This window comes from Hoplias malabaricus, chromosome 11 (genome assembly GCF_029633855.1).
Source record: "Hoplias malabaricus isolate fHopMal1 chromosome 11, fHopMal1.hap1, whole genome shotgun sequence".
NCBI lineage: Eukaryota > Metazoa > Chordata > Actinopteri > Characiformes > Erythrinidae > Hoplias > Hoplias malabaricus.
Genome location: NC_089810.1, coordinates 32,593,152 through 32,737,330, shown reverse-complemented (window position 1 = coordinate 32,737,330; position 144,179 = coordinate 32,593,152). Strand labels below are relative to the sequence as shown.

Here is a 144,179-nt window from a genome sequence, read left to right as displayed (position 1 = left end):
TTTATTAGGATACTTTTTTTAATGTTTAGGTTAAAACCTCATCTCAAAACTGCTGTAAAGCAGTGTGTCAGACATCAGGCAACATAAGGCAGAACAAGCGCACATCAATCAAGACAGCTGTGGGATTTTAAAACCAGAAGAATTGTTATACAGGCCAGACCTGCTCTTCCTTTCTAGCAGGACAATGTGTTTAACCTGGAGGCATCGTGGCCCTCCATCACTCCAGAGCAGCCTTTCTCAGGTGGAGTGGTGTCAAAAATACTCTGGCATTACTGGCAAAAGATAGAAATAAAAAAGTAGTTACAAAACAAAAAAGCAGCTAAAACTGCTTTGAGATTAAAGTCAGAAACTTCAGAGTATAACGTAAGAATGTTTTGAAAAAAATACGAAAAAATACGAATATTTTCAGAATATATTCAGATTATTTGGAGAAATAAGGGCACAATATTCTGACCTTATCTCTCAGCATCTAAAAATTCTCAATGAAAGATTTATTTTCCATCTGAGACTTTGGGCACAATCTGTGGAGTGGTAAATTTTGAGAAACACTGGTTTAATACAGTGGGCAGTGAGTGGACACTGTTTAAAACTCCAGCACCACTGCTGTGTCTGATCCACTCGTACCAGCACCGTACACACTAACACACCACCACTACGACAGTGTCACTGCAGCGCTGAGAATAACCCACCACACAAACCATTCCTGCTCTGTGGAGGTCCTGACCATTGAAATACTGCACCCTTCACCACATTATCCGAGACCTGGATGTAGCTGGATCAATTTGGGTTTACGTGTAAATCACAGAACTTTGATTGTCGGCTGAAGCCTTCCTTTAATGGAGTTAAAGTGTTAGCTCTAGTGTTGGAGAAGAGCTTTTCCTACAGCAGCGGCGATTGCTGAGTGTTGAATTAATGCCACATTTACAGTTCCACAGTTGACTGTGACCGAGGGGGAGTGACGCAAGTCATTTATTTGGCTTACAATACTGTGTCCCTCCGAGACGGCTTCAGCGAGTGGAGCTTTCTTTTCACAAGCAGTGCGTTCAAAGGAGTGCTGACATAGTAAAGTCAATGCTGCCATTTTATGACAGCGTGTGTGTGTGGTGTTTTTCAGCTCAGGTTGCCTCTCAAGAGTGAAGTCCTTTCACACTCACAATGGCAGTAAACTGCAGCTGGTGGAAGACAGACAGAGAGAGAGAGAGAGAAGAGAGAGAGAGGTGGGGGGGGGGGGGTGGCGGGAGAGAGTCATCATCAACAGTGACCCTGCCAACAAACATGAGGTCAACATTCATTCTCTCTCTCTCTCTCTCTCTCTCTCTCTCACACACACACACACACACACATAAATGAATGCTGAATGCAGTTTATAAATTTATTAAATTTCACTTTAAAATCTAGAATTTAAAAATAATATAATATATTAATAATAATAATAATAATATATGGAACTACTAATAATCATGCAACATTTTAAATCACCAAAACTCTAACCATCATGTAAACAGTACTAAGAGGGAATGTCTACGATTGTGGGGAAACACTGTTCTCTCTGGTTTGTTTATGTTCAGAAGCTCTGTGTCTTTTAAGATGGAACTGTAGTTTTGAGGAGAAAAATGACTGCGGATTGTAGGTGGATGAAGCTGAACTTCTGAAAGTTTTTATTCACTGTGTGATTACCACAGAAACACATTTTTAACTCAAGTTGTTTAATTTTGTAGCACTTTTGCTCTGTGTTTACTTCCATGCAGTTAGCACTCTCCTGAACTAAGAGTCAGCTCCAATTTAAGTAAAACGAAACAGCAAAAATAAGTCAGTATTACCTACCTATGGAGCAGGAATAGAGCCACATAATGATCTCGGTTCATGCTTTTCAACGACAAGAGTTCTCTCCATTGTCCAGATGCTCACAGCAGTGAAAAAAAGCGGGCTAAGACATTTTGATTCATTAGCCATTTACAGACACTGGGGACCCATTAAACCTGCATGCAAATAGACTTTAGAATAGCAAACGGTGAGGAAACAAAAGTTACTTTTTTAATTAAAATTGTGAACGTCATTTTTAATGGTCTTATTTTTGAGAAACGAAAGCTGAAGAACTGAATAAATCGACATATGTTCCTTTGATTTTCACCATCCGTCCACTGTGAGAAGAACAATTCGACAGTATGGGTCTGAAAGGACGTAGAGCTCTCAAGAAGCCCTTGCCTAGTAAAGAATACAAACACAAACGAAGAAGATTTGCGGTAAGGCAAATAAAGGGGCTGCTAGTATTCTTAGACTTTGCAAAATCCTAGGCATCCTGTGCAGGGTGTGTTCCTGCCTTGGGCCCAGAATTTCAAGGTAGGCTCCGGACCAACCGCCACCTGGATAAAGATAAAAGGGTTAGAGACGATGAGTGTTTGAGTGAGTGAGTGAGTGAATGAGAACCGTTGCTGCTCCAGAGCCCACACATCAGCATTACTGGTTGGGTTTGGAAGTACTTGGATCATGAAAAATGTAACCAACTTCTAAGAACTTTGGAGGGAATAGATAAAAATGCATGCAAGTTCTTCTGAAATGGTAGACACAACCCTCCCAACAACCCCCCCCCCCACACACACACACACACATACAAAGTGTCTCACTGGTTTATAGTAACCTCATTATCTTGCCCAGTGGGATGCAGAGCCTTTGATTGTGGATACACTTTCACTGCTACAGTAAAGGTCCCGTCCCCAGTTCCCTCATATAAGCACTGTGTACCAGCCTTGGTCCTGAAGTGACCCTGCACTGCATACACACATCACAAAAAATTTAAACTCAAAGTGCCAGACTGGGTTCTGTGGACTTTTCTTGTAGATGCTTCCGCAACACTTTCTATGAAGCCTGTGTTTTTAATCCTTGATAAGTGCCATTCTAATAATGCCTCATAGGACTCTTACAATGAGCTATAACTGATGATTTTGTTACTTATAAACATATAGTAACACAAATGTCACTATTCATAATGCCTTTCAAATGAGTAATGACCTGTGCATAATTATAAATCACATATTAACATTAAACAAATTATATTTACATCAAGTTTAAAATGTCATAATTGAGTGTAAAATTATTTAAATAATTTAAAGTCATAGGTCCTCTTTTTTAAACAATAAATTATAATGGAAACCATCCCTCATTTTATTTGAAGCACTCGGTGAGAGCATTTTAATCATTTGTAATGTATTTATATTTGTTAATACGCATAGGCTTTACGATGAATAGTGACACCTGTGTGGAAGTTAAAAATAATATTTATAACTCATATGAGTCTTATGAGGCACTAATAGAGTTTATAATATGCTTATGAAGTATTATCACCAAGTTACAAAGAGTTATATACACATTTATAAAGGCTTATAAATATAACATTCATAGAAATGTTATTGACTCTTCCTTAAAGACCATTTTGGTAAATGAGATCTGTAAAGTGTGAAGAACTTTAGCACAACATTATGGTTCCATTCTACGAACAGGTTCCAATCAGGTGTACACACGGCCCATGACTATTTATTATTATAGTTATCATTATAGTTTGTCTCTGTTAGAGCTTCTGAGAATCCCAGAGGAGGCTTTAGACTGGATGGTGAAACATTGTTGTGAGGATCTGACTGAATTAGTGAAATCAGGTACTGATGTTGGATGATTTATTTTTGATCAAAAAAGTCACAGGTGAGTCGAGTCCGAGAAACATCACTGACTGTGAATACAAGCCGTAGTCAAAGGTCAAATATAAGGAATTACAAAATGGCTGATGATCGAAGCCAGGGGTCTTTACTGAAGGAGTTACTGTAAAACTGCCACCATCTGTTATAGGCTTCAGATAAATAACACAGACTGCCTTTTGGAAGTTTCACACTTATGTGTTTTATCTACAATTGAGTATTAGAGTAATAGCTCTAATATGTTTCTTTTTTATTTTTGGACTGAGTTGTCATGAGCTAAATTCAAGACCTAGCTGCAACAAGGGAATACACTGCACACATTCTAAATGTATGGTCAAGTAACTGTCAAAAATATCTGCATGTGAATAATAAACCTGCGTAGCTTATAACTTTTTTGCTTATTTTCTCATTTATATTGATTTTATTTATTAAAATCACCTTGAAAAGCAACTTGGGCCCAAAGCTTTGATCGAGGGTGTATGCAGGGTGTGTGTGAGTGTGTATGTGTTGTTGTGTGTGCCAGAGCCTGTTAGTCGTGTTCAGTCACACAGACGTTGTCTCGTGTGTGTTTGTGTGTGTGTGTGTGTGTGTGTAATAAAAGGCAGTGATTATGGGATGTCGCCCCCAAACCCACCTCAGCTTATCACCCCCACAAGTGTCCACCCTGCCCTGGGGAGAGAAGAAAGAGATTGCACAGAAAGAGAGTGTGTGGGGGGGAGATAAAAGCCCCCCTCATTACACTCATTGGTCACCCACCCCCCCAGCCGCCCCCCCAAGCCACTATTCCTTTCACACTCTTGTTTTTGATGTGTAAATGAGCGCATTGAAAAGCAGCGGACCCCCGAAAGAGACGCTTTCCATGAAAATGTGCCAGTCATGGCCCAGCATGGGTTTCTCTCTCTCTCTCTCTCTCTCTCTCTCTCTCTCTCTCTCTCTCATACACACACACACACACAAACACACAGGTTCAGACAGACACACACTCCAGTGTATCCTGTTCAGACTATACAGCTTTAATGCGCTTTAAAGAACAAACTACACACGGCCAAAAGTGTGTGGACACCCACAACTCCAGCTCATTCTAACCTCAAAGGCATCAATAAGGAAGCCCCCCCCCCACCCCCGGACTGCAGTAACAGCCTCTAATCTTCAGGGGAGGCTTTGTAACATTGCTGTGAGGGTCTGATTACAGTCAGCCACATAAACAATTACTGAGGCGAGGTGCTGATATTAGAGGATCACAAACACAGCTCCAAGTCATCAAGTCATCCCTGAGGTACTGGGTTGGGTTTGATCACTCCAGAAGATGCACACCTCCCCAGAAATGCAGTGCCTGGTTTGTACTTGACACACTGTGAAATTCACAAGGGTCCACGTGCCTAAAATTGCATCATACTTCCAGACACGACCCCCGTCAATATTACCCACCCATGGAGCAGGAATATAGCAATATCCTCATCTCAATTCATGCTTTTCAAGGTTTGGCAGTTTCTTCATTGTCTAATCCTCCAAAATGTAGATTTTCTGCTGAGAAAGGAAGCCTAGACGCTTTGTTTTTTTACACATTAACAGACACTGGGTCTATGAAACACGAGTCCGGTTTCAAGCTTGAAACTGACTGGAGAGCAGCAAATGGTGGAAAAATATCTACAGAAGTTTATAAAACTTTGTTTTTTGTTTAAAATCATGAACGTCACTTTTAACTACGCAGTGTGTTTACACAGACGGCAACAAATGTGATTGGTCCACAGTTGGACAAATATCAGGCCGAACCGAGGAGGTCTATAAATATGAACTCCTCTTTTCCACACTACAGAGACAGTAGACTGAAGCAAATTCATGGCGAGAGACTTCCTCAGACATTGGTTTAAACATCCCAGAATGAATAAAGGCTTGGAACAAAAGAAAAATAACAATACTTTTGAAAAAAAATAAGTAACCCTTGCTACGAGAAGCAGAAAGCGGGGACAAGAAAATGCTGGCTTTTTATTTATTGCTTTCCTGGCACTGCATCTAAACTAGCCCTAAATGTGTACATCCACAACAGGGTGCATTAATAACTGAACTGTAATTAGTAAATTTAATTGGCCTGTGAAGGACTGGCGCCCCCTCCAGGGTGTGTTCCTGCATTGCGCCCAATGATTCCAGGTAGGCCGCGACCCTGAACTGGATAAGCGCTTACAGATAATGAATGAATGAAATTAAAATGGCTTAAATCCATCCATCCATCATCTGTAACCCTTATCCAGTTTAGGGTCGCGGGGGGTCCAGAGCCTACCTGGAATCATTGGGCGCAAGGCGGGAATACACCCTGGAGGGGACGCCAGTCCTTCATGGCTTAAATCACTAATCAATAATGAGTGTCTAAAAACTTTTAGACATTTAAGAAGTATACATACGTATAAAATTAGGGCAGAACGCTGAGTATTCTGCTGTTTTGGAAGCAACAAAGCCATTGTGCGAGGTCATGTAAAAGTTAGGCCCCAAAAGAACAGCCAAACAAAGTAGTGGGGTTTTTAAGGAGGCATGAGCAGAGCGTAACTGACCATAACATCTCGCACATCTGGCCGACTGGTCATTACTGCTGTACTCTCCGTGTCCCCACACAGCACGTCCACCTTTAGAAATGAAGGTTCATAAATGAGGGCTCCTGAGTGGCATAGTGGTTCCCATCATTGGAAGGTGGCAGCAGAGAGACAGTAGAGCTGTGATAATCGGCAGCACAGAGGCAGTAGAGCATCAGTATCAGTGTCAGTAGAGAGGCAGCACAGAGCCAGATTGTCCTAGACAGTCAGTACCCACGCTTCATAGGGCCCTGGAAATTAATGAAGGCCCCCTTGTCTCCCACTTGAATCAAGTTACGGTCTTGTATTAATCAGAAGGTGAAGCGAAACTGTCCTTGAGGACATGAGAAGTGCAAAAAGACCGGAACAGCAGTCAGATAAACGTATGATTGAGGTCAGAAACCATAGTCACAGGAAGATATATAGTTGTTGGGGTCTGAAAAAGGGCCATTGGGCTCTCCACAACCTTAAAAATCAGGTATGATGTCTCAGCAGAGAGACATTAGAGGCAGCACCGAGGCAAAAGAGTGGCAGCAGACACACAGGCTGGAAGGTTTGTTTTCCTTCGCTTTGGGGACATCAGCTTTTTCTCTCTCCCAACAAACCTCTTCACACACTTCAAAGCTGTGTGTGTGATGATGCTGGGTGTATTGGCGGAGCGGCGGAGCGACAGGAGCGCAAGGCCTTTCATCGTTCTGCTCCATCACAGACGCAGCGTTATGTAGGTCAGGCGTTCCTCACGCGGGGGCTCCACAGTTCGGAGTCTGGTTGCTAGGCAGCCTCCTTTTTCGTCTCTACACTGTTGTTTTCTCTTTGACTGCATCTCTCCCTCTCTAAATCCATGTCTATGCCTCCTTCTCTTTCTTCTCCTCCCCTCTCACTCCATCTCTCTCGTTCTTTGATCTGCTTTCAGTCTGTCTCTCGCTGCCTCCTTCTCTGACTCTATCTGGCACTTGGCCTCTGTCTCTCTTGTTCAACACATCTTTATCTTTCTTGCTTTTTCTTTTCTCTCCATTAGCTTCTCTCTTCTATATGCTCCCCTCTCTCACACGCTTCAGTTTTATTTCTCTCTCAAATAAGAGATCGCACAGGATCAGATGAAGAAAGAGGAGAGCGAGACAAGTGGAAAAACAACAACAAAGAGCGAGGAATGATGCGGCGTCACGGCCTGCTTTTAGAAACAAGGAGAGGGAGAGGAAAGAGGGAGGGAGGGAAAATGAGAATGGTAGGTATAAGCCAACCTCCCCACTGCTTCCCAGAATGCACCTTTCCCCACAATGTCTCTCTCCTGTACCTCTTCCCCTTGATGTCTGACCTTACATACTCTGTATCAGATTTATGAGAGGAACTGTTAAACAAATAGAGAGACAGACAGCAGATATGTGTCCAGATGTTTGTGGACATACCCTTAAAGCTGGAGTAGGTGATTTGTCTTGTGTTATATGTTTTAAATACTCCTAATATTCATTCATTATCTGTAACCGCTTCACCAATTCAGGGTTGCGGTGGGTCCAGAGCCTACCAGGAATCATTGGGCGCCAGTCCTTCACAGGGCAACACAGACACACACACATTCACTCACACATTCACACCTACGGACACTTTTGAGTCGCCAATCCACCTACCGACATGTGTTTTTGGACTGTGGGAGGAAATACTCCTAATAGCAATCCAAAAATCAAATACTCCAATGGTATAAATAAATAAATAAAAAAAAAACAAGAGAAAAACAAGTTGTTTGTACGTGGCTGAAGTTGAACTGTACATTTTTATTCACTGTTTGAATTACCACAGGAACTCATTTGTAATTGTTTAGGTTTGTAGCACTTTCAGTCTGGGTTTACTTCCATGCAACTAGCACTCTTCCAAATTTAGAGTGGGTTCCTTGCTAAATAGTCGGTAACAAGTCAGTATTACTCACCTATGGAGCAGGAATAGAACAATATCATCATCCCTTTTTCTCATGATTTTCAATGTTTGGAGAGAACCATTTTTCTTCTGTTAGCAGAGTGAGAGTTAGCCTAGCATGTCTGACTGAGCCACTTTGGGTTTTTTTTACTGACTCTGTGGCTTCATAAAAACATTTAAACGGTTTAGAAGAAGAGCAAATGGTGAGGAAACATCTTCTGAATTTTATAAAATGATTAATCTGAGAGTTCTCCACCTCCAAATGTTCTCCACCTGTTTAGTTCACTCTCTTTTAGTTCCAATGCTTCACTCAAGATCAGACAACATCTGCATTTACAGGCTTTGGTATCATCCACAGTGATTTTTTATTTAAACCGTTACTTGTGATGGTTCATGCAGTGTTAGTAGTACTGGTGCAGCATGGCGTCCTGCCCGAGCTGGGAGCTGAACCTTGGTCTACTGTGTGGAGGGCTCGTCCCTTCAAAGACACTGCAGCTCTGTCTGGCCTAGGTGAGCAGGTGATCTGGAGTCGGTAGGTGTCCAGGCCTTGGGGCAGAAGGCATGTGGTCACATCTGTCCATCCAAAAATCTCCTCACGTCATGCTCTGCCATCAAAGGCTGGGACCACAGGGGATTCAAACTCAGAAAGAGAAAGAGTGAGAGAGCGAGGGAGAGAAAGAGAGAGCGAGAACACACTAGCACATCTCTTCTTTTCTTCATCTCTCTCTGGCTGTCTCTTTTTCTGTCTTTAGAGTATTTCCCCCGAGGCTGCTAAAATATTCTGTGTGTTTCAAAGTGAGAAGAGCGAGAGCACATGAGAGAGAGAGAGAGAGAGAGAGAGAGAGAGAGACATGCTCAATGATGCCACTTTCATCTCTTTTCCCCTCTCTCCTGTTTAATGAAACGCAGTTCAAAGGATGCTATTTTAATCCCATAAACTAGGCCTGGACACGAAAGCGTGTAAGAAGCCGGAGCAACAAACTCTAAGTTACGGCGAGGCACTTGGGTGAACCAGTAGTACAAACTGAGAAAAGGCTAACGCTCAAAATATTAAAAGATGAGCCCAGCTGAGCTGGCAGCAGGACAGCTACCACACTGATAAGAGGGGTGAAGGTGGTCACAGAAACACACAGCATCCTGCTGCATGAATTCCCATTGATTATCCATTGATGTACACTAAGAGTCAACAAGAGAGTTGCATTTGTGGAATGATCACAGACACAAGCATCGTAGCCCATAAGAGCCCAAGTTTATAGGGTCCGGAATGTTCCCTTTCATGATGTCCCTAAATGACATTTACTGAACATTCTGTATACAGTCACAGGACAGTCACACACCAATGGTGTACTTTGTGAGTGCATAGAGATCATAGAAAGCATATTTTTATTTCTGAAAAGTGTGCTTCAACCTTTAAACAATTCAAATCTTTCAGTAAATGGTCCTAGGTTACATACAACCCATTCTGATCCAAGAATTGTTTAAAGAACAAAATACAGAACAATATGTTTCAAAATGGTTGTTGTGATGTTTGTTACAATGGGATTTTAACCCCCCCCCCACCCCCCCAAAAAAAATACAGAATATGGCAGAAATTCTCCATGTTGTTGTTTTTTTGGTCTATTTTATATTTGTTATCATTTGGCTTTATAGTGAACCGAGTCTGGGCTCTTATGGGTTAAAATGACAACTATGATTTGATAATCAGTCATTTTATTTCTAGTATTTGTAGTTATAGGCCACCTCACCCAGTATTACAGTCATACAGGGGTAAAGCAGCTCATACAGACTGCAATGTGTCTGATTCTAAGTGAACATATTCATCCATTCTTTATCTGTAAGCCTTATCCAGTTCAGGGTCACGGTGGGTCCGGAGCCTACCTGGAATCATTGGGCGCAAGGCAGGAATACACACTGGAGGGGGCGCCAGTCCTTCACAGGGCAACACACACACACTCACACACTCACACTTACAAACACTTTTTTGAGTAGCCAATCCACCTACCAATGTGGGTTTTTTTTGGACTGTGGGAGGAAACCGGAGCACCCGGAGGAAACCCACGCAGACACGGAGAACACACCAAACTCCTCACAGACAGTCACCCGGAGGAAACCCACGCAGACACAGGGAGAACACACGAAACTCCTCACAGACAGTCACCCGGAGGAAACCCACGCAGACACAGGGAGAACACACCAAACTCCTCACAGACAGTCACCCGGAGGAAACCCACGCAGACACGGAGAACACACCAAACTCCTCACAGACAGTCACCCGGAGGAAACCCACGCAGACACAGGGAGAACACACGAAACTCCTCACAGACAGTCACCCGGAGGAAACCCACACAGACACAGGGAGAACACACCACACTCCTCACAGACCGTCACCTGGAGGAAACCCACACAGACACGGGGAGAAAACACCACACTCCTCACAGACAGTCACCCGGAGGAAACCCATGCGGAGTGAACATATTATGACCAGAAAAAAAAAAACAATTGGATCTGATTTTTGCTGCATCTTACGTAAAGGGCAGACCATTCAGAGTTGTCCGGCCGCTTTACCCGAGTCTCTCCAATCACATCGCTGGACACAAGTTTATGTGAGAGCACAAAGACGAGGTTAATCAGTGCAAAACAAACAGAACCAGTGAGAGTGCACCCTAAAAGCCAGCGTTTCTGCTCCTTGTGCCTCAAACCTGGGTGCCTGCATTAGAAAGTAAACAGAGGCTCGTTCTGAACAGAGACTGAAACCAGTCTTTCTGAACAGCACTGTTTATACAGAGGGAAAAACATGCCCTGTTGTCTGATACCTGTGGTATTTTGACCAAAGAATGGCACGGATGTTTTATTAAGAACCCAGAACTGTGTTAAGCAGTTGGAAAAAGAATATAATATGCCTTTTAAGCTTCATGGATGCGTCTACGTAGCTTGAATGGGCAGATGTTGAAGACTTTTACACAATTCCAAGTTCAGTCATGGCATTTCCAAGCTATGTTAACCCAGAATTCATGTTTTCCTATTTACAATCTATGGAAACCTTCAAATTTAACTCATGAAGGTTTTAATGAGGTGTAATCCTAAACTCTGATGCATGATGCCGTAAAGCGGCTGAATTTTCTCAAGTCGCTCCCAGCATTACTGCATCTTGCATTTCTTCAAAGTAGATTCCTATAAATACATCAAAAGACTGTAAATATATGGCATAAAAGCATCTGAGCAACTCCTGATGTATACTGGGTTTAAATCTCCTGTAAAAACGGCCAAAATAAAAAGGCCAAACCTTATTTTGAAAATAAATAAATAAATAAATAAAGTTCATACCGGTGGTGTCCAGACTTCACAAAGCACTGTCTTCTATTCATTTGATTTTAATTTCTCCTCCGCCTTCAAAGCAGAACACACTTCAAGCTGAAATCTTCTCTTTTTCCCACCTTGCTTTACCCTTCTCTTTAGGGTCAGCTCTAAAACATAAGAGCTGCAGACAACAATGAGAACCTGGACAAAGAGACCTGCGAAAACACCAGGTTTTATTTTAAAAATATGTATTTTAATATTACTCATTTACTCAGCGGACCCTGAGTAACTCAGCAGTCTAAGCACTAGGCGATTGCTGGTTTGACCCTCCAGTAACCCCTCGACCTTCTGAGACAGCGAGTCCAAGACATCACCCTAGTCACATCCCAGTCCTGTGTTAACATCACTGTAAAGCAAAGCCCTCTTGCCTCAATCCAAAAGTGCAGTGGCCATAGCGACCCGTGAGACTGCGGGGTCCACTCCCTCTCTCGCTTTAACTCTTTCTTTCTTTCTTTCTTTCTTTCTTTCTTTCTTTCTTTCGTTTTGTAAGACTGCGGCAGCGTAGATAATGCTTTCGGAGAACCTGATTATAGAGTTAACCCCCTCTTTTCCTCTGAGTATTCCCTCTTAACCCTTTGACCCCCAGCTGCTAAAATAGTGGGACTGAGTGTTGGGGAGCGCTGTGTGAGCGCGTTGGTTAGTGATTGATGAAATTGAGTGGGAGAACAAGGGCCACATTTTCAACAGATTTCAAGGTGATTCTTCAAACTTCTAAAAGTGGCATTTATAAAAGGAATACACCCGGCCCTGGGGTGCAGCTGGAGCCTAATTTCAGACATCAGTTAGAAAGGTGAAAAGCTCCCGGCACTAGGTGCTGGAGCAGAGGAACTGGGTTCTCTGGAGTGATGGAGAACTATATTATACATCTGATTTGAATTGGGGTGTTGGTTACGCTGCTGTACTGAGGAATTCTGGGTATTGTTTTGAATGGGAATACTACATATTTGAAAAGCTCTATACAGAGATCTGAGGTATAATGGGTTTGCTGTGTTTTAGTTTTTGTATGCACACACACACACACACACACACACACACACACACACACAAGCCTGCAGTGTTAGCCTCAGTTTTAGAAGCTGATCTCTGTCCATTGCTTTAATTCTGATAGTGAGTGTGTCCCTGAGTATGGTTTTGTGTGTGTGTGTGTGTGTGTGTGTGTGTGTGTGTAGGTGTGTGTAAGTAAAAAAGACATAAATTATGGTTTGAGGGGGTGGAGTGGTCCTGGACCTCGATATCCCAGCTGTTAATCGCTCAACCTTATCCTCCACCCACACATGCGCACGCACGCACAAACACACACACACACACACAAAAGCTTGTTACTGTGAATTATGGGGACATTACATAGACTTCATTATTTTATTGAGACCTGACAATAATAATAATAATAATAATAAATCTTTATTATTCTACTAGTTTAACCCTAAACCTCACTTTTATTTACTTTAATACTAAGCCTAACCCAAACGTAACCTTAAAGCTTGTCTGCACCTTAAAAAAAAGAATTAGAAGGAAAACAAGTCCCCACACAATGAGTGAGTGAACAAAGTCCCCACAATGTGATATATTCATGAGGCACGTACACACACACACACACACCACTGGCTCAAGCTCTTCTTTATGACACTTGAGACTCCAGCAGAATTCATCTCCGATCTTTAAGAGCTCTCTCAGCACTGTACACTTCAGTGCTCTTTGTGCTCACACTCCTCTGAAGCGGTACAGGGTCAGAGTCTGTAACTGTTTATACTCTTGGGCAGGGCTCATCAGCAGTGGACCTGGATGGCCAGTGTCCAGACGGTGCTGTTGGTTTAGTTCTGCTATGGTTAATAGAATCAATGACTATGATTTGTGTGTAAGAGTGAGCACATACCTCTCTGTAACACACTTGATTTAACTGATCACTTACCAGGTACTGTCTGTTCTCTCTGCTCCACTGACCGCACAGGACAGCTTTGTACTTCTACAATTACAGACTGTAGGCCTTATGTTGCTCGGCATACTGTTTTGTATGGCGTCAAAATTGGTTCTGTTTAAGTTCTGAGAACCAAAAAACAGAATCCATAACCAATAAATGTCATGTTGTAATTGAGAAAACTGTCATTAATATTGAGAGTTATAAAAACAGGTTTGTAAACAGATTATTTCTGTATATAATTGTCTATTTTGAGTTTAATATTCTTGAAGAATTCGTTTTCGCTTTCATTCCGCCTTTTCTCTGTTGCGCTTCCCTCAGTATCACTTTCACTTCCAGAAGTTTCTCGATTTTGACGTTTGACGGGGGTCAGGATCTAGACAGTCATTGGCTGCTTAATCTGCTGGGTGGGCGGGGCTTAACTTTAGCAGCCAATGACTGTTTACAAACCTGTTTTATAACTGTCAATATTAATGAGAGTTTTCTCAATTACAACATGACATTTATTGGTTATGGATTCTGTTTTTTGGTTCTCAGAACTTTAGAACCTATTTTTAGAACCTATTTTGACATAGTTTTGTCCCTTTTCACCCTGTTCTTCAATGCTCAGGACCCCCATTGAGCAGGTATGGTGGACCATTCTCAGCGCTGCAGTGACATTGACGTGCGTTAGTGTGTGTTGCGCTGGTAAAAGTGGATGAGACACAGCAGTCACTGCTGGAGATTTTATACACCGTGTCCACTCTGTTAGAGTTCTGTTCTCAACTCGAGCAGCACTGTTGTGTCTGACCCACTCGTACCAGCAAAATACAAACTAACATACTACCGCTATGTCAGTGTCACTGAAGCACTAAGGATGATCCACCACCCAAATCATACCTGCTCTGTCGCAGTCAAACAGCTCCAGGTGACTGTCTGTGAGGAGTGTGGTGTGTTCTCCCTGTGTCTGCGTGGGTTTCCTCCGGGTGACTGTCTGTGAGGAATGTGGTGTGTTCTCCCTGTGTCTGCTTGGTTTCCTCCGGGTGACAGTCTGTGAGGAGTGTGGTGTGTTCTCCCTGTGTCTGCGTGGGTTTCCTCCGGGTGACTGTCTGTGAGGAGTGGTGTGTTCTCCCTGTGTCTGCGTGGGTTTCCTCCATGTGACTGTCTGTGAGGAGTGGTGTGTTCTCTCTGTGTCTGCGTGGGTTTCCTCCGGGTGACTGTCTGTGAGGAATGTGGTGTGTTCTCCCTGTGTCTGCTTGGTTTCCTCCGGGTGACAGTCTGTGAGGAGTGTGGTGTGTTCTCCCTGTGTCTGCGTGGGTTTCCTCCATGTGACTGTCTGTGAGGAGTGGTGTGTTCTCTCTGTGTCTGCGTGGGTTTCCTCCGGGTGACAGTCTGTGAGGAGTGTGGTGTGTTCTCCCTGTGTCTGCGTGGGTTTCCTCCGGGTGACTGTCTGTGAGGAATGTGGTGTGTTCTCCCTGTTTCTGCTTGGTTTCCTCCGGGTGACAGTCTGTGAGGAGTGTGGTGTGTTCTCCCTGTGTCTGCGTGGGTTTCCTCCATGTGACCGTCTGTGAGGAGTGGTGTGTTCTCTCTGTGTCTGCGTGGGTTTCCTCCGGGTGACTGTCTGTGAGGAGTGTGGTGTGTTCTCCCTGTGTCTGCATGGGTTTCCTCTATGTGACTGTCTGTGAGGAGTGTGGTGTGTTCTCCCTGTGTCTGCGTGGGTTTCCTCTGGGTGACTGTCTGTGAGGAGTGTGGTGTGTTCTCCCTGTGTCCACGTGGGTTTCCTCCAGGTGACTGTCTGTGAGGAGTGTGGTGTGTTCTCCCTGTGTCCACGTGGGTTTCCTCCAGGTGCTCCGGTTTCGTCCCACGGTCCAAAAACACACGTTGGTAGGTGAATTGGCGACTCAAAAGTGTCCGTAGGTGTGAGTGAATGTGTATGTGTTGCTCTGTGAAGGACAAGCCATTAGCATCTCTGCCTCCTTCTGCTGGTCTGTCTTCTGCTGATAGTGGCGAACATGGCTCCTCCGGGGTCTGGCGTTCACTAATGGGGTCCTGACGCTGACATGGACGCCCCAGCCTCTTTACGAGCGCCTGGCTTTGGCCTGTAAATAGAGCCAGATGCACGGCACAAAGCAAGCACAGCTTGTAAAAGACTCTGCGAGAGGTGTGATTAGTACACAGGGGCGAGTCACATCCGGTCGAACGACAGGAGAGGATCAGACTCTCACGCATTATAGCAAACAACAGAGGGGCAACAAATACACCGACGCAGACCAGAAACAAAGCATGCTGGGAGGTGGTTGTGTTATAACACATGCAACATTTATTTTGATCCTGCTAATGACCCCCAGTTCCAGACCGTGGAAGACTGCAGACATGCCAATACAATTTTGTGGGAATATTTTGTGGCATTATAATTTTTTTTTCGAGCCCTGTGTCAGAAATGGCTTCCTATTCACTAACACTTTGAGATTTTCTTTGAAATGTAAAATGCATTAGAAATAAAATGTATTATTATTCACTATATTATTTACAATATAAAGCACTGTTACAGGGAAATGAATTCAGGAATACATGGATTGTACACAATGTTTTGTGGTTCATTGTGGGATTGTTTGCCTGCACTGAAAATGCTCCACTATGTTTCTGGACACTATTACAACATGGCAGAACCCCAAAATAGTGCACTATATAGTGAATAGGGTACAGTTTTGGACACAGGGTAGAACTCCCCCAGTTACACAATGCTACAATCTATTGGCACATGCTCCCTCTATGCCACCTCTATTTATTTCCCTGACTGCTGCCAGCACATCATCAATGGAGCTCAACATGTTTGGAGGAGAACACCTACTGCCAATCTAAAAGCCAATTTATACAGGGTGGTGTATTAACAACGGTTGGTGATATTAACTTCCTGTTTGTGGCAAATTAGTATATGCGAGGGGGGAAACTCTTCAAGATGGGTCGTGACCATGGTGGCCATTTTGAAGTCTGCAATTTTGGATCCAACTTTTGTTTTTTCAATGGGAACAGGGTCATGTGACACATCAAACTTATTGGGAACTTCACAAGAAAAACAATGTCATGGTTGGTTTTAATGTAACTTTATTCTTTCATGAGTTATTTACAAGTTTCTGATCACTTACAAAAATGTGTTCAAAGTGCTGCCCATTGTGGTGGATTTTCAATGCAACCCTCTTCTCCCACTCTTCACACACTGATAGCAACACCGCACGAGAAATGCTAGCACAGGCTTCCAGTATCCGTAGTTTCAGGTGCTGCAATGGTGTCCAAGCACACCATTGTTTTTCTTGTGAAATTTCCAATAAGTTTGATGTGTCACATGACCCTGTTCCCACTGAAAAAACTAAAGTTGGATCCAAAATGGCCACCATGAACACCACCCATCTTGAAAAGTTTCCCCCCTCCCATATACACTAATGTGCCACAAACAGGAAGTTAATATCACCAACCATTCCCATTTTATTAAGATGTATCCATATAAATGGTCCACTCTGTACGTGTTTGTGAGCGGTTATACTTCTGCGTTGACCGCCAAAACAGGGCTGAAAAGTCAATGTCTTCTTCTACACTACATAGTATTATCAGTATTTGCTGGGTGAAAGGTAAGTTAAACTGAATGAGGTTTTCATTAGTTGTCAGTTATAATCATCAAATTAAAAGAAATAAACACTTGAAATATATTGGTCTGTGTGTAATGAATGAGTATAATATACAAGTTTAACTTGTTGAATGGACTTACTGAAATAAATCAACTTTTTCATGATTTTCTAATAATTATAACCAGCACCTGTACACTACACCCCAATCAGCCATAACATTAAAACCATCGCCTTGTTTCTACATTAATTGTCAAATTTATTAGCTCCACTGACAACACAGGAGCACTTTTTTGGTTATATTACTGTTTTAACTTTAGTTTATCTGTTATCTGCGCCCTGCATCTTACTTATACAATACGTTGCTGATGGATTATTGTTTTTTTTTTAACTGGGGTTTGTGTACACATCCTTTAAAATAATGCTGACCTCCGTAGGTGATATACACAGTTAAAGAAGCATTACTAAAATCTAGACACCCATTTTAAAGGAACTAGGAGTCAGAGGCCTTGCTGTACCAGCACCGCACAAAAGCGCTAGTGTGTGTGTGTGTGTCTTTCTCCAGCTGGTTCTCTTTAAAGCTGAGATCTGTGGTGTACAGTGATCAGCCTGAGTCAACACCCCTGACCGGAAAAAGGCTTTAATTGACGTTAGGGGGGAAAGGGTGAGCAAATAAGTGTGAATTGTCTAAAGCCGAGTTCCCCTCTGTGTGTTAAGCCTCGGGCTATTGAACCATAAACATGTACAAAGTAGGCATGTGAGGCACAAATTATGGACACCTGCTCATTCAACATTTCTTCTGAAACGAGGATTTCAACCCCTCTTTGATGCAACTAATGGCTTTACACCAGGTTTTGGAACATGTTGTGAGGATTTGATGGCATTCGGCCATGAGAATGATGGTGAGATTCCCACCTGAATTCATCCCAAATATTATGGTGCTCCAACACTCCAGAGAATGCAGTTTAACTGCCTCACACAAGGAAAGTAAGAGAGAAAGAGAGAGAGAAATATAAATTAATAGATAGAATGAGTCTCAGTAAAAAAGACAAAGAAAAGAGAAAAGGAAAAAGATAGAGTGGTGTGTGGGTGTGAGACAAGGGTTAAGTATAAGTGAGAATATATAATGAGAGAATAAAGGAGTGGAAAATAAGAAATAACAAAAGAAAGAAAGAAAATGTGAGACTAAAGGAAAATAAGAGATACATACAGAGAGAATAAGATGGAAAATTGAAAGCATTGTGTGAGAACAGTTGAGAGATTAAGGGAGAATAGGATCTTACAGAAAATAGGAATAATAATAATAATTATTTATTTTTAAAGTGCATCCTCCAACAACTCTTAACTTAAACATTAAGTAAAAAAAGAAAATTAATTATACATTAAAAATAAACAGAAAGAGAAAGAACATTTTGATAAAAGGAATGGAAATAAATAATAGAACAGAACAAGAGAAAATAAAAAAACATGAAGATTTAAAAAAGCCAAAAAAGGAACAGTGTGTATAAAGCAATAGGCACCAAAGACATAACAGAGACATATAAAACCAACAGATAAGAACATGTAAGTAGCACACGGTAAAAGTGGGGAATTGAGGTAAAGGCAGATTAGTAATTATATACATCTTTAGAAAAGTAAGTTTTGAGAGGAGATTTATAAGATTTCACACTGTCTGCTGCCTGGATGGTTTCAGGGAGATGACTCCACAGGCGCGGAGCAGCAGACGAGAAAGCTCGGTCACCTAGAGTCCTGTGACGGGTCTTTGGTACCACGAGTAAATTAGAGGTTGCTGAGTGTAGAGATAGGGTTAAAAGTTCAGAAAGAACGAATAAATAATGAACAAAATCTATGGGTATGTTCATACGGCAGAGAGAAATAGAAAGCAAAACTGGAGAGAGAGGGGGAGGATGAAAAGAAAAGAGTGAGAAAAAGTGAGAAAGCAGAGAGAGAGAGAGAGAGAGAGAGAGAGAGAGAGAGAGAGAGAGAGAGAGAGAGAGAGAGAGAAAGTAACTGAATCCTGTGTGAGCGTTTACCCGGGGATGCTGTTAATCCGTCAGATCGGAGAAGAGGGAGATTCCCTTACACAGTCCTGGATATTTATTCTCACACCAGAGCAAACATCGGCCCCCTGAGAGCCTACCACTCACACCAGTGCTCTGTATGTGTGTGTGTAAAAAAGTGTCTTGCTGTGAGATGAATGGCTGTGGGCAGCAGGGGGTGGTCAGAACTAAATTTATTTTGGGGTGTTCATTTTTAATTAAAAAGGGACTGTAGCCAGAGACCTGGGTAGAACACCCTGGAGTCTTATTGGTTGAGTGTCAGGTGCCCGAGCGTGGAACTGAACCACAATCTGCAAGGGCAGCCGTTCGTACTACAAGACCCAATTGACCACAATAATAAATCACCATTCTCTCCACTCCACTGACCAGAGAAGAGCATTTCTTCATTGTACAATTACAGAGTCGGTGTCTTGCATCTGTGTTTACCCCTTTCACCCTGTTCTTCAATGGTCAGGACCCCAAGAAGCCCACCACCCATCATGTGTGTGAAAGTGCAGTATCACTGATGTGGTGGTGGTGTGTTAGTGTGTGTTGCGCTGGTGCGAGTGGATCAGACACCGCAGTGTCACTGCTGGACTGAGAAATGTCCACAAACCAAAAATATCCAGAAAACAACACCCTACGTCCACTGATGAAGGATTGGAGAACAGCAAACTGACAAACATAAATATAGTTTTAAATTCCTCAGTAAGTACCTGTGCTGTTGTGGCGTTTGGACAGGGGTCAATGTCCACCCACAGTAGAGGCACAAAACAGCCTCTATTCTTCATCTCTCCCTCTCTCTTTCTCGTTCTTCTCCTCCGTATGAGTTTGTTTTCTCTTCCTCGGCCATGTGGAGCACCTCAGAGTTGACCACAGAAAGGCCTTTGTCTCTTCTTACATCTGCAAATAAATCAGCAGAGAATCAGAAGTTGTGTAAACACATCCCAAAAGAGACATTACTAATCACAACCTGTGTCTGTGATTGGTCAGATTACACCACACTGACACCACGGCGTGTTCTTACTAGAAGTCATTTTCCACTGTTGAAACTATGTCCTGACACTCAAGAACACAAAAGTCAAGAAGTTAATATTCGATATTAATATTAATAGTTTTTTTTTTTCGATCCACGCAATATGAGGATGCCTTGGTTTGTGACTTACCAACTTACCAACGACTTCTTAAGGACATTCTTTTAGAGAAAATTCTTTGTGTTCTTGGTGTTGACAAACAGCACATGCTTCACAAGATACAAGTGACTTAAGACTTACAGGAGATGTTCACGATTTTAATCAAATTTCAAATCAATTTTAATTAGAATTTTAGATGATGTTTCAGCACCATTTGCTGCTCTCCAGTCGGTTTGCGTGACTGAAACCGGTCTAATGTGTTTATGAAAGCCTAATGTTTGTAAATTGCTAAAAAGTGTCTCAGACAACTGAAAGAGCTCCAAATGTTGAAAATCACGAACCGAGATGAGAATATTGCTCTATTCTTTCTTCATAGGTGGGTAATACAGTAATCTCTTGCTACTTCACGGGTTATTTCCAAGGGTGCTTATGGCTGCTATATCGTGGATATTGAGGGAAAATCTAGGAAAACCGTGAAAGATGAATAGCCAAAATATTTCATTAAATCCATTAAAATTTCATAAAGTTCTTCTATATTTTTTGCTATTATTAGCCCGTTGTCAGCAAAGAAGAGTGCACAAATCTTTATGCATATACCGTCTAACCATCTACGCTAAATCACAGCTTAGCAATTACTCTATTAAAAGAAACTGGTAGGATATCACATGTAGTTCCAGCTGAAAAACATTATAGAATGAGTGTTTAATGCAAGAGTGGGTTGTTAACAGCACAGAGAGGGTTGTAAAAGTCCAAATACTCGTTAAATACATAACATACATTATGTGGTCATTTAAACAGTGGATAAAAACTTAGTTAAATTTCAGCCACATACATAAAATACATTTCCTCAAACATAATTTAACCATAAAATACACTGAGCTTCTGAACATAAACAAACCAGCGAGAGCAGTGTTTCAGACTTTGGCTTTAATAATAATAATAATAATTATTATTATTATTATTATATTATGATATTTTTGTATATGGCTTGAAAGTGACGTAGGGCCTCATTTGTGAAACCTTCCTAAAACACATGAGTAAACAGCGGGTAGTGTAGGAAGATACTGACATTCCCGAAAAAAACGGCTGCTTCATGAACGCTGTGTAAACACCAGATATTTTTTAGTAGAACGTGTGTGTTAGTGAATACCAAATGTTCGCAAATTGGGAGGCCGTGCACATTTTTTTGCAATTAACATTCAATTACCATAATTCCCGCCCATGAATTTCAAATGACCTCCTTATAAGGAACAGCTCGGACTGAGGAGTCGCAGCAAAAAGCCTTAAAATATGTACACAGAAGCAGAAGAAAACAAATGTTCTGAGCGGAAATACATTTTATTTACGTTCAAATCTGGACTTTTTAGTTTCATTCTTTTTCTTTGTATATTTTTGCTCACTTATGGGAAAGTATGGTGAGGCATTAGACGGATTAAACTGAGTTAGCTATGAATTTTTCCCCTTACTCCGGCCGACCCCTAGTTTCGGCCACTGCCGTATATAGTGCAATTCCGCTCTCTCTCTCTCTTCAACAATCACATTGGGTAAAACAATAAAACGTAAGTTCAAGCCTTAGTAGGGCTTTAAACATCAGTCTTGCAAGAACTAAACAATATTTAAGTATCTTTAACAGTGTTGTAGTTCTTTGTGTGCAAAACAGCATGTAAAACACAACACTTCCATTTCGTGACAGATATTTCCCTCAGTGTAATAGTTAGCTTACCGGTTAGCTTCCCTTTCTCTGAGGGGAAAATCTACCACCATTGTAATCCTTACATGTAGAGTACGGATACCAACACAGGACAAACGTAACCTCATTGTGAACCTCTCAAAACCACTGAATGTAGTAAAAACGGTCTCGTTTGACTGTCACAAGCAGGGGAGGTGGCCTAAGTTATAATCTTAGCAGCATTGGCACCTACTTAAACAAAAGCGTTTTTATCTAAAAACATATTTTCTTTCAAAGTCAAGCAAGTCTTGGGCATTAATCTACACATATTTGACTCCTGAAAAATGTTGATTTGAGTGAGTAAATTACTTCTATTTATTTACAGTTAGCTAAGATTTCCAATATTGTAATTAAAGTGGCTGGTACGTGGGGTAACTATGCTAGTACTTAAGCTAGTATTAAGCTAATACTGTGCAAACGTTTTTAGTCACCCGGTTAAATTTGATTTAAGAAGCCGAGCGGTAAGAGATTATTTGCTCAAATAAAAACAAATAATATTATTAGTGATATTCTGAGAGTCAGTGTATTGATTTAACCTTTGACATCTCTCTTTGTGGCAGTGCAGTTTTATTTGAGGTTATCATTGTGCTGTTTATTTCACATATTCATACGATCAAGAAAATCCTCTGGAAACAAGTTTTTCTTCCCAGTCGCTCACAAAACATTCTTTTAAAAAAGAATATCCTATTTTCTGTCTATAATTATGTATAGGTTTATACAAACACCTCTCATTTTAAATAATGATTATTTTAATGTTCAATTCTGCTAAATGTGGGGGAAGCAGCACGGAAGTTAAAGTTGTTTTATTCTTGACACGAGCTCTTTCTATGAGTTCTGGCCCAGACTCTCTCTGTGGTCTCTCAGAGGGATAAATGCCTGTGGATTTGTTCCTGATTTGCAAGAGTGTCTTTAAATGTGTTCGTTTTTATGAAGCATGTTAAAACCGCACGCAGAGTAAACGCACGAGACTCAAACACTGCGATTGTGGCCTTTTGGCGCGCACACCCTCGCGCCAGTTACAGTGCGGCAAGTTTAACAAAGCTTAGAATTCCTGAGATGATGCTTGAGGGCTTAAAGATTGATGTTTTAATCGTTCCAGTGTCCAAGGAGACAAACACAGACAGCTCCTGCACAGCTTCGGGAACAGTACTAAAATATTGTGATGTTGGATCTCGATAGTGAACAGAGCAGAGAGACGTCACTCAGCGAATAAACCATAAACCTGTATCATCTCCAAAGACGTCAAAGTCTCGCAACCCAACAGCCGATTACACAGGTACTTACTTTAAACTCTTTTATATCACAGTGATCCACATTAACTGACTGTCCGACTAAACGAGTAACAAAATAATTTATTAAAAAATTGCCCTTTAGCTACTGGAAGTTGCTCTGAATAGCAGTTTTTTTGGGGGAAATTCCGCTTTATTATTCATGAATGTATTGTTTATTTATTTAATTCGTGCACTTTGTTTTTATTAACTTTTATTTAAAGGTCAGCCAGGTCAAACGATACTTTCAGCATCTTTCAGACATTCTGCACACTTTATACGTTCTCAGGAGCAGGGGTAAATTTCGTTTGTACCTACAAACATGTTGAATCCTGCAGAGCCCCTAAGGTGACATGGTGGGTTTATTTAGCAAGTCGTGGCCACTATATAGTATTTTGAGGCCACAAGATAGTATTTTGAGGCCACAAAATAGTACACTGAGGCTATGGAATGACTGCTCCTCCTGACAAAACTTGTACAAACCTACATTGTCTTCCACCACTTCTGCTATTTGATTCTCCTCCAAATCTCTCCTGGAGAAAGTTCTCTACTTCGCACTGCTTTTCCATGTCGTCCATGAACCTCAAAGCAATGTGCATTAACGTTAACCAACTGCAGTCCAGTGTTAGACTTAATCTCAAAGATTAAATGTGTGGTTGTTCAGCTGCTATGCCAATCAAACTTGTGTGCGTTGTAAATGGAGGTCCCTTGGTCCAAGCTTCAAAATACTATCTTGTGGCCTCAATATATTATTCTGTGGACTGAAAAAATACTATATAGTGGCCATGACTTGCTAAATAAACCCACCATGTCGCCTTAAGGGCTTCGTAGAATCCGGATATTTACAAAGGAAGTGATTTACGAACGATTTACGTGCAAATTCGTTCTGGTGTTTCATGAATGAAGCCCAGTGAGTGTACACTGAACTGGACGTGAATGTAATTCACTGTGGTATTAAATAAGGTATTGTGCAACTGCATTCTAATAATATAGCAATAGACTCATGACTCATTAATTACAGATTTCCAACTAGTAAATATACTCCACATAATAAGATACTGAGCATAGCACGCTGGATTAAGGCTATAGATCAGTTCGTTGTCTCCTTCCTCATTTTTTGTCTGCAGAATTTCTGAGGTTAAATAAACAGCCGGTTACTGAAGGTCCTTTCTTAAAAACAGCGTGGTCATTCAGGGGCCCATACATCAGCGCCTCTCGGGCGATAAAGCCATGGGGAATTGGAAGTGAGGGCTTTTTCCAGGCTGTCTCCAGAAGAGTGAACATATGAAATTTATGAGACGAATCTGCGGTCGCAGGAGTGAAGGTATGTACGCAGGAGCCAAGACTCTGAATCAGTCCATTCAGGGGTAGTGTCACAGACTACAGTGCATTTATTGCTCTGTGTATATGTTAGCCCCCATTCACTCTGTTCTTCAATGGCCTGTACCCTCACAGAGCAGGTAAGATCTGGGTGGTGGATCATTTTCAGTGCTGCTGTAACCCTGAGATAGTGTTGGTGTGTTGTACTGGTGCGTGTGGATCAGACACAAGAGCGCTGCTGGAATTCTAAACTGTGACCACTCACTGTCCACAATGTTACACACTCCTACCTCGCTGGTTCACCCTGTAGATGTAAAGTCAGAGACAGTAGCTGATCTGTTGCCACACATTTTGTGTTGGTGAGTGGACACAGGACGCTTCTGGTTGGTGACACTGAAAGTGACACAGAGGGGTTTTCAAAACTCCAGCAGCAATGTTGTGTCTGATCCATTTACAACAGCACAACACAAACTAACAAACTACCACATGTCAGAGTCACTGCAGCGCCAAAATCATACCTGCCCTTACACAGCAGTGGAAGCAATAGAGTCACGCTCTCAGAATGTCTCGAGGCGGCTGAGTGCTGCTGTGTGGTATGTTAAGTTGAGGCCAGGGGTTTGTTTATTGGGCAGATAAGGTTAGTAATGTTGGAGAAATGAACTAAGTAGAGGCTCAGGTTACATCTAGACATGAGAAAACTGAAAGCAGGGGAAAAGAAAGAAAGTAGAAGCAAAGAACTGGTGGCTTGGTGTCTCCAGGGTGTGTCTGAGGCAGTGTTTCCCAAGCCTGGTCCTGGGTTACTCTTGAATCTGGGTGTTCTATGAAATCCCCTTGCAGTCACAGAAGCTAGATAATGACTGGAATCGCTGGGTTACTCAAGGAACAAGAAAGTGTTGTGACGATCCATAAAGGATCCCCAGTTCCCTTCCAGCACCAGTTTGGTCTGAGTGTTTCCTGCTCCACCTTAAATGGTGCAGCAGTGTGGTTCTCCTATTGACCATAACGTTATTGCCTCTCAATATTCGGGGGACAGCAAAATACAAAGTGGCTGTTCACTTCATATTATCCATACTCAGGGGTGGGGGGGGGGGGGGGGTCAGACCGTGCTGGACTTCAGCGTCCACACCCTGGCCGTACTGTCCTGTCTGTCGCTGGGCTGTGGAGGCCACCAGACCTGGCAGGATATAATTACCTCCACATCTGTAATGGATTACAGCCTTCTCCACACATACACTGCCCGCCATTCAAAGGCCCCTTTATGGAGCAGTCGGCTTCTTACTGTTCCTTATTAGAGCAAGTGCACATACGGAGCCATGCAGCATTACTCAGCGCACTCCCGACTCATGCAAATGTTCTCTGGACGCATGAATCCACACGCTCCCAATGTCCGTGCGCATGCAAGTCCTTTTACTTCAAGTAATTATGTGCAGAAACACTCGCAGTGGAGTTTGCCCACATGCAGAACACTTAGCTTTTTTGAGCACATAAGCATTGCTCATTTTCTCCTGCCGTCTCACTCTCTCTAACACACACGTCTCTATTAGACAGGCGTACACCTTGGTTAGACATCCTCCCTTTCCCTTCAGGACAGCTGCTTCTGCCCATATTTTCCATGCCTCAGGGAGACTGTACACACACTACACAATACACTACCCATAGACCAATGGCTCCTTAAGTTGGGGGCGGGGGCACAGCAAGGCAACACAAAGTGATTTGTCACTTTATCTAGTTTTGTTCAAACAGAAATTGCAGTTGTCTATGAATCAAAGTTTAAAGTAAATTCCCAGTTCCAGTTCCCAGTGTGTCTCCTCTATATTCACTGCAGAAAACTGAATTCAGCTTTATGCGGTATGCACAATGGATGCAGGGTTGGGAACATTCATCTTATATAATCTCCATAGAAAAGCATCAAATAAACGGCTTAATTAACACTCAATGTCCCTAGGCACAATGGCTAGCGTTAGCGACAAAGCTATCTAGCATTGGGATGTGGAGCAGTGGAACCAAGTTCTCTGGAGTGTGACAGACCTCCATCTGAATGCCTTTGGGACGAGCTGGAGTCGCGTTTATGATGGCGACATGATCATTCGTCAGTATGTGACCTCACTGTGTCGTGTCTGCCAACTTTATTAATATAATGTAAATACAGGCGGGCGGCACGGTGGCGCAGCCGGTAGTGTCGCAGTCACACAGCTCCAGGGACCTGGAGGTTGTGGGTTCGATTCCTGCTCTGGGTGTCTGTCTGTGAAGAGTTGGTGTGTTCTCCCCGTGTCTGTGTGGGTTTCCTCCGGGTGCTCTGGTTTCTTCCCACAGTCCAAAAACGCACGTTGGTAGGTGGATTGGCGACTCGAAAGTGTCCGTAGGTGTGAGTGAATGTGTGTGTGTCTGTGTTGCCCTGTGAAGGACTGGTTCCTGCCTTGCGCCCAATGATTCCAGGTAGGCTCTGGACCCACCACGACCCTGACTTGGATAAGCGGTTACAGATAATGAATGAATAAATACAGCCTTAGAGCTACAAGGCTAATGTAGATGATGAGTACTAAATGCTTATATCCCTCCAGTTGTCCATCAGCAAAGTTCATGCCTTGATAATCATTAAATTGGCTAAAGATGGTAAATTCAGATTTCACTTTCAAATTTTTAACCTCCAGAAAACATGAGTGAAACAATTCAGTTGGATGGAAACTCCATGGATTTAGGTGAGCACTGTAAGAAAAGTCACCAGAATGCCTTAAAAACTTTCAGTTAACTGAATGTCTGATAAAGGAGAAAGAACCAAAGAGAAACTAGGAAAGTCTAGTTTGGCCAGAACACCATTAGCCATAATTACAGAGGTGTTTCTGGCATTTCAAAAAAACAGGAAAGCCCAAAACATACCCTAGGCTTTGGAAGGTATGGAGAAACTTTAGTGCTTCATATCTTTGTGTGGTTTTTATTGTGTGATTGTGTTGTACAGAAATCTAAATTCTGAGCCGTCCAACTGAGCTTGTGAACTAACCAACAACAAGCCGGGGCTCTGGCAAACGCACATGGTGTTGCGCCAAACACAGCCCTTGAAACAGAGCGTGTTCCTGTCTTATTTCCCATTATTCAGCAACGGTTCGCGCTGGGGTACCTGCTGTTGTTTGGTTCCAGGTAAGAATGAATTATTCTGGCTTGTGGAAACACGCTGAACAGTTCCAATTTAGTTTACAAACTGGAATGTGAAATATGGCTGAAATAACAGTGTAGTAGCGCCAACTTGAGTTATCGCTGTGAAATAGGGCTGAACTTACCGTTCCTACTCTGGCAAGTGCATTTCAACATTAGGAGTCAGTAGGTCAGTCAGTAAGTGAAAACGCCTCTTCTAGGCCGTCCCAGAAGGCGGTCCGGCAATTACCATTTAATGCAATAATACAATGTGGCCTGGTTAATGCTAACCATATTCTAAGTCTGTGAAGACTATAAAAAAACACTTGAAGGACTGAAGCTCAGTCTACACACACACAACGAAAATATTTTTACTGAGCACCAGACCTTAAATAGGGTGACCAGACGTCCTTATTTTTAGACTTATAGAAACATCCGGGATTTAGTTTTTCTAGAGCTTACAAGTGAACGAGAAGTTTCGTTCACAAACTAGTCCCGCCCTCCCCTACTCCGATTGGTTCACTTGAGAAGGGGGGCGTGGTGAAGTAGCCTAAACTCTTCTGATTGGACGGTCTGACTGTAGAGCTACCGTTATTGGTCGATAACCTTCTCTGTAAACATTTAATTTAATCAGTCTGCATGTCAGTAGTCCTTATTTACCTCAGGCAAAGCTCATGTACCTACCCTCATCTCGAGCAGCTATGCCGAAACGTAAATGTAAGTTCTCGGATTAATTAAAAAAGAAATTCCCAAGTTTTGTGTAGCAAATAAAGGTGTAAAAGATCTAAAAGCACACATAGGTTCAGCTAAGAATACAAGGGGGGGCGTGACCTCATCACGTAGTATCTCCATTTAAAATTACAGGTTTAAAATGCTTCACTGATCTGTAATAGTTAGAACAGGGCCTCTGCAGTTGCATCTCCAGGTTCAGCACTGCAGAACCAGCAATAACGTTACAATAATGTAACTTCTAAAGGAGGGTAAGAAACATTGCTCCCTCCACTCTCCCCCTTGATTTCAGTACAGTGCTGTAAGTGAATTGCACTCTCCTCTGCAACTATAGGGGAGCCCAGGTGCAAATCTTACCTACTGTGCCTTTAATGCCATAAATTTATCCAAAAACCTTTGAGTGCATTTCGAATACTTGGCAAACTTTTATGAAATCACACTTTATTTTAACCCTGTTCATTCGTAAATGATATTGACAGGGTGTATATCTGGTTGAAACTAAACGTAACTCACCTTTGAGCTTTGAATCATTGACATTAGAACAAGCAACACTGGTTAGCTTCCTGAGTTTTATTTTTATTTTTTAAACATATTAATGCAGCTACCAAAGGACAGCCCCTTCCATTAATACCTTTAATAATAACTTTTATTCAGTTCTATAAAATGTGTGTGTACAAAGGTTTTTAAGCTTTCCCTAAATATTTGTTTATTCCTGAAAATCAATTCAGTTTTAACCAAACCCCTGAAGAATCAGCCAGCCTTGAGGAATGTGGTCACATCGGGTGTGAAATCAGCTTCTGAATTCCTCCAACTGAATCTCTGTGTGCCATTCTGGCCAGATATGTCTAACATGAAACCGCTCATTGCGAATAGGATTTCACTCATGAGAGTTGCTGACTGTAGGGACACAATGTGTTTACAGACTGAAAACTTTATAAATTCATTCAGTCTATAACTGCTCATCCAGTACAGGGTCACAGTGCATCCAGAACCTACCTGTAAACACTGGGCACAAAGCAGGAACACACCCTGGGCCTCGTCATTCACAGGACGAGACACACACCTATAGACAACATTCGTGTCGCCAGTCCACCTACCAACATGTGTTTTTGGACCGTAGGAGGAAACCCACACGGACACAGTGAGAACACACCAAACTCCTCAGAGTCACCCAGAGCAGGGCTGCAACTTATATATCCCAGTCAATTTCATCAGAACCTCAAAATGGACTTAAAGAGATGATCAAAGTACAGGTGTCATTAGATTCTGGACATTTGTAACAGCGCAATCACTAAGACACTTAGTACAAGGCCAGTATTTATTAGACACCAGATCTAATTGAGATAAGGGGTGTAAATGCCTTCACCTGTTTTTCTCCATCTTCCTGACAGTGTAGCAGCCACTGTTTCTTTCCATCATTCTACCTCAGCTTTACCTCCATTCCATCTCTGTAGGCCTTCTCTTCTCTTCCCCTTTGAGGCCACCCTCCATCGTCCACAGAAGGCCCCCTTGTTCTCCAGGTCTTGCTTTTCAGGCTCCCCCTCTCTCTCCTGCTCCCTTAGTGGAAAGTGATTTGGGGGCCAGGTCGGCTGGAGCGAGAGGCGCAAGGAACCATAATTACCTGGTGCCACCTGAGAGCTCCAAGCAAAACACCAGTGCCTGTAATTAAAAGAACGAAAGCGGCACATCTCTTTCTCCTCAGCCGTGATCAGGGGGCCCCCGAAGCGTTCAAACTCAAGGGGAGGAGCCGGAGGGGACCGAAGCGGTCAAGACAGAAACAAGCATCATTCTGCGGATAAGAAAACGGAAAGAAAAACCCTCGTCGGCTTGTTATGACTGCCACGCTTTCACACCTCCAGCGTGACCCAGAAGCTGCTGCCAACATACACGCACCGTCGCTCCAGTCCAAACCTCACTTTTATAACAAGCTCCAACCAACTGCTCTTTTATAGAGTGGGCTGGAGGCCCCAGAAGGAAAAGACCAAGACAAACTTTGAACATTGTTCAAGGTTTTATTAAAAAGTAAAGAAAGAAAAATAAGAAAAAACAAAAACAAAAAAACAAAATCAACCTCAGGTTGGATCCCTAAGCTGTCCCCAACACCCCTCCTCCCCCTCCCCATATAAGGTTTTACAACTGGCAGTGGTCGACTGAGGCAGGCTTGGGCTATTTTTCATAATGAAACCATACACACAAAAAAACCCACAATATTTTTAGTTTGATTTTTTCCAAAGGGGAATGACTCCTGATCCTGATTGATTGTAGCAGACAGGCTATAAATACATACGGAAACAAGGACATCTGATGTGTTCTTCAAAATAAGTAAATAACTAGTGCTCTGCTCGCTCTTGCACCTCTACAGCAGTCTGCTCGGATTTGGTCAAAAAACAAAAACAACATGAAGCCAATCTATTACATCCTGCACCTCATGAATATTCAGGGAGTCAAGCAGCAAGAACCAAAAGCTGTGGACAATGAAAAGAAAAAGATCTCCAATGAAAGAACAGCAAAGATGCTCAAAGCCTAATTAACAATCCTGGGATCATAAAACGCCTCCCCCCTGTTTACACTAACCTCAATCACAAACACCTCCTTTAGAACGAGCCATCGTCGACAGCCCTCAGACAGTGCACCTCGAATATCTTGAGTTGTGGATCTAGAAGGAGCTTCTGCTCAATGTTTACTGAGCAATAAAAGAATGGTAGGTGCGTTAAAGCCGGTCCTAGATCAGTTCTCTCGTCCCGAGACGATCATTTTAAAACGTGAATGTCTGGCGAGGTCTAACCTGTCTTTTTCAGGGTCTCACAGACGAGTCTAACTCTGTACGAGATCATCCAACGATGCCACAAAGGCATTCCTCACCCTGCTGTTCACCTAAACATATCCAAAATCAGTTAAATCAGAAATCATGAGCGACCACATCCAATAACTAAACAAAGCTTTGTATTTACATAACAACATAAACAAAAAAGGGCCTGGTTCACTCTAATGGATAGACTACATGACAACTTAAGCCGTACTGCACTAAATAGAGGTTTAAAATATATATACTGCAGATACACATGTAAGAGTCGATCTGTTTTGGCTCTTTAAAGCGCAGGTACTAAATGAAGCCATCTATTCATAAACAAACACAAAGCTTTCTCTTTAGATACACCAGCAAAGCAGTAGGAGAGCGCCATCTGCAGGTAAATATGAATAATGGCAGCAAGAAATGACCAGATTTCAAAGGGTAGGGTTTCTAAAACTTTCATACCCTTCATATGTACCACTAATTCTAATCAAACACAAAAAGACGACTGAGAAGACACTAAATGAGCATCAGAACATGTGTCCGTAAGAAGTACGTGACATCTTCACAGGGGTCTGGAACTCGGAGATGATTTGATGGCATTTTATCTAAGGAGGCTGGAGGAGGGAGAAGAGAGAAAGCAAAACAGAAAAGAGGGCGGGGGGATGGAGACCCCTAAACTTCACTATTATCACCAGGTCATTCAGGACTGAAAGCAGCTGGACAACACAATGTCTCACTCTCCTTCAAAAAGAAAAATTGTCCACTAATCTTTATTGGAAAACTGCAACAAAATGAAGGACAAAACTGACTGTGGAGGGTTTTTTTTTTAAAACAAAACGGAGAAAAAAGAAAAAAAAAAAACATACGAAAAGAATATCGTCAGTTTAACTCACTCACTGGGATTTCATTGTACTTTCAAAGACAACCCAACACAGCCCCCCCCAAAAGCCCAGACTGAAACTGGGGTGCACCAATACCATGGAGAAAATAAGGGCTTAGATCCAACTAGTGACTCTACACCAACATGAACTGGTCTCAGAGACTACTCAAATCTGAAGCGATCGATACGGCCACTTATTACAATTAGTGCCTTCTGCTCATGTTTTTTTCAAGAAAAGATCTGAACGCGGCAGACGTGACTGCAGCTAGAGCAAAAATGCTTTATTCAGTTATAATTGTACTCTGAAAAACAAAATCACAATGTTACAAAATAAAAAATAGTTCGATGCTGGTTCTCTGTATGACAACAGTACAAAGTAGTATCGGTGCACCACGTGAGCAGCTGCAGTTTCAATTCTAGAGCATCATTTTACAAAAAAGCTCGCCCCAGAATATCGAGTCACAGCTGACTCTGTAATTAGCTGCCCTGCCTGACAGTCTGACACTCATCAAAATGAGACACGGACAGGTGATGTACGCCAAAGGACAAATGCTAAACCGACCCCCTCCCCCCACCCCCTCCCCAATGATATAAGTGGCTTAAGGTCAAATTTGAAAGGAAAAATGTCTTAAGCGCTCAGAGATCATCTCATCAGAGATCATAAATTTCCTGGTTGAGAAAAAAGGAGAGTCACCAGTAATAAACGACTTATAAATATAAATCAATTTTCTTTTTCTCTTTTTCTCTTGTCGATATGAACGTAAAACATCAAAAGAAAGTATACCAAGTAAAAACAAATGAAAGGAGAGAAAAAAATAATTCTAAATGGGACAACCATGGAGGGCTCTGATTTTCAAAAGATGCAAAGAGGGTCCACTTTGCAGTTTGGAATCAAGGGAGGTAGGAGAAGAGGGAGTACGAAGAACAAAACAAAACAAAACAAAAAAAAAGCAGCACCCTGCACTTTATAGTGAGCGTTTTTGCCTCTTGGAATGTCGATGGCTGGCCGAGTCCTCCTCGCTGCTGATTTCTTCATCCTCGGCTGCTTTCCTTCCTGAACGCCTCAAGCCAGTTCTCCTGTTCTCCCTCTCGCTGTCGCTGTCCTGCTCCCTGTAGTCTTTGCGGCTCGCCGTGACCCTTGTCCTCTTGCTCTTCCGCTTTCTGGTGTCTTCTTCATCCTCATCTTCGCTCTCGCTGTCTGCCTGTTTGCGCAGTCTGCTGCTGTTTTTCGACCGGCTGCTGATCTCCTCTCTGCCTTTAGATGCTGTTCTACTCTGCATTTTCCTCCCCACCTTCTCCTCTTCTTCATCGTCCTCCTCCTCTTCATCCTCGGCCGCTCTCCTCCCTGAACGCCTCAAGCCAGTTCTCCTGTTCTCCCTCTCGCTGTCGCTGTCCTGTTCCCTGTAGTCCTTGCGACTCGTGGTGACCCCCGTCCTCTTGCTTTTCCGCTTTACCGTCTCTTCTTCATCCTCATCTTCACTCTCACTCTCTGCCTGTTTGCGCAGTCTGCTTCCAGGCTTCGAGCGGCTCTCCTCTTTACCCTTAGATGCAGTTCTGCTCTGCCTACCGTTCTGCATCTTTCCTCGTTTATAATCTACGTCATCGTCGTCGTCATCATCGTCTTCATCCTCATGCTGCGGAGCGTTGCGTTTACGAGCTCTTCGGCGCGTGTAGATGACCCCCGGTAGGATCTTGTGCAGCAGTTCGTTGAAGGCCTGCTCAGAGCGGCTCAAACACTGCAGGACGCTGCTGCCTGGCTGGTTGTACTCCTCGGCATTAGAAAACACAAGCTTCATGTCCTCAATGAAGTCGTGTGCACCACGGTACTTCAGGGACTTGAACTTGTTCTGCATGGTGCTGAAGTCCATTGGAGTGCTGATGATGTCCTGATAGTCTTCGGCCTCCTCCGTTGACACTGGCTCTCTGAAGGGGGAAGGGGAGCAGAGGGGGAGTGTAAGGCGACTCATGATTTTCAAAGACCATTATCAACAAACCAAACTCGTCAAACAACAAAAACTGCCCTTCCTTCATATATATATATATATTTTTTTTTTACATTGAGCAGTTACTATTTTGGAGACATTACATACATGAGAATTTAAGAGCTACAACAGGTTTAAGAGAAATCTGCTAAATAACTGCATTTTTCATGAGAATTCTAAGTGTCTACTTCAATGTTTTTTTATAACGGTTTTAAAAATGAAAAATTTACCTGAAAGGCCAGCTGTAACGAAATTTAATCAGTTTCTGGAGGATCTCTTCACACTTCTCCAGCTCCTGTGCCTGCTTGCTCTGTCCTGTTCTCGAGCTCTGACGCACCTGAAAAAGTCAGATTACATTCTAATAATCAGCTAGAGACTTTGAGATCTCAACACGGTCAGAGCGCTGGGTTTCCCTTGGCGTATAAGAAAATGAATAAGAGTAACAATGTCAAGTTTAAAGAAAAAGAGAAACAGACTTCCTCACCAGTTCTTCGATATCTGCGGGGTTGCTTGCTGAGGACCGTGACTTCGGAGTAGTTTTAGGAGTTGGTTTTGAGGCTACTTTAGCTCCTGCTTTAGATGCAGACCTGGCACTAGAAGGGGAGCTTTTCTTGGACGAGGACTTGCTCTGGTTTTTGGACTTTGCCTTCTTCCTCGGTCTCACTGTCATATGGACATCAAAATGTGAGTAGAGAAGAACAGCCAGAAACAGTTGCTAACTAGAGATTAATCAAGTAAAAGACTCACAGCTGTGTCCCGTGTTCCTCTGCTCCTCTTCCTCAGAGTCGTCGTCTTCTGATTCATCCTCATCTTCCTCCTCCTCCTCTTCTTCATCTTCGTTGTAATTTCTGTCACACAGAAGCAGAGGGGGTTTGGCTGTATACTGTTGCCAAGAGCGAGTTATTATTTTCTTCCTGAGAACCTCTGTTTATAAAGTGTGTCTCCATGGACTCCTGATAAGTGTGTGGAGTGTTCTCACCTGCCACGAGAAGAGCGTCTGGCCGTGGTTGGCTGGCAGGCAGGGCAGAGCCATTCACCCTCGGGAATGCGATAGAGTGCCGGACGCAAGCAGAAGAGATGGAAGGCCTTATTGCACTCGTCACACAGAATCAACTTATCGTCGTCCCCGACTGGAAAAGAGAGGATTATCTTCCTTGTAATACCAGGAATATTTATCTATGCTATTCAGCATGAGATGTAATAATATATTTGTATAGCACCTTTTGTATATAAATGCAGCAAGAAGTGCTTTATAGACTTTATAAATTTTTTAGCTTTTTTCTTTTTTAACTAAAGAACACCATAGAGTGTAACCACAATGAAAATCATATTGAACGTGAAAATATAATACAATGTAAATAAAACAGGAAAATATATATATATTGGCAAAGAGCCAATTAAAATTAGAAATCATAAGTTAAATTGCAATTTTTATTATTTTTTTTAAACTGTGTTTAGAGATTAAACATCAGGAAGATAGTTCCAGGGCTTTGTGCCATAATGGCTGAAATCACCCTCACCAATTTTCAACATGGTGTTGGGGACTACCAACAGATTACTGTGGACAGACCCGAGAGCCCTTATTGGAACCGATTAACAATCATTTCACTGATGTATACAGGAGCATAACCACTGAGTTATTTAAAAACCAATACTAGAATCTTAACCTACTCTAAAACAAGTCCCTTCTCAGTTTATAGTGCTCCTTGAACCTTGAATTAAGCTCCTTACCTTTCTTGCGGCACACTTTGCAGCGAGCGTTCTCTGCCGACATGTCCCACTTGATGCAAGCATCAAGCATCCCGAGGAGGGCATGCATCCGGGAGAAGGTCTGTGCTTCACGAATGGCAGCTTTCCACTTCTCTACTGCTGTTGCCACCTACAGGCAATGAGATAAACATGATGCAATTTGTTCTACAAACATTCTCAATCTTCTTCTGGAGCACCACTGACTTGCAGCTTATTAATCAGATCAATCTTGTTAGCGCAGAGAAAGAAAATATAAAAAGGAGAAAGGCACTACCGTTCCACATAATACAAATGGCAGGATTCTACTAAAAAACAAAAACAAAAAAAACAAACACCTAAAAGTCCCCAGTGCAGGGCGATATTAGTGCAAATCAATATCACGATTTATTGTACATTTTACCACGATTACGATTAATGAACAATTATTTTGTTTTTGTATTTTTGCCCCTCATAGTTCAGTGATGAGGCTTGTACTGTAAATATGCTCCAGTATTAAAGCTGGAAATTTTTTTCTAATGCTGCTGGGAGCTTGTTCCTCTCTTGTTTTTTTGAGCACTGTTTATATCTGGTGTGCAATTGTGCTTTGGTCATTGAAACGCTGTTGTTTTTTTCCCCTCCATTGTTTACATTTGACTTCTTTTTGTACAGTTTTGTCTTAATTATAGTCAAAACACAGCACGTCCAAGCCACAGACGAGGTATTTTTCCTTTGGTACGAGTTCCTCGAATCCCTTGGTCGGCCTCTGCATTTAGGTTGCTTCCATGTGGCAGAATCACTACAGCTTGGTAGCGTGGTTTTAAAAGGGACAGTACATGAACACACAGTGGGGACATAAAAATAACCAATATAGACAAGATTATGTTAATTAGAATTTCTGAATGTCGATTTCGATTAATTTTATAATCAATTGCCCGGCCCTAAAAGTCCCCATCACTTTCAAACTCTCAAACTCACCCTAGCCTCCTCAGCCAGTTTCTTTTCTTCATCAACCTCCTCTGTCTTCCCACTCTCTTCCCCCGCCTGCTTCTTCTTCTTCTTCTGTTTGGGGGCCATGAATCCCTGCAGGAACTTCTTAATCACACACTCCTGTAATGTGATCACACATTCCCCAAAGTCCTTCAGCTTCTCCAGACCTCGCACCTGAAAAAGCAAACACATACGAATAAATAGGTTCTCTAAATTCAAAGGAAGAGTTCTCTGAGGGGTCAAAGAACAAAAAAAAGCAAAGTAATACAATCAGCGACCTTAAAATAAACTGCAAAGGAAATATGCTTCTAAAAGATTAAGGTTAACACCACCCTTTACACAGTCTCTTACCCGCTCCTCAAACTTGGAGATATCCTCCATAAGGCCAAGTCCACCTTTTTCCAGGCGAGATGCCACCTCAATAATGTCACTACGCAGAAATTTGAGGAGTTCCTCATGGCCGTCGCAGGTGCGCAGGCCTAAGCTGCCTTTCCTGCAAAGGTGGATGGAATGCAGGATGTCCTGGAACCTAAAGTGCAAACCAAGTATAAGGTGTTGGTATTAAAAGATAATAAATGAATACTATGTCTATGAATAGACTACCTTCAAACAAAGTTTTTGAAAAAAATTCATTAGAAAGGGAAAAAAAAAAAAAAAGACATATAAAACATATACTCACTTGACTTCAAGGCTGAGTTTCAGCTCGCTCTCTCGCACACCTTGTGAATGAAGACTTTCTATAAGTTCCTCTAAATCTTTAGAAGAGTCGCACACAAACCTGAGAAAAGAACAAGTACTATAAATACTGTGGTTAAAAAAAAAAAACTACTCTCTCAGTGAACCTTATACTATGTGCTCTCTTCAGTTAATGCAGTATAAAATAATGTCGAGGCTACACTGGAAGCTGACTCCTGTGAACAAAACCAAAAAGTAATCTTAAGCAATTTAGAAACCTTGGCTGGGGACGCACATACATTAACCCAGAATCATTAATTAAACACACTACCCTGAGCTTTGCATCACGCCGTATCAACAAAATATCTCACATAAAACCAAAAACAAGACATTCAGTCAAATAAACATTGGTAATATTCTACATACCAAAGGTTCTGGCCTTGGTTTGGCACAGAGGTCTCTATACACGTCTCAGGAACTGGCACCATCTGCTGGCCATTCTCGTTAGTGACACTGGCTATGCTTCCCTCATCATCTTTTACCAAAAAACAAGATGAAAATTACAGTTTAGGAAGGTTTAAAGTAATATTTGACCACCCAAACCAAATAAAAATAACATTTAAAAAAATAAAAAAATAAATAAAAATAAAAAAAGCACTTACCCTCTGTGTCCTCCTCTTTCTTCATCTCATCTTCATCAACCTCCTCCTCCTCTTGCCCTGTTGGTTTGTCCTCAGAAGGTAGAGTGAAGTTATAGTCGATGCTCTCATGTACCCAACCTTTCTCAATATAAAGCCCAGGAACCACATCGGAAAACAGCCAATACCTGCAGAAAAAAGCAACAGTGGCATGAGACACATTTTCACGGTGAAAACAGAAATCAAAAAGCATAAAGTACAAGAGTCAATGTCGTTAAAAAACATAACACTAATTATTACTATTATACTAATATTACATTTACAGAAAGTGGGAAATTTAAATAATTGGTAGATGTATACCGGTTGTGGTTGCGGTCTGTGCCGAGTGGTGTTCTCCTCATCACGAGCTTGGCCTTCGCGATGCCCTCCTGAAACGCTCGCTCTGCTGCCACCTTCTGCTTCCGCATCCGCTCCTCCTCAGCCTCCTTCTCCATCCGCTCTACATCCAGACGCACACACACACGATAAAGCCTTACACTCTTTATGACTGAGTGCAACAAGCAATACGGACCTTCAGCATTATTAAAAATGGATTGTGTCCATTTTTAAAACCTGTAACAGCTGTGAACTAGCACCAGTACATATTCAGGATACACAGATATTACATTTCTCATGGACACCAATCAGCCGTAGCATTATGAACACCACCTTGTTTCTACACCATCAATCCTCCCACCTCCACTGACAATACAGGAGCATTTTGTAGTTTTACAAGTTGTTTTGCAGTCCCGTTAGTCCCCTTTCACCCTGTTCCTCGATTGTCAGGATTGTCAGGTCCTTCATTGCTGATACAAGCGGATAGACACAGCAGTGCTGCCGGAGTTTTACACCCATTAATGTCACTACTGGACTGAGAATAGTCCACCAACGAAAACACCCAGCAGACAGCGTCCTGTGTCCACTGATGGGCTAGAGGACGAACAACACATCTGTAGCAACAGATGAGCTACTGTTTTTGATTTAACATCTAAAAATTAGGTGTGTCTAGAGTGGACAAGTGAGTGAGCACTGTTTATTTTAATAAGAATTTATGAATAAATAAATAAGCAGTTCTACAAATTTTGAAGTCCATCTGTTGCTCAACAATTTGTATTCCCTCTCTCCCCCCATTCTTCATTTGTCAAAGTGCACCTGTATGGTCATTGTAGCAGAGAGAAGGGACAATGAGTGGAGGCGGACATAATGCTATGGCTGATAGGTGTATCTAATCACTGAGACCAAATTCACCTTTTTTAGAATTACACAGGGATGTATTAGTCAGTTACTTCAATGTGCGATGCTCTCAGTTCTCTTCCTCTCACCTTTGTTCTGTCGTTCCTGCTCTTCCTTCTCCTTCTTGGCCTGAATTGACATCAGCCTGCGGCTCTTTACCGTGCTGATCATGTCCTCCGGCTCCATGCTTGCCTTCACTTGCTCCTTCTTGGCGCTCCCGTCCTTCTTCTTTTCTGCTTTGCCACCACAGTCCTCAGTCTTGGCACTGGTGCCTCCTGCAGCCATCATCTGCTCCTTTCTCTTTTGCTTTTCTGCTTTCCGCCGAATGTTGGCCTCCTTCAATGTTGCTATCCGCTCTCTCCAGAGGCTAGATGCACGCTGCTGTATGGTTTCCATGTGATCCTCAATAGAGTAGGTCATAAGGATGCGATTGCACAGAGCCACCAGCAGGCTCACTTTTTCCGGAGGGGTCAGTTCGAACACCTCCGCTGTATCCAGGCGATCCAGAAGCTCGCTGCTCACCACTTCGTCATAGGTGCTGCTGCCAGACCACTCTTCCGAGCTACGGCTGCTCTCGTCGCATTGAGAATCCGACGGGCGCAGGCACAGGCGCACCAGCTCTGACACGGAGTGCATGGTGAGCGGAATCTCAGAAAGCGGCATGTCGAGTTCGCTGTAGTGCTCGGCCAGCTCGTCCTGGAGCAGAGTCTGAAGGAGAACCACCAGGACGCGGTTGAGGTACAGAAAGCCACCCTTTTCTGCTGCCAATGCCTCAGTAAGAGCCTGGGCTGTGATGGGGTACTGGTCATCGGGCATCAGGAGTTCAGAAAAGCAGCTGAGGAAGTCTGCCACCATGGCTACGTCTCCAAACAGTGCATTGGGCAGGCCCTCGGGCATGTCGACCAGTCGGAATGTAGGCAGACTCTTCCCCTCAATCTCCTGGTCCTCGTACCGGCGTTGCAACTCACGACGAAGTTGCAACTCCTTCTCACGCCGCTCTTTGGCTTTCTCCCGCAGCTTTTCTTTCAAATCTTCCCGCTTCTTGCGTAGCACCTCCTGTTTCTCCTCCTCACTCATGAGAGCCCATCGTCTCTTTTCCTCCAACCTCTCCCACCGCTTCTGCACTATGTCTCTCAGCTCTTCGGGAAGGCGCCCACGGTCCTCCGGCAACAGCGTCTTCGCAGCCCTGGTCACCAGGGAAGACAGGGCATTCTTCTTGTCTTCTTTACCTTTGTTCTCCTTATAAAAGCGCAGGAGGGAGAGGGCCATGGGAGGCAGAGGTTTTCCTAGTTTGGGGGTTCCAAGCCCTGAGCTCCTCGGTCTCTTTTTGGGGCTGTCTTTGGCAGAGGGGCTCTTTGCCATATCAAGCAGTGTCATCTGTTTCATTCTAGGCTTCTTGGCGCCTTTCTCGTCTTTTCTGGAGCCTTTCTGGCTGTTTGGCGTCTTGAGCCCGCTGCTCTTGCGACCTTTCTTGGGGTCTGCAAGCTTCCTGCTCTCTGATTTCTTAGGAGTGCCTGAATTTTTCACTTTCAGTGGAGATCCATTCACTTTCTTCACCTGTAGACAGGACAATGAAAAAGAAATTAATTCAGACAATCACACGTTTAAGTTAAAGATGTTTAAACACTGAATTTTCTCACATACAGTAAATCATGATAAAAAGCCATGTTAAACACATACTTGCATGTTTGCCCAGAGGGTTGGGCTCAGAGGCATGTTTTGAGAGTCTCTTTTTTTCTTTCTCTTTTTCTCCTTGTCTCCTTTCTCATCCATCTCCAGTCCAGACTCTGAAGTCTTCAGCTTCTTGCTGGGTTTCCCATCTGGAGAGCTGAGACTTTTTCTCTTGGATGAAGGATTTTCTGCCAAAAACTACAGGCATATTTAAAAAATAAATAATTAAAAAAAAAATTAATCGCATTACTTTCTTTTATAGCCTCTACATATTAATGGAGCATTTAGTCACACAGCATTCCTCAGAACAATGTACATTTCCAGAACATTACTTCATTCCCAATCACCATAAAGTTCCTATCAGGAACTCTTGAAACTTCAAGACCAGCTTCTATATAACAAAGACATGACAGCACTGACCATTTCTATTGCTACACTGAAGAAAGTATATTTTTATGCACTAACAAACTGAATAAAACTACTCCTGAGACCGCTAATTTGTCAAAGATCTACCCACTGAAATTACTACACGTTACCTTATGTGGGTCTAGGAGGAAGTCACTGAACTTGCTGGGTAGGTTGTATTTTTTCACCAATTCATCTTCCACCACCCACGGAGCGCTTTCTCCCATACCGAGCCTCAAAGCATAGTGTCTGATGAAATAGCGCACAATCTCTTTATTGGGAGGTCTCTCGGTCCTGAAGAGGCTGTCCGCGGGCACGTCACTGATCACCTTGTCCTCATTGATGAGCTTCACATCATATTTATGGGGCAGAAATTTCGGCATTACCCATTTCTTCTTCTCCTCCTTCATACTGGTCGGGAGCTTTCTGGGAGAGCGTCGCGCCCGATCACCTACGAGGACAAAAGGATGTTTACATATAATGCAAAAGGAAAATGTCAGAACACAACAATTTGTCCTGACTCCAAACGTCAGCATCTGCTCTTTGGACAACTTTGCTGGAACTTGTGAAGTCTTACTGAGACTTTCTCTTTTGTTGTCCTCATCTTTGGGCTGCTCTTTCTTCTGATTCTCCTGGCTGGCATTCTCCTTGTCACTGGACGGAGAATCACAGGCTCCCTCCATCTTTTTCTCTGCCTGTTCCTCCTGAGCTTTTTCCAATGGGTGTGTCTTCACCACTTTCACCCTCAAACTTTTATCCTTACCAACCTAAAGGAGACAGCAAGGCAATTTATAAAACAGGCACAGAAAGACGGGGGGGATGTGCAAACCCATATCCTATAGCAAGGGAAATTCAAATTCAGTAAGTCCAGTTAGAGAAAATGTCCTTAAGCTAAAGTTTGGAACATCATAACGTCTAACGTGCATCATACATCAGTGTCAAACTGTACATTGAAGTAATCTAACTATACCAACATCTTATATAGCACAGTTTTTAAAAGTTTTATCCCTAATGGCACATCACACATCTGCTTTTAATAATCACCAGTCTCTGAAGACATTTTCCCTTTCCAGAGAAAAACATGCATCTCTGTTTTTGTTGATCTTTAATTTACTACATCATTTTAACACAACAGCTGTCTCATTATGAACAGACCCATAAATAGAAATACTCAAACGATATGTGGGATTATTTTCAACGAAAGTCTGTGAAAATCAAGCTTTTTTTCTCCTGTAAATTCACTACTTTGGAGATGCATATTTTTCATCTGACAGCGGCATAAGATGTTTCTTTAACAGAAGCCAAGAGGAGAATAAACATGTATGACTCCATTTTTTTCTCTTTAGAGCATTCTGTTTGAATTAGCTTTCCTCTGACTTGCTTTCTTCTCATACCACTGTTGCTTGCATCATATCTCCCAAGCTGTGCTCATAATAATGCACAGATCTGATCACATGAAATTGGTCTGAGAGTGTCCTGAGCCAGTAAACCAGTCCTGTAAAATCTAGAATTTATACCTTGATTAAAATGAAAACACTCAAAACATTTAAAATTATGTAGTACTCAATGTTTTTTTCCCCATTCAGGCCCAGGTCTGGATATGACCTCTTATGGGCTTTAACAGGTCAGAAAAGCAAGAAGAATGAGCTTTCAGACGTTTAACAAACTGGTGTGTTATATTTCCATAATTTCTTTTAAGTACTGTTAAACAGAATAAATATATTTTACTGCTTCACTCGTTTCTTCCACTGAAAATAAGCCATTTGGCTGCTACCGTGCACAAGGATAAGACTTCCTCTGAATAAAAATGTTGCAAGACCTGCTTTCTTTACAGATACAGAAATTAAAACATAAGCCAATAACATCTTTTCCTATATTTAAATAACAAATAGTGATTATGAAACTTTATAATTGAACTATTACAGTTAAGATTAACATCTAGGGGTAGGCCATTATGCTCAATTACTTTACCCTAACACATACACAGCTGAACAAATCAGCAAAAGCATAAACACTTCCTTCTTGTTTCTGCCCTCATAGTCCATTCTCTCCGCTCCACTGACCAGACAGGGGCACTCTGTAGATCTACAATTATAGACAGCTGAAGTGATGCTCTGCATACTTTGTTAGCCTCCTTTCACCTTATTCTTCAATCGTCAAGACACACCACAGGGCAGGTGCTATATTTAAAATATCCACTACTCAAATGATACCTACTCTGTGGTGGTCCTGTGAGAATCTGCTACAGCCTGTTTCTTAATTGTACAACTATGAAGAGCACACACAGTCAGGAGACAATGAGTGTAGAAAAAAGGAGGTGGTAGTAATGTTATGGCAGATTGGTGTAAACTGAGCATAGGATGAAAAAGATAACTTCAAACAACACTTTTGCAATAGACTGTAATAATCACCATATTCTGACACAACCACAACGCACCTGACGTGCCAACTGCCATTCAACTGTGTGTATAATGATTTTGATTCTTATACACACATAGCATTTCACACATTCTTTGCTCTGTAAACATCTAGACTGGACACGGTGGACGGTTTTCTTTGAGTAATCACAGGAAATTGCAGCACTGATGGCAATGCTCCAGTCTCCAGCTAAAAATCTTACCAGGAAGTCGCACTCCTCCCCCACGGCGTACTTGGTAAGAACTTCCACCCAGGCCAGATCCACCAGTTTGTCCAGAGACACCGTGTTGTGATGCACAATCTCCAAGACTGGCTTCTCGAACCACACAGGGTACTCCTCCTGCAGCCTGAGAAAACACAGGACCATCCACGTCTTTCAGGGATACAGTACTCAGATTTCCAGAAAGGACAACATAACATTACCACCTGTGACTCTTTTTAAAACGAGTTTCCTGGCTTGGAGACGAATTTACAGATTTGTCTTAGAAAAAAAATGATAATTTTATTTTCTTAACTCTCTGCTTAAGATAAAAAGGTTCAGCGAAACGTTTTTCAAAAACCTTAACATGTCACCTTTTTTATTAATATTTCTTTTAAGAAATATTCAAAGAACAATTAGTATTCTATAAAAATACAAATGATTTACTATTTTCTTAATATTATGAAAGCCTCACACCTGATTATGAGTTCAGGTAAGCCTCTGAAATAAGAGTTTAAATAATTAATTGAATTACTATCAACAATGTCTAATTTAAAAAGATTACAGGTGGATATTATTCTTAAAGGACTGTTGATTTCTTAAGTAATTTTTGGCAAACCATCACTTATGGTTCTCATTTACAAACATTTTTTGAATGCTTAGTTTTATTCTGCCTTTCGTCCATTAATACTGCCAATAATGCCCAGCACATTAGTAAAATATGTCTCGTCGCATTTATAAATTTTAAAATTTAGCATTAAAAGCATCACTACAATTTGCCCACAGAAGAAAAATAAATAAATAACATAATGAAGTGTCTCCCCTAAAAAATCTTAAGCAAATAATTATGACTTTCATAAGACAACATTTGTGAACTTATGATCTTTCGGAGAATCGCAATTAAAAGCATTCTTATGAACTTCTTAGGGTTTAACTTAAGATCCTTTGTAAGTATTTCCTTAGGAAAATTTTGTAAATCTGGCCCGACACAGTAGGTGGATAAGAAAATGAAACAGATGCCCAAAAAGACCTGCCTCTAGCAGAACTTCAAACCGTAAATGTTTCAGTGAACCCCAGACTTAATGAGAGTAAGCCATGAAAGCAAAGAAGAAGAAGTTGTTATGGAAACAACAAGTGGATAGGACCCAGCAAAGGATGTATTTCCTGTTTTGGTCAGTAGGGGGAGCCATGTGGAGGGAAAAAAGAAAAACATTCAAAAGGAACAGACAACAGGCTTCACTTCACTAGTCTCCACTGTGAACGTCTGCCCACTTGTGCGCACGGACATCTGACATTTGCAAGAGGGCTGCGTGAAAGAGCCATGCATCACTCGCAATCTCACCGAGTCGGTGCCTACATCGAGTGCGGGATTTTTCATGAAAGGTCATTTTTTCATTACACTGCTGATGAAATTACATTGAGGACGTTTGTTGGATGCCAATAGATTCTCACAGTGAGCACACACTGTTATTAAACTGGAAGGAGTGGGACGGGTCAACCAATGAGAGCAGGGGGGTGGGGTCATGTGGCTTTCACTTGACTCAGAATAGAGTGACAGGGGAGGCAGCTAGAGCTCTGCTGATCCTCCAAACGGTGACAAGGGATAGGCTCACTGACTAAGGCTCTGACACACACACACACACAGAGATAGAGTAATAAAAATAAAAACAGAGAGACAGAACAGATAGGAATCAACAAATAGAAAACAAGTAGCAGCTCATAAGGCAGGCTCATGTTCAGTCATAAAGCACAATTTGTATACTAAAGTATTCATGCAATCTCTCTTGTGGTTTACTCACAGCTCGGTGACCTCCTGTTCCTCCTCCCAGGCTTCCTTGTGAGTGAGCTGGTTGCTTCCCGTGCTTTTGCACGTCCAGATTCGCTCACTGTATCTCTGCAGTCGCGCTTCATACTCTCTGAGCAGCAGGGTTCAGGACAAATACAGCTTGAGAAGACAAACATGTGCAGGTTTCCAGCTACAGCAAACTTGCATCCCCAAGACAAAAAAATGAATAAACAAAGCCACCAACTCCACCAGCACCCATACAGCTGAGTCTAATCAGGTGGAGCTCTGCTTGCTGGGTCCTTTGAGAGAGGGTCCTCATCCATAATTAATTCCAGTGTAGTAGTAGAGCTCAATAATTAAAAGTGAAGAATAATCCATGAGCATATTTATGAATAAGACGTTTTATTATTAGAGGATGCTTTGGTTTGATGTACTGCGTGAACCATGACAAAAAACACCCATTTTCAATTGCTCTAAACATGTACCCATTAATTTCAGATCCATTCTAGTACAGTCCTATTAGATATGCCAAAATTTAAAGGCAATTCTTGATTATGATTAAAACATAGACAACATTTTGGCTGTCTTCTGCAGCTCTCCTTGGCCAAGCCAGGAAGCCACATGTCAATAACACCACGGGGAATCCCAACAGCAATACTAGCGCACAAAGTATGCCATGTGGATGAATAAAAAGTCAAAAGGCAAGCAGTTTAACAGGTTACAAGTGCCAGTCACATGGCAGCCACCATGACTGTTTATACTCGCAGCAGGTCATTTATAACTGGTTTACTCTAGAAACATGGCCTGGCCTTGGATTGTTCATCTGTGCGACTGTAGTTTTTAAGTCACACATCATCCTTTAAAATGTGACCGAAATAATGAAATAAATCAACCTGTTTTTCACTGTTTTTTTGCTTGATTCCTTTTCCACAAGCCTCATGAATCTAATATGGATAAACAAGGTCGAGCAAATGCCGAGGGCCACAATCCATATCTTCTTAATTAATGATTTAGGGTGTTGATCTCAAAAATGTGAAGGTTGTGTTCTTGGTCCTCTAACTTGACCTAACACACAATAAAAATGTAACACCAGCAGGGCATGAATGACACCCCAATTTTGAAAATACACACACTGCCTTAAGAGAAAGGAAATGTCCACTGCAGACATTTCTTTGGTTGACCTCTGCTTTTTAATATTTCAAAAAGGTTTATTACTAATCTGGAGCCTCTTATTACATTACAGTTGCTTTACACAACTTTAGAATTATTAGCAAGAGAACATCTGCCAATGTCTAAATTCACCTTGGATGTAAACGTACGACATTACCACCATTCACTACACACGGATCTATGATTATGAAATTAGTTCCTGCCTCTATATCCACACACCACGCCACTCTACCAGTTGACAGGATTGGTTTAATAAATTAGTGATGTAAGAAACAGTGGCTGTCTGAAACTGTGCGTTTGAGATTGTGACTGGAACAGCGGTTTGCTGAGCCATGGTTATGCTGCTTATTTCTCTCAGAATATTTAACTTTTCACCAGACGGAGTCATTAAAATAAGTGTAATATTAGGGGAAAATTTACTTTAGAAGCTTAACAAAATTAAGAGGTAGGTTTTAAAGCTTGGGGACTCCGTTTTTTTTGTCTCCAGTAAAGGCCATGGAGTATCTATTCGAGTTTAGCCCCCGGGGAAGTCTGGACCCTCAAGCACGGGGCTGGCTGCAGCGCTTCTTAGTCTCTGTAAACGGCGGGTTAACGCAACAAGACCCGGCCTGTTAACGTTACCTAACTCGCTAAAAGTCTCCCGCCCGCCATAATCCCTCTGAACGCCCGACCTTCTTGAAATAACGCCAGCCTTTAGCGGTATTACCCCGTTAGCAGGTTAGCTCCAAGACAGAGTCCCTTAGTCTGAGCTAAGTGTGGGGAACGAACAAATACCAGACTCTGTCTCAAATGGCGCCATGAGCCCTACGTAGAGCACTATACAGGTCCACAACCCCTATATAGGCCAGCTATGTGCCTCTTATTTTATAATGAAGAACAGTCCTATATGTGTACCAAGGCGTCCCTACACCTGTCGCTGTATGCTTTGGATATTTAGAGCACCGTCGGTCTGATATTTTTAAGGTTTGGTGCCCTACGGAGTGAACTAGGCTAGTGAGGCGAGGCGCCGTTTGGAACGCTCCCATAAACAAAAGCCCAGCTAAAGAAAACAGGCTACCTTTCACGAACAAACACACAAAAACACTGGCCATAAACAGGTACAGCGCAAAGAACACGACCCTTGCGTCTGTAAATCCCTTTTATTAAGCTGATGTTGAAGATAAACTCCATGCTCGGATTTTCCGCTCCACCTTAAATGGCTGTGGTGGACCGGGAAACTAGAAACGAGAAAACAGACGGGCTTCAGCTCGGGAGTTTCTGACAGGGCGCCCAGAGTCTGACTCGTTCAGCTTTTAAGGTGGAACGGAGAGATCTAATTCCTGTCATGAGCTCCTTAAAGCCTTAATGTAAGTGAAACCACATTTAAGGTGGAGCAGCAAGTATCGTAGTTGGAGATGTTGGAGAATTACAGGCTGAACTGAACTGAACCGAAAGAGAAAGAGTAAGACTCTGAGAAGATGGAAAGAAAGGATACTCTTTGTTCCTGAAGGCCTCCTTGGTGTGCTCGATGATGTAGAGCTGCTCCCCGGGGCCCGGAGGCTCAGACGGCGGCTTGGCGAGCGGGTACGGCTTCCGTCCGAGCAGCGGAGCCATGGTTCGTTCAGTCAACAGACTCTCAGTGAAACCTCACCCTTCCGTGCAGCGGAAAATCCTCGCGTTTAAACCCGAGAGGTGCCCGAACATGAGGCCGCGGCGCCTCCGACACTCCGCGCCGGGCTAGGCTAAGCTAGGCTTCAACAACAGAAGTAAAAACAATAATAGCACACTTCAGGTCTAACGCTGGAAGCCGCTCCGACTTCGGCCGCTGCCGCATAGCCAGCAGTCTCCGTCTGCTCCTCAGCGTCCTGCGGTGTGAAACCCGAGAAAAAGCCAGCACTGTTTCGTTCGCTCCGCTGCCGAAGGGGAACTTCTGAAAGCCGGGAACAACACGGCGTCCGTCCGAGGGCGTATGGCGCGCTTTCTCTTCTGAGCCCTCCCACAATGCTCTGGGCCTACCCTCCTAGCCGCCACCGTCTCGCTCGCTTTCCTCCCGGTTACTTTCCTTACTCTGCGCTTCAGACAATCCTCCACACCGCCGACAACGCGCGCGCGCACACACCCGGCTGAAAAACGGCGGGAGATGCTACTCCAACGGCCACTCTCTTCACACACAGCAGCCCGATCACTCTCCGTTACCCAGGCAGCCAGCAAAGCAAAGACTGTAGCCCCGCCCATCGACAACCCCTATTGGCTTCTGAAAATACCGCGCCCGCAGTGGAGCGATTTCATTGGTTCTCACAATTGTCTGTCAACTTGCCCGCTTTCCAGCAGCTGCACATTACAGCTGTTCGATTCCATCGATTTCATATGAAATCGGTACCAAGTGTCGATTCCACACAATAATCTCATACGAATCTCGCGAGATGAGGCTTACACCCAGCTCAGATGAGTTCCCTGTACAGTGCATTTTGTAGATGAACAAGTTACACTTTAGACACCAAAGTAGCCTTTTTGCAGCATATTGGGTTTTCCCAACCACTTATTATTCCAAATTTCCTGCTAGTATGCTAGTATAGTTGCAGTGCTACTGACTTACTGTCCATACCGGAAATCTACATGTGAACTAAAAGTGGCCCATCTATGAATGTGCTCATTGATTCCCAACAGCAGAAATCTGATCTCTGGAGTAGATCTGGCTATGATAGCCATGGCAAACAGGTTTTGAGCAAAAGTTATCCAAAATGTGATTTCTTGTGACATGTGACTGCAATCTGGTGTATCTGTAGCCCTATATGTAAAGCAGGAACAGTTCACCAATGTGTTGTCATTCCATGTGGCAAGCAGGCCGTGAAAATGGGGGCTGTGGGCCAGACCTGTTCCCATGTATTTTACACAGTGACTCCCCTTTCAACATTTACTGCACTATTGTGGGTGAAGAGTTAACAGCTGAACACAAGGACAGTAATGCCAAGATGCACTTTGCACAAGGTGTGCCGAATGCACCCAGTGATTCCGGGTAGGTTCCGGACCCACCGCGACCTTGAACTGGATAAGCCGTTAACAATTTTAGAAATGTGTAAAGGACCCAAACTGTATGGCCATCTGATGTCCAGAGTTTCTAGGCCCCTGGTCTTGGCAATATTTACTTCCATTTAAATACTGGTCTTGGGTGGCAAAAGGACAATTTGCGGCAATATGGGGCAAACAATATGCAGAGCAACAGATGGACTACAATCTGTAATTTTACACTGCAGATAAGTGAGATAAAATGCTGGAGCTTATAAACAAGTCTGGAATATATTGTTTCTAGACGGAACTGCTCGAATAAGCACAGCCCAAATAGCTCATGTGACTTGAAGGCACTGAAACATAGCCGCTTTCCTTTGGAGCGAATGAACCCACATGACCACACGGTGGCGCTTTGGAACAGCTAGATTACCCCTATTTCCTGGTTATACAACCACATAGACCTATATTGATGTTCCAGCGATTATTTGCTATTCATTATTAAGTACAAATAGTGCTAACATTCACAACATATAAGACTTTAAATTAGAGTTTCCACTCATATCAACACTTCACTAAACACAGTGTAAACCTTTTCATTAGAACAAAGATACGTGTCTTTAATTGAGGTAATAAAAAACAAACCCTCGTGAAGCAGTTCCTAAATGTGAGTGAATATTTATGAATGAGTGAGTAACAAGATTGTTCCATGAGGTGCTTCTCATTTAGAAACAAAGGAAATGCAAATCACAGAGGATGAAAACATGCAATGATGAGGTTCTGTCACGTTAAGAGTCTAGGTACAGTTGTTATACATTATCAATTCAAAAAATGAATTTTTAAGGCCTTTAGTAGTGAATTGTAATCAACAAATCTCAACAGTTCTAAAAAGAGATACCATAATATGTGCTAACCCCCAGGGATTTACCTCTTTAAATGTCCATGGGAAAATTATAATTATGTAATCTGGGGCGGCAGGTAGGTGTCGCAGTCACACAGCTCCAGGGGCCTGGAGGTTGTGGGTTTAATTCCTGCTCCGGGTGACTGTCTGTGAGGAGTTGGTGTGTTCTCCCTGTGTCTGCGTGGGTTGGTAGGTGGATTGGCGACTCAATGTGTGTGTGTGTGTGTGTGTTGCCCTGTGAAGGACTGGCACCACCTCCCCCTCCAGGGTGTGTTCCTGCCTTGTGCACAATGATTCTGGGTAGGCTCCGAACCCACCACGACCCTGAACTGGATAAGCGGTTACAGATAATGAATGAATGAATGGACTATGTAATCTCTTAGAAATAAGACCTGACTGCTTCTGTTACACAACAGCTTATGTATCACTCAAAAACACATTTGGATTGTCCATGTCATTTATTTTTCTATAGCAAAATATTGTTACAAAGATAATGTAAACAGCATCATATTTACAATAGAAACAAAATCCAGGCATATGGCATGTAAGGACCTTCATACTTGAAGCGCAGACCAGCAAATGACCAGCTTGACCTGTTTCATATTTACAAATAAAGCCCCGGTGATGAATCGTTCAGAGACCATCAATAAGGGACTGTATACTCACGTTCTCAGTACGTTTGAAAATGGTCCTTTAGTCTGAAATACGTAGGAAACTATTTTTTTTCTTCAGTTTATTTGAACATGATGGTTTTGTCCAACCATCAACTCTTGCTAAAACTCTCCCTGGCTGTAAAACAACAGAACGAAGCAACAAGCATAACATGACTCAAATTCAGCAAAAACTATGGTTTATAAAAAGCTAACAAGTAGATATTTAAAACATACTCCCCGACTATACTTCACTCAGGTTCCCTTTGAGCTGTATTAACAATAAGTAATACTACCGGCTGTATCTTCAAGTAAATATCTAGTGGCAGAAATGTCAAATCTTTTGGATAATATCAGAACATCATCCCAAGCTTTTCACAGCATCTTGCTTTCAGTCTTTTCTAACGTTCTGAACTTGGGGTTTATTTTTTAACCAGCATTTTACAGAATCGCGTTTATGGAGTGATGTTTTCTTCAGAAGTCGTCCGTTCCAGTTCAGAGAGCCCTGGTAACCTGTGCTTCTCCTGGTGCTATTAACTTAGACTGGCCTTTTCTTCTGTGCAGACTCGTTTCAGAGGTGGAGCCACAGCCACCTCCTCATCTTCCTGTAAGAACAACAATGTCATGGAATCACACACACACTGAAACACAACAACACAGGCAGGGGCATGGAGTTCAGGATTGTGTTGGTACATGGGCTATGAGTAGGACCCAAATGTAGGACAAATGTAAGTAGCCCAGTACCTCTACGTATCGTGCCCATATGTACCCTTAGACGTAACCTACCTAGGTCCCAACAATGAGCCTGAAGGGCATTCATATGTGGGGCCGACATTGTGGGCCCGCATAGTTGTGTTGGCCTGGCACTTAAAGACAAGTTCAAGCGAACATTACCTGAGCAGAAAGAGGCAGAAGATCCTCTTTTATCAAAGTTGGGGGTTCGTCTGTCAGTTCGCTGCTGGTCATTGATGGCTCTGTGTGCAGGATTTAATGAAATTATTTTCAGAAGAAGGACTGTGGTGTGGTTATTTAACAATAGATCCATATGAGAATGAGTAGTGATACTTAATTATGCACCTTTCAGGATTAAACATCTCTAAGCCACTGGAAATAAAATGAGTCTGCCACGTCAGACTGTTCAGGAATATAAATGGATTACAGGGGGTCCTCGACTTACGACATTGATCCATTCCTACGTCGCGTCGTAAACCGATTTTCGGTGTAAGTCGGAACATACGTACACACTGTACGTAAATAACATACTGTAAGCACTTATCCTATCCTAACACCTATTCTAACACAGTAATTATCAAAAAACATCTCGGTCCCGAGCCGCGTAACCGTGTATTCTTTTTAAACGTTACGACGTTTACGACGCAAAACCACTCAAGTCGAAACAAGGCTTTATACAGTAAATGGGAGATGTGTCGTGACCACGAAACATCGTAACTCGGGACTGACGTAACCCGAGGACCTCCTGTTGTTGTTTTTTCGGTGTACTCCTTTATTAACCATCAGGGGCAGTGGAGGGCTCAAAATAACTGTGAGAATTGGAGTATAAACCGTTTGGTTATAAATGATTATATTTGGATCTAAGTTTATTATAAGAAGACACAGAAAAAAAAGGCATTTTAGATATGTCTTTGTTACATGCTTTAAGCCTTATCTGGATGAGTTTTCCTGTGGAAATGGGGTAATGTAATGTAATGTAATGCCATTTTTAAAGTAATTTTTCCAGAATGTGCTCTTCCGTATCAGGAAAGATTCCAGAGCCCTTTGCTTACTGTAAAACGAGTAGGAAATATAGCTCACGGTTATATTAATCCCATGCTAACTGACTTAGGCATGAATATTCGATCATATCCCGTGGTAAAGGAGTTGAGGTTATCTCAGGAAAGTGAGTGCTGGAGGAGACACTTAGTGGTGTTATTTACGGCACAAATGAGTCGTAGTCAAGTACATGGTAAACCTTGGAGAAGGTTGGTGCTGCAGAACCAGGAGATTAATGTGATCATCAAGTTCTGGCAGCTATAGGGAAGTTTTCTGCACAACCGCAGCTTATCATAAGTGTTATTAATGTGTTTGTTATGAAGCAGTAAAAGATAAGGTTGATGGTTCTGGTCTCAGAAGAGTAGTGACAGTCTAAAAACTCCAGTAAATCGAGTAGCCACTCTCATCTCTGTTATTTAAACCAAGATTTCTTATCTAGTGCAAATCCAGCATAAACATTACTGACGTCCTGTGCTGAAATGACTTAACCCTAGCTCTCTACATAAAACTGAATCCCATCCAATATCCAATAATATTCCGGTACATCCTACATCCAAGACAAATTGAGAAAATCTGAGATATGGATCGAATTAAACTATAGATGACAGACATTTTAGATGGCAACAATAACTTAGTCAAAAAAGGGGCATGATAAACGTATTTGTTCTGTCCAAGAGAAAAGCACCCTCTCTCACCCTAATCAAATCAATCCCAGACTAAAGAGGTTTTTGAAGCCTCATCCTCATCCTCAGTCCTGAAGTAGAGCGTGTAAGATCAGTCTCACCTTCCATGGCCTCCTGTCCCAGAGTGGGTGGCTGGGAGTCCTCTGTGCGGAAGTAAGGAGCGTGAGAGGGGCTGACGGCACCGCTAGCATGCTGCGGACTGGAGTTAGTGCTGCTGTCCACTTTGTTATTGGAGTGATATGCATCCGACAAGAAGCTCTGGTTACTGTTGTCGTCTGTCGAGCAAAGTTAATTAATACAGAGACTGAGACTGCAAATAAAAGAGACTTTGAATTTTTAAAGATTTGACACAGAATTGTAAACATGGACATCCCTATATGTGGGACCCTCTCTCTTGAGCATAAACGTTTGGGATCACTAAGCAATGTGATTCTACAGCTCATGTTAGTTGTATAATAAATAATCCTTACATTATATATGGTTTCTTTTTTTTTCTGGTGGTGAAAGCAGATTTCTTGACGTACTGTGCTCAAACATAAGACGTTTATTACCTTGGAAATCCAACAGGACCGAGCGAGCACTCTCCAGCACCACATCTGTAGAAAATCCTTTCCGTTCCCTCACTGAACTAGATGAGCCTTTCGATTTAAATATCTAAAACAGAGAGGGGGGGGGAGCTTCTATAAGTTACAGTTACCAGATACAACTCATATACATCTATTAAATCTCTTAAATAAATACTCTTACCTGTTTGGTCTCTGTTACAGGGACCCACTTGAAGATCCTTAAGGATGTGTCTCCCACAGTGACCCACTTCTTCTCCCTAAAGGGAAAAGCAATGGTATAAATGGTTTAGATAGGTGTAACTACTGGGAAAGGTTTGTTGTGACTACCTGCCCTAAAATATAATCTCCTTCTTCAGTGGTCACTGGTAGTCACCCACAGGATGCTTTTGGCTGGATATTTTTGGTTGGTTGTGGAGGCAAAATACACCTATAAGGACAATAAGTGCAAAAAACATGAGGTGGTTTTAATGTTATGGCTGATCGGTATACAAGGCCTATACAGGGAAATGACAGCACAGACCTCTTGTTAAATTTGTTATGGCCTCTCTGGTGTTATTTAATGTCGAGAAAAACCCGCAATAACACACACAGTATAAAGTTAGCCCACATTTCTCTCTAGACTAGTGCCTCTACCCCTGACACCCGTAAGACACACCCCCTCATTTGCATGGCGTTTGCGACTCCTGATTGGCCTACTCTACACTATTGGCCTGTCAGTCAGCCGTTAGCCCCGCCCCCGCTCTGAAGTTGGTCTTCGCGTCCGTTACTCTGCGTCTGTAGCGTAGCGGGCTTTACTCTTACCATCGGCGCACTCTCTCTATCGCCGCCATCACTTTCTTAATGTCGTCTTTAGCGCGGCTCCTGGTCTCCGCCCGCACCGACCGACCCGACATTTTCTCCTTCTCTTTCCTATCACTTAGTTAAGATGTCTCTCTCTCTCCACTCCTGTCTGCCACTCCGCGAACTTCTTCTCAAATCTCGCGAGAGTTCCGTCCCTGCTTGTCTACACACACTGATCAGCCACAACATTAAAACACGTCGTTATATTATTTTCTAGTTCTACAGTCACCGACTGTAGTCCACCTGCTGCGTATCAAAAAACGTATCTCCATTGTTGTGGAGCTCTCCTTCACAGTGTGTAAAAATGTTATAATTAATGGCCCAATAAAATTACATAGAATACAATATTTTTACATTGATTTAAGTTGAAAGTTAAGACGTGTTTTTCCCTTCTCTTATAAACCTTATTTTGGATAAATGTTTTTCTTTAGACAGCAGTGATAGACCCCTTGAACACTGTTCTTAAATGGTCAGGGCCTCACAGGACAGGTATGTTTTTTGTGGTGGACCATTCTCTGTGCTGCAGTGACACTGACGTGTTGGTAGTGTGTTTGTGGGTGTTGCACTACAAGTGGATCAGACACAGCAGTGCTGCTGGATTTTTTTTTATACTGTGCTCCTGTATTATTAGTGAGTGTGGAAACAAGAAGGTGGTAGTAATGTTTGGACTGAACAATACAGATCCTCTGTTGTTGCCACTCCAGGCTCAGCACTGTAGAAAGTGCACTATGTAACATTTTGAGGAGTTGTAAAGCACCCCCTCACTGCCCCTTGATTTCAGGACAGTTCTATGAAAGTGAATTACACTCTGCAACTGTAAGCGGAGCCCAGGGACAAAAATGTAAAATCTTACCTAGTGTTCCTTTAAACTCCATCATATATTTTTATCTTTTGTTAAGGCTCGACTTTGATTTGTGGTATGTGTCCATGGAGAGTCAGTCCCATTAAAGCGAGGAATACAGTAAAATATGTAACACTGGTGTAAACAAACAATAAAGGGAAGAAGAACAGAACCAATCTACAGGGAGCCCAAGCCAAAGAAGAGTTTTTATTTCTTTATTTCAACACTGAAATAAAGCAGAAGGCACCATCCAGCAGCTAATTCAGTCACAAAACAGAAGGTTCGAGAGTGTGGAACTGCAAATTATTCTAATCTCAGCTTCCAAGAGTGTGTGTGTGTGTGGGGGGGGGTGCAGGGTAAAACTGCCTGCTATACCATTCCACTCCATTGAAGAGAAGAATACACAACCTCCCCCTCCACTCCAGCTTCACTCGGATCCTTTGGAGAACATAGCAGCACCGTCTTCTTTACATTGGAGCCCAGGCGTGCTACCGCAAGAACATCGAAGAGAGGTAACTGTTCATCCATGGACAGGCACAGCGCAATAAAATGGGCATGGAATCGGAGTGGATCACCTGAACGAAGAGAGCAAAGTAATGAGTGGTCAGGATAAACCCACAATTTACTATATCTGTCATATTAAAACTGCAAAACTATCTCTATACGTTTTTGTTTTTTAACACGTTTTAAAAATACCAAGTTCTTTTTTACACTGGGAAATCATTTATAAGGACTGTCTAAACACATAGTCCAATGGTTGTGTGTCTGGATCCTTTTCTCAGTAACTATTCATCCTCATTCATTAAGAAAGTGGATTACTTCATCAGCCAAAACATTTAAACGTCCTCTTTGTTACTACACACTGTTGCTCTGCATACTTTGTTAGCCCCCTTTCACCCTGTCCTTCAATGGTCTGGACCACCACAGAGCAAGCATGATTTGTGCTGTGGATCATTCTCAGTGCTACAGTGATGTGGTGGTACAAGTGGATGAGTTTTTAAACCCCTCAGTGTCACTGCTGGACTGAGAATAATCCACCAACCAAAAAATACCCAGCTGACAGCATCCTGTGTCACTGATGAAGGACTAGAGGGCGGCCAACACAAACTGTGCAGCAACAGATGAGCTACTGTTGTCCTGTGAGCACTAAATAATTCTACGTCAATATAAATGGACATTTTTCATCTTTTTGTTTATAGTAAGATCTGGGACCATTCTGACCTCACCTGGATACACCAGATAATCACCACCAAACTTCCCTGCTGCGGTCAGATAGAAGCCCCTCCTTCTCAGGTCCCTGTACACCCGGATCCTTGTCTCCAAGCGCTTGTTTCTAGGCATCGGCCAATCAGCAGCCAGGAAGTCCAGTTCCTCTGGGCAGTGACTGAAGCCAGCCCGGGCAGTACAGAGCTGGATCGCCATGGCAGAACGGGGGAGAGAGAAGTTTTTCTCTAGAGAACTGAGACGTTCCCTGAGGGCCTGCTCTGTGCCCTCATTACCTGAAGGATCTTCAGAGAGAGAGACAGACGTAGCACATTAATATTTACAATGTCACAATGAGGCTGACATAATTTAACCCAAACATCATGTGTACATATTTCTACTGAAATTTGGGTGACGCTGATGAACATAAGTAGCTGTTGAATCAAAAACTGTCAACATTTACATAAGAAAGAAAAGATGAAGTTACCCTCTGTCCTCATCCAGGGGTCCATTAATAATTTAAATTCCAAGATGTTAAATATCTCCCGACGCCCATGTTGACTATTTATTATAAAAACAATATAATTATATAACTGTGAAGGACTGGCGCCCCCTCCAGGGTGTGTTCCTGCCTTGTGCACAATGATTCTGGGTAGGCTCCGAACCCACCCCCACCCTGAACCGGATAAGCAGTTTCAGACAATGAATGAATAAATTAATAATTATATATAAAAACCTATAATTACTAATTTAGACTAAAAATAAGACAATGACAAATTCTAATAGAAAATATGTCTATGATAAAGTCCTTTTAATATATATTTCTTATATCTTACATATGCAATTACACTATCAGGTGCAAATAACTCAAATTTGCCTTAATGTGACACAGACCCGATTTTTTCCACGGCTGTGTGAACATGTCGTCTTTCAAATCAGATTTGAGTCACTTTCATAAGTGGTTCTAGATTGGAGCTGTATGTGATACATTGTCATGCTGTGTTTCCTACACAGTGCATAGCGTAGGTGGTGAAACTATGGATTCTGAACCAAAATAATGCACCGAATGTTAGAAAAGAAGCTGTGGATGTGAGTTGTTTAAGGATCTAAATTGTGCCCTACAAAGGACTTTGGGACCCATTTGGAATAGAGTGTGCGTATCAGATGTGTGCCGTATCAGAGACATATTCATTCACATTACACACAAATACAGGGCACTTTATGAGTCTGAACTGTCACAATAGCCAAATCCGATCTGAGCGAATAATCAGAAAACTCATTAATGAGGCTTATTATGTGAACTTAGTGTCACTGATGCAAAGCACACATTGTGAAGCATTTCTTAAATGAGTTAGTAAGTGAATCATTTACCAACCAGTCACATGAGGTGCTTCACACATTAATACGTTTTTCACAGATCTTTATTAATGTGACCAACAGAATTTATCCATCAAGAGAATGTAAACAATGAATACTGTATTTTTCGGACTATAAGGCGCACATATAATCTTATGATTTTCTCAGAAATCAAAAGTGTGCCTTATAGTCCGATGCGCCTTATATATGTACCTACAAATGGCTTAAGCATTACGGCCACCGTAGTCAGGATCCTCACTGAGCGCGGTGATTCCTGCGCACAGAGCTGTATGTGAGAGAGCAAGAGCTAAACATCAGCAACGAGACCGACTCGGATAATGATGAGGGGGACCCGAGCATGCTTGATGCCGAAATCGCCCAACTATTAAACTCTGATACTGAAGATGAAGATTTTGATGGATTTGTGGTGGAGGAACGAACTGAAAAAGTAAATGTATTGATTTGCAGCTACAACTGAACAAGTTGAGAGTTTTCGTGAAAGAGTTAAATAAAGTTTGACTTACAGTCTGAGCTTTGTTTTATTTAATGCGCTGCGCCTTATAATCTGGTGCGCCTTATATATGAACCTAGACGCCTTAGCAGGCCCTTATTGATAATGCGCCTTATAGTTCGAAAAATACGGTAGCTAAACTAGAATTTTCAAAGGATGGCTACAACAGCTATAAACTGAACTAGGATTGAATATACATTAACCATCTGATTGCTCACCGTTCTGCTGATCGCTCATTACTCTCTGGAGTACCGCTTTCTTGTCTTCTAGAGCCAGAACACACTGCTCCTCGTAACTGTGTTCTTGTCTGGCCTGGTATTCCTGAACAGCCTTCAGATGGTGTTCTTCATTCTCCTGTAGAGGAAAGCAAGATACAGAACAAACATGAACATAAATCATTTCCAGTTCCAGGGGAAGTGGTTTGAATGGAGTTATGACGTCATGTGTTTTACCCACTGCTACACTATTATATATCTATATTATTATATATTATCTTTGACTACTTGGCCTTGGTGAAAGGCTAGAAGTGGGAAATATGGAGAGAAATCACTATTGTTCCTGTGATAAACGTCTTGTGAATATCAATGTTTTTATGGTTGTAATATGGATATTTATAGTACTTCAGGAACATTGACTAAGTGCTTTCTAAGTCTAATTAGTATTATTTAACTGGACTCATTTAACTGAGTGCAGCACAGTATGAGAAATATTGAATAAGAAATACTGTTCTGGCAGTTGGCGCTCCTGGTGTAGTCCTCATACAGAAAAACTACAACGTCCCTTCAAATGTTCCCTCACTTTAAGTTTGAATGAACACTCTCAGTTTAATAAACAGTTTCCTGTTTAACATTGTGTTGCCTCAGTATAAAAGTTCACCAGGTGATTTTGTTTCATTTTTAAACTAGTAAAAATGAACGGTATAATATTTTGTTTATTTTTAACAACGACATCTGCACAAGTGCACCTCTGCTGGCCATATAGGTGAACTACAAAAACACAAATTTAAGTACATCTTTAACTAAAATGGTCACTTTTCATAGGGGTGATATCCTTGGTTATTTGGTATAGAATCCAAAAGAAATATGCCAGTGTTATATAAATAAGTATGTTGAATCATGTTCTTCATATTTCACAGCTAATAGAAAATGAAATAAAATCATAGACTGTATCTTTAATAGGCACAGAATACACTCACCTGGTTGTCGTTATATCGCACAGCAGTAGCTCTCCTGTTGTCCAGCAGTAAACTCGCTTCTTCTCCGAGGAGCTCCAGTGGTCTTCCTAACCGTACATTCTGCCTTGGCTGACGGGCTAGAGAGCCCACCAGGGACCCGACAATCCCCTCCTGCTCGCGGACAACTTTGATATCAGCCACCCGCCACAACAGAGGCGAACTACCGCTGAAACTGAGAGCAATGCCATTCTCTTTCTCCCGGGCTTCTGCTCGGTCACCATTGTGTAGGGTTTCGCTTTCTTCGGGGCCCTGCTCCCAGTCCATGGCAACACCCCTGGACAGATGTGCTTAGGCTACAGTTTAGTTACAGATACTTAAATGACGTTTAAATACCATCAGTCTCAGGAGATGGTCGTTAAATACTGGAGCACATGGGCTTCAGCTGCCGGTGTTTACTAAAGTTACTGCACATCCCGTTATTCCTGTTCCTGTCTCGACTCTAATACTGTTATTACACTAGTCACAGGTCAACATGACTATTTATTATAACACTATATTTCCCCCAGTATTTATATAAACACCAAACAGGACTTTTAACTTCTCCATCTCACCGCTTCCACGTTATGGTAGTGAGTCGACTCCAAACCTAATTCGATTCTTGAACTCGGTGTCGATTCTTAGCCACTGACTCTGAAGATCGAAGTACTACGTAATGTGTAAAAGGACTCAGATGACATACGTACATTTTTAAATCTCTCGTCCTGGCGCCGGACCGCAACCCTTAAATGGATTAAGCGGTAGAGATGATGAGGATGATGTCCTCGCGCTGATGGTGAACGGTGTATTCAAGGAGTCGACTCTATATATTCCAATGGCATAAATCGAGATTCGGACACTGTTTATAGCTGCGTCACAAGTAGATGCAAGTCACGTGATCCATTCATATAGTTTCAACCAATAGGATTGAGGCAAACGTCGATTCCATAATGTGGCCAAATGTTTGTGGACATCTGCTTATTCAAAATCATTAGGTAATTACCGATTATTAAATAACAATTAATGAATAAACCCAAAAACTCATGTTTTAAAAATTCAGATCTCAAAAAAAAAGAAAAAAAAAAAAGAACATCCAGGCTTCAGCAAGAGTAACCATCTATAGAGGTGTATATAATAGTGTGTGTAATCATGTCAGTTATTTAGCTTCATAGTTTTTCAGCAAAATACAGTAAGGTCATAATTAACATTAAACATGACCTCACATTTCTCTTGGTGAGATACAAAATGCTGAACTACATACATATATACAGGGGTTGGACAATGAAACTGAAACACCTGTCATTTTAGTGTGGGAGGTTTCATGGCTAAAGTGGACCAGCCTGGTGGCCAATCTTCATTAACTGCACATTGCACCAGTAAGAGCAGAGTGTGAAGGTTCAATCAGCAGAGGGTAAGAGCACAGTTTTGCTCAAAATATTGCAATGCACACAACATTATGGGTGACATACCAGAGTTCAAAAGAGGACAAATTGTTGGTGCACGTCTTGCTGGCGCATCTGTGACCAAGACAGCAAGTCTCTGTGATGTATCAAGAGCCACGGTATCCAGGGTAATGTCAGCATACCACCAAGAAGAACGAAACACATCCAACAGGATTAACTGTGGACGCAAGAGGAAGCTGTCTGAAAGGGGTGTTCGGGTGCTGACCCGGATTGTATCCAAAAATCAAAAAACCACAGCTGCCCAAATCACGGCAGAATTAAATGTGCACCTCAACTCTCCTGTTTCCACCAGAACTGTCCGTCGGGAGCTCCACAGGGTCAATATACATGGACGGGCTGCTATAGCCAAACCTTTGGTCACTCATGCCAATGCCAAACATCGGTTTCAATGGTGCAATGAGCACAAGTGTTGGGCTGTGGACAATGTGAAACGTATTGTTCTCTGATGAGTCCACCTTTACTGTTTTCCCCACATCTGGGAGAGTTATGGTGTGGAGAAGCCCCAAAGAAGCATACCACCAGACTGTTGCATGCCCAGAGTGAAGCATGGGGGTGGATCAGTGATGGTTTGGGCTACCATATCATGGCATTCCCTTGGCCCAATACTTGTGCTAGATGGGCGTGTCACTGCCAAGGACTACCGAACCATTCTGGAGGACCATGTGCATCCAATGGTTCAAACATTGTGTCCTGAAGGCGGTGCCGTGTATCAGGACGACAATGCACCAATACACACAGCAAGACTGGTGAAAGATTGGTTTGATGAACATGAAAGTGAAGTTGAACATCTCCCATGGCCTGCACAGTCACCAGATCTAAATATTATTGAGCCACTTTGGGGTGTTTTGGAGGAGCGAGTCAGGAAACGTTTTCCTCCACCAGCATCACGTAGAGACCTGGCCACTATCCTGCAAGAAGAATGGCTTAAAATCCCTCTGACCACTGTGCAGGGCTTATGTATATGTCATTCCCAAGACGAACTGACGCTGTATTGGCCGCAAAAGGAGGCCCTACACCGTACTAATAAATTACTGTGGTCTAAAACCAGGTGTTTCACTTTCATTGTCCAACCTATATATATATATATATATATATATCTTTTATGTTACAGAAAGCATTGTGTATCTGAAGCCTTATCAATAACCATATGTCCATTCACACCCTGGTTACAGTTTAATACATGTTTGCTTATGGAAAGGTGCACAATGTCCTTGTGCACAATCAGCAAAGCCCCTGCTCTGGTGGGTATATAAGGAAGGTCCAATACGGCCAGAAATCAGCGAGACGTTCCAGTCCAGCGTGAACCATGAAGGCTCTCATTCTCCTGGCCCTGTGTGCCGTGGCATACGCTGCTCCTCTGGACGGTGATGATGACAAAATCGTGGGAGGCTATGAGTGCCGTTAGAACTCCGTTCCTTACCAGGTGTCCCTGAACGTCGGCTACCACTTCTGCGGCGGATCCCTCAGCAGCAGCCAGTGGGTGGTGTCTGCTGCTCACTGCTACAAATCCAGCATCCAGGTGAGTCAGTGAGGGCTCTGCAGTCAGTGTTTAGGACTAACACAACTGGTCACTGGTAAATGGTATAAATACAAGTGGTATACCAAGAATAACTGATTTAGAGTCTAATCTTTCTTTTAATACTCTTTGAATTGTAATTATTTACGCAAAAGCATTTCTGAGGTGCTGGAACTCTGGAAAGTTCAAATGCATTTTTTTTATATATCAATTTATAATAACTTCTTTTATTATAATTTCTTTATAATATAAAGAATATAATGTATAATTTCTACACATTATATTTTTAAATTATGGTTTTAATTGCAGTAAAAAAATTACCTATTTATTTTGGTCATATTTCATTTTTTAAAGAAATTCTGTAAATCATTTCTATGTATGAAAACTACTGTAAAAATACAATAATAATGTATAGTATTATTAAATGTGCACATTGTTTTATTCATTTTTGAGTCACATAACCAAAGACCTAAGGCTTCTTTACACAGACTAAGAGAACTCACATGCTGATCATCTTCTGTTCCAGGTTCGCCTGGGAGAGCACAACATCGCCGTGAACGAGGGCACAGAGCAGTTCATCAACTCGGCCGTGGTGGTCAGACACCCTCGCTACAGCAGCAGCAACCTGGACAACGACATCATGCTGATCAAGCTCAGCCAGCCTGCCATCCTCAACAGCTTTGTCAAGACCGTGTCTCTGCCCAGCAGCTGTGCCCCCTCCGGCACCCGCTGTCTGATCTCAGGCTGGGGCAACACCAGCCCCAGCGTCAGCGCTTATCCTGACCGGCTTATGTGCCTGGATGCCCCCATCCTCAGCGACACCTCCTGCCGCAACTCCTACCCTGGACAGATCTCTAATAACATGTTCTGCGCAGGATACCTGGAGGGAGGCAAGGACTCGTGCCAGGGTGACTCCGGCGGCCCAGTGGTCTGCAACGGTCAGCTGCAGGGCATCGTCTCCTGGGGCTATGGCTGCGCCCAGAGGAACAACCCTGGCGTCTATGCCAAGGTCTGCAACTACAACAGCTGGATCAGGGATACCATGAATTCCTATTAAGGTCTGAAGCACAGAGGCGTATAATTATAATAATAAACGACATCAAATAAATGCAAAGTCTCTTCGTATTTTGCTTACATTCGTGTGAAAATGAATTTGTGCATCCACCCGAAAACCAGACCTTTGGAAGGGACAGTTATAACGTGGTCCCCGACTTTAGCAACAACATACATTTTATTAATAACAGACAGTTTGGAATCGATGTTATGTATGAATATATATTACTATATTATATATGAAAAATATTATTACTGCAATAAAAAAATAAAGCCTCAAGGAGCTGAGTGAGCATTAAATAAATAAGTAAAAATCCACAAAAAACGAGGCTGGGAAATGCTTTTAGATGTAAATGATATTTTATTTCAATTGAGATTATAAAAAGAAACATTGAAAAATAAATCCTGACAGTCTGAAATATATTAATTCATAGTCTGAAGTACATCTCATGATCTGGATAAATGCATCTCTATTTAGTCACGATATTTGAACATGGATAAAACTTTCTATCCATTGCTTTCTAACTCGATTTTAATTCCCAGCCGCCCATTTGTTTTGTTTACTATCAGAACATAATTATTCAACCATCAAAATTACACATAGGTATCAAAAAAGCGTGTGGAAAAACATGTGCGTGTTTTTACAGGAAACAGAATCACACACACGCACCACTTTGGCCCTCAAAACGTTTCAGAATTGTCAGCAGAAAAACAAACAGCTACGATATGATGGGAAACGCTTACTGAAAAGTGGAAGTGCAGATACAGCTCACCTCACTCTGCTCTTACCATCTGACAGCACCCTGTTCAGTCTAACGGCTCACTGATTAACATCCAATAACTAAATCTAGTAAGATTGTGTATTGCCTATTGTTTAGTCCACAAGCACTTTTCAAATAACATTTCCCATCATTCCAATAAAGCCATCGCAAAACCAGTTGACCCACTGTGTATGTCAGGAGTCCCACACGTAGCAGTAAACTGGACAAGGACATCCAGTCTACACCAGCAGACATGCTGCTTTCAGTGCAGACCTTCATTAGTGCCACTTTACTGACTGGGAACTCCAAGCATATACCTAGATTGAAAGATAGATAGATAGATAGATAGATAGATAGAGAGAGAGAGAGAGAGAGAGAGAGAGAGAGAATTAGCTAGACTGTTTGAAAATAAAAATAATTAATTCGTTTTCCAAAATCAGCACTGACGTGAGATCTGTTTTACTTCGTTTTATTGAGGACATTACTGACACAAACAGATCCTAGATCAGCACTCTGAGATTATGAGCCGTGGTTCTCCAAGTGTAGCATCATTCTATCACAGGTATCAATGTACTTTCATTACTATCACGTACAAATATCGTACTATTCACAAAGTATCTGTAAATACGATTGCTAGTTACTTACAGGAAAGGGTCTATCTCTGATTCCTCAAAAGCCTGGACTTAAGACCGTTGGAGAGACAGTGTGTCCATGTGCGCATTGAGCTTCATCTCATTCTCCAGGATCTGAACCAGCTGCTGCATGGAGGGAAGGTGGCCTGACTCTAACTTGGACCAAACAGGCACATCTGCTCATGCAAACATGGAATGAGTTAAGCCTTTGGACTTCTTGGAAAAAGCCATTTAGGTACTATACGTTTCAAGCATATATATGAATCTGAATGAACCAACAACATACCATTCAGAGATATTTCGAAGGCGCCAGTAGACATGCACTGGTTCTCAATCATGTTACTGAGGAAGAACACCATCATGCAAGCATAGATCTACAGTAAAGACAAACAGCATGCATGTTGTGTATAAAGTAAAGCACCCGTCATTTGCAACAAAGGCCCTCAGCCTTTCACACTCCTATCTCAGGACTATCAAGAGAAACAAAGGCTGATGCAAGTCCCCCATTAGATGTTGTTAACAAATCCCAGATGGACCAACGATAAGGGCTACCCTTTAAAACCAGAGTCCCAGAGTGTTAGAGGTCTCTGAAGAGAGATTACACTGATGACGCATTAAAAACCTACACAAGTTTTAATACTGTTCACCATTTCTCAAATACACACTTTAACACTTACACATTGAGACTGTCCTAGAAATTATTAAGAGGAGACAAATCCTCACCAGAAATAACAACTTTCTTACCTTATTCTCCTGACACCAAGTCCAAAGTCTTGGGGATTCCGCACCAAAAAGCGCAAACGGGTCCTTTCCCACAACAATGAGGCCAATAACTGCTAGCTTAAATATGGACAGGAAGGAAGCAATGTGTCTGCAAAGAGAAATATAAACATATCCTTATGGGACACATGCTTAATGCACTAACGATATACTTACATTCACACGAGTGAAGACTTCACACACCTGTATAAAGGCTGGGGCAGGTAGTTCTCCCCCTCGATGCGGATGTCTGGGTACCTCTGGTTGAGAACCTGAGAGTACTCCTCAAACACCCGCTTGTATCCTCAGGATATGCTGCATACATTAAGAACATGAGATTAAGTTGAAAAAGGAAGAAAACACACACACATATGATACTCAAAAAACAGAACAGGAGCTCTCCATCAAGTAATTTAATTAGTAATATGTCATAAAGAGTGAAACTGATGTCAGTGGATGTCAAATAGTATATGAATAGGTCTCCTGAGATTTAATTAGTAGCACTGATGCTGGTAATGTTGTGATAAACCTGAAAAACACAATGATTTTAAGTCTGTTTTCTCCCAAACTGCCTTAAAACAAGGACACGAGCAGTACTTTATGCTTCAGGTGTCTATTCTGTATCTGATTCCATCAGATCTAGGTAGTGGTGGGTCTGGAGCCCACCTAGAACCTTTGGGCATGAGGCAGAAACACACACTAACCCGAGCCCTGGTCCCTCTGGGATTCACACACATACACCCCTGTGGATACTTTGGCACAAACAGTACAAAGTTACACTTGGAGAACCCACCACGCTCCTCACAGACAGCGAACCTAACAGAATCCATGATAATGATACACCCTTTATAAATAATTTACACGTCTCGTGGAAGTTAGTTACTGTTCTAAAGCGTGACCATACAAGGCCATATTGTTGATACCCCTCTATAACCAAAAACAAAGGTATGCAAATGACAATAATGCGTGAGAATGAGAAAATTAGCACTGTTCCCATCGAAGTTACATGCCAATATATAGTAGGTGTCACTCAGCCACAACTTTAAACCTGAGTAACCCAGCACTTCACTGCCAGGCTGAGGATAAGCAATAATGACCTAATGACAGCTTTCACGACTTAGTTTCAGAAAATTAATAACTTTAATAATTCATTAAATCCCTACGGTTGCTTCCCTCCGAGTGTAACGCGAGTAAAAACGTTAGCTACCTATTGCTAACTTAGCTCTGCTACAGCAGGGAAACTCACTCAGAGATAACAGTAAAACAACTTTGACCTGACAAGACGTAAAGCCATTAAACAGGTTTAGACTAAACTTTTTCTCCACTCCGTCATGAAACACGTAAGACACTCCCTAGTTGTTTTCGAAATTCGCAACTTGTGATTTCGAAATCTCAATTCCACCTTAAACAGACCGTCAGCCCATGTTAAATCTCCGGCGGCCGCCCGCAGGCACTGCACTGTTTAAGGTGGAACGGAAAGTTCTAGAGAGACGCTAAGTTCAGCCTGGAGTTAGACTCGATGGAACCTGTTAGCCACTGGGCTAATGTTAACTACGGCGTGATTCCGCTTCCCCCCTCTCACCAGATCTGGAACTTGAGCAGAGGACCCGTGGTGTACTGCATCTTGAGCTTCTTCACGCTGCCGTTGTCGGCTGTGGCGAAGTACAGAGAGAGCAGGGAGAGAAACACAACCGTCACACAGCCTTTCCCCATCGCGTGAGAGTGAGAGTCTGAGCCGAGACAGAGACCTTCTCCTCGGTTACACTCCCACTAGCAACACCGCCGCCCTGCGGAGCCCGGACCACACGACACGACACAACGGCGCTTAGGGACTAAGGATGGAGGGTAGCACAGCAGACACGAACATTGTTTTAAAGATTTGTTTATTTATCATTAAACAAAAAAAACAAAACAATGAACGAACTATCAATTCCTCAATCGTGAGTGGCCTTTCGAAATGGCCCCTACTCACTATTCCCTACATTACTCGCTATTTAGTGCACAATTATAGGGAACTAGATTCATTACATTAGTGAAATATTTTGGACACTACCTCATGAGGGTTTTCCCGCTTTATTATATTACTATAAATGTCTTGCCACCATTATAACCAATTAATTCTCTTCATATGCTTATAGCAAGGGCTTCTAAAGTATTATTAAATGAATCCACTACTTTTCTAACAGGTCTGTGGAAATGTTTTCATTGCTCCACAGCACAGTGTATTTTGAGTATATTATTGATTGAGTGTACTGAAAATTGTCCAAAATGGCAGAACACCAAAAAAGGTGTGCACTATATAGTGAATAGGGCACTGTTTTGGACACATCTTCTGATACATATTAAATACTGCCATATCACATCCTCCAGAAAAGGCAGTTCTGTCTCAAATGAAGCACAATATTCAGTACAGATATAACTGCTCACACTGTGTCCTAAATGCAAGCGAGAGGCAAGGTGGAAAACAGAACAGCCATTATAACTGATACAGCTGTCTACACCAGCCATGAGAGCACACAATGTGCGCACACACACACACACACTTTTAGGTGTTGAACTGTCTCATAAGTTGGTCAATAATTGATTTATGTCTTGTCTTGTCACAGAGATTTGAGGCTTGTAATGGAATGATACAGTATTACATTTAAAACACTCTCAATTAGGACACAGTGTCAAGTCAACAGAGTGGCACATGGATAAATGCAGTCTTTACATAAGAAGCTGTAGTTGGTTCCTTATTCACCTGCTTCAGATGCAGATACGGGTCAAATAAAAAAATAAAAAATAAATAAACAATAATAATAGACAAAAGACAAAACTAAAGTGAACTAAATTCATCATCATTTCTACATATTATTATACAGTGGCAAATACAAATCAACTAAATAATATGTGGGCAAATAGATAAGATACAGCCTAGTATGGTAGTAACAAAGCTATAAACAAACATGATAAATAATATTAAATCTAATAATACTACACCTAAATCCATAACTGCTTTGTTTGTTGTTCACATTTTTAGAAATCACACACGTCCAGTAGACTTTATGGAGTCAAAATAAATTTTAAGACACAAAAATCTTCTGTGACTGCCGACCCATGGTGTATGTGATAATAATAACGCTTGAGAAATGAATCTTTGTGTATCTCCTGTTTCCTCAGGATGTCCATATTGGTGAAAATGTTACAGGATGTTTATTATAAAAAGTACTCTTTGTTCAAGCAGGAAACAAGGCTCAATGTCCGTCTTTAAAAGTATGACACAGATGCACAATTATAGGAGACATTTCACTTTGTAATAACACCCAATGCAATCACACCCAATTTACAAATGGGCCTGAGGTCATCATGCTCAATGGGAATTGCAAGCAATAGGTGTATAAATCCACCCCACAGCACAAGGCAGAGGATGGAGTGCTCAATTCGGCATTTTGTGATGAGCTGGGAAACAGATCCTGGGTCTGAATACCAGCAACTCTGGCTTTCAGATACTGCAGCAAAAGAGGTCACAAGCATATTAAAATGCAATTTTAGCACTGGAATCAGCACACTGACCTTATGTGGCTGAGAAAACCCGTAAATTGCTATATGGTCCCTTCAGAGTGACTATGTGTTTACACTGCATTTTACAAAACAGAATTATTACATGTGAAAGTAAGTAAATTGGATGTTGAATTCTAATATATCACTGATTTATCTGTTCAGTTCACTCTGAACTCAGTTAATTTATCTGGCGATAGAGCGTTAGTGTAAGCAGAGTGTAACTTGTTTGTAAAGTGTGTTTGGTCTAACCCGGATTTCTAGTGGATACTTTACTGTACCACGATGACAGAGCTGTTTTAAGGGAGGGTACAGCTTGTGTATTAAAACCGAGTATACAGATCCTAAGAGTTAATAAACAGCCTTAATTAATCACTCTAAAGTGAAGTCATGGTGCTCACAAACTCTAAAAGAATGCCTTTGATTAATCATTCTTCTGTTGTTGTAGTTCACCAACATGGCCACTAGAGTCGTGTACCATGAATCTCGTATAATGCACCTTTAATGCCCTTCATTTCTAAAGAAATGTTACAAATGTTACAGGTGTAAACAAAGGTTTGGCGAAATGGTGTTTCTGATAATAAATGAATGGCAATTAACGCATAATCACAGCACGTAAAATACTATGGATGATTTTGTTTATACATCAATTAATAAAAAAGAAATAAAAAGAGTGGAATCCGCATTTGGCAAAGAGGAAAACTGACAAAACATTCACACGATGCAACATGCTCCTGGTTCTCTTCTTTTCACATTTCTAATAAATCTATTTCTCTAGCATCAACATTATAAATGTGAGTTCTCAATGACAACATCCTGCTCCCTCACCTCGGTTTCCACAGTAGGGGGCAGTGCAGGACAGAGATGTTCTTCGTCAGGAGGTGAGCAACACATTTTCCTAGCGCACTCCTTCCCACAGCGCAGACTGCAGAGTGGCTGCACTGTAGAGTCCACTGTGTCAGGGACTGACCTGGAGTGTGTCCCTGAGCTCTGAGGAGTGTTACTGTGCATGGTGATGAATTCAGGCTGCACTGTGCAGTGGCTCACCCCAAAATGGTTCAGCACTTCTGTGACCGTCTCTAAGAGTTTAGAACACTCAAGCGCCCCCATCCCTGCCTGGCAGTGAATGTGCACAGATGCCACAAGACGAGCTGCAGATAACTGCCACACATGCAGCTCATGAACAGCTAATACACCCTGCACACGCCCAATACTTGCCGTCAGATCCTCCATGTTTATGTGAGCTGGGGCGGCCTGGAGCAGCATAAAAGCGTGGTACCTTAGCTCCGGCAGGGCCCTAGCCATCAGAACCAGGACAGTCACCAAACAGAAGCCCGGGTCCAAGTACGGAAGGAGATGACAGTCCCAGCGAGGCTGCAGGCAGTCCACACCATGCAGCAGAAGAGCCAGGCCATTGGCTAGAACCAGAACAGGGCCCAACAGGCTGTGGATGGCAGGCAGGATGCCCTTGACATAGCCGCTTTGTCTTCTAGGACCCCTGCCCACTTGAACGTGCAAGCCTGTGTAAGACAGCATTTGATCTCTTCATTCTTAGCCCACAGTTTGTTCCTTAGTAGTTAGGTTAGGCTCCTCTTATTATTACATTGACTAAACAGCTCGCCACGCTTGGAGGAGAACACTAAATTGCAAACACCTCCACTGATTTAATGGATGCTGATGGCTGATAAGTACAAACGTAATATGCACTTTTCCAGCAGGAACAGCATTATTCTTTCTGCATTCAACAGTTAACATTTTTTAAAAGCCGGCACTCATATACCAACCCTTGGGTTCCCCCACTTTTAGAATACATAACCAAAAAAAATGACTGTTCGGCGGCACGGTGGCGCAGCAGGTAGTGTCACAGTCACACAGCTCCAGGGACCTGGAGGTTGTGGGTTCGATTCCTGCTCCGGGTGACTGTCTGTGAAGAGTTTGGTGTGTTCTCCCTGCGTCCGCGTGGGTTTCCTCCGGGTGCTCCGGTTTCCTCCCACAGTCCAAAAACACCATGCTGGTAGGTGGATTGGCGACTCAAAAGTGTCTGTAGGTGTGAGTGTGTGTGTTGCCCTGTAAAGGTCTGGCGCCCCCTCCAGGGTGCATTCCCGCCTTGCGCCCAATGATTCCAGGTAGGCTCTGGACCCACCGCGACCCTGAACTGGATAAACGCTTACAGATAATGGATGGATGAAAAAATGACTTTGGAAGCACTGTAGACATGATACAGATGCAGCAGTGCTTGTATTTTCATTTTGATGTCCTTCCAAGCCATAAAACTAAAAACTACACACCATTTGTGTAGAAACATGTTGACATATTCCTTCCATAATTTTATGGAATGTGTTATTGAATGGAATATAACTTTTAAGCTATTACTTATTACAGTTAATAATATGTAGTACCTGTATAATGGTAAAAATACATGAATGAAATTAAAATAAATATTCATTCATTGTCTGAAACCGCTTATCCAGTCCAGGGTTGCGGTGGGGCCGGAGCCTACCTGGAATCACTGGGCGCAAGCGGGAATACACCCTGGAGGGGGCGCCAGTCCTTCACAGGGTGACACACACTCGCACCTACGGACACTTTTGAGTCACCAATCCACCTACCAGCGTGTGTTTTTGGACTGTGGGAGGACCCGGAGGAAACCCACACAGACACAGGGAGAACACACCAACTCCTCACAGTCACCCGGAGCGGGACTTGAACCCACAACCACCACAAAACCCTGATCTATTTCTTTCCACTTGCTGGTTAGTCCAGAAGGACACTACTGCAGTGTTCATTATGCTGCAGGGGATTCGTGTAAAGCTTGTCCACCCTATCAACAGCTGCTATGAAAGAAAGCAACATTAGTTGAAACATGGATAGATAACTTGAGCATGTGCCATCATTCATTCCAAATACAAGTAATAAAACCTTACCTCTTATTATTAAGATAAGTGTAATGTGTAATAAAGTGTAAGGAGCTTTTCTCACCCATGCGGCCCACACAGGCATTGCTGTAATCCACCTCATGCAGTGAGTGGCTCAGCTGAAGGGTTTGTGGAGGTTGCTGGAAGTCTGTGGATTCATGGGAGATGGAGTTCTCTACCGAGTGAGTGGGGGAACAGTGTTCTTTGGTGCACTGGTGCAGTGGATCCAGCACACTTGGCGCTGTAGGGTTACAGAACATCAGCATACCGCCCTGAAGAGGACCTTCTGAAGTAGAACTGTCGCAGTGATACGAAGCCTCTAGATTTGTGGTTGTGTAAATAATAATAACGTCAAATAATATCAGTATTGGGTTGATATCAACAGAAAAAACACAGACACTGGAAGAAATTGGATGTAATATTATTAAATTCTTTGAAGTCATCATTACACAGTTTGGCTGCACAGTTCTTGATTGATAATCAATTTCGCACTGCATTAATCAATCAATGTCAACTTTGCAGAGCAGCAGGTGAAGTAAAGTATAGAGGGTACCTAAAAAATTGACTGGTGAGTGTATAAACAAGCAGAACACAGAAAATAAATATTAAAGACAAGCAGCTAGCTGCTTTATTACTGTACCTTTGTATAAAACTGACTAACTTTGTACATATTTTAGCTCTAAGCTATACATAGTTTTTTGTTTAAAGTAACACTAGGTAGTATTTTTACCTTAAAACTACAGCTTCAAAATCATCGTAATTCTCCACTGAGCTGTAATAGGGAGAACACAGCCTCTGTGTTTGTTACTCTGGGCTCAACACTGCAGAAACTGCACTATGTCACTTATGGAGGAGGGTAGGAAAGGACCTGTCTGTAAAAGTTATTTACACTCTGCAACTGTAGGGGGAGCCCAAGAGCAAAGATACCAAATCTTACCTAGTGCTGCTTTAAATAAATAAATAAATAAATAAAAAGGTATGAATTAATTTTTGGACTTCAAATGTTGCTATGATTTTTTTCCAGTGTAGAAAAAGAGTAGTTTGAACATGGTTTTAGATGTACACACATCACTACTGGCACCAGTCATATATTTTTGGACAAAGTAGTATCGTGCCAGCTCTAACCTAGTCTCATCTAGAAAGGATGATATGAAACATAATACCTGTATCATTTGAAAGAGTGAAGACCTCATTTTGTGTCTCCCTCATGTCCTTGCTAAGCCCATCGTCTCCATCCATACCTCTGCCTCCTCTCCAGATCAGTATCAGGGAGTTGAAGAGCAGACTAACTGCACCTACCACGGTGGCCAGAAGAGGACGCTGTATGACATGAGGCTGGAGAATGTGGGTAATGATCTCAAGAGTAACGGAGACACAAAGGGAACCTAGCAGCAGGGCCGCGATTACAGCTCCAAAGGGCTGCATCCGCAAACTACAATACGTATCCTCGGTCAAGGGAAGGCTGGCAGTGGCGGTCCCAGCGACTGTAAGCTCTATTTGGGTTTCACCTGGAGATGGCAGTTGGCTCGAGTCTGGATTAACCGAGGGGTCATCCGTGGTTGAAGTGGGATTTTGTCCCAATGGTCCGTCACTGTCTTGGGAGGTGTAGGGATTGGCTATTGATGTTTCAGTAGCGCCAGTCAGCGTCTCTAGAGGGTGCATGGTTAAGTGTATGAGGATGTAGAGGGTGTGGAAACTGTCCACGGTGTTAATAAGTGACCTACAGAGACGGCCAACCACGACCTCAAACAGCAGGAGGGCGGAGGTGAACGCCAGCAGACATCTGTGTGTGCAGCTGCCCCACAAAGCAGACCGCTCCATTACACCTGCACCACACCCCAAATAAACACATAGTACTCATCAGAAATTACAGTCACATGGAAGAGCTGGACACCTACGCACAAGGAACACACTCCTGGTTTTAATACCCATCTATAAATGTTTATTTAAATCCAATGACCTGTGAAAATCACATGGAAACTACTTTAAGCAATTTGATTCCTGTGCACAATTTCATACACTCAACCTGTCACACACACAATTTCACACAGTCTTAAATGTCTTAAAACCCACTTAGATGTAACTCAACAACTTTGCCTTCATTCAGTACACTCACTGCTCCATTTGACTGCCCCTTGATAAACCCTGCTTAGGTTTGTGATGTCAGAAACCCTGTATGTCTGAAACTGCCCATTTGAGACTGTATTTGGACCACTGTAGTTAAGTGAAAATGCTCAGCTGTAAGGCTAACCGCTTATTTCACTGAGGATATGTTTTTTAACACATAAAACCCTTTCACCAGTGGGGGTCTTCAAAAGCGTCAGAAACAGTAAATATTTCTGATGTTATTTGGGTTTCCACAAATTTTGAACAACTATTTTCTCTCAAAGACCTGTCCGTTTCTCCTCAGTTTAGCTCCCCGTTTAGCTCTGGCTAATGTACAACTCTGGGAGCTCATATTATAGCAGCTGGAAACCACAGAGTGGAATATACATCTGAAACATGTAAATAAATATTATTTAACTTAATTATTTAACTATTTCATTAAAATATTGTTTAGAAAAATCAACAGCAAATAGGTAGAGGAGATATTTACCAAGAAACAGAGAGTCCTCAGTGTCCTCATTAAAAACCCAGGCAGCTGTTCCTGAGGTAAACTTCACCTCTTTCCCGCTAAAAGTGTTCGGGCGCTGAAAGACAGTTCTCTCTTTCTCCCACGGCTCCTAATCTCCATCATGTGAGTGAATTCATTCTCATTCTCTCTCTCTCTCTCTCCCTCGTCCTCCCTTTTTTCCCTTGAGAGCCTCCACCAGCGTGTTCACCTCAGCAGGGTTCAGGCACAAATGAGGTTAAGCTACACACACCATACCACAACAGAACTGTGACAAAGAGGACAGATAATGGAGCTCCTGTCATTCATTCATTAACAACACTCTGACTTTTCACACACATCCAGGGTTACGTCCTTCATACCTAAACGCTATAGTATATTTATACATCCAACAATCAACCATAACATTAAAATCAGCTACTTGTCTCTACACTCACTGCTCATTCAGAATCAGTACTGCCCACAGGACCCCTACAGAGTGGTATAAGTTGGGTAGTGGAAAATTCTCAGTGCTGCAGTGACATTGATGTGATGGTGGTGTGTTGTGCTGGTGTGAATGGATCAGACACAGCAGTGCTGCTGGAGATTTTAAAACCCTCAGTGTCACTGCTGGACTGAGAATAGCCCACCGACCAAAAACAGCCAGCCGACAGCATCCTGTAGCCACTGATGACGAACTAGAGGATGACCAACGCAAACCGTGCAGCAATAGATGAGCCACTCTCTCTGCATTTACATCTATAATGTGGACCAACGAGGTGGGTGTGTCTAACAGAGTGGACAGTGGGTGGACAGTGTTTAAAAACTCCAGGCGCACTGCTGTGTCTGATCCATTCACACCACCACCATGTCAGTGTCACTGCAGCGCTGAGAATGATCCACCACCCAAATCATACCTGCTCTGTGGGGGGTCCAGACCATAGAAGAAGAGAGTGAGAGGGGACTAACAAAGTATGCAGAACAACAGATTGTCTACAGTCTGTAATTGTAGAAATACGAAGCATTCCTGCTGACATGCATTGTTTTTCAGACAGGGAAAATTGTATATGTTTACCATATCATAAACAGGCCCAGCCATAGTGGAGTGACCCTATAGTCTATGGGGGTCTTCTCCGGGCTCTGAGCAGAGAACTACACTAAAAGTCAACACAGTAGATTCTGCTTGACATGACGGAAAAGTTCTTTTCAGTGCTAAACCAACACAGGACACATTCCACAAGTCCTGGTACACAGGCTAAAGAGCACAGAGGGCAGACAATGATGAATGACAATGGGTTGGCCCTAAAGGCACGGTTTCGAGAAGACTCACCTAAACGTGTTTTGAAAAACCACAGTCATAATATTCCGACTTGAATCAGTACATAGATTTACATGTTAATAAAGTGAATAACTCAAACAATCAAAGAGATTAATACCAGGACCTCAAAGGACCCAACGAGACCTCACAGGACCCCTAGGACTACAAATGAAGAGTGACTTAGGACCTAACAGGAATGAACAGAATTTAACAGGACCTAACAAGTCTTTAGAGAACATAACAGGATTTCACACAACGCATTAGTACCTCACAGGACCTAGCATGTCCTAACAGGACCTCACAGGAACCATCACAACAAAACAGGACCTCACAGGATGTATAGAGCTCACCTGCAGAAACGAAGAAGCGTCCTGGAAGACATTTTAGGACATTGTGTCTTTCCACATGGCTTATATAACCAAATGTGCCTGACATCTTTATTCAGACTTTAGTTTATGCAAGACATGTAATCCGGGAGGCTAAGGGCATCTCAAATACTGTTTACTCTTTTCCAAGCCAAGGTTGAATATCCATATCTTTCTGGGCACACTTTCATTAAGGTTTCTCCTGGAATGAAGATTGCAAACAGGCCCTCAGTCCCCCTTGGCTGTAGTACCAGCATCTACTCTTCCAGTCTGATGCTTGGCTTTGGGAGTGGTGGCTAAAAAGTGGCTGCCCCGGGGCCTCCAGGAAGTCGGTGTCTGAATACTTTGGGTCATAGTGCACCTCCACAATAGAACTGGGTCCTCCACACTCTTAAAAGTGATGGCTTTTCAAGGGTTCTGTAGTAAAGAAAATGGTTCTCCGTTTGCATGATTAAACATTGATGATTTTTTGCATTGTGAAAGCGTTTGTCATATTCATATAAAAACTGCCAAAGAGTCCTATGTGGCACCAAAAAGATTCATCTACAGTTACAATGTCAAGCTTATTACAATAGGAGAACCATTTTTTAAAGGTGCTAAATAGAACCATCCGTAGCATCTTCGCCATCAATCTAAATAATGTTTTAATCATACGTCCATAAAAATAATGGTTCTTTAAGGGTGTATGCAGAAAAAATAACCCAGAGCCACAGAGGAACTGAATACAGCCAATGAACATATTCCCCTGTAAAACTCATCTGTATGGAAGCCCGTTTCTGCCGCATAAAATAATGAAAAAAAAAGGCACTAATTGTATTTTTCATTAATATGCAAGTTGCTGTCTCAATATATTGAGATACTAACTCACGATTTTAAGATACTAAGTCAATATATTGAGATACTAAGTCATTATTTTGAGATACTAAGTCGATATATTGAGATACTAACGCATTATTTTAGATAATAAGTGAATATATTGAGATACTAACACATTATTTTAGATAATAAGTGAATATACTGAGATAGCAAATTGCATAGTAATGAAAAATAAAAACAGGGGCCTTTTTTGTATTATTTTATGTGGCGGAAACAGGCTTCCATACATCTGGCTTGAACATCTGTATCATGTCTTTTGGAGCATTTCGTCTGTTGGTCATCTGTTCCCGGATGAATGGAATAAGCTATGTACACATGGAAAAATTTGCAGTTAACATCTTTAATATCCGTTTATCAAAGAGAAATTAGAGCCATAGGCCAAAGGGGGCTACACAGTCCTTTCACTATGAGGTCCCCCCACTGTTACATAAGACAGAGACTGTCCAGGGATTACTGGGAAATTCCTTCAAAGTGGCCTCACAGTAGTGAGAATTGGAGGCCAAGTCAAATACCTTGTGTCTAAGCAGGACTGATATGAGGACTCAATGGCTTTTGAAAGGGATCTATGGAGCTGAACAGAAACAGGAAAACAGTTGCTTAAATACATGGTGTTATGTGTAAAAATAGGTTTTAAAATATTGTAAGTTATAATTGTAATTTAGGAATTCTCTCACGCATTTGTCATTTTCTGGTAACTGATGTGTAATAAAAAAATATACATTTACATTTTCTTTACAATTTTACACAGTCACCAAGTCAATCTCATACTCATCCAGTCACTGAAACACTCACACACATGGAGATCTTCACACGTTCACCCAGTCACTCACACACCTTATAAGCAAGAAATCAGCCTGGACCAAACAGACACAGCGGGTTAGTACAGGAGCTCTTCCCTTTCCACCAGTTTCTATTAAATATGAGCTAAACATTCTCTACAGGGTTTAAACCCAGACTCTGACCAGAACAGGACATGATCCTGATGGACTCTGCTATATCTGAGTTAATGATAACATGGTGTAAGGTAAATTCTGCTCCAGGTCTCCCTCACCGCTGTATGCAGTGAGTCCAGTTAAAGGCAGATGTATTTTTATACTTTAAAATACTGTGTTAGTGTCTGTGTCGCTCTGCAACTACACCCCCATGCAACTAGGGCTGAATCTCTTCTGCATGTTGTACACAATGGTGATACAGTATAATTAATTAACTCATCATCTGTAACCACTTATTCAGTTCATGGTCGCGGTGGGTCCAGAGTCTACATGGAACCACCCTGGGGGGGTGTCTCCTCAGAGACAGTAACCGGGAGGAAACCCACGCAGACACAGGGAGAGCACACCACACTCCTCACAGTCACCCAGAGGAAACCCATGCAGACACAGGGAGAACACACCACACTTCTCACAGACAGTAACCCGGAGGAAACCCACGCAGACACAGGGAGAACACACCACACTCCTCACAGACAGTAACCTGGAGGAAACCCATGCAGACACAGGGAGAGCACACCACACTCCTCACAGTCACCCGGAGGAAACCCACGCAGACACAGGGAGAACACACCAAACTCCTCACAGTCACCCGGAGGAAACCCACGCAGACACAGGGAGAACACACCACACTCCTCACAGACAGTCACCTGGAGGAAACCCACGCAGACACAGGGAGAACACACCACACTCCTCATAGACAGTCACCCAGAGGAAACCCACGCAGACAAAGGGAGAACACACCACACTCCTCACAGACAGTCTTGAACTTGACAGGACAGGACTTGAACCCATAGCCTCCAGCTCCTCCCTGGAGCTGTGTGACTGCGACACTACCTGCTGCGCCAGGTGAACTATTTAGGGAGTAGGTCATTGTTTGGGACAGAGCATAGTTTACAAAGCCAGTAAGTTTCTCCCGCGTGGTATCGCTTCTTATTAAGTTTTCTTTTTTGTTTTTCCTGGAGACGTCTGTATTTTCCCTTAGTTCAAAACTTTTATTCATCCCTAGAACCAGCACCATGTATGTAGGAATATTTAGCTGTGAATGTGCTGCTGTCTGAGTCTCTGTGTGTGGAGGAGAGGACTGGTTCTGTACGGTTCGGCATAAACACTGTCCGTCTGACCTTTGACTAATTTCAGTCGTTGTGGTCTGCGTCGACGTGTAGTTACATTTCTGGAGAGGTGAGCGTGGTTCGTGTCGACGCGTAGCCTACGGCAGAAGTATATATTGGTCTTTAGTGTTCTCCAGCAGCTTGCTGATCTCAAACATATTGCACCCCTGGGGAAAGGGGCGTTTGAGTAATGTTACAGCGTCTCGGGCCAGTGGGGTCGTTGAGTGTGGAAGCATACCAGGCCACCTGCCGTTACCTCTCTTTCATCTCAACCCAGAAACAGTACATGGCCTTTTCTCACACATTATACTCGGCTCTCCAAGGGTTCTCTATTTAAAAAACAATTAATCCGACGGTTATGGATGTACACAGCTGGGGAATGAACCGGACAGCATGATTTTTGTCTCATGGACAGCAGTAAATACCCCTCATCTATAGCCAAAGAATCCTAAACTGTAAAAAGTCTCCAACTTACAACGTGTGGAAAAGTTTTTCAACCATGGTATTAAAGCAACACTAGTGCCGTGTCCAAAAAGTGCACATTTTACAGGGCACTGAAACAATCCCACAGTGCACTACCAAACCCATAATCCACTGCGCTTTTTGGTAAAAACCCACAAGGCAGTGTCCAAAACCATTCACCATTACCATCCTGAATTCAGCTGCCTATTATAGTGCACTACATAGTGAGTAAATTAGGGAATAGTGAATAGGGAGCAATTTCAACACAGGCAGGGTAGGTAATTGTAGGCTCCTTATACCTGCAGAACGTAATTAAATTTTACAGCATTTTCCTGATATCAAGGGGCAGGGAGTCATTTCCTACCCTCCCCCAAAAAGTTACATAGTGTAGTTTCTGCAGTGCTGAACCTGGAATTGCAAAGACTGAGAATCTGCTCAACCTCAGCAGTCCAATCATTCAAAATGATTTTGAAGCTGTAATTTTAGTGTAAAAATTTTACCTAGTGTTCCTTGAAAGGCAAATAATATTTGACTTCTTTCTTACCGTGTTATTAGGGAGACACTGATGCAGGAATTGTGGGCCAGTGACAAAATACAATATATTACACATAAGTACACCATTCAGCCATAATATTAAAGCTGTCCCCTTTTATCTACACTGACTCTTCACTTGATCATTTTAAAGAGTTACAGTTACAGTCTTCCATCTGTTGCTCAACATATTTTTTTAACCCTTTTTCAATATTATTCTTCAATAGTCAGGACCCACACAGAGCAGGTGAGATTTGGGTGGTGGGTTAGTCTCAGTGATGCTGATGTACTGTGTGTTGTGCTGGTACAAAGGGAACTGACACAGCAGCTAGTGTTCTTAAACCGTACACACTCACTGTACACTCTGTTAGACACACAGGCCTTGTTTGTCCACATTGTAGAGGTAAAGTCAGACAGTAGCTCATCTGTTGTTTGACCAGTTGGCTGTGCATTTCTGGTTCGTGAATTATTCTCACTCTAGTGACACTCCAGCAGCACTGCTGGGTCTGATCCACTCGTGCCAGCACAACACACACAACTGCTCTGTGGTGGTCCTGACTATTGTAGAGCAGGGTGAAAGGGGGAAAACTTATAATTGTAATTAAGAAATTCATACTTTCTCCCAGTCTTTTGTCATTTTATGGTAACAGTTGTGTAGTATTAAAAATGACAATTGTTTTATTAAACAAAAAATAACCCAAGTGTCAGGATCGTGGGGCGTACTGACGGAGGCAGACGCGCTCTCTAAAAACAGTGAACTTTATTTACAAAAAGGATAACAAAACAAAGACAGACTGGGACTACAAAACAAAGGTGGACTAAACGAAGAGCAGCAGAGATAGACAGACTAGACTGGGAAACACAGTGACCAAGGAAACGAGTAATAGCAGAGACAGACAGACTAGACCAGGACAGGCAACATGACATAGGAAAAAAATGACCGACAAAAGGAAGTGAGACAAGGGAACTTAAATACACTACATAGACAAGAGACACCTGGGACAGATAACGAGAGGGCAGGATTACAAAGAAGACACTGACGAAGAGGAGGAACAAGGGCTAGGGCGGAGACATGAACAACATGCTCATGGTGGGGACAACAGACAAGACAGGGACAAGGGCGTGACACCAAATAGTTAGCGAGCAAATGAAAATGGCAAGCAAGAATTCGTTTTGAGTGTAATTAGCAAAAAGAGCTGGAAAAGCATGCGATCGAATTGTTCTGTTCTTGGGGATAATATTGTCATGTTTAATACTAAGCTCGAGTTATTATAAAATGACAAAGGAGGGGGAGAATATTTGAACTCAATTACAGTCATACGTTACACAAAAAACTGCTTCAAAGTGTATTTGTAAACTATGTATATAAATATACAAAATAATACACATGATGGATTTGCATTAAACGCTTATGTGAAGAGTTGCATTTGTGATCACAAACTAAACAACCACCATCAGTACCTGACCTCACTAATGCTTTCCTAGCTCAGTGCCATCTAATCCTCACAGAAATGTTCCAACTTCTCAGAAGAGTCTGGGACAAACCTCCAAATGGTGAGGCGTTCTGCAGTGGACAGGACAACAAAAAGTGTTCAGGATATATCACATGATTTGTGGATATTTCCAGAGGTAAACTCAACTGCATGGCATTAATTGAAAGAATACGTGCATGTAATAATAATAATAATAATAGAGAATATCATTATAATATACACTGCAAGAACTTACACTATCTATAGGTTAAAAATGGAAAATTCAGAGGTAAAGTGCTGAGCCACCACATGCTGTCACCGTGGAGAGGAGGGTGAACGATGACTGATCTAACATCACTTTTGTTTTATTTCTCTGCTCACATTTTACAGCAGTCTCTTCTCAAAAAGACATCCCAGGCTTGTGTTTCCTCATTACATGCATTTATTTGAGAGAGAAACAAACAAACAAAATAATCGGCATACACATCTCTTTGTGGTTACCAGCACATTTCTGATTAATTTAACAGGTAATTTAAAAATGACTAAAAATTAAAGCATTACAAACGTTGGGTTGGGGCAGCACAGAAGTGTCAGTTATTTCAGCCAATGAGAATCTGGATGTAGAGACCAACCTGTCCTGGGGCTGCAGATTCTCATTCATAGCTTATACCCCGCAGCAGCCAAAGTGCTCACGAGAACGGCCGCAGAGTGTGAACCAGAGACTCTGGAAGAGAGCACAGAGGACTATACCAGAAAGTGGCTCAGAGGGTCAAACAGCACTTCAGCAACTTCTCATTTGGTGTCACCAATCTTGTCTCCCTTGAGCCCCAGTAACAGTTTTGGTGCTAACCTTTGTCTCTAGTGCCCCTCGCTGGCTGCGGCTTCACCCGACAGTAGTGTTTTCTTTATGTGACAATCATTCAGCCTTGTCTCTGCAAAGCTCGTACATTCTCGCTCCTGAAACAGCTTGCATTCACACATCCAAAATAAAGAGAAAAACTGCACTTTCCCCGAAGTTCCAGCCCCGATTTTATATATATATTTATATATTTAATAATCATCTTAACCCCCCAAAAATCTTCCTTAACCCTTAAAAAAAAGTATAATTGCTCTTTATATCATCTGAAAATATACACCAAAACTGGGGAAATATTTAAAACCAAATCCCTCTGTAACAACTAAATAAAAGACAGGGTGAGAAAAGGAGGAGAGATAGAGAGAGAGAGAGAGAGAGGGAGGAAAAAAATCACTCATGTTCCAATAAAATAAATAGAAATGATTCCTCAAACAGCAAGAAAACATAAATCAAAATGAAAAAAGGTGAAGAATGCTTAAAGGCAATGGGTCCAAAAACAAATATCAGGTGCGAATCATGAGAATCGAGGTGGCACAAAGGGTGTAACCAGAGGAAGGCAGAGAAGTGAAATAGAGAGAGAGAGAGACAAATACACTGAGCTACCAAAATTGTACATTGTATTACTCTGAAGGTTTATGTCTCTTCAGATGAGAAAGGTCCACAAACTCAAAGAGCGTCACAGATGATGTGGAACATTCTGGAGCAGTTTGTCCCGCCAATGCTCGCCTACACTCATCATCAGACATTCACTGGGCTTTCCAGAAGGCTTCAGAAGCTCCAGGGGAACCATCTCCTGCTGTGGTGGCCTAAAAAAGCCTGGAGGCATCTCTGATAGAGCATGTGGTGTTGGTCAACAATGAAAAAGTAAAAAAATAAAAACAGAGAACACACAGCTAAGCCGGACACAAAGACGGTTCCTGAGCAGAACCAAAAAGAAAACAGCTGGAAAAAGAACAAAAACAGGGGAACTGTCACTTTGGCAGGGTTTTGTTGTTGTTGTTCTTTTCTTTTTACTGAAGACCAAACAATACGCGACAGTCACACAGACACATCTGCACACACACGTAGAAAGCAAACAGCGTGATTCCACTCCCGTCCCATGCGCAGACCCCGCCCCATTCAGTCCTGAAAGCCAATGAGTGAAACTGATTCAATGTCCTGCACAATCAGATCTTGTCAGTTTTTCAAGACTTTCTCCCGAAAAGAACGCGTTCGTCTTTCTGCCAACATCCAGAGTGCACACACGGGGGCGCCAGAGAGCAGCGTGCCACAGTCCACAGCTCGGCTTGGTGGGAGAGGAGAGAGAAAGTGTGTGAGTGGGGATTTATTTTCGTGCACGTGTGTGTGTCTTTGGTTTCTGTCTGCCTCCTGTCTTTATTGAATTCCACTAGAGGGGAATGTAGTGATGGATGAAAGGATCATGTGAAGCATCATCCTCTCAGAGTCTTTTAAAAAGTTCATTCTGTGTGTTTCACTGTGCATTAGAATGTAGTGAACAATTTGTGTCGTCTCAGTGGCTTCACATCATGATCCTGTTGGTTTTTTTTTTCTTTTTGTTTTTTTAAACCTGTGTGTGTCATCTCTGATTCATCTCTAAATGTTTGTATCGAAGGTAGAAAGAGCTGTGAGTGGCATAGCAGAGGGAGGGTGGGACCGTGTTGGGACAGTCTGGACCCTGCGTCTCTACGAGTGGATCCTGTGGGGAAAAGACAGACAAAGAGTTAGGAAATAGCTGTAGGTTCACAGTAATGCACATAAAACTAGAGACAGCTAGACAGTTTTCAAGATCTTCTAATTTCCAATGCCAAAATTTAAATATGTAACAGACCAGACTCTTTTGTTCATTTCCTGTAATGTGCCAGTCCATCACAGAGCGGCAAACACTCATCCAGTCGCTCTTACACTCACACCTGTGGACAATTTCACACACTCATGCACAGGTTTTAGGAGGTTTTACCATAGCAACAGCACTAAGGCGTGTCTCTGCTTGTATCCAGACTGGCTTCTAAGAGGAGCTCCTCCAGATCCTGACCACAGCTCAGCTCCGCTGTCACACTCACTGAAATTGGAAACAAAACAGGACAGGCTCTGAGGAACTACGAGATCGTGCAAACATATGAACAATAGGGCAGTACCATATTGTATCATTTGCAATATTCACTCATTCATCGCCTGAAAGCACTCAGGGTCGCGGTGGGTCCGGAGCCTACCCGGAATCGCTGGCCGCAAGGCGGGAACATATCCTGGACGGGGCGCCAGTCCTTCACAGGGCGACACACACACATTCACGCACACCTATGGACACTTTTGAGTCGCCAATCCACCTACAAACATGTGTTTTAGAAGGCGGCACGGTGGCGCAGCAGGTAGTGTCGCAGTCACACAGCTCCAGGGGCCTGGAGGTTGTGGGTTCGATTCCCGCTCCGGGTGACTGTCTGTGAGGAGTTTCGTGTGTTTTCCCTGTGTCTGTGTGGGTTTCCTCCGGGTGACTGTCTGTGAGGAGTGTGGTGTGTTCTCCCCGTGTGGGTTTCCTCCGGGTGCTCCGGTTTCCTCCCACAGTCCAAAAACACACGTTGCAGGTGGATTGGCGACTCCAAAGTGTCCGTAGGTGTGAGTGTGTGAGTGAATGTGTGTGTGTCTGTGTTGCCCTGTGAAGGACTGGCGTCCCCTCCAGGGTGTATTCCCGCCTTGCGCCCGATGATTCCAGGTAGGCTCTGGACCCCCCGCGACCCTAAACTGGATAAGCGGTTACAGATAATGGATGGATGGAACATGTGTTTTAGACTGTGGGAGGAAACCGGAGCACCCGGTGGAAACCCAGGCGGACATGGGGAGAACACACGAAACTCCTCACAGACAGTCACTCGGAGGAAACCCACCCAGATACAGGGAGAACACACCACACTCCTCACAGACAGTCACTCGGAGGAAACCCAAGCAGACACAGGGAGAACTCACCACACTCCTCACAGTCACTCGGAGGAAACCCAAGCAGACACAGGGAGAACACACCACACTGCTCATGTGAATCACCAGTGAGTGGTTTGAATCTTGTGGCTGATCAGTGTATATACTGTGTGCATAATCGTTCCCCAACAGGCTAATGTTGAGCAATAAAAAGTAATGTACAGACATTTTTGACTAATCAACAAAACATAAGACCAGAGATGCCCAAACATCTGCCTGTGACTATAGATAAGGTGCTCCTGCTGGAACTCACTGTGCTCCATGACGCAGCAAGCAGCTTTTGGCGTCTCTGGCTCCAGCAGGTGGAAGGCAAACTCGGGCTTGAGGCCGTTGGGCAGGGTGGCTGTTTCTGAGCTGAGACACTCCACCTCCTCGTTGAAGCTTCCATCAGGAGAATCGGCCAAATCCTCCGTCCCTGTAGAGGTGATACCATCAAGCTCCACCAGGGGGCACTCAAGCTCCAATCCCTGTGTGACTGGCTGTGAGGGAGTGGATGCTGTGGCCGACTCTGTAGACGCCGTGTCGATCTCAGAATTTGAACTGAATTTCTCTGCTTGTGGCTGCAATTCTGTCACTGGATTTGCGATCTGAATCTCTGTTTGAGACACCAGTGGCTCCTTTACAGTATCCCTGGACTCTTTTGTTATTAGCTGCTGCCCATCAGTGTCTGTATCAGTATTACTATCTATTAGTTGTGACAGAGAGGGAGACACATTCTCTGGAAGCCCCTCGCTGAGAGGCTCCTGCACAGCCACCTGTTTTGAAGTCTGCTGGCTTGGAATATCATTCTCTGTCTGTATTTCTGCTCGCTCCTCACCACCTGCCACCCTCTGGTGCTGTTCCTGTTGGACAGTGGCCAACTCTAAACTGCTGACTTTAGAAGCCTGCTGTTCTGTGGTGGTCTGTAATAAGACCTCAGCCTCAGGCTGCTGTGGAGTTACAGGCTGTGCTAGTGTTTGTTCAGGCTGCGATGGCTGGGATGATGTTTGTGAAGGTTCCTCAGAGGTTTGCTGAGCTAAACTGGTGTTTTCTGTATTTGAATGCTTCTGTTCAGGCTGCTGTGATGATGATGATGATGATGTTGACGACAGTGATGATGATAATTCAGAAGGTGCTTTAGTACTAGGCAGCTCTGCTGGCTTGTTTGCTGCAGTTTTGCTCTCTGGTGCCCTCTCCTGAAGGCTCTTAGCCAGTGCGAGCAGCTGCTGCTCTGGGGGACTCTCCACACGAGTTACCATGAAGATCTTGTGACCCCTCCCAGGGCTGGACACTGAGATGCAGCGGCCAGGGGAAGGCGGGGCTCCTGAAGTTACGCTGGCCTGTGTCACCGTGATGCTTGAAACCACAGCTGGACTCTCAGAGGACGTAGGCACAGGGCTGGGGGCGGGGCTAGAGATAGTGACGAGAGTCTGAGAGACAGTGATAGGGGGAGGTGCCACTGAGACAGGGGGTGGGGTCTGTTTTAGAGGTGACGTCTGCACTGTTGGTTTTACTCCTTCGACATCGTCTTCATCTTCATCGTCGTCAGTATCTGAATCTGACTCCTCCTGCGAGTAAGGGCGGGAATTGGTAGGATATTATTAATACTACAAGCCTTAGAGATAGTGGTCATCAATATAATTGCATGAATTAGACGTTTATAAAATGTTGTTACATTTATATTTGGATCATAAACGGTCACAGCAACCTTAGGGTTTAGGTGTAGGATTTAAACAGAAGAGTGTGGGCCTATGTGAAGCTCTATTGGATTTGCATCTTATATTTGACATCTAATCCTGTGTATGATTATAATAATAATGATATATTCACCATGCAGTAAACTTTATTCACTGTAAGTTTTATTAGTCATTTATGTGTAATTGGCAGGACTTGTGGGTTCTAGATAGTACCAGGTTTATAATGAGTTATTATCTTCAGTAGCACGCAGCTGAGCATAGGTTTTATGGCTATAATAGGTTTATAAGTTATTGAAATCCTCTATGGAAAAGACACTGATGTCATAGAGATTTTTTCCCCAACCAATGTGTCATGAACAGATGCTGAATTTCTGAAGCAGACTGACTCATTAAATACTTATTCAGTGCTTTTTAGTGTCTAATTAGTGATGAGTAGGACCGTATTTTAGATTATGGAACACTTGGTTAATTACTAAACCCTTAAGTAACTCACATATAAACCTGGAACTATTTAGAACCCATCCTGCCAATTTTTAATTAATAATGTGCATTTAGGTAATAATTCATGTGCTGTAATTTGAATAGCAGGGTTTAAAAGTGTTTATCGTGCATTGTTATAGCCTCAGGATGTTATAGCCTCAATTTTCTCCCAAAGGATTAGTTTTCTCCCATTCAACCCATCAGTGATTATTCCCTGATCGACCAGCCTTGGGAGACAAGCGTGGCCAAACCACTGCTTCTTTTTTGAAAGGATGTTTACACAGCTTCACTGAATATCTTAACATAATGGAGGAGAATGCAAACTTCCCAGATCTGTTACATCAGCCAACAGACGCTTACATTAGCCAGGTTTTCTCTCTTCAGATGGCAGAATTATTACCTGGGATTGACACAACAATCTCTTGGTGATAGCGTAAACGCAATGTCTTTGCCACTCAGTTTTAATTTATCACATAATAAATCATTAAGAACATTCCTATAGGAGATTAGGAAGGGTTGTCGTGTGTTTATAGCAACAACAAAGCAGGAACTGAAAGCAGTTTGCCCCTTAACACAGCTCCTTATAATTGGTTTTATTTCCGAACCATGTCTCATGGGGCTGCCCTACCTGGGTGGCAGTTGTTTGACCTTCCTCCTCTTGGCTTGTAGCTGGCTTCTCACTGTCCTCCTCATCTTCATCTCCCTCATGCGCAGGCTTTTCTCCCTCTTTACTGTCTCCAGCTGTGGCAGGGTCTTCCTCCTCTTCCTCTGGTGGTGGCTCTTCAGTGGCAATTTCAGCCATAGAGGTTGACTGCCTCACCTGCTGTGATTCCTCCTTCTCTTTGGCAAGAACGAAGTTCCGCTTGCAGCCGTTCTGGATCTCTGCCAGCAGGGCGCGCTGCGTCTCAATAAAGCTTTTCACCTGAGTGCATGGGAGAGAGAGAGAGAGATTATTCATTTAAAATCTCAGAGCAATCTAGCATAATGTACTTGTGTTTAAAGTTACATTGTGAGGCTGAAATAGACCACACACCACTTATTATTAGAAAAATACCCACACAATGTACTGAATTCAAATGCATTCCAAAGGAATTAATGTGAGCAGTTACTGCTGTAGCATTCTCATACACACAAACTCGGACACACTATCACACTAATATACCCGAGCATAAACTAGTCACACCTACAGCTAATGATCTGTGCTCAGTCAGGCCCTGTCCACATGTATCTGTATCTTAAAAAAGAAAAAAAACCCAACATTTACATAAAAAAAAAAAAACTAAATTTTTCTGTTTCACTTTTTCTTTTTCTCACTCTTCATTCTCTCTGTATCTCTTTTTCTCTCTGCACCTTGTAGAGCGTTTTCAGTGACCTACAGTGCTGTTTTTGTGTGAACAAGATTGCAACACGCAGCCAGCAGCCATGTTGACCGGGCCCAAGTTACAGATTGAAGTTGCCGTGGGTTCATTACAAGCTCCGGACTGGAATGTGGTTCGGCTCTGTCCATCTGATATTCAATATAAAGGATGTCAATATGGGACGCAATACCAATATAGGACCGGATCCAGCCCATCTCTAAATTAAACCAGTTGTGCCTCACCGTCTCTTTCTTGGGCTCTCGGTCCAGGTCGAGGCGGAGCAGTGAGGTGTTGACTTTCAGGGCTAGAGAAAGTGCCATAAGACCCCCGGTCTTGATCTCGTTCTCCCGCAGGTCAAGTCGCAGGAGCCGTGGGCTCTCAGCAATAAACTCTGCCACAGCTACAGCGCCTGGAATACAAGGCCCACGGAAACATGATCTTATGCTGTTATTGCCACAACTATAGAGAAACTCAGCAAACATGAATGCAATTAAAACACTGTTAAACACAATTCACCTCAGCAAAAATACACTGTGACAGTACATCAGATCATCCCTGATATGTAGTGGCTAACTGGGCTTTTAACCATAAATGATATACATTAGGACGATGTGAATGCTTTAGTTTCATCTGAAGTGTTTAAGCTTGATTAAGGAGCTCATATAATAGAGTGTTTAAAAGGTTCATTAGCATATATTAGCCTTCTGTGATCAGTAACTCAATAATAATCATTAACAATAAACAGCACTGTAAACAGCTGTATTGTTAAATTACTTCAATTGAGTTGGTAAAAGCAAGTATGCAGCCTCTAATGCATAATTACAGCTCATTTCGTGCATAGAAAATACAATAAGAAATGTAGACATAAAACAAGGCCTGTGAGTTGTGGCACATTTTATATTTTACTCTTTTGCATATTATGCATTTTGCAGAAAACAAACAAACTGCACTACAATGCACAGTGTCGTGACATATTTCATTTCCTTGTAGATGCTGTTTTTACTTATTTCCACTTAGACAACCTTGACCAAAGATGTCCAACAGTTTCCACATGTCTGTACATACAGTTCAGTTTTTATTCTGTGAGATTTCACCTTCACAGGACAGTTTGGTAGAGGCCAGGCCCAGCCGGAGAACAGAGCGGTTGGCTATCAGGCCGTCCTTCAGTTTGTGCACACCCTCATTGCCAACTGCGTTATGGCCAAGGTTCAGAGTCTCCAGACTCTGTGTACACGGCTAGAATGAGAGACAAATAGAGAGTCAGGTGTAAAGAGAGAGAGAGAGAGAGAGAGAGAGAGAGAAATAGAGAGGGACAGAGACAGAGAGAGAGGCAGTGTGTTAGACATAACATTTGGATGTTCTGATCAGCATATTCATTAATTCATGACAACTGTCAAACTGCCAAAGAGTAACAGTCAACCTTGAAATTAGACATTGTGCTTTGTTGTATGAGACAGAGCGACAGAGCCAGTCGAACAGCGGAAACATAACCAAAGAAAAGATGCAAATAAAGCACCAAAATAAACAACCTGAAAAGGTTGCCACATTTCTTGAGATAGATATCTCTCAAATATCTAATCAATCCAGAATATAGCTGTAGATAATTCGAACAATTCAGCACATACGACCAACACATTACAAACAACTCAAACACATACACACACAGACTTCTATCTTTGGGGTCATCTGAAGGCAATTATCTATGCTGTGAAGATAAGAGATGTGCAGCACCTGAAACTACGGTTACAGCAAGCCTGTGCTAGCATTTCTCCTGCGGTGTTGCTATCAGTGTGTGAAGAGTGGGAGAAGAGGTTTGCATTGACAATCCAACACAATGGGCAGCACTTTGAACACATTTTATAAGTGGTCAGAAACTCATGAAAGAATAAAGTTATGTTAAAACCAAGCACACCATTGTTTTTCTTGTGAAATTGAAAAAACAAAGATTGGATCAAAAATGGCCGACTTCAAAATGGCCACCATGGTCACCACCCATCTTGAAAAGTTTCCCCCCTCCCATATACTAATGTGCCACAAACAGGAAGTTAATATCACCAACCATTCCCATTTTATTAAGGTGTATCCATATAAATGGCCCACCCTGTAAGTTCTTCAACAGATATTTCATTATTTTAATGTGTTTACAACCTAATTAACTACCATTAATAAATATTTATAAGTTTAGTCTTACTCTTAATGATGCTACTATTTGTAAACCCTGAATTTCAGTCACTCTTCTCATGAAGAAACCTGTCAGGCTGCTGGAACAGGTTTATGATGGAGTCAAAGATTCATCCGTACCTACAAAAACATGCAATCATTTGCTACTCCTCAGCACAAAGGTTCCCCTGGAGCTGTCGAAAAATTACCATCCCTCTGTGAGAGAGAGCGCGTCAATCTCTGTCTGCAGACATCACACACAGTTAACAAGACGATTCCAACAGCACAAGCAGCAGGGCCGTGGCCACATACAAAAACAAGATATATATCTTGTGTGTTTGTGTGTGTGCATGCCGCACAACAGACACAGGGACAAAGACAAAGAAAGAAGGACAAGTGGAAGAGAGAGCGAAATTGCTGTCTGCCTGGGTACTAAATTGAGCTGTTTTAGCTGCCTCCTACATAGAAAAATACAGGTTACTGAATGCTGTTAAACACAGACGAGGAGCTCCAAAATAGACTGAAAGGGTCTAGGAGTAGGTTTATGTATAAACCTGAATATGTCAAAATATATTATACACTCCAAAGTCAGACCTGATTATTCTATGCAGGGCTATACAACACATTACAGCATCAGCCTTTATATTATAGAAGAAGGTTTTCACTAGATGCTGAAGCATTGCTCGAAAAATGTGGTGGCATTAAGCCACAAGGGCATTAATGAGGTTAGGTACTGATGCTGAATGATCAGTTCCAGGTCACACAAACAGCTCCAGCTCAAATCAATGGTGTTGGTTGGAGCCTCATTACACCAGAGAACACAGTTCCACTGCTCCATAGCCAAGAGTAGGAGGATTTATGCTCTTCTGGCCCATACATGTCCAAATAATTACATTACCGATTTATTGCACAACATATGGATATTTCTTCAATAATTTTTTGCAGACCTCAATATCCCCTATCTGGATTTTAGCTGCTCGGTCTGTTCTCTTTGATCTCTCTATTACCATATCTCTACATGTCAATGGGTTTAAAAACAGTGGTTTTACTATATTTATGTAGGATACTTTAACATATTCCAATGTCAATATTCCTAAAAATCATTTCTCTTTAAAGGGGTGTAACTGCAGTATAATGATACTTTATTAATACATCAGTTGCATAAAATGGTCCCAAAAATTACAATAATATTATTTATCCCATTTTTTTGTGGGACAGTATATTGATTAGACACTGTAGTCATCATCAGGCTGTGTCAGCAATGGGTGAACCTTAATTTGCAAAAGTATAATGGGTCAACCTTTTCCATTTCGCAAACACAACCTTCAGCACTTCAGCCAAATGCTCAATTGACTGTGTTATATAACCGGCTCAGGTCTGGAGAACTACATTATCTAATCGTCCATGTATAAAACACACTGTGCTTTTGCTTTAACTTATGTCTGTTACTGGAGTCCAGCTATCTTTGAGCTTTACCAGCTCTTGAAAAGATTTTAAATGTGTCTCTTCATAAATCTCTTCCATCACTTGTTTACTAAATATAGTCTGGAATGTCACACCTTTGCTTATTAAAATACACTGATTGAAATATGTAATCGTCCACAATTTGAAATGGACGCATGAATGCATGGGTTTGTTTATGGAAACCACATGCAGGAGGAGACTCTCTGTGTACGTGAATGTGAGGCAATGATTTGTATTTTACCAGTGCAGCAGCGAGGTAACCCATGCCGTTGTGCGTGAGCTGATTGTTCCAGAGCACCAGGGTCACTAGACCTTTCCTCTGCTCTTTTAGACCCTCACACACATACGCCAACCCTGCACAGAACAGACAGACAGACTTAGATAACACAGGAGGAAATGTGATTAGGTTCCTGAAGACTACACAACAATAAAAAGAAAAATAATTCCCCTCCTAGTGTTCATTTAAAGTCAAGCTTGGCTTGTGATAGACTGCTGTTAAGTTTATTTCCATGAGATATGAGTTTGGATGGTTTAGCAAGACTCTCTCCAGCTTAAGGATTGTTACAGCAATAAATGGCCGGCTGTGAATGGTCCACTACGCATTATGAAAGGAAAGACAGGATAAACAATATGTAAACACACTAAAACAAGGATGCAAAACCTTACATTTTGAGTTTAGGAGTTCAGGGGCCACGGGTGTGAACTGGACGCCCTGTAAAGTGGCTAATTGGGACAGGAGTGAAGGACTAAACTAAATAAGTAAAAAAACACTGATACTACAAATGAAATCTCCCATTAAAAGTAATCTCAGAGAGTGCGCTGCCCACGGACCTGAGTCCAGTATGTGGTTGTTCCTCAGGTCGAGGATCTGGATGTTGTAATTGAATTTGAGAAGGTTGCCCAGCTGAGCAGAGTCCTGCAGGCCGTTCAGCTTGTTATCAGCCAGATACAGTTCACGTAGGTTCATGTTCATCTTCAGAGCTGTGGCTGTTAGAGACAGAAACACACACACACAAACATTAACAGCACAAACATAAGCAATTCAGCCATAACATTACTACCAGCTCCATTTTACAGTCACTGCCCATTCTGATAGCTCCACTTACCATACAGGAGCACTTTGTACTTCTAAAATAACAGACGGTAGGCCATATGTTGCTCTGCATACTGTGATTTCCCCATTTCACCCTGTTATTCAAATGGTCAGGACCCACACAGAGCAGGTATGATTTGGGTGGTGAATCATTCTCAGGGCTGCATCCACCACCCAAATCAAACCTGCTCTGTGGGGGTCCTGACCATTAAATTATGGTGTGAAGAAAAAAAGGATGAAGAGAAAAAAGGTGGACTACCTTCTGTAATTGCAGAACTTCAACATGCTCCTGTAAGATCAGTAGAGCTGAGAAAATGAACAATGACTGTAGAAAGAAGTAGGTGTTTTCATAAAGTAATGGCTGATCACTGTTATAATAATGATTAATAAACTGTGACCCTGTGACATTTTCTCATTGGCTGAACCATGTTTGCAATAAGTGACTGACAGCTATTCTACAGTGATGATTATATGACCAACCTGATGCACAAACTAGCTTCTTCTAATGGGAACTGTGGTTCCTGGCAAAAAAATGAAAGGATAGCCCTGATTCAAACAAGTGTTTCTTGTTGATTGTTAATCGGATATTCGTTCAATTGGATCAAGAATTTGGAAATTGCTTTCTACAAAAGAGTACCGGGGTTCACCCTGTGAGATCATAGATTTACAGTCCTACCAAACAGGTAGCATCATTTTACAATGAACAGCAAGAAAAATGACGTACTGCGTGTGCCCAACTATGATCAAGGAGATCCACCACTCCTGTAACACACCTCGTAGTCCAATCTCTCACACACTAATCCAGTTACTCAAGAAGCATTCTGGCGCTTAGTAGTGCGAGGTGTGTTACAACAGGGTTGGCTCTGAACCCTGCAGGGCGGTGTAGCTCCTGCAGCAGGACTGAACATGTTCGTACTGAATAACGCCTTAGTTTTAGAGGCCATTCCTCACTGTTATAAAAAGCCTTTTCGAAACCTAGAGTACAACAGTGGGATTTCACCAACTCTTGAAAAAAATAAAAAGACTCTTGGGACAAAAAAGTTGTGCGCCACCTTCTCTGGGGTTGAGGATTATGTTCATATCCAACTACGATCTTTTAACTGCAGAATGGCTTGTCCTCCTCCTCCAGCTTCTTTCATTCTCTTATCAGTTTTTCTTTCTATCTGCTCGGTTTTCTGTGTTTGTCCTCTGTCCTACAGCTTCTATCTCCTTTGAACGCTGACGCTGCCTTCTCTTATTCTACATCTCTCTCACACCAAGTCCTGGTCTCTGCTACTTTCTTTCTTCCGCACTGTCAAAGACGTTTCTGTTGTTCTTGTTTTTTCATTCTATCCTGACCTTACATTCTTCTACATTTTCCACTCTCTTTCTAGCTCCCTTCCTTCTCCCACTCCGCATGCACCCCTTTTCTTCCATTCATTCAATCCTTACTTTCCACCTCCTCCTCTCCATTCATTTACATTTACACTACATTTATTCATTCACCAGAGCATGCATGGAAATTGTGTTAAAGCACCCGGAGAATGAGAAAAGATTTATGGGACCAATTAGAGATCAAATTTAGATTTTAACAGACACCGTCACTTGTCAGAGAGAGAATGCTGCATCGATCCTGGAGGAAATCAGAAGATAAACATTCAAGATGAATAAAAAATGGTAAGAGCTGTCTAAACAGGCGCTCAAATGCTCAACCATTCCAGAGTCCAGTATTTGGACACTGATACCAGCATCAGACAGTAACAGCTGTGCCCATATTAACAGCACTGTAAGCTGTCTAGACTGTGTTTTAATTGTGCTACAGTGAAACAGGAGCATCTTAATGTGTGCTGTGCTTAATGTGGACCTGTAGATGATAAACTATTAAGTGGTGTGACTCTTCTAGTCATTACGGTTCAGGTTTAGCACAGACTAATCACATGCTTTTCTGCATATCACACATGAGGCTACTCAGCCAATCAGATCAGCACATTATGATGAGCGCCGTGACACCCACAAGGCAGGGCTCCAGACACCGCTGTACGGGGGCCAGTAAAAATAGCCCACGGGATGGGATAAAAGCTGTTTTGGGACACTTTCAGGACGAGAGTGTTGTGTGAGGTAAAACCAGGAACTTGAAAAATAAGGGAACGATCATGGGTTGAAATTCTCATAACGCTGAACATGGATTCACTTCCTTCAGCATAAAGAGCTAACAGAGGCTTGCTGTTAATGGGTAAAGTCCTGCCCTCCAGCAATAAGAACCAATCAGACTGCTGGTTATGCAAAGCAGTAGGTTATTAGGGACTTTAGTTACATATGCATTTTTTTTTGAAAATCATTGTTTTATTGGTAAATTTTATTTGAAATGAGAAAACTTTGTTTAAAATAAATAAACTGTTATTTACAATATTTAGAAATATGTGGAAATGTAACTTGATTCGACATTCAGTTGTTTTTACTTCATAAAATGATGCTATAAGGCTATTGTAATGTACAGGATATGGCACTGATTGTAACGCAGGTTATATATTATGTTCCAGACCTTGGCTTGAGAAAGTTCTCTGGACTGGACCTTAATGGATTTTAGTTAATAACCCCTGCTATAGAAGGACAGAGAATGGCAGACCAAGAGAGGCCATAGAGATAGATTTCCTTCTGTCCTTCATTTCTTTCCTCCTATTTCTCCAACTCACCCAGAAGCATCAGTGGGCGACCAGAGAGGCCGGCGTTCTCCAGGTGCAGAACTGTCAGGCTGCCACTGATGCGCAGAGCTCGGGCCACAAACGGGGCAGAGTGGTCCAGCAGAGGCGTGTTTCGTGCATCCAGGTACTGCAAGGAACTTGTCTGAACACACACGATCACACACACAAACAAAACACAATTATAGTTCTTTGGTATAAATATCAGACAGTTGTCAGACAAACAGATTCACAGACCTTTAGCAGATTTTCTGAACACACACACACACAATGTCCTAAATGATTTCTCAGCCATTACTAAAACCAATAAGCAGTAATGCTAACAGTAATAATGTGCACAACCATCAGTGAAACAAGGTTAGCTAGATTTAAAGTAGTAAATTTATTCAGCAAACTGGATTCCTAACAAGCCCCTTCCAACAAATTTCAATCAGAAATTAACATCCAAGTCAGAAGCTGATCAAAAGAGATGTACGGCACAAATGCATTTAAATATTGAGAAGGGAAACTAACCAGCCTTCAGATCTTGGACAGATCCCCTGTGCGATTCCATTTTATGACTCAAAACATCCTCTAGTGTGAATCATAAATGAACAAGTGACAAGTTCTCAAAAAAACAGAGCAAAGAGCAGTGCACCAATGGAGGATCTGCTCCATGAAGTTCGGTAAATGAGTGTCTTTAAATATATGCAGAAAGGCTCTTTTTACAAAATGTCAGCTGCCAGTGTGTAGTAAAACACTTCTTTCTCTAGTCCTCAGTAGAGAAGAGAACGATTACTTCAATGCAACCACATGTTCATTAACTGTTGGTCAGTGTCCGGTCCAGGCCTGTTCAGTTCAGTTTGGTGTGGGTCGTATAACAGCTGCAGGATTTGAGATTAAGGGCTTTATCATCACCGAAGCTGATGTTTATGTATACCCTCTCTTCGTCTAATCTTCAACAGAGAGTGAGATGTTTGTAAAAGACTGACGTTAAGTAAGAGATACACCCTCTTCCTAAACCTGTAAGAATTTCCGAAGCTGGAAAGTAGGTCAAACCAAGATTACTTTCAATATGTCCATGCTTCAATACACTTACTAGAAGCTACAAAATACAGTGGTTGGACAATGAAACTGAAACACCTGGTTTTAGACCACGATAATTTATTAGTATGGTGTAGGGCCTCCTTTTGCAGCCAATACAGTGTCAGTTCGTCTTGGGAATGACATATACAAGTCCTGCACAGTGGTCAGAGGGATTTTAAGCCCTTCTTCTTGCAGGATAGTGGCCAGGTCTCTACGTGATGCTGGTGGAGGAAAACGTTTCCTGACTCGCTCCTCCAAAACACCTCAAAGTGGCTCAATAATATTTAGATCTGGTGACTGTGCAGGCCATGGGAGATGTTCAACTTCACTTTCATGTTCATCAAACCAATCTTTCACCAGTCTTGCTGTGTGTATTGGTGCATTGTCGTCCTGATACACGGCACCACCTTCAGGACACAATGTTTGAACCATTGGATGCACATGGTCTTACTGGTGCAATGTGCAGTTAATGAAGATTGGCCACCGGGCTGCTCCAATTTAGCCATGAAACCTCCCACACTAAAATGACAGGTGTTTCAGTTTCATTGTCCAACCCCTGTTTCTTCAGATATGAAACAGCTATGTGGAAACTAGGTCTTTCAGAACTGAACCGAAACACACTTGGACTGCATTGCCATGAGTATTTATTATTATCTTACAAACCTAAATTGTCTTTAGATATATATAGACCCTAGAAATAGATTACATATAAAGCGAATGCTCACCTTCCTCATCATGTGGGCGGCAGCCTGCCAGCCACGCGTGCCGATGTGCTTGTTGAAGGAGATGTTGAGATGAGTGGCAGATTCGTAATACTCAATCATGTCAAACAATGCCGAGGCTCCCTGAAAGAGAAGGGACATACAAAAGGAAAAGAAGAGAAAAGATAATGAGGATTGGACCATTGAACAAAGAGGACTGAAGTTAGGGGTGTGGGGGTCAACCGAGACACCGTCTGTACGGGAAAACGCACCAGATGTTAGCACTCACTACAGAATACAAACGCATTTGACACAGGCACCATGACTAGGATACTATTGGTCTATTGGTGCTTATTCACGTTAATTCACTGTTAGCAGCATTTCTCTCTGAAGTAACCCCTTACACCACAGGTATTTAACGTGTACGGCACAAGGACTTGCAGAGAGGCACTGGAGAGAAGTGAGATTGTGAAGGAAAATAAAAGTATTAAAACAACTGTCATTTTCTTTTCATACTCAGACATGTTCTTATGTTTTTAAATGTTTGTTTTATTAATAATAAATAACCAAAATGAGTTGATTAGATGATTATAGCAGATGAGATGCCAGTTGAGATGTAGCCTCATGGAATTTAGGCTGCTTATGGACCCTGGATAGGGGAAGAAAGCCCCCAGAGCAGGACAATGTGTTCTGTTTATATAAGAACAAATGAGGAGAATTTGTATTTCGTGTGCTGCTGCTTTTTATTATATTTTGTATTTTATGCAGGAATAAAAATGGTCAGTAAATAATATACAAAATCTGCATATAATTGTTTAAAATACATATACCGTGGAAGGAGAGTGGGGGGTTTCTCAAAAAAATAAATAAGGGGGCTCCTCAGAAAAAGTCTGAATGTCCACAGTCACTGCGTTCCCTTTATTTCAGCAGGTTCCATTCTCCTTTCCTCTAATAGCATGCTTTAACAGCCAGCTCTTTATAGCATCTGAGATTGTATAGGGAGGTGGAGCCGCTCCTGCAAAACAGCAGGGGCACGCCACAGAGGGCCTGTGTTACCATGGCGATGATCTGTCACACCTGCAGGGAGCACCTACAAAAGCAGCGATAGTCAGGTACGTGCTCTATTCACCTGTTCCCTCTTCTCTTTCACAAGCACATCCTGATGGGCCTTAAATGTGCTGCGCCTCTGAATACAGCTACACAACTCCTCTGCGTGATCAGAAACCAGACTACTTCCAGGTAAAATTATGCCTTTCACACTCCCCTGTGCCAACCACTGACTCCCTCTAGAACCAGCACACACACACAAACTGGTTATAATAAACCACTGAGTCCTGACTGAGGCAAACGTTTGCCAGTAAAATTAGTCAGTACGGATCAATGATGATGATGTTGGTACATCTTGGGCAAATTATGGTGCCTTTCCACAACATGGGTCCAGCTCTGCACGACTCGACACGCTTAAAGCTCGTTGCTTTTCCAGCGACAGGGCTCTCCCGCGAAACGGAGCCGGCAACGTCGCAAAACCCTGTCTCTAACTGGAATCGCTAGCTTTGAAAACAACAATAATGGCGGCAATAAAGTTAGGCACGCTTTACTCATCGTATATTCACATGTTGTTTTTGTTTCTTGGACTAAACATGGCTCTGTGCTCCAGTTCTCACAGGTCAGTTTTACTCGTTGCATGTATGGCTTTCACTGGAAAGATTCATCAGCCATCAGCCCAAGGAGCATTTAAACCTCTTCAAAACACCTCAAGTCAAAGTTACGAGCTGCCGTTGTGAGTACGATAAAAATAAGTGTTAATGCTGCTGTAATTTAAGAGATTTTACATGTGGTGAGTTTGTGCTGGATTTGAATGAGCTCTGAATTTTATGGTGATTGACATGTGTATCTGGCCAATCAGCGCTCTGCAGGGTTTACACGTCACTAAATGAGTACCTACTCGACGCGGTTGGAACCCCGAGTGAAAACTTTACCAGTTCCAGGGATCAGGTACCAGATTTGGCCAGAGGAAAAGCAAATGAGCCTTGCCAAGTCGAGTAGAGTTGTATAGGACCCATAAAGTGGAAAAACAACATTAGATAATGGGAAAACTCAAATTATATACATGAGTCCAGCAATAATCTGTTTTTTTTTTTTTTTTTGCTTTGCAACAGCCAATAATATCACTTAAAGACATGCCATAAACTCCTGCTTTTTTTTTTTTTTGTAAACACAGACTCACGTTACCTGCAAATATGGATCATCTTCTTATTATAATTAATTAATTATTTAATACAATTTAACAGAGTTCTAATATTACACAGCGCTGCCCAGATTCTCTACACTGCTGCTGAGACAGAGACAAGATTTTTTTAAACCAGTGTCGGTACATTTTAATGCAGCGTGTGTCTCTGTTACAGAGAGAGAGCCAAGCTGCTGGACACGTGTTTGTGGTAAGGACGTTATGAGTGGTACGTAAGGAATTATCAGATACAGAATGGCGAGAGACCTTCAGAATGTTCCCTACACCCTGTCCTGTTGTGTGTGTGCGCAGACTGAGATCTGAAAGTAATCAGATTTCGGAGCTAAAATCCAGCTCTTTTAAAACAGATTTTTTTCTTAATCTGATTTCAGGACTTTACTCCGATCTCAGAAATTGGACTATGCTGTTTATATGAGCACTTAAATAATCAGATAACTGAAGAAATCTGATTAAAATCAGATTTTTAAATGAACGTAAAGCACTCACTGTTCATACGTAATTCACATTATAATTTAGCATTTTCTCCTTTGAGCAGTCTCTTTGTTCATTGGATGTGGAGCAGAATGGACTTGCTACCTCTGCTTATGTTCATGTGACTGAGTAGTTAACCACTCTCTGCCAGTGTCTGTCATCGTCAGTGTCTGATAATAATCACCTTAAACCTGTCACCTTTTTCACAGTGAACCTATAACCAACAGTAACTTACGCACAGACTGTACAAGTCAGAGCTGCAAGTCAATTACTTTATCAACTTGCGTTCAGTTTGGTGCAAGAACTCCTGAGAACTGAACCCTGATCAGAAAAGCTGTGGCATGATTAACAAAAAGAAGGTTTTTCTGTAAATAAGTGTGGGTGAGCTAAGAAGTTTCGAGCTTCTCAGCTTGCAGCTTCTCTGGTCTTTAGTTTACTGGCCAAGCGTGAGTAATTCTCTGAGTAAGAAAACAAAAAGACACCTCAGCTCTATAAAACAAGATCTAATGTAAACACATAGCTAATTTTCTTTAGCACATACGGCTAAACCTAGACATGGACTTCAAATCACCACAGTGATCCTTTATGAAAGCAGTGCAACTGAAATCTCGACATCACTCAACGTGGCCTGGGATCACTAGTAAATGGATGTAAGGCAGTGGTGAGTGTGTACAACTCAACCCATAAGGAGCATAGTAGCCTTATACAGTAGTACAGTAGTTCCACTGTGTAGTCTCATGGTTCCAAGCGAGCCAAGGAGGGACTAAACCGTGGGGTGTAAAACTTGCAGAGCGCTGGTAGGCCAGAGTGAGTTGTCACTCTCCATCTGTAAAATCTCCAGCTACAGCAGAGATCACATTTCTTTCTATCCAACTCACAACCGCAGCTCGTAAAATCACACCGTGGTCTTTTGAAGAGGTTCAGACAATGCAACAAGGAAGAATCAAACTCTGATCTGTCTGAAGTGATAAAGGAGCTGTGTTCAGTCCCAAACAACAACACGCGAATTCATGATGAGTAAATGGCACTTAACATTATTGTGGTTTCCAAAGCCTGCTGTTCCCGTTAGAAATGCCCACTACATTTGGTGGGTAGCAGTGCTAGTGAAAAACAAACCAGGTACCAGAGACCAAACAATTAGAGTAGTGCCCAGCGGAGTAGGTACCATGCAATGAAAAAACGACATAAGTTTGATATCATATCTGTCCATATTTAATTCCCCCCACCATTACTTTTATGAGCACTCCTGTCATACACTGCTTACACTTTTATACTCCCAATCTTAAAAGCAGCATGTTGCAACTGTGTGCTCCCAACATTAACTTGGAAGACATTAACTAAAGAGACACCACCATTCACAAAAGCATCTACCCAAACCCTCCTGCCCCACAAATGCCTTTCTCGTGTTCATTTAAACACCCAAAAGGAGACCTTAAAAAGAACATTAAATAGACAGTGATCTACTTGCATAAGGGAAATGGCAAATGTAAAAGTAACGGTCTGTGAAACTAAAATTAAAGATAAACAGGAAGCGAGACTCTGAGAAACAAAGTCTGGTAGACCACCAAAACGTCCACCATCCGATAAACAACACTTAGGGCTTTCATCTCTGAGAGAGGAGAAAACCAAACCCAACCCCTTGTTTAAATCTGACTGTGGTGTCTAAAGTTGAAATAACCAGAAAGAACAAAAGGCAGTATGTTTACCATGTTTATGGCTGTGTGTAAAGTACATTAACGGATCACTGAAGCTTTTGGGGACTTTTCTGTATGATAACTTGTGTTCTCAGGACAATGGACTGGCCGCCCCAGAGCCTAGACTTTAACATCACTAAACGTGTCATGATCAGAACTGTTTCACACATCAATTTTTCACCCTGAGCACTGAAATATTAAATATTAAGGCAAAACTCACATCCTCATCCAGGTTTGTCTGTTCCAAATCCACCACTTTAAACTGGACTCTCTTAAAGATCTCCTCCAGAGACTCGCACGCCTTATAGTCCAGCTTCTCTCCTAGACGGGGATAGCAAAAGAGAGTGGGATGAGAAACATCCAGTCAGAAGAGAAGGAAATAGTACAAAGCTTTCAAACACTTAAGTGTGCTTTAAATGCGCATCTTTTTTTTGCTAATGGCTGCTATGACTGTGACTAATCTGGCTATTTATGATATTTAAGTTCAAACACTAAAGCGCAGTGACATAAATAAACAATGCGGTCAGAAGAGCAGAGTAGTAATGATGAGATTAGACGGAGTGATTTGGTGTCATGGTACACAACACATAAGCCTATTATACTCAATAATAATACAGGCTTTACACAGAAGCACAAGCCCCAGGGTGAAAACAATCAGGCTCAGCCTCTTAACCAGAGAGGCTCTTTAAGTAAGTGTATGTGAGAAATAAGGTCTTGCCTTACCTTTAAGGTCCAAGCACTCATTTCGCTGCGTCAGGTCTGTCAAATCCTGCAAAAAAAAAAACAAAAAAAAAAAACAAGGTCAGCGGTTATGGAATGAAGCAACTGACTTTCATTTAAAGTCAAGAAGGTTTTCTACATTTCTTGTAAACTTATTTTTTGAAGACATGTGTTACTTTGGACATTGATGATATACAAATGACATTTTGGTGCATGTATTAGTGCTTGGTGGCTTAAACATCGGATAATTTAACTGTACAACCAGATTCAGGATGACGTCCGATCATTACTGTATCGCTGTGCTAAGCAATGGTCGATAAGCAATGACTTTCTTTACACTGCAGCTAACCATTACTAATGTTACACATCAGCACATTCACAAGCAGAAAATGGACACCCAACAGAGACCACTTTGTAAGGCCAGTATTTGACCTGCAGCTCGTCTGCACAATAGCAGCTCTAACACAGAACAGAAAAAAAAAGTGCTAATAATTTATTCACTAATAACTTACCAAGAAGCAAGCTACAATCTCAGAAAAAAGAGTCAGGTGCAGATATATTACTGTTCACTAAAGGTACAACAGTGGTGTAGAATTGTGTTGCCTAAAGCTCTATTACATTCTCTCCTCCAGAAGGAGAGTGGAATATTTGTAAGCTTTCATTACAGAACTTCGTAAAATAAAAATAATATAAAAGTCCTGGTATAAAAGTTCCCGCTCCGGGTGACTGTCTGTGAGGAGTGTGGTGTGTTCTCCCTGTGTCTGCGTGGGTTTCCTCCGGGTGCTCCGGTTTCCTCCCACAGTCCAAAAACACACGTTGGTAGGTGGATTGGTGACTCAAAAAAGTGTCCGTAGGTGTGAGTGAATGTGTGTCTGTGTTGCCCTGTGAAGGACTGGCGCCCCCTCCAGGGTGTATTCCCACCTTGCGCCCAATTATTCCAGGTAGGCTCTAGACCCACCGCGACCATGAACTGGAGAAGCAGTTACAGATAATGAATGAATGAATGAGTGAATAAAAGTCCTAGAGATGAAATGGGCCATGTGAATTCAAAACAACATCTACAATTAATATAGGACATGGTACAATTATGATCATTAATTAAAAGTACTGAACATGGCCCCTGAGGGCACCACCACAGTTACAGTTTTCCTGAGAATGTACAATACACTGCACCTTGTTCCAGCAGAACACCACACATCAGTCTTTTACGAAGCAATTTCTAATCAGTCTGAATTTTAGAGGTGGCTGAGACACCTCCTGGTTTCATATTTCAGTGCCACTATGTGTTGATATTTTATTTTACAGCATGCACTTGATCCTCTGTTTTCTCTTCCTTTAAGGCATGCTAATATCGTATGGAAATATGTGCGTAAGTGCAAATGTGTACTCAATGGGGGCACGTGTAATTATGCGTAACATGTGTACATGCTTCAACACGCACAATGTGTGAATGTGAAAACGTCTACTGGACCGCATGCCAAAGTTTTCCGGGATCGTGTCTGTGTGTGCGTTCAGGTGGCAGTGGGATTAAAAAGGGCTCAGAGCTCAATCAGGCACCGACATGCCTCAACACACATGGGAGATGGGCATGTCTTCCACTAACCCTGGAGTGGCTAATGCAGCTAAACAATATATCAGATGATATTTCAAGTTCCCAAACCTGAGCATCCCACTGCTGTAGTGGGGACTACTCTACTCAGCAAATGAAAGATTATAGAGCACACGGACCACTCAGAACTTCTTGAGAAGCACACAGAAAGCATTTAAAAGCATCACAAGGACTCAAGCTCTTGAGAAATGTGCAATAATTCATTTCTGTCTTGTTTAGACAGAAGGCGCTATAAAAGTCTCAAATGAATCTAAGAGGTAGGAAATCAAATAGAATAATTTAGGTAAAATATACAGTATAAACCCTTCAAGCTGAACTGGATAGAGGATAAGGTGAAAGCGACCTGTCACAGGAATAGTGAGCACAGGCAGAGTGCATCAGGGGTTCATCTGCTGTCACACATCAGCCATGTGAAATATGCACGATGCTTTCAGTGCATTTGTGCATAACAGACATTGTGCAGTTTTAGGCTTCTACCTTAATTAGAGTCTGAGAAATAGAAGCTTTAACATGTGGCCTTAATTCCGCTTTCAAATTAGTACTACAGAGAAAGACATCAAACTAGCGAGGCTAGAGGCTGGTGAGAAATGGGCCAGTGATGGCACTTTGATATAGAAACAAGTTGGGGGGAGAATAGAAAAGAAATTATTTATCTTCTGTTACACCTTGATGCTGATCCTAAGGTAGGAACAGACCCAGGACAGGGTGCCAGTCCATCACAGGGCACCGACCCAGTGGACAAATTCACAAAGCCAACGGATTTTCAGAGTAAACTCAATTATCCAGAGGAAACCCACACAGACACAGTGAGCATTAATCATAAGAAATATAAATATATTATTTAAAATGTATATATTATATAAAATTATTATTATATAAAATGTGAAATATTAGTATAAACCCAGCAAAAATGTTTCACAAAGCAGTTTAATCTATTTTTATCCCTCGTCACTAAAAACATAACACTTCCCCCACAGTTTTTATTGTCCACTTAGCTACTGACATAAAAACAAACAAGGAAACATTTAACTGATTTCTGGTATAAAACAAGTTTATATCTAATCTGTTGATCGATTTTTTTATGATTTAGTTTAATCTTCCTGATTTTTTTTTTTCACCACACGAATGTTGACAGAATCTCCAATAGCCAAAATCCACCTCTGAATTCCACTAGCTCCATAAAGAGCATCCTACTATCTGCCAACAGGGGGCGCACTGCAAAAGCTTCCTTTGCCAAAGCAAACACTGATCCATGTGGGCTAAGGTCGCATGACCAACTGCATTCAAAGCCTCCGTCTGACATTCAACACTGACCTGCAAACAGTGTGTGCTCGTGGCCTTTCATATTACAGATCTCTACAATCATCGCTACAGCTGAACTGGGGTCAGTTATGCAACCTGTCTTTACAGTGCATGGCCAGGTTTTTGTTGTCTATCAGAGCTGAAGAAATCAAAGGCCTGTAAAGAGGACGGTGGGAAAAATAGTAAGGGCTTTCAATGAACAGTTAAGGTGAAGCTGGGTGGGTGGCCAAGAAAACAGTTTAAAACTGGAACTGCTCACATGCTGAGGTCACTGAGGTCTTGAGTGTGTAGAGAAGATTAGGCTTGTTAGAATAATTACATTACTGATTTATCATACAATATATGGACCCCAGTCATATTTGCTGACCCCAATACTGCCCACTGGCTTTACTGGCAGGTTTGTTTACATAAGAATGAACGTCATTAATATTTTAGCTGCTTGCTCTGTTCTGTTGTCTGTCTTTTTTTCCCCTGGTCTCTCTATGCTCTCAAGCTGTTATGTAGATTTGGTTTTATATATTATTTAGGTTTTGTCTGAATACTGCCAATAACACATTTTCGCTAAAAGTTCATTGATACCATGCTTTAATATTATTTTTGTACCTGTGGTACAACAGTACAATTACAACAATACTGTTTAACGACAATATACCTGTAAGGAAGAAATGGCTATTGTACCTAGGCTACAGACGATGAATCCCCCCCACTCCTGATGGCCTGGGGACAGCAGGGAAGAATGTGTGGGAAATGCTTATAACAAATATTTACAAAAGGCCTAAAGTACCAACACAACCGTCCACAAAATGCATCACGCATTCCATAACTGGCTGTGCAAATCAAACCTCCCTCTACGTTTCAGGAACATTCTGAACAGGCAGAGGGCAGATGGCCCGTACCTTCCTGGGTTGAGTCAGTTTAGGAGAGAGAGAAAAAAAATGCTTTGTACTTCGGAGACTTAATATTGCGGGATTATGCTGCAGCTCCCCTGGCAGGTTGCCTGCAGGTCTGTCAGCAGAGAGAAAGAATGAATGTGTGTGTGTGTGTGTGTGTGTGTGTGTGTACACACATGAGTGAGAGAGACTTGGTGCTGTATGTGTGTTTCGGTTGTATGTACAAAGTTGTATGAAACTACACGTAAAACACACACGTTACCAGGATGTTGAATGTTTTCAGTTATGTGTCACAGAAATGAGTGTCCTTTAAGAACATCCAGCTTAATGCTACTGACGCCAAAACATTCAACACACAACTGCCAACAAAAAGCCAAACACCCCTTAGAGACCTTAAACAAAGACCCTTATTAGACCCCAACGGCTTCCATAACCACTCTGTGCGTTTGTACATGCTCCCTCACGAGAGCTTTATTAAAACCAGGGCACTCTTCCCTAATTTTTCTACAACAGAAACAGAAACTAAAGCCAATATACCCTCAAACAGTCTTGTCTCCATCACGGCTTAAAAGGCCACCACAAACCTAAAGCTAATGTTCCACATTTCAAAAACCACTAACAAAGATCCCTGAGCTGTGTAAATTATTCAAATATTCTCCCACTATTCTATAAGTCATCACAGTTTTAATGAAACATCGGTGACTTGCTTTGGTGAAAATAACACAAGGATAAAACCCCACAGCAGTGTTCTCCCCTGTTCAGAATGGCTGGTTTCAGAGTCTGTTTCTTTAAATAAAAATTTAGCCGCTCACTGTCCACCCTGACCGGGGCAGTGAGGAGCGAGGCGCAGAAGCTCTGGTTTTTAGCCGTTTTCGCTCTGACCTCTTTCCATTTTTCCCCACTTTCTTCATTCTCGTGTTCTCTGTTTTAACTGAGTGCCCTTTCTCTGCGCTCCTCATGACCGTTTTGCTGTGTTTAACATCGTCATTGTGCTCTCACCATCACTGGTCCTATGCTGTGATTCGAGAGACTCAAACGAAGGGGGCAGTGTCTAAAGCCAAGGTCTTAAGTTTTATCCCATGTTTTTTGGCTTAGGTAGCCCACAGAAAACCAACTGGGTGGTCTTATTTCACAGTGTGTGGGTTGGTAGGAGAAACAGGATTCCTACATTATTGTTCTAATGCCTTTAAAAAAAGCCCCCCATTATACTTCAATCAAATCAAAGAATGAACACACAATGGCCACACTAGCTTGTGTTGTTTTCAGCTGAACATCATTTTCTGCTTTGTCCTAACACTGAAATACCTGACCCTGCTTGGCTGCGCTGATTGAAAATGTAGTGAATGAAAGGAATGTCTCTGAATTTTTCACAGTGCTGTATCAGTGTGAGACAGAGGAACAGAGAGAAGGATCACTGCGGAGTCTGGGGAAGTGAGTTTATGGTCGCATGCTGCCAAAAAGAGCGCCACTCTGTCAATATTTAAATGCATTAAACATTTTTCATAATGTGCCACTTTTTAATGAATAAATCATAGATGACTGGGGCCCAAAACCCAGTGGAAATACAAAAGTCACACAATGTAAAATATTTTGTAATGACACTGAACAAACATGCACTGTGATTCTAATATATAATATGTAATATATTTTGAATGAAACACATTTAATAATACTGTTATTAGCTTTTTAAGGCAGATGGACTTAGGCCAAAATCAAAGATGTTCCACATGCCTATTTCTCCCTGTCCAGAGCTGGCACGCTTTGTGCGGTGGATTACTCTCAGTGCTAGAGTAACACTGACGTGGTGGTGGTGTGTGTTAGTGTCTGTTGTGCTGGTGCAAGTGGACCTGACACAGCAGTGTTGCTGGAGCTTAAACTCCTCAGTGTCACTGCTGGACTGAGAAACCAGTGATAAAGGACTGGAGGACGACCAACACAAACTGTGCAGTGACAGATGAGCTACTGTCTCTGACTTTACATCTACAAGGTGGACCAACGGGGGAGGAGTGTCTCACAGAGTGGACACTGAGTGTACACAGGGTTTAAAAACTCCAGCAGCACTCCTGTGTCTGATCCACTCGCACCAGCACAACACACACTAACACACCACATGCTGAGAGTGATCCACCACTCAAATCATACCTGCTCTGTGGTTTTCCTGACCATTGAGGAACAGGGCGAAATGGGGAAAAGTATGCAGAAAAACAGATGGACTACAGTATGTCATTACTCCTGTATTGTCAATGGAGCTGAATAATTGGACTATGAGTGTAGATAGCAGATGGGTGTTCTTAATCCAGTGATCCTTCAGTGTATATATTAGATATTAGCGTATATATATGTACAACTAGATTTGATGATGCACCTGATGTCCTTTAGAACAGCAACAGTAAAATTCTACTAAGAAAAAGACATTAAAAAGCCTCTCTATTACATTCATTTGCCTCAACCCAGATTCACACTCACATTCACATGATTGTCAAAGCCTTTTTTGTTTTTTTATAACAGTGGTCAGCTGAAGTGATTCTGATCGGCTCAAATAACCGCTATCAGGTGATTATGTAAGAACTGTGACGGGCCCAAGCGGCACAGGCTCATTCTGTCTTTCTTACTCTCACAAAACACACACCCTCAGTGAATGCATCTCGCAGGCTGCAGGCGTGAGCCACGTAAACCGAAATAAAGAGAGCATTTAGTCAGGCATCAGTGCTCCTGTGGCCCCCCTCTCTCCCTGTGTTGACCACCTCCCTCTGCGATTCTGTCATAGGTGGCTTTGTAAAGTCATTTTCCAAGTGACTAAGTGAATAAGACTGCAGAGGAGGGGGGAAAAAGAAAAAAAACAACAACACATAAGTAAACTTTAAGTGTGGAAAAGAAAAATACACTGCGTTGGCTCTCTCCCGCTCACACGCACTCTAACGGCTCACTATTTTCTACCCCTCAGGACCCAGAGTGGAAATTTACCATAGGCCACTGGGGAGCTTTAGCGGTTCAGTGTTTCTTTCCACGACTGAGTGAGAGCTGTGCTCACCTCTCTTACACACACACACACACACACACACACCACTTATTAAAAAAAAAAAACACTTTCTAAAGAACACATTCCAGATTATTCAGTATATCACGATACTTGACCCTAATGCTGGGGGGTGATGAGATTATTACTGTATACCACACTATTAGAAAATGATGATAACATGACAAATTTCTTTTCAGATTTTATCTATTAAACTCCACTGCAGTGAGAAAAGGACGACAAACAGAAACACCCAACATTTTTCTGCTTTACTGTAAGACAGAAACGCCCACAGCCACAGTATTCTGCCTTGACTCTTTAACCAGTGAGCTTCATGCAATTATAGCTAGGGCTGGGTGATAAAACGATATGCATTTCATCAGCTATTAATGGTTGTGCGATAATGAGGATAAGATTTTGTTTCTTTTTATTCCATGGTAGCACCGCCAATGGAAGCAGTCTGCACCATGCAGCACATTATCAGGATCTTGTATTTCTGTTAATATGGTAAAAGAACATTGGAGACTGTAGGAAAATGTAAACAAAACTATAATCTGCTTTATTCAAGTGATTGTGTGTATGAATTAAAAATATCTAAATAAAATATATTGTACTCCCATTTTCTCTCTCTGTTTTGTCCTCACATTCATTTACAATAACAATGTGAGTATATGCGCATCATCATCTTAATTTATCTCGTTATACTTTCTATTTTATAAAAGCTTATTGCGAGCTACCACACGCCAATTAAACATCACTCAGGCTACTCGGTGAGCTCCACATTGTAATGAATCTCAACTCAGGCCACAGTGCGAGATATTAGGATGAATATCCGACCTAATTCGCCCTCTCTGTGAGCTACCTTGGTGCAATTAAACCTCGCTCATTGTGTTCCATAAGCAATTGTGTGGCAACTGACCCTCACTCTATACTCAAACTCCCCCCACACACCCCCCCACGGACACTTTTGAGTCGCCAATCCACCTACCAACGTGTGTTTTTGAACTGTGGGAGGAAACCGGAGCAAACAGCATGTCAATATAATAAAAAGTGATACCTCCCAAACCTTAACACATACTGCAACGTTGTTGTAGACATTGTCACTACATTTATTCAAGCCTCAGATGTCGCCATAGATTTTCTGATAGGCAAAGCAGTTCTGGTTTCAGAAGTTCCAGCTCACTGTGAAGTTTTTATCAGTAATCTAAAGCAGGGCAAAACTTTGGCCACCTTTTTCCCGACCTCGACAACTCTTGCCTCTTGCCTTTAAGCAGATAAACTGCAGGAGCTCACAAATGCCTTTAAAAGTACAGGCACAAGAGGAGCCCATGCAAACTAGAGCCTGTGGTCATGGACTAAGCAGCAAAAGAACAGAAAGCATATTTTACACACTCTCCCCAAGACCTTGTCTTTGTTCAAACAATCAAGTCAGCAGACTGCATAGAGACAGACAAGTCTAATCCAGTAATATTCAGAGTTATGCATTTAGCTGTAATATTCCCTGAAGGAACATATAAAATATGGGAATAGACTGATATTAGTCATATTAAGTCGGTGGCGCAGCAGGTAGTGTCGCAGTCACACAGCTCCAGGGACCTGGAGTTTGTGGGTTCGATTCCCGCTCCAGGTGACTGTCTGTGAGGAGTTTGGTGTGTTCTTCCTGTGTGTGTGTGGGCTTCCTCCGAGTGCTCCGGTTTCCTCCCACAGTCCAAAAACACACATTGCAGGTGGATTGGTGACTCAAAAGTGTCCGTAGGTCTGAGTGTGTGAGTAAATGTGTGTGTGTGTTGCCCTGTGAAGGACTGGCACCCCCTCCAGGGTGTATTCCTGCCTTGCGCCCAATAATTCCAGGTAGGCTCTGGACCCACCACGACCCTGAATTGGATAAGCGCTTACAGATAATGAATGAATAAATGAATTTATTAACATTAAGGAAGTTATCGATCAGGAAGAAAGAGTTTAAAATAGAATTTAATGTCCTTCATCTGGGACCATAAGAGCTTTAGCTGTCCACTTCAGTCAGCTCCTTATGGCTGTGCAGTTTTAATCTGAAAATGAGGCACTACACTTAGTCTTATGATTTTAGGCTCTCTCCAGTGTATTTTTAAATCTTACTCTGTATTAAGCATGCTCAGCTGAAGTTAACTGGACCTGTAATGTGCCCAGAAATATGAAGTGTGATGCAAGTAACTCCAATAACAATGACACAGTCACACTGACCTCCCAGAGGGAGAAGAATCTGAAACATGAGGAATAAAATCAGGACGAATGAAAGCAGGAGATGAACAGCATGTGCTGGTTGCTGTGTAATGGTGGGTGTTATCTGGCACGTGTCTCTATATGCAAACAGCAGGCAGTGATAACATGCTCTCTCTTTCTCACTCACTCTCCCTGTTTTCTCTGACTCAGCATGGAGCACAGGAGCAAAGACCCTTTGTTTGCTGCAGTATCTCAATGCATCCATCCATCACACTCTGCAGCAGACAGGGCAGATAATCTGCCCTGGAACAGTTAAAGACTGTCAGAGAGAATGTCAGAGAGCCCACAATTAAGGAGCCCAAAACTCTGACAACAGATTCAGGCCTGTATTGATTAGTAAACTATGATGAAACAGACTTCACTAGTTTTAATTAGACTTTACTGAGAGACATGAGTGACGCTAGCCAGCTGTGAATGGTCATTTCGCAATAATTCCATGACATAAATTAGTAAACAACATACTCCATCCAGACTGGTTTGAAGTGAAATGGTGCAGGAAATATTAAAAACCCATGACCGTAACCAGAAACATTGCTTGAGATGTCTACAGTACAAACATGTGTAGTTTGTTTACTAGTCAAAATGACCAGTGAACCTAGACCTTGGGTGTCATGCTGATAACCGTAAAAATGTTTGCTTAAAAATGTCCTGCATGGATTCTGATAGGGTCAAATTCTAATGCCAATAATAATTGTAGGCAGCATGTGATCACCACTACTATGAACAGTTCTTAATCAGTAGGTGTCTCCATAGTGCACCATATGACTGTATTTACATTTGTCTAAATGGTGCTCAGGTGTTCTCCCCGTGTCCGCGTGGGTTTCGTCCGGGTGCTCCGGTTTCCTCCCACAGTCCAAAAACACACGTTGTTAGGTGGATTGGTGACTCCAAAGTGTCCGTAGGTGTGATTGTGTGAGTGAACATGTGTGTGTCTGTGTTGCCCTGTGAAGGACTGGCGCCCCCTCCAGGGTGTATTTCCCCGCCTTGCGCCCAATGATTCCAGGTAGGCTCTGGACCCACCGTGACCCTGAATTGGTTAAGCGCTTACAGATAATGAATGAATGAATGAACGAATGAATGAATGAATAAATGGTGCTCAAGTTTTCCAAAACCTAGTCAAAATCCTCTAGCTGCCTGGACGAACCAAATATCACTGAAAAATTACACTGGGAGCCTGTTTACATCTGGCATTAACATGCATTTTGTATCCGGATTGTATCTGGATTTAATGTTCACATATTTCATTAAAATCCTAAGTCAGATCAGATGAGATCTGATTTTACTTTCCCACGTAAAAGCACACCAAAGCATACGTCATTTCTGCTTTCCTTCTGTTGGTGCCATGACTGTCCAGAGGAATGTTTCGACACGACAAAGAAGTCAAGACTGGGAAAGGATTGGATCTAGTTTTAGGGAACCTGAATTTCAGTCACTCCATTGCGTAAAACTAGGGACATTTGAGTGAAAAGTCTGACCCCTGATCTCCAGCAAATCAATACACTTGAGCTGTCCCCTCTCTTGACTGACGCCATGTGATTCTATCTGTAGTCACAGTCCGATCATAATGCATCTTGGGGGTGTTTACACCTGGCTTTTCAAGCAGACAAGTAAAATCTGAACATGATCCAATCACCAAAAACACGTTAATGTCAGGTGTAGCCAGGCCCTATGTGTTATTTTGTGTTAAATGTTCCCCTCTTCCGCCTTTACCATTGTAGTAAGTGTAATGATTTCAGGTTTCAGACCTGGCAGAAGAGCTCGAATATAGGACCACGGGAAGTTTGGAAACTGACGCCTGTTTGCTTTCTCTCATTCATGTAGAAAAGGATTCTTTACACAGGCTGGTTTAATAATTGTGGTGGTGCTGCCTGTGTGGTGAGTAAAACCTGAGGTCAAACCTGTTTTGTGTCCTTCTAAGAAAACTAACCGGTAAGTAATAGTTCCAGACTGGGATGGCATCCCTGAGCTGTTTGCAGAAAACACCCAAAACGCACAGCAAACGGCCTGATGTCGTGTATGAGCGTGTGTAAACACACACAGCATGGAGGTGTTCTGTGAATTGTTGTTCCAATTAGATTGTAGGAGGGGTGTGTGGTAAAGACAGGAAATGGTGGTCTCTCTCTCTGTGCCTGAGTAAAACACTGAATGTGTGGATGTATGTTTGTTATTTTATTACCCAGAAGCTTTATCTCTTTGGAGCTTTGGACTTGTATTATGCAATGCATAATGTATGTAGCTACTTATTTGATTTATGTTATTTAATAAGGTATTCATATCCCTATATAAAAGGCTGTAAACCTAAAAGCGCTTTATACTAAATAGAGTTTTTATTGGTGGTACCTGAATCTGCTTGAGCACTTTAGGGATGGGTTTGCAGTTGAGTTTCTGGCAGGCTTGTCTGTAGGCGCTGAGGATCTCCTCCACTGTCACATTCTGGGCTGCAGACACACAAGGGTAAAAGAGCAATGAGTCATTGGTCATATTCACATACACACTGCGTTCTTACATTACGTACGTCACTATTCAGCAACAATAATATTACCCTGGCATGCGCCTGAGCTCATTCCGAACTTGGAACTAGTTCAGAACACACATTCTGCACATAGGCTGCTGCATATGAAACTGAATGTGTTTGTTTGTGTTTGTTAAGCATGCATTACACAGTTTGTTAACCCAACAAACTGTGTACACTGTGCTTTATTTACAGCACCAACTTATAAAGAGAAGGAGATCTGGGTTTTTTGTTTCTTTACTCCGTAATCCAACAAAATATGTATCTACATTAAAAAACTTCATTCATTCATTCATTGACTGTAAGCGCTTATCCAGTTCAGGGTCGCGGTGGGTCCAGAGCCTACCTGGAATCATTGGGCGCAAGGCAGGAGGCGCCAGTCCGTCACAGGGCAACACACACACTCACACCTATGGACACTTTTGAGTCACCAATCCACCTACCAGTGAGTGTTTTTGGACTGTGGGAGGAAACCGGACCCGGCACCCGGACGAAACCCACGCAGACAGAGGGAGTACACACTAGAGGTGGGCAGATCGATCCAAATATTGATAATATATTGATAATATAAATAACAACGCTGGTATTGATCAATATTCGTGGAAAAAGATCGATACTCAAGATTTGTTTCTCTCCCGCTAAAGTCTGTGAGCGAGGCAGCGCAGAGAACCTTCCCCCCCGCTTAGTCACCCGGAGGACACCCACGCAGACACAGGAAGAACACACCACACTCCTCACAGACAGTCACCTGGAGCGCGAATCGAACCCACAACCTCCAGGTCCCTGGAGCTGTGTGACTGCGACACCTACCTGCTGCGCCACCATGCCGCCATTAAAAAAACTAATTATAAATATTGAAAATGTAAATAATTATTATCAAGCTAAATGCAAAGTAGCAACCGGCTGCTTCCTGTGCACACTGGCACAATAAACCTTCTGAAGGTGGGTAGGAAGTTCTTGCAATTGTCCATTACGTTATTATATCATTCGCGTTATTAAAACCTTTTAATTATAACTTGATTAATAGCCAACATCCTGAAATGCAATATCAGCAATGACATTAATTATGTTTTGTATAATCATCATTAGTAGATGGTGTTTAACCAGGCAGGGGCAGGCTTCTTGACGTCCCACTTCATTGTGTGTTATTTAAAACTTCAGTCTGCTGGTCATAAAGTACTCATGCAGAAATATGGCTTAGTTTTACAGTTGACGTACAACGAATAATGTCTTAAGTCTATATTGTTAGCTGACACGTGGCAGCCTGGGGTTCAATTCCCAGCTCAGACAAGCACACCATGCTACCAATTAGAGTCAGTGTATATAAATATATAATACCATATTTGCCCACCTCTGTGGCATTACACTGGAAGTCATTTTGGTCAAAAGCGTCTGCCATATGCCATTAGTGTAAATCTAAAAGTGCTTAGTTAGCTGCCCATAGTTTGTCTGTATAAAAGACAGAGGAGTACAGGGACAAGAATGGGACAGGGACAGAGTTGGAAGCAGAGAAAACCAGAAAAGAATGGAAGCCCTGAGAGGGCTGGCAAGAGATCAGTAACCAGACCGGCGCTTGTGAGCAGACATAGCTGTAAGCTCACAGGGCAGACTCTGTCTTTCACACACACACAGTTCAGTTCTTCCTAGCTCTCGTCAGCTGACTCTACTGAGCTCACAACTGGAACAAAAGACATGAATGTATGAAAATGAACTCACACAGACAGAGCGCCAGACTAATCCCCTCACCCCAACCCCACACACACAGTAAGGGGGTAAATGATACCGCCAAAGAAAGTCCAGACAAATACATTACCTCCATAGATCTGAGTGGGCCGATACTTACAACCACCTTAAGGCTTTTTGGGCTTTTATTATCACATCGGTGACCTTTAGAGACATGAAGCAGCTTAAACAATGTCAGGCAGCCAGGAGCTGTACAAAGAAATGTTTTCTTATCAAACAGTGCTCCTTTGATAACTGATATTTAATTCACAACCGAAACAGCACATTAATCCCTACGAACTAAAGCCTGCACACAATCTATACAGAGAACACTCAACATTCATATATACAGCATAAGTGTTTAAAAACTACATCAACATACATTTCGTGTGTCAGTGTTTACTAGGGCTGAGACGATAAGCCATTTTTACAAATGTAACAATAAACCACAGATAAATATAAATACATAAAAACAGTAATGTATTAAACAAACACTTTTTAAAGGAACACTAGGTTAGATTATTTTTGTATTTGTAATTAATTTTTATAGGACTGTACAGAAATCTATGTCATCTACCGATGACAGAGGCTCTATTCTCCCTATTACAGGTCAGTGGAGCACCACAACAAATTTGAAGCCATAATTTTAAGGCAAAACATATTACGCAGTGTTCCTTTAAGGTGCAACATGACCTGATGCATTTTACAAGTCTAATGTTGAGCTCCACAAAATTAATTCATGCAATTTTCAGAAAACGCTTCATCTACTTCCGGGTTGCGGAGGGATCAGAAATCCTTATACTGAATGGCAGGAACACACCCTGGACGGGGCACACGTTTTAAAGAGGTGCACATTAACATTAAAGGCATCTTTCATGTAAAAGGTCATGAGAGCTACTGTGGCTTGTCCACTGCTTTTAATGCTCTGATCTTTGACTCTGTAGTGTATGAAACTCCAACACACACACAATGCCATTCCGGAGCTCCTCTGTAGCACACCATTCACACCAGAGCAGAGGTCTTTAAATCTGGACCTTGGATCCAGGTTCCTGAGATTTTACTACATCCAGCAGGTGTGACACTAAAGCTCCTGATCCTGAAGCACCTGAATGGACAGATAAATGACATACTGGCTGGCCACTGTAAAAACCCAGCCTGGAATCTGAATCAAATGTCTGGATTTAAAGGAATATAACATACGAATTGGCTTTTTTTGTATACTGAGCCCTCCCTACCTGCTGCTGGGCTTCTATCTACACTCTCACTCTCTCACTGTGATGTTTAAAAAGTAGTGACTGGCTCTCTGGGCTTCAGCTGATGTTGAGCCGGAGGAATGTGTAATTGAATAAAATAATGTTAAAAACATAATAAAGCCCATGCATCGCTCATAATACACACTGGACCATGTAATTACAACAATAAAGTGTAACTTTGGCACACTGCAAACCCTGGCTCAGTGCTCAGTAACTCTTTCAGCAACAAAACTTATCATTAACTAACACTGAAACACATGAAATAGGGCAACAAATATTTACTACTCCAACTTGTGCCCTCGTCTATTTCAGCTCAGTCTACTTTGTAAATTAAGTCCAGTATGAACTCTTGTACGGCCGCTCATTCTCCCTCTTTCTCTTTTTTCCTCCTCCTTGCTCTCTCTGCCATATAATGTCTGTGCCGGGAATACCGAGCTAGAGTCTTCTTCTAGCTAAACAACCATCCATCTCTGAGCTATGTACTGTTACCCATTTCTTGCGAGAGCTCTCCGCCCTATGATTCAGAAATTGCTTAGTCCAGTAAACCAGCAGAGGACTCGTCTTATCAAACACAGATTCTCTATTCTCCCTGTTACAGCTCTGTGGAACATCACAATCATTTAGAAGCTTTAAGCTAGAAATACTACATAGTGTTCCTTTAAAGACATCCACATTAGAATATGACAGAGTGACAGGAGACCGGTCATTTCATATGAGAGCAGGAAACACAGTGACGCTGCAACACGTGCCAAAGCCTCTTGAGGTGTTCTCCACTTTATCCCAATGAGTTAAGACCCAGGAAGGTGACGACATTGAACAACGGTTCCTGACAACTTCTCCTACCCATCACATAGATGAACCATTTGAGGTCCCTACTAGGGCTGTGCCATATCGTTCACAATAATATCATCGTAATTTTTAAAAACAATTTTAAAAAGTCAATATCATGATATCGTAACGTTTACCTAACGACGTCATAAAATTAGCCATAATATGGCATACATTCTTTACGAGTCGTTTAGGCACAGTGAAGTACGGTGGAAAGTGTCTCTGAATGATTGAAATTACATTTGTAATAAATAAAAATATTTAATACTTTTAATATACATTGCATATATTTAATATAATTAATATTAATACATTTTTTTGTTGCATTAGTGTGTACTTGAAATTAATAAAAGTATTTTTCATTGTTTCGTCATATCGCCAAGGATATCGTTATTGGGAATATACCCTAAAATAAACGCCCACCCCTAGTCCCTACATAGTAGACAAGGGAAAGCCACATAACGATGGCCCTGAACACACCCTCAATAGAAAATCTTGGCATACCATGACCCACCTGTTGCATCTGGCACCTTCTAGTGTGAACGTAGGGTAAGCCTGTGACCTAGTTACACAGTGCATATCTATCCATTTCCTGGATGTTACCATGTGTGTATACAGTGCCTTGTAAAAGTATTTGCCCCCCTTGAACTTTTCAACCTTTTGCCACATTTCAGGCGTGTAATATTATTCTGCCCCTTTATTTTCAGTGCAGCAAACTCACTCCAGAAGTTCAGTGAGGATCTCTGAATGATCCAATGTTGTCCCAAATGACTAATGATGATGAAGAGAATCCACCTGTGTGTAATCAAGTCTCCGTATAAATGCACCTGCCCTGTGATAAACTCAGGGTTCTGTTCAAAGCGCAGAGAGCATCATGAAGACCAAGGAACACACCAGGCAGGTCAGAGATACTGTTGTGGAGAAGTTTAAAGCCGGATTTGGATACAAAAAGATTTCCCAAGCTTTAAACAGCAAAGAGCACTGTGCATGCAATCATATTGAAATGGAACGAGTATCAGGCCACTGCAAATCTACCAAGACCCGGCCGTCCCTCTAAACTTTCATCTCGAACAAGGAGAAGACTGATCAGAGATACAGCCAAGAGGCCCATGATCACTCTGGATGAACTACAGAGATCTACAGCTGAGGTGGGAGAGTCTGTCCATAGGACAACAATCAGCCTTACACTGCACAAATCTGGCCTTTATGGAAGAGTGGCAAGAAGAAAGCCATTTCTCAAAGATATCCATAAAAATTCTCATTTAAAGTTTGCCACAAGCCACCGGGGAGACACACCAAACATGAAGAAGGTGCTCTGGTCAAATGAAACCAAAATCGAACTGTTTGTCCACAATGCAAAACAATATGTTTGCCATAAAAGCAACACAGTTCTTCACTCTGAACACACCATCCCCACTGTCAAACATGGTGGTGGCAGCATCATGGTTTGGGCCTGCTTTTCGTCAGCAGGGACAGGGAAGATGGTCACAATTGATGGGAAGATGGATGGGGCCAAATAAAGGACCATTCTGGAAGAAAACCTGTTGAAGTCTGCAAGAGACCTGAGACTGGGATGAAGATATATCTTCCAGCAAGACAATGGTCCAAAACATAAAGCCAAATCTACAATGGAATGGTTCACAAATAAACGTATCCAGGTGTTGGAATGGCCAAGTTAAAGTCCAGACCTGAATCCAATCGAGAATCTGAGGAAAGAGCTGAAGACTGCTGTTCACAAATGCTCTCCATCCAACCTCACTGAGCTGTTTTGCATGGAAAATGGGCAAGAACTTCAGTCTCTCGATGTGCAAAACTGATAGAGACTTACCCCAAGCGACTTGCAGGTGTAATTGCAGCAAAAGGTGGCGCTACAAAGTATTAACGCAAGGGGGCCGTATAATATTGCACGTCCCACTTTTCAGTTTTTTATTTGTTAACAAATTTGACACATCCAATAAATTTCATTCCACTTCACGATTGTGTCCCACGTGTTGTTGATTCTTCACAAAAAAATTTAATTTTATACTTTTATGTTTGAAGCTTGAAATGTGGCAAAAGGTTGAAAAGTTCAAGGGGGCCGAATACTTTCGCAAGGCACTGTATACCTAAACATTAGATTACTTGAGGAGCATAATACAGCACTTACTTAGGCCTGGACAATAATTAAATTCCAATATATATAAATTTGGACTGTATCGTCCAACCCTACACTTACAGATATGATATGCTGTGTGCTCTCAATACCTGAATCACAAATACAGACTGATCCTTACCCCGGTCACACCGCTCACCACATGGGATCTACATCTAATACTGATCTATACATAAAAGGTACATTAGCCTATATATTGCATGACGAACCCTAATCTCTATAAGAAGCGATATATTCACAATGCTGTACACACTTGCACACGTCATGGACTTTACATGGCATATTGATTTTTTTCCTATGAAAAAACGTTGCTACTAAATGTGTAGTTGCTGGTGTTGGTTAACAACAAAAACACTGACAGCTCAGACAATTACAGCAGCCCGTATCACATTGCACTGCTAAGCAAAAGCTGAGAAACTTGATAGCCTGTATTGTCTTCAGTGTCTATTTGTTATGGCACTGCTGTAAGGTCAAAAATGTCACACACACACAGAAACATAGTGGTCAACCTGTGCCTAGCACTGATGTGTTGTGCTGGACTATTAATGAAAATAAACCGATTGGATGCAGTCAATCCACAACTCCACTGTGCCTTAATGAGCCTGATGCTGCAACCAAGCCCTGCCTAAATTAGCCTGGCCAAGCTAATCACACGCTCTAATCACTCAGCAGCTATAAATATGAAGTAATAAACGGACTGTTATGAGGACAGGACAGCTTCAGTGCATCATGGCGTTGAATATATTTTCATCAGGAGAAAGCACTTCACGGAACTCAATGAAAAGAGAAATAAAATCTCCCATTAAAGCTTAGAAAGTGATGAATAAATACTTCTGTTTAGAAATATATCACTTCAAAAGTGCGTTAGAACTCAAATGTGGGGATCTGGAGCTCCTACCAACCTACACACTAAAACAAAAACAAAAAAAACTTTCTGTGGGCTGTCCAAGTCCGATAACACTGGAAAACAGATTGCTGGGGTTTTGTCTGGGCTGAACCAGGTCATTCTGAACAGCGGTGTTTGATCCTTGTTGTATTTTGACTAAAACGTGACACAGGAATATTTTTAAAACCCCAGAACTGTGTTAACATGTGGAAATAAGGTTATTATATGTGCCCTTGAAAAATAGTCACAGCTTTGTATACTTCATTCAGTTCCCTAAAACATTCATTTAGATAAAACATTGATGGACATGTGATTAGCCTGATACATCTTAATCCATGTTTATTCTAGAAATGAAATGAAATGAATAGGCTGGTCTTGGTCCATAAACTGTTTATTTCATGTTCATTTGAAAATGTGCAGGTTATTTTCTAATGCCTCGTTGAAAACAACCCAATATCACATCACCAGCTGCCAAAACTAACATGTGCATGGCAATGGTCCCATTTCACAACCCAAAACAAGATCCAAGTTTACAGCTCCATATCCAAACAGGAGAAGTCTTGGTTTCATACGCGGGAATTGTTTTATACAGTTGGCTATCCATGCTTCAGGTTTATACTGACTGACAGAACTGCTGGGCTTCAGCTTTTGTTCTGCATTGCAAAAGGAACAAACAGTAGTTACTGCTGACATGCGCCCACGAAGAGACACACACACACACACACACACACACGCTAGCACAAATGCAAGCACTTAAACCAATGCCAAGGTAGATAAGTGGTAAAATAAACATCACATATTTAAGGAGAAATTCTCTGGTACCTCACAAGATCTGTTTATCCTCCTCTCAAGTTAAAGCCATAAAATAACATGATCCTGATAGTCAGTCCAGAGTCGTCTGAACAGGACACGCTCAAAAAGGACCCAGATAGGTCACAGCCAAAAAGTGTCACGAACCAGTCTCTGCAAGTCGGTCATTTATCCATTAGGAGAGGCCGGACTCTATTTCTCAGCTGAGTGGGCACTGAGGGCAGCATGTGGCTCTGGCTCTAGATGCTCTAACGCTGATTAATCACCTGCATATCAGAACAATTAGGGCCGCAGCAGGCACTGCCCTGCTGGCTCTAAGGATAGGTGCCACCGATAAAGCTGTGCTTCCAGACTCTCCTCCCAATGGCTCCTGACCTAATGGAAATGTACCATTTAGAATTCCCTGAAGGCTTAAGGTTCTATATAATAATGGACATAAGATTCCTTACTCTCACTTACATATAACATGCCCCTTACTCCTCCTCTCTCACTCACCAAATAACCAAGTGTAATTACTGAATCACGTCGACAAAGACAATTAGTAAGCAAATAAAAAAAAAGCCTTGTGGGGTGTTCCAGTTCCTGTTCTGGAGAGCCAGGGCCCAGCACACTTTAGTGGTCACTAATCAACGCAGGAAATCAGATGTCTGAGCTGGGAAACAGCATATGCCAGACCATATTAAGAGTCACCACCTCTATAATTTGCTTACCCTATGGTGCTTTTCCACTACATGATACTTACACTACTCACTTTTAGCGCTTTTCCACTGCATGGAACGTACACGACTCTCCTTGACTAGGCACAGCTCTTTTGCTTTTCCACTGGCCAAACCTGGTGCCTGGTCCCTGGAACCGGGTAGGTTTTCTGTCCAGGTTGCAACTGTGTCGAGTAGGTACTAAATGGTGATGTATAAACCCTGCAGAGCACTGATTGGCCAAAGAGACGTGTCTCACCACGAAATGCAGAGCTCATTCAAATCCAGCACAAACCGGAACTTGTACAATTTCTAAATTTACAGCAGCTTTCACATTTATTTTTTTAATCAGACTCATAACTCAGCTTGTAACTTTACCTTGAGGCATTTTGAAGACGTTTATATGCCCCTTGGGCCGATGACAGACGAAATTTACAGTGAAAGCCGAATGTACGACAAGTAAAACCAATTGTTAAAACTGAGTTGTGTTCAGTCCAAAAACATAAACAACACACGAATACATGATGAGTAAACAGTGCCTATCTTTACCGCGGTCGTTGTTGTGGTTTTTCGACGTCACCGGCTCCATTTTGCGGGGGGGCCCTACCTGTGGAAAAGTGATAAGCTTTAAGCGTGCTGAGCCTAGCCGCGTTGAGTCGTGTAGAGCCGGACCCATGCGGTCCAAACTCTAGTCTCTGTTTGGTACATAGTCCCTGGTTCATTTTCCACTACAACTGGCTGTGAGAATATGGCCTGTGCATTTGTGATCAGTTCCCTCATCACACTTTCACTGTTCAGCTCCTTTTAGTTCAATGAAAAGTTTTGCAGTCAAATTATTCCTGAGCAGCTTAATTTTTCCGCTCCAACCGTGTGGAATAATTCGCATGTGGTGGTGTTATGTTTCTCAGTACTGCTTTTCTTGAGGACGGCTAAGCATAATGACTGTCCTTTTCATTCCACAAAAAAAGAAATCTGTTGTCCATTACTTATCGGCTGTCCTTTGATCAGCCATTTTTGCAAATTACACCTAGCTGATGCCAGAAAAAGCAGCTGATGGATGAACTTGCATTCATGGTTGTTGCAGCTCATACTTTATCCAAACTGCAATAGGAATTCTTTGGAAAGATGGCCAGAACTGACCCCATCATGGGGACATGGGGACTCGAGGTTGTGTGGGAGAGTTTTCACAGAGTAATGGCACCAGGCTCCACTCACAGACTGAAGTTAATGCTGGGAAGTTACGTCAAGAATACCCTGCTGTTTGTTTATGACCAGCCTTAAAATTATTCTGCAAGATAAACACAGGTATTCCTTCCAGAGCAATGACTCTTTCAGCTTCATTAAGTTTGCATTGGTTGCAAAACTGTTTGCCCTTCATTTAAAATGACAAGCATTTAAAGTGGTCTACACCAATGCCCTTCTTATTCCCTTACATAAGTGCATTTTACGGCCTGGTTTGCTTAGTTTCTTGTGCTTTGTTTACTCTCTTGTGCTCGCATCTTTTTCTTGTTTACTGGTGCATTTTAAACCCAAAATTGCCACAGGCAGAGAATCGCACAAACTCTTCATGAGATGAAAGAAGACTGCAGGTCAAAAAGGTTAAGAAACCAGAAGACAGCACATGGGGTATTAGCGGGAAGGGGGTCGTTTGTGTAAAACAGCATGGGGTACAGAGAGAGAGAGAGAGAGAGAGAGAGAGAGAGAGAGAGAGAGAGAGAGAGAGAGTGTGGGGGGTGTTAGAGGAACGTGTGGGCCTTGCTCCATGGGGCGTGCGTACACCATGTCCTTGGAAAAGCCTTAGCATGGAGTGTGCTTACTGTGCCTCCGCACTGGTAAACATTCCCACAAACACAGAGAGCGCCACTTCCCCAGCTGGGAATACACTTCCATACACACACACACACACACACACACACCTACCTTACGGAAGTTCTCTCTCCGATTCCTTCTCTCTTAACATATGAAATATTAAAAAGAATAATAAAGTAATGACCCTGAGGGCCTGTCTACACCTGGCATTAACACGCATTTTGTATTTGAATAGCATCTGGTTTTACTTTGACTGGATTCTGTTCACAAGTGTCCATGTCCCCAGTCTGACCAGATGAGATCCGATTTTACTTTCTCATGTAAAAAGCACACCAGCGCGTTCATCATTTCTGTTTTCCTTTCTCTAACCTGCTGTAAACAGGGTTTCTCACTTCCTGCTTCCAGTATATTATATGGTTTCAAACCTTAGGAATACATGTTTAAAACAGGCAGGGAATCGTCTGCAGGGGCCGAGGAAAAGGCTGTGCCCTGCAGCCGCTGGGATTTCTGCAGTGCTCATAGCCACCACTGTCCAGAGAAATGTTCAAACATGACAGAGGAGTCAAGACTGGGAAAGAATTGTGTCCAGTTTCAAGGACACAGAATTCCTTTGCGTACAACGACAGACATTTGAGTCTGGCCACAAAATACATACCTATCCCGACACAGAAAACGCATTCTGTTTACACTCGTGTTAAATGTGGACAAGATCACCTCAAACATGTCTGGAGTCATCTGGTTGTTTTGGGGGTGTTTACACCTGGCTTTTCCTGTGGACAAGTGAAATCGGAACGAGATCCAATCACCAAAAACAAGGCCAAATTTATAGACTTTCCTCCTCACCCAAAACACAGTAAATCAATTAAGACTGGTGCTATGTCTGAAATGTCTTTACTCTCGGGCTACCACACTGAAGTAACTAACAAGTAATGGTAGCTTTACCAACTCAAACAATTAGCACTGGCCAAATTGGCAAAAAACAGTCAAGTCCTCTGAGATAGGCTTCCTCCTGTGGACCGTTTTGCATCACTGTCCACTGAGTAAAAGACACATGGACAATAATACCCTGCACAGTTGCAATCTGCAGCAGGGCGGTCAAGTCTGAATGCTCGGCCAACTACAACTAAATGCAGCTTTGTTTATGCTGACCCCTGGGGTATAAGTTTCCATTACTTGGTAGCACATTTGCCACGTAGCAGAAGTGTCAGTAGTCACAGACACCAGCATGTCTTGTCTGATGAAGTACATGTGGAATGAGGGTGAGAATATAGGACGATAATATATCAATATTGATAATCTATATTAACCAATTTGGGCTATGGTAAAAGTGTGCCGAATTATAATTATTGTGTTAAAAAAGGTTCTGATCTGAGCTGATCTAATGAAATATAGCAGTGGATCTACAGGGGGGTTATGCTGGAAATGAACAGTCACGTGCTCAAGCCATAAATACCTGAAGGAAAGAAGAGAGAGAAAAGATAGAGAGGCTCCAAACTTCTGGCACTATGTTTCAGATTCAAAAGGTAAAACACATCTGTAGGGCCTACACTGCATCATGAGATGTGCTGGCACATACCCACTACATTACAGCTGCTTATCCACTTTCCATGAGTGGCGTGCCAGCTGGAGATCATTAATGACACCCATGATTTCCGCAATTTCACTCTTGCAAAAAAAAACACACATTACACTGCCACTTGACCCTCACAGTCACACGTGCTTCTGGTTGTGGTAATACTCTCCAAAACAGTGGTGATGAAAATCTGCCACAAAAAAACATAGCAAGTTTTATTTGGGGGTGTAGATCAAAATAAAATGAAACTCTAACTAGACTGATACTAACTCTAAAAAGTTCTAGTATACCCCATGGGCTGTTGTACACAATAAAAAAAGTGCAGGAAGATTCAGAGGAATAACAGTAGATATGAATGACATGCCAGACATGGATGATAACAACAACATTTGTGCGTGTGTTTGTTTGTTTATCATTTACTCAGGGTATCTCAATAAATCGCAGCCTTGGGAGGAATGCTGAAGCCAACCCACTGCTTGTTATGAAGTGCCTCTGATGCAATGCTACTCACAAGCTTAAAACACTGGAGAATGCAAACTGCTAAGATCTGTCACATCAGCTGAGTGAGGCAGACAGATGGATGGGGGCATTCTAACTACCCAGAGTTTGTGGTCAATTCTCTCTCTAGTGCTATTTTCACATAAGAACTCGAGAAAACGTCCAGAGAATCAGGTCCTGATATGTTCTGGAGTTGAACGTTCACACATGTAGCGTACAGCCGGAGGTAGTCCATGTCAAACGCTAGGTTCAGGTTTGGGCGGGGCCTGTGTAGCATGTGTGGGAGTCACATCATAATTCACTGTGATTCAAACAGGTACTCACTCAGATATTAACCGGAATTTGCACAGAGGGGTTGGCAGTATAAATTCCGGGTAACGGACGATTGCGTTCACACATTCCACTCTTCTGAGTAAAGTCTGGAAACTTTCTGGGTTACTGTGCCTGTGTGAAAGGGGCTCAGGACTCCCCTTGTACTGCTGAGGCATCACCAGGAAACAAACACACAGTCTCCTGCTGACAAAGCCAACGTTTAGACCTCTGCACTGCTCAGGGGCCCATGGCTACAATCATTTCTGTATGCTTTTGCATTACTGTAAATAGGACTGATGCGGATAGGTATGTTAGGCTGATGGAGAGTGTAACAATTCACATTGACAAAATCAAATTTCAAACCCTTCAACTAATATCCACTTAATTAATAATAAGCAGTCAGCTTACAGCTAATTCATTGGATACACACTTACCAACAAAGTGGACACCACTAGGGCAACATAGACCATGCTATTTACAGAAGCTAATATTCATCTTTTTATTTCTTGCCTTGGCACCTGTTAAATTACATTCATAAACTCAGGCAGTTCTTTATTTATACAGTAAAAGTTAGAGCTCCTTTTATGTGCATGTCCTTATACACAATAATTTCACTTAATGTGTGGTCCCCTTTTTAACTGATAAGCTTTGGGACAAAATAACAACTAAAGTCTGTGACCCACTGACTTGAGTAAACTCTTGCTTCACTGCGCTGAGACGCTTTGCCAAGCTTTGACTGAATCCATTTCCCTGGTAGCTGTTTGTTTTGGGCGGGGTTTCTGACTGCAGTCCCAGTTATGCAAGTGAAAAGCATGCTTAGTTTAATACAAATCCAACTCGGCCACTCCAAGGTTCTCAGCATTTTCGCCAAATGATTCTCCAAATTTTGCATTTGAAATTTAGAGGAAGATAAGCGATTTGGGAATTGGGCACCAAACAAAACGACAGTCTGAATAAGGGATGTAACAAAATGCATAGAGTTAAATTTAATTGTATCCCAGTATGATAGTGTACTATTTAGTCACTTGAGGATAAAATATTAAACCTGTTGCAGAGTGGCAGACATCCTACAGACACTGCTTTCAAATACTTGTCTCAAATATTGTGCTTTTTTTCAGTCTGAATAAATTACATTTGCACCATTGCCACTTGATACAGTTAAAGTAGAGAGAAGTAAAAGCTGTGGCTGCTGCTGCAAACAGATTCAAACAGATTAAAGCCAATAACAGAAAAGACGAGGGTACTGATAACAACAGAATATCGATAGACTTGAACGAAGAGAAGCATTAGGATATTGAATAAATTATCTCAGTGGAAGAGAATGTACTAAAGTCCAGTGGGCACATTTTGTGTGTAGATCAGCAGGTCAAACTGCGTGTGTAAAATGCAGTGAAAGAAGACTGTCTGCAGTGTGGACTTTACTCTGAATCGATTAGCTTTTCTTTTGCCTCATCAGTACACACACTGTGCCAAACACACACTTGCACACAGAGAAGACACAACACAGAGATACTTGCTCTAGATATTACAGAGATACTGTAATTAAAAGGAAAGGTAGAATCACAAGGAGTTGGAATGCTGTTCAAAAGTTTAAAATGTAGCAGACAGGGAGTGGCTGGGTTTGTTTTTGTTTTTGTTTTGTGTGTGTGTGTGTGTGTCCTGTTCAAACTGGACAGGTAGATAAGCATAAAAGCCCAGATAGAAAACAAATGAGATGTCTGACATTTAAAATCATCCAGAGGAAAGGGGGGGGGGGGATCAATTATCAGCATAATGCCAAGCACACACTCAAAACAAAGAGTGCAAAGCTTATTGACCACAAGCACACGTAACAGGGCAATACAGACACTGCTACAAGAACCGAACCAATGTAATGTAATATAAAATATTAGGCATGCACCTGAAAAATATTTAATAATGATTATTCCTAGACATTTATATAATGTACAGACTATATCTGCCTGGATTGGCATAAAAGAACAGTACCACATTCATGTTCATAGAGTTACCACCGCATTAACACCAATGAAATACAGACATTTCATGTCATTTTAAAGCCTTGGTCAAAACCATATGGTTTTAAAAGTGGATACACTCTCCCCTCTATCCACAATGGAACAAATTTTGCTTTGGTTGAAATACCACAAGGATTAAACCCCACACCCCTGCCCCTGTCTAAACAGCCCTGTTAAGAATAGCCGGTTTCAGTGGCTGGACAGCGCTGTGATTGGAGAATCTCAGAAAAGGAGGTGTGGCGATTCTGAAGTGCCTGCAATTTACCGATTTCAGCACAAAATCAGAACAACTCATTGCATGCCACATTCTCAACTTTGACAGATCATTAAACACTGACTGGTTTGTCTTGTTTCACATTGTATGGGTTGGTAGGAGCTCCAGATCCTCAAGTTAAATGTCCTAATGCACTCAAAAATAATCATAATACAGCCTTTCTTTAGGGAATGTTCTGCCAATAATTACATGATTCTGAAATTACTGTCCACTCTTAAACATTATGTATAGATCTCTCAGGAACCAAAATTATTTTTTCCATGGCATCATACAAATTATCCTTTATTATTAAGAGTGTACTAGGTGTCTGTAATACATTAAAAAGGTGTGTGAATCAATGGATAGTATCCCAACTACAAAAACCAGTTTCTCATAATGATTAACAAACGGCAGAGAACACCACAACCACAGAAACAAATTAACTCCAGCCATTGGGATTAACTCTGCCATCCCAACCTGTTCTGCTACTTGCCTAAGCATAGACATTTCCTCTAGAAGAGACTGACAATAGTCTTATATTCCCTGGACTGAAAATCAGTGAAATCTTATCTTATTTCTCTGTTCTAAAACGTTCTCAGGCACATGAAAATAGAACAGGACAAGTCATCAGAAGGAAAGAGACTGGGTAATACACTACTCTGAGTGAAAAGTTGTCTATATGTATAACGCACACTAACAATAACAGTCTATAACTGAATGTTCCCATATGCCTGTAAAGACTATAAACACCCTCGCCTCAACCTCCGTGGAGCCGTGTAAACATGGAAATATAGGGCAAAAAAGTGGAAAACAGGAAGCAATGTCAAGTGACCCCTCTACACAATGTGAAGGTTTGCCTTTTCCAATAAAATACGTCAATTGGTCTTTTTTCAAACACATATTCACTGCCTCAAATCAATGAGCAAGAGTTAGGGCATGTCTCAGAATAACAAATACTGTGTCTGGATGTTCAAAACATAACCCAGCACTGTGATAATAAAACTGTCTAACTTACAGCCTAAAATGGGCCCAACTTATAGCACTGCCTGGTGCTCTTGGTTACATCATTTCACACTCTGGTCACTAACAATGCAAACGTTGTGGCCTGAGGGGCCACTTGCCTTGGAGATGTTTTTTTTCCTCCAGAACTCCATACACTCAAAGCATCATCACCATTAAACAAATACTACTCTGAACACTTTTCTGTTGCATGGCTCTGCTGCAATGACTAAGATTTGTGGGAAATGATAATAAAAACAAATCGGTTAACAATGAAGATTACAGGAAAAATGAACTGGAAAGTCCAGGGTTGAGTGGAGAAAAAGGACTGGTGTGGTTCTTTTGTATGATGAGATATCGTACTGAACACGTCGGCAGTTTCCAAGACACACAAACAATAGATGCTCATTCTTTACCAAAAGGAACTCCTTCAGAAGCTTGGCTGCAGTCTCCAACAGAGGCACTATTACAGCGTGATGATCTTCAGTGATCCAAATAAGAAACCCAGAGGGTTGACTGATCAAAGACTCAATATACTGGATCAATATACTGTGAAAAAAAGCTTTACTGGGTTCTTTTGGTAAATATTATTTATGACATACAAATACGATATAAAAATAAAAAAAAAACGTGGAAACCTCTGGCCTAAAAAAACTAATAAATACAATATGGCAGTATGTCAATGTATATGACCTTACAATTCTTTATAGAAATCTGGCTACACTTTCATACCTTGGCCACAAGACTCTTTGGCTTTGTGGTCTGAGTATTTGTCTACACTTGGCCGAGAACAATACAATGGAATTAATGTGGGTGAGAGTAGTATACCCAGTTACTGATACCACAGCCATTATATCAAATTTATGCTAATAAATATCAGTTTACATATCAGGACTGAAGGCTGCTGAACAAAGTAGCATTGAGTTGAAAAGCTTTATATTTTATGCTACATCTACAGCACCCAAGCACTTAAACACATGTTAAACACAAACAAACACTTTAAATCACCTCACTTTTATGCTGCAAAGGGCTATTACTGGACTGATGCATAATACAGCCATTGCTGCTGTAAACTTACTGAAGTTTTTTAGTACAATATGTTCTAACAGTATTGTATTGCCTGCTGTCTGTTGCTCTCTGTGTGAACGTAGCACCATGTCCCGGAGGCTATATTTCTCGTCTTAGTCAACACGTTTGTGGTAAGAAAAGAATGACAAAGCTGACTGAGTTTCTTCTTCTTTTCTTTTTCAGAAGCACTGCAGTGGTTTAAAACATACCACTAAAACATGGAACCACTTTACTGACTTCTCCTTGTAGCTTTGTTTTTTACAAAAAAGGTTCAGCACTTACGGAAACTTCCAGAACCTTCACTATAATCACTGGTGTGCTCCACCTACATTCTCACCTGAAACACACAGGCCACGTCAGAGTGGTAAAAAATTACAAACAGGGAGAACATGCTTGCAACGAGAGAAAAGACGGTCTGTTTTTGGGCACATCAGTTCACAGTGCACAGACCATGAACAGCCTTCCTTCAGGACCTGAAAGATAGAGAGCATCTAACTTTTGGGTGTTCAAATCATACAACAAGCATGTGTGTTTAAAAATGCATGTTTTACACACTCACATTCACCAAGTAATCCTTTCAAAACTGTCTGTAAAAACATACCCACAGGAAACAACTGCGCAGTATGAGACAGCTGTGTCATCTCCTCTCAGAAACACAACTTTGCTCCATCAAGTGTTAAACAAGAAGCAACCTGCTGCCACCACAGGTATTCATGTATCTCCAGGTAACAAAAAACACAGTGGAGCAGCCTGGCACCAATACTGCTATATGGATTTCAAACATGTGTGATATTCAAGGCCACTGCGCTCCAAGCTGGTGAAGATAATCTTAATGAGACAAACAAACCCTTTAGCTGAATTACTTGCAGATGTTTCACTGTGGTTTCACCAAAGCACATTCACGAAAATATACTATATTGCCAAAGGTTCACTCAACCATCTAAATCATTGAATTCAGGCGTTCTAATCACTTCCATATCTACAGGCATATAAATCAAAGCACAGTCATGCAAACCACTGCTACAAACAAGAGTTCAATTAATTCCAGAGTGGTAACGTGATTGTTGCAAAGGTGGCATCCTTTGTACAGTCATGAAATTTCCTTGCTAAATATTCCACAGTCAACTGTTAGTGGTATTATAACAAAGTGGAAGCAATTGGGAACGACAGCAACTCAGCCACGAAATGGTAGGCCATGTAAAATGCAGTATCAGTGAATGTTGAGTTGTATAGTTCATCACTACAGACTTCCAAACTTCATGAGGCCTTCAGCTTAGCTCAAGAACAGTGTGCAGAGAGCTTCATGGAATGGGGTTCCATTGTCGAGCATCTGCATCCGAGCCTTACATCACCAAGCACAATGCAAAGTGTTGAAAGCAATGGTGTAACACACCACTGGACAGGGCAATGAAGATGTGTTATCTGGAGTGAAACATCATGCTTCTCCATCTGGAAAGACAATGAACGAGTCTGGGTTTGGCGTTTGCCAGGAGAACAGTACTTGTCTGACTTCATTGTGCTGAGTGTAAAATGTAATGTAGGGGTATTATTATGTGGGGTTGTTTTTCAGAAGTTTTGACTGGCTTGCACAGCGTCCTGGACTCAACCCAATGGAGGTGGTTTTAATGTTATAGCTGATGCTGTATATCTTATAAAAGGACTGTGCGAGCAGCAGTTTATAACTTAAAGTTTAAGTAAAGAGTGGTTTAAAAAAGCTTACATAGAGTTTTACATTCATCTGACTCTGAGGTCAGGGACCTGTATGTAGATGTAAGCAAGGGAATGTTTGAACATAAATTTAACCTGTACTATCACTAACATTTGCTGAGCCTAAACACAAAGCTTCAGACACTGACAGCTCCTTTTAGCTGAGCTCAGCTTTAGCCGATGCCCCTTCAGGATAAGAGAAGATAAAACACACAGCGAGGCAGAACTAATCACTCTGTTACACTCTGGTCAAACATGATAATACATTACTGAACTTCTTCACACTGGGGACTTAAAGCAACACTAGATAGTATTTACACCTTAACATTACAACTTCAAAATCGATGTCATGCTCCGTTGACCTGTAAAAGGGAGAAATGAGCCTCCGTCTTTTTAATCCAGGCTCAGCACTGCAGAATCTGCACTATGTACATTTTGGGGGAGGTTATTTACCACCGTTACATTTTTAACTTAGGCATAAGCAATTATTTTACCATTTGATTTCTAATCAGAAAATCCAGAGTTTTTGAGGGGTTTTAATGGCCCTTTGATCCAATTCAAACACTGTGTGTTTGTTAACAGCAATCCTGCAAACTCCACCTGGAGAATCTATGACAATAAGGCAGTTAACTTGAATGAGACCTGACAGACGAGGATGAACCCCTTTGCCTATCATTTATCAATCAATATAAAGCTATATAAGGTTTTCACACTAATTCCAATATTATCGAACAACACTAATAAATAAACAATAAAGAAATCAGTCATCAACACCTTTTTTGGTTACTGCAAAAGTCGGGTGATGCAGTATTACCCTGCAGTGTTCACACTGTCCTTCTGTATTGCAATGGCTCAAATGAAGCCTAAAGGACATTTCTGTTAAAGTCTTTACCGAGGGAAATGCTGGGGTCATTCGGGCTGCTGTTAACCCTGTTTAACACTGCAGCTTTTCATGGGTTTGTCTAAGATCAATGTAATTGCCACAAGGTCCCAGTGACATTGGCAAGCCCTGTAATTACAAAGCAGAAGGTCGGAGGCATGGGTTGCAACAGAAACAAAGTGAGTATATCTTAGTGAGTGTTTCTGTCCAGGTTTCCTGGCTCGTTGCACAAGGCCCACTGAGTTGGACATGGCCTCCGGCTGGAGAAATGTGTGGACTGGGTAGAAAAGGGCTGGATTACAAGCCTCAGGGACACGAGTAGACGCTAATGAAAGAGTCCTGTGGTCGAAAATAGCCCTCCTGCTAAAGTTCGCACTGGCACAACGAACAGGGTGACTACAGAGTCATTCACACAGCAGCTGTGGTGTGGTCATGGGAGACATGACCTGAGTGAGACAGAGCGCAGGGGACTCAGAGACAGTGACACACATGCTGAGAGCATGTCTTTCATCTCGGTGCATGTGATAGCCCAGAGGAAGCTTTAAAAACAGAGCGGCATAGCCTCCAGGTACCAACCAGTGAAGGTTCAAAGATACAGGTGAAGATAATAAGAGTATAATATAAGATGGCAGAATATTCAACAGAGTAAGAAGCACAGACCCAGACCTCCACTAGCTGTCTATATCGCTACTGTTCACCTTTATTTCTGTCCCAAACTATAAGATAAACTGGCCAATTTTTATGCCGCTTGTTCCTCAGGATACTCACAAAAGGTCTCCTGATTTCAGGGTGATAGCAAATGATGACCTTCCCAGATTCTCCAATCCTGTGCGGAGTTCATAATCCAATCTTTACTTCTCCAATCTTCTCGCATGGAGCTGGGTCCTACTTGATTTCAAACTGTAAATATGAAACATTTTTCACAGCAAAATGTGTGGGGTGTCTCACGTTTTCAATATCTGTGACAATTTTTTAAAAATCCTATAGTGTGGACCAAGCTTTGGAAGGAGATGAGCAAGCTTGTTTCAAACTAATATTCAAAAACTGAGATAAATGTCCTTTTTATTTTCCTTTCTAACCCTGTACTTCCTGAAGCAGAATACAAGAACGTTATAAATGCGGGTAAAAGTGATGTCAAGATCCTGGAAGGGCTGGTCATGTGGGGTTATTCCAAGCTGCTTGGAACAATCCTGGTTAATGATCAGACAGGCTGGTAGTTGGCCACAGTTACTATAACGTCTTAGTCAAAGCACTATTCATCTGACTGACTTTCGAGATGGCTTTGGTAAGCCGCCAGCAAAACGCAACAGGAACTAAAGATTAAGAGAAACTTGTTGTAAGTGTGTACTTTAAGCGGCCACAAAAATCAGCGGGTTAAAGTACAACATTTACAAATACAATTACCAGCTTCGCGTTTGGCCTGGAGTTATCCTTCAGGGTGGCAGCTGTCTACAAGCAGGGCTGGATCTTATACTGAATGTGTTGAAATTTATTCACCAAGGGCAACCTTCTTTCACTGCACTTACAGCAAGATGAAAAGGAAGAAGAAGAAAAATTTATGTATATTTCCTGATTATTTAAAAGTGCACAGACCACTTTGGCATAAAAGCACACTGCGTGTCCTGCAGATATGCAGAATATTCCCCACTCTGGATGACTACAAAGCCATCAAAACATGCTGATTCATTCTCACACTTCATGTTCTAAATGAAGTTGGTGTAGGCTGGAGGGCGCTCCAAATTGAAGAAATTCACATCACGCTTCCAAGGCTACGTTCACACTACCTTATCAGATTATTAATTAATTCATTCATTTATTGTCTGTAACCTCTTTTAAAGTTCAGGGTCACAGTGGGTCTGGAGTCTACCCAGAATCACTGGGCGCAAGTCCTTCACAGAGCGACTCTCTCATTTCGAGTCACCAATCCACCAACCAATGTGTGTTTTAGGACTGTGGGAGGAAACCAGAGCACCAGGAGGAAACCCACAGGGACACAGGGAAAACAGATCAAACTCCTCATAGTCAGTCACCTGGAGTGGGACTAGAACATCCTGTGTGACTGCGACACTACCTGCTGCCCAGCTCAGATTAGCATCACTTAAATATGTACTCTATATATTTATACATATCCAATTTGTGGTCATGCAACATGAATGTGAACTGCCAGATCTGATTTCATGCGTCTTTCTGCTAGTACGCATGCACTTGTCGTCATCATCACCAGCAGCGCAGCAAAACAACATTTGAGGAGAAGTTTGAGCTGCAATGCAAATGTTCCCTGCATAGTGCACTCTACAGATTATAAAACTAACAGAACACCCAGACTGGGCACTAGATCTAAACTGTTTTATGATTCGACATATAACAAGTTACATGAGTGCAGAAACCTTTATTTTATGACCTACACTGCGCGTTACATAGGGTGGAGGGGTGCAACAGTAAAAGCAAGCCAGCAGGCTTTTTTAAACTTCTCATCCTAATCACGTACCGTCTATGAGCTGTTTGCTGTCCTCCAGAGCAAAACAATATGCACACATGATCTAGTAACTTGTATGAGGCTTATAATATGAATGCAACCCAAGCTACAACAAACAAATCATTTTTCAGCAAAGCACTGGCCTATTATAAGAAACCTGTTTGTGGTCCAGAGTACTATTTATTTTTTTACTATTGAGTTATCATTGGCATTTAAATGTCAGAATGAAACATCTGCCCCAAGAAATCTCCAACCCTGCACTATTGCTCACAAGCAGTCACATGATGAAGGACTGGAGGGAGAGAGAGAGAGAGAGAGAGGGAGAGAGAGAAGGAGAGTGAGGTGGAGTGCTGTAGGAAACAAAGCTGTAAAACTGGGAAGTCACAAAATATCAGGAAATGGAGCTAAGACCAGGCCTGAATAGTCCAGTAGAACCAAGGGAATATCACGGTACTTCCTCAGTCCTTACCAACAACAGACCTGTGAGAGAGCGTGAGAAACAACCCTTCTCAGCCTGTATTAAGAAGATACGCAAACTGAGGCTCAAACAATATAGTGGTTATAAAAGTTTTTGTGTAAAGTATAATTGTAATTAAAAATGTAATTCCTCCAGTCATTTTATGTAAGTGTTGAATAGAATACTAAAAAAAAAAACATTTTCGCCATCATCTAAACCACAACTCAAACAAACTTTTGGATACAGTACTATCCCCAAGACCAGGAAAAAAAATATCCATTAATGTGCTCTTGCAGAGATTTTTCCATGACCAATAAATCCAATAGTTTCTTAGTTGCAGTTTTCAAATTTTTATTGTTTTGTTGAATAAGATGACAACTGTAATTTTTATTACGATGCAACCATTACCATAAGCCAACAAGCAAGAGAGCAAGAGAATGCTGGTATTTTTTTATAATATCTATGTTAGTTTTGTGGCTCGAGGACACAAAGGCTAGAGTGAGTGTGTGTGTGTGAGAGAGAGAGAGAGAGAGAGAACGCACGCAAGTGTCTGCTGCTGTGTCACCTGACTGACAAGACAGCTTTTTATCATCCGCCTTAAACTCATATAAACCATTACCAATGTTCTCAGATAACTTTCTCAAGAACTTACAACACATCACCAAAATGCCGAACAGGCCTGAATGTCCCCAACAGAACTACAGAAAACCCTAATTGTCCGAGCTGAACGCTTGAAGTGCTTACCAACCACAATTAAGTGATTAGGTTACATTCAATTGCACAAGTTTCTTTCCCTCTCAAAGCTTTTCTCAGAACATCCCGTTTCTGGCATCAGCCCAACTGCTCATGAAGCTAATGAAAGCCCTGGTCTTTCTCACTGCCCACCCTGGCCGTGGCATACTAACTCAGTGAAGCTAAGAGCAGTTTGAAGAACGGGCCAGTGGCGATAAAGCAAAACCAAGAGCTAAGGCTTTAACTCGTTAAAATGTACTCTCTCCTGGTTCTTGGTTGTCTGTGAGTCAGCATGACACTACAAGTCTGAGCAGGACTGGTCATACTTAAGCTCCATTATGTGACACAGTTACATGCTGCAGTTCTCCACAATGTTGTTATTCACTGGACGCTGATTCTTTTTTGGAGAAACTCTGACTTGAATGGTTATACAGCTGCCTTTTCCTGAACGGTATAAGGACCAAGGGGGAGCACTACATCTTCAACACAGAGGATGAACAGTGCTTGCTGGGTTATAGATACACAAATACATTGGTATTTATTTATTTATTTATTTATGTTTTACTGCTTAGACCAAGCACTTTCAAGACACCCAATAAATCTTATATTGAGTGCTTTAAGCACTCCAATCAGCTCACAGATAAAGTATAGGCCAAAGCTCACAGGCCAAAGTATAAGACTGTGAACCTGTTTAATGTCAGAACGAACTACATATCCCACAAAGCATTGTGAATGGGTTCAACCAATGACTTTCACCTAGGGCTGGACGATATGGACAACATTTATATCACAATATATTTCTCAATTTTGGTTTCTTTGTGTAGAATGGGGGAATAAAAGCTAATTTTAAAAAAATTTAAAAAAAATTGGAAGTCAGTTTTATTCATGGTTAGAACATATCAGCAACCCACCGTCTCTTGCTCATGGTAAGTGTACATTGGCTGGATAAAATGTAATAGATTAAAATAATAATAATAAAAAAGCCCTATGATGATTATGAATGGGATTTTACTCTTTTACATAACACACTGCACAAACTTTCAATTTCACCTCACCATCACTCCTCAGTCTAGATGTTCCAGCTCTGCTCCATGTGCAGCCCATGCTGAAGCATGATGTCATGATGTGTATAAAAGCTTCTCTCCCTCCTCCGGACGTAATGAAAACCGGTAGCACTGTGGTGTGTCGGAATGCAGTTGTTATGAAGTCACTGCTAATGTGATCAAGTGTCATTTTGATCACAAGAACCTTGGAAGAGTGCCCTGTGCCGCTTTCTCTCTATTCTGCACCCCTCCGCTGATGACGGGTAACACAAGCCATTTTCAAAGGCTTGGCACTGGGGCGTTCATTTTTGATTAACATGATGGTATCATAACGATTCTACGGCAAACAAGTAGCACTAGTAGAACAAGATGAGCTCAGCCTGTGTTACAGCATCCATCATATTGTCAGTGTATACATTTATTAGATGTACAAATATGTTTTAAAGTTGTGTGTATGATAAATATGTAATTCACCATTCAAACGTTCTCCTGCTCTTTTGTCATATTATGGTATCCATTGCGTAGTATTAAAAATTAAAACTGTCATTTTAATCAACAAAAATAATTAAACAGTGTGTCTGAAAATGGCGAGTGAGTAGAATTTATTCCATTAAGGTGCTGCAAAAGCATTTGCATTTATTTGCTCTGTTCTTGGGGATAATACTGTATCCAAAAGTATGTAAGAGTTCTGGTTTAGATGATTTGAAGATGATAATTTCGATGATTTTGGTAGCTCCCGTGAACATAGCGTATTAATACTTAATATTCAGTTTTTGGGTTGTTTTTTTTGAATGGAATGACTGTTGCCATTTTTAATTCCACACAACAGTTACCATAAAAAGAAGAGAGCGAAGGAAAGTTGGACTTTGAATAACAATGTTATATAAAAATGCTTTAAAATGTGTACACCTAGACTTCTGCAGATGTTCCGATTCAGGATATTTATTATTTTAATCATGCTACAAATGCAAACATTGACATTTATTGGTGTAGAGGGCTTGTCTGGGCAGGGAACCCAACTCAAAGAGCAACTACTACACTCAGAAAAGCCCAGTCTTCTGCAAGAACACTACCAACAAAAACATGATCAACTTATGAACACTGTATGCATGTATGTATTATAGTTTATGAACTCACCATGTCTCCAGGGGTCCTTTGGCTCAACCGATCCAGAGACAATCTCCTCATCGGAAGGAAACGTTACCCTCTTGGCTCCGTGTTTAGCTCCGGCTCCCTCTTCCTGAGGCGGAGACGGAGAAACAACCTCTACGCTTGTAAAACTAGCAGGCATCCCATCACTCCCCGCTTCTGAAGGTTTCTGCGATTCCTTGCCTGCATCCGCATCTGATATAGGAGGGTTTCCATCTGTACAACCAGAAGCATTTTCCTGATTTGAAGCGGTCCCAGGCGCTGTCGGCGGCTCGGACTCTAAAACTCCACTTTCGTCCAGACATAAATCCACACCGATGTCCATGTCCCCCTCATCGGCCTCAGAAAACTGGGATTTGTCCCTGCTACTTTCCTGCTGTTTGTTGTCACTGGACACACTCTCGGGGTCTGTGCACACCACGGTGGGTGCAATGGTGACCCCATTGTTCTTCTGAAGAAACAGCTCCTCTTTACCTCTCTTATCATGGTTATCCTCAGCCCCTGAGTTACAGTCTGTCACTCTTGTCATAACTCCGTCGCCAAGAGCCTTGGCATCACCCGCTTGCCTCCCCGCATCTCCGTCCATTAAACGAAGGCTGGTGCGTGGAATGATTTCCTCCGAGATGTGCGCTGTAGTGTCTACACCACTTTTTGTGCTTGCATTGCATAAATCTACAGCTTGACCCTCAACATTCATCTTCTCATTTCAGGAAAGCCACAGTTCACCACTGACTGTGACTCCAGGAACTTTGTTTTGTTAGGTTTTGTTTTTTTTAGCCCCGTATACAGTCCAACATACAGCTCCTCTCCAAACTGAAAGAAAGAGTTCAGAACCTTTCTGATAAGGGCAACATGTTAAATATCACCTTCTATTCCCAGTATACACACATGTCCAACAATATCACAAATGCTCTTTCAAACAAAGAAGCGTTGTGGGATTTCATTCAGTCTTGTGACTGCACTAAGTGACTCCAAAACAGCACTGGACGTGAATGTACTCGGGATTCCTTCATGTGGCCAGAGAAGCACCTGTTGTGAGATTTAGGTTACAGAGAAGACAACAACATCAGAAATGTCACTGAAACTAGAGATTTCACACCGTCAAAGGTGAGAATGAGGCTTACGTATGACTAAAACGACTCAGAGTTACAGACGTTCAGGGTCAAGATCAAGATCAAACCCTCCCTGCTGAGAAAAGTCATTATAGTGTCTGTGAATGGTTCTTATTCCTTCCTGGCTCTGTTATAGTCTCTAATGGTCAGCAGTTGTTTCTGCTGGACTGGTAACACACTGTAAAGTGATATGTTATATGCCCTGACCTAGAGACAGGTTCCTGATATAATTCTGTTATGGTCTCTAAGGGTAAGTAGATGTAGTTGGTGGATTGATATCAGTGTTTAAAGTGTCCTGACCTGAACACATGTTCTTGTTGGTTCCTAGTGAAGTTCTTTATTGGTCTCTAATGGTATTTATTTCCTCATTCTGACCTACAGACCGGGTCTTGTTTGTACTTGATATAGTTCTGAAATGCACTCAAATGGTCAGCAGTTTTATTGGTGGACTGTTATCACTAGGTAAATTGTCGTGACTTAGAGAGAGAGGTGTAGTCAGGTTATAATCCTAGCCTAAAGACTAGACTACATTCTAACAAGACACCAGAGAGCAGTCTGTACATATTGTTTTGGCTTTCTAACGCGATTTAAAAGTGTCATGACCAAAGACTCTAACGACACTGCTGTTTTATTCTGTTAAATGCTAGTTTATAGGAGTTAAATCCAAACGTATTCTGCACTGACCTGTAAAAAACTGCCGAGTGCGCAGAGCGAGTAAAATATCCACAACAACATGAAGTCCAGGGCATTAAAGCGGGGAATGGCAGCCTCTCACGGCGCTTCCATGAGGCTCCCGTTAGCTGGCTGTTAGCAGCGGCCGCCGGCCTGCGCCAGCCCCGTCTCGGAACGCGGGGTAAGTCCGCCAAAAGCGCCGAAGAGGCTTCCCCCGAAGCGCACAAGGATTCCAGGCGACTCGGGGCTAAAACGAGACCGGAGCGTCACCGCAGCGCGGCGCATCGCAGACTTCAAGTCGGAGAAAACAGCGGCCGTCACCTCGAGCTGTCGGCGACCACACGCGCGAACCACCGCGGCCAGAGCCTCCACAGCACCCGTCCACAGCCAAAAAACGGCCGTCGACCCCGAGCTAACGAGCAGAAACAGAAACGCACACGCTCACATAAACACTCTCTTCCACACACTCACACTCCGAGTCCAGCGAGTGTTTTGTTGTTCATTTGTTCATCCGTCGCTACGTCATCACCACAGCGGCGGCGCTCGCGCAGCTTTCAGCGCCGCACTTTCGCCACAGAATCACTCGATATCCACTCGGTTCACTCGACTCCTCAAAGCACCCTCCTGTCCTCTCTCACTCTCCTACTCACAACGGCAACAGCGCTCCCCCACCGAGTCTGCGATTCCAACAGACCCCCCTCAGACAGCAGCCGCCCACATCTTCAGCAGCAGTTCAGTAAATATTCGAATAGGAATAGATTCCCATATTATCATAATCGGTTCAGATTCAAAGTATTTGAATCACAAGTCTGGCACGTGACCTGACCTGACCTGACGTCACGTCACGGAGGGCCGACAGTGCATTACATTTACCAAAATAAATATATATATATATATATATATATATACACACACACACACACACACACACACACACACACACACACACAAGGTTTATCTTTTTCACCCTGTTCCCTAAATGGTGGTGGTAGTGTGTTAGTGTTGTAT

General features: G+C 42.1%; 7 protein-coding genes across 9 annotated transcripts; 1 reads left to right on the top strand and 6 right to left on the bottom strand.

Moving 5' to 3' along the window:
* Positions 1 to 30,369: 30,369 nt before the first annotated feature.
* On the bottom strand, positions 30,370 to 49,161 carry baz1b (bromodomain adjacent to zinc finger domain, 1B). The gene is made up of 19 exons (XM_066684711.1): positions 48,456 to 49,161; positions 45,825 to 45,941; positions 44,029 to 44,173; positions 41,986 to 42,175; positions 41,540 to 41,859; positions 41,013 to 41,201; positions 39,422 to 40,889; positions 38,421 to 38,559; positions 38,085 to 38,248; positions 37,849 to 37,957; positions 37,427 to 37,525; positions 37,099 to 37,276; positions 36,736 to 36,921; positions 35,764 to 35,911; positions 35,012 to 35,162; positions 34,780 to 34,880; positions 34,517 to 34,695; positions 34,263 to 34,369; positions 30,370 to 33,973 (listed from the first exon to the last, which is right to left on the bottom strand). Exons 1-19 carry the CDS (start codon positions 48,572 to 48,574, stop codon positions 33,016 to 33,018), a joined length of 5,067 nt encoding a protein of 1,688 aa, XP_066540808.1. The 5' UTR covers positions 48,575 to 49,161; the 3' UTR covers positions 30,370 to 33,015.
* Positions 49,162 to 51,320: 2,159 nt separating this feature from the next.
* Positions 51,321 to 55,492, bottom strand: bcl7bb (BAF chromatin remodeling complex subunit BCL7B b). Its single transcript, XM_066685391.1, has 6 exons — positions 55,338 to 55,492; positions 54,718 to 54,793; positions 54,522 to 54,624; positions 54,072 to 54,245; positions 52,412 to 52,491; positions 51,321 to 52,122 (listed from the first exon to the last, which is right to left on the bottom strand). Exons 1-6 carry the CDS (start codon positions 55,427 to 55,429, stop codon positions 52,051 to 52,053), a joined length of 597 nt encoding a protein of 198 aa, XP_066541488.1. The 5' UTR covers positions 55,430 to 55,492; the 3' UTR covers positions 51,321 to 52,050.
* Positions 55,493 to 56,417: 925 nt separating this feature from the next.
* tsen34 (TSEN34 tRNA splicing endonuclease subunit) lies at positions 56,418 to 61,392 on the bottom strand. Of its 2 annotated transcripts, XM_066685478.1 has the most exons (5): positions 61,205 to 61,392; positions 60,483 to 60,814; positions 59,506 to 59,641; positions 57,444 to 57,725; positions 56,418 to 56,792 (listed from the first exon to the last, which is right to left on the bottom strand). In XM_066685478.1, exons 2-5 carry the CDS (start codon positions 60,783 to 60,785, stop codon positions 56,587 to 56,589), a joined length of 927 nt encoding a protein of 308 aa, XP_066541575.1. In that variant the 5' UTR covers positions 60,786 to 60,814; positions 61,205 to 61,392; the 3' UTR covers positions 56,418 to 56,586. The 2 variants fall into 2 exon arrangements, with proteins under 2 accessions (XP_066541575.1, XP_066541574.1); XM_066685477.1 differs by lacking the exon at positions 61,205 to 61,392 and having other exon boundaries at positions 56,419 to 56,792; positions 60,483 to 61,194.
* A 1,874-nt stretch (positions 61,393 to 63,266) lies between these two features.
* prss1 (serine protease 1) lies at positions 63,267 to 64,533 on the top strand. The gene is given in 2 exon segments (XM_066684278.1): positions 63,267 to 63,479; positions 64,003 to 64,533. Coding segments are annotated over 2 exon segments (744 nt in total).
* Positions 64,534 to 64,881: 348 nt separating this feature from the next.
* On the bottom strand, positions 64,882 to 68,541 carry selenot1b (selenoprotein T, 1b). The gene is made up of 6 exons (XM_066685509.1): positions 68,264 to 68,541; positions 66,886 to 66,996; positions 66,667 to 66,793; positions 66,209 to 66,296; positions 65,936 to 66,098; positions 64,882 to 65,607 (listed from the first exon to the last, which is right to left on the bottom strand). Exons 1-5 carry the CDS (start codon positions 68,392 to 68,394, stop codon positions 65,974 to 65,976), a joined length of 582 nt encoding a protein of 193 aa, XP_066541606.1. The 5' UTR covers positions 68,395 to 68,541; the 3' UTR covers positions 64,882 to 65,607; positions 65,936 to 65,973.
* A 97-nt stretch (positions 68,542 to 68,638) lies between these two features.
* Positions 68,639 to 74,957, bottom strand: LOC136709921 (proton-coupled zinc antiporter SLC30A1). The gene is made up of 3 exons (XM_066685508.1): positions 74,298 to 74,957; positions 73,201 to 73,471; positions 68,639 to 71,741 (listed from the first exon to the last, which is right to left on the bottom strand). The coding sequence occupies exons 1-3, from the start codon at positions 74,955 to 74,957 to the stop codon at positions 71,008 to 71,010; spliced, it is 1,665 nt and encodes a 554-aa protein (XP_066541605.1). The 3' UTR covers positions 68,639 to 71,007.
* An 8,313-nt stretch (positions 74,958 to 83,270) lies between these two features.
* Positions 83,271 to 143,715, bottom strand: ppp1r37 (protein phosphatase 1, regulatory subunit 37). 2 transcript variants are annotated; one of them, XM_066684839.1, is made up of 15 exons: positions 143,184 to 143,715; positions 141,376 to 142,416; positions 115,899 to 115,996; positions 104,486 to 104,531; positions 103,983 to 104,083; positions 99,374 to 99,493; positions 97,578 to 97,728; positions 94,644 to 94,799; positions 94,054 to 94,166; positions 91,283 to 91,424; positions 90,431 to 90,597; positions 89,459 to 89,752; positions 86,928 to 88,221; positions 85,665 to 85,766; positions 83,271 to 85,403 (listed from the first exon to the last, which is right to left on the bottom strand). In XM_066684839.1, the coding sequence occupies exons 2-14, from the start codon at positions 142,082 to 142,084 to the stop codon at positions 85,678 to 85,680; spliced, it is 3,480 nt and encodes a 1,159-aa protein (XP_066540936.1). In that variant the 5' UTR covers positions 142,085 to 142,416; positions 143,184 to 143,715; the 3' UTR covers positions 83,271 to 85,403; positions 85,665 to 85,677. The 2 variants fall into 2 exon arrangements, with proteins under 2 accessions (XP_066540936.1, XP_066540937.1); XM_066684840.1 differs by having other exon boundaries at positions 141,376 to 142,200.
* Between the last annotated feature and the right edge of the window lie 464 nt (positions 143,716 to 144,179).

Excerpts from the sequence above, each read along its gene's own strand:
- tsen34 (XM_066685478.1), bottom strand. The coding sequence starts at position 60,785 with ATGGACTGGGAGCAGGGCCCCGAAGAAAGCGAAACCCTACACAATGGT. Across the intron at positions 59,642-60,482 it reads TGCGATATAACGACAACCAG|GAGAATGAAGAACACCATCT; the intron begins GTGAGTGTATTC and ends TTTCCTCTACAG. Across the intron at positions 56,793-57,443 it reads TGATTATCTGGTGTATCCAG|GTGATCCACTCCGATTCCAT; the intron begins GTGAGGTCAGAA and ends CTCTTCGTTCAG.
- LOC136709921 (XM_066685508.1), bottom strand. The coding sequence starts at position 74,957 with ATGGAGCGGTCTGCTTTGTGGGGCAGCTGCACACACAGATGTCTGCTG. Across the intron at positions 73,472-74,297 it reads CTCTTTCAAATGATACAGGT|ACAACCACAAATCTAGAGGC; the intron begins ATTATGTTTCAT and ends ATTATTATTTAC. Across the intron at positions 71,742-73,200 it reads TGCCTGTGTGGGCCGCATGG|GCTTGCACGTTCAAGTGGGC; the intron begins GTGAGAAAAGCT and ends TGTCTTACACAG.
- bcl7bb (XM_066685391.1), bottom strand. The coding sequence starts at position 55,429 with ATGTCGGGTCGGTCGGTGCGGGCGGAGACCAGGAGCCGCGCTAAAGAC. Across the intron at positions 54,625-54,717 it reads CTGTAACAGAGACCAAACAG|ATATTTAAATCGAAAGGCTC; the intron begins GTAAGAGTATTT and ends TCTCTGTTTTAG. Across the intron at positions 52,492-54,071 it reads GGGACAGGAGGCCATGGAAG|AGCCATCAATGACCAGCAGC; the intron begins GTGAGACTGATC and ends TCCTGCACACAG.
- ppp1r37 (XM_066684839.1), bottom strand. The coding sequence starts at position 142,084 with ATGAATGTTGAGGGTCAAGCTGTAGATTTATGCAATGCAAGCACAAAA. Across the intron at positions 104,532-115,898 it reads AAGTGCTCAAGCAGATTCAG|GATTTGACAGACCTGACGCA; the intron begins GTACCACCAATA and ends TTTTTTTTGCAG. Across the intron at positions 85,767-86,927 it reads TTGCTGCGTCATGGAGCACA|TGAGTGTGACAGCGGAGCTG; the intron begins GTGAGTTCCAGC and ends TTCCAATTTCAG.
- baz1b (XM_066684711.1), bottom strand. The coding sequence starts at position 48,574 with ATGGCTCCGCTGCTCGGACGGAAGCCGTACCCGCTCGCCAAGCCGCCG. Across the intron at positions 34,881-35,011 it reads AGACGCTCTTCTCGTGGCAG|AAATTACAACGAAGATGAAG; the intron begins GTGAGAACACTC and ends TCTGTGTGACAG. Across the intron at positions 34,696-34,779 it reads GAGGAACACGGGACACAGCT|TGAGACCGAGGAAGAAGGCA; the intron begins GTGAGTCTTTTA and ends TCCATATGACAG.